Raw genomic sequence first — 122,074 nt, forward strand, 5'->3', positions numbered from 1 at the left:
GCCACAGGATGAAGGGACAGCTCTTCTGAGGAACAAGGGCCCCTGAGGGGCAGGAATGACTCAGAGGCTGGTTCCCAAGAAGGAGAAGTAGATGCAGTTGCTACAAAAAAGGAGAAGTTGGATTGGGGCTGTTATAGGAAGGAGCCACACTCTGGGGCCAGTGGGAAGGATGCGCGTGTCCTTCCCCTCCTTCCCTGCATGTGCCTTTGGTGCTCATGGTCACAGTGACAGTGGACCTGCCTGCACAGTGAGAGGGGGACGTGTCTCTGTGGTCTGAGCTCTGCAGGCACAGGGACCACGTCTTCCTGAAGCACCTGCAGTGCCAGGTGACCACTGTCCACGGGGAGGACACACAGGCAGGTGCTGATGGAAGGCTGAGGGGGAGGGGTCCCCATGGGGGAGGCTTTGACCTGAAAGGACATCCCATGGGTCACCTCACCTGCAAGGAACGTCTTAAGAGGCTCGAGGTCTGTTTCCGGCTCCATCATGGGAATGACAGCCATGCCCTTGGGGAGACCCTGTTCCCCTTCCTGAGAAGCTGGTGACGTGACACCCTCGTGACAAAAAGTGCCAGCCTCCCAGTGGCCACACCCTGTGCGTCTGTCTACCTTGAGGACACCAAGGCCTCTTCCTTTTGCACAGCAGGGTCCAGAGAAGAGACATCATGGCCCCCACCCTCACGGCCCTGCTCTGCCTGGGTGAGATGTGAAGGGGGGGTAGGTGGAGCCCTGCTCTGCCAGGACCCAGGACTCGGGGGCTCATGGGGAGGAGGGTCCCGTTCAGGATTCAGGGCACGTCTCTCACAGCGCCTCTCTTCCAGGGCTGAGCGTGGGCCTGCGGACCCCAGTGCAGGCTGGTGAGTCTCCCCAGGTGTCCCAGGTCCCCTCCTCCCTGGGGACAAGGGGCCGCATTCTTGGCGGCCAGGCTTTCTTATCCATGAGTGACATCTTGGAAATTGGAGGCTTAGAGCTGAGAACTGGGAATAAGGAATCTCTTGTGACCCAGCCCCTGATTGCTTCCAGGGACCCTCCCCAAACCCACCCTCTGGGCTGAGCCAGGGCCTGTGATCCCCTGGGGGAGCTCCGTGACCATCTGGTGTCAAGGGACCCTGGAGTCTGAGGAGTACCGTGTGGACAAAGAGGGAAGCCCAGTGCCCTGGGACAGACAGAAGCCACTGGAGCCCAGGGACAAGGCCAAGACCTCCATTACACAGATCACAGAGCTACACGCAGGGATCTATCACTGTTACTACCTCAGCCCCGCTGGCTGGTCAGCGTGCAGTGATCCCCTGGAGCTGGTGGTGACAGGTGAGAGGACACTCAGGGGTCCCAGCCTCAGGCTCTGTCCTCAGGAAAGGGGGTGCTTTCAGGGTGTCTCCCCCTCACAGCACAGCCCTGGAGGACATGAGGGAGGTGTGAGCCCCATTTAACACGCTGCCTCCTTCTCTCCTAGGATTCTACATCAGCAAACCCAGCCTCTCAGCCCTGCCCAGCCCTGTCGTGACCCCAGGAGGGAACGTGACCCTCCAGTGTGTCTCATGGGGGAGATTTGGCAGGTTCATTCTGACTGAGGAAGGAGAGGACAGGCTCCCCTGGACCCGGGACTCACAGCCACACCCCAGTGGGCAGGTGCAGGCCCTGTTCCCTGTGGGCCCCGTGACCCCCGGCCGCAGGTGGACGTTCAGATGCTACGGCTCTTACAGGAACACCCCCCAGGTGTGGTCACTGCCCAGTGAGGCCCTGGAGCTCCTGATCTCAGGTGAGGACGACTCATCCTGGCCCCTGAGTGACTTAGTGGGGACACAGATCTCCGTGGAAACTCTGGTGGCAAGTCAGGGGCAGAGACACCAGGGTTCTGGGCCCAGAGGCCCTGGGAGTGAGAAGCAGTGAGAGCGGGAGGCTCAGGGAGGGCGACGGGTCCTCACGGGGCTGCTCAGGCCCCTCCTCCCCGTTCAGAAATCAGCTCAACGGTCACGTCCAAGGAAGACCTTCACTCCTGACCCTGCCCAGAGCAGACCTGCCTCCTTGCACCTGATATATTCTCCTTCCCTTAGTGTGTGTGTGTGTGTGTGTGTGTGTGTGTGTGTGTGAATCTGACCAGCATATTTCATCCTCTGGTGTGAATTCACATGTTTGCTATTTAACTGTTCATCCACAGAAAACCAGAAATACTGTCATAATGACATACTGACTCAGAACTAGCATTTGAAAATGATATGGATAGATATGTGTGTGCTTCTATGTGTAAGTGTGTATATGTGTGCATATATGTGCATACATGTAAATTACATAGAAGCATAATAAAGTCTCACAGATATCCTATGGCAGGCAGTCCTGACAACGTGAAGAATTATCACTGATGAAATAAATAGGTGATGAAACACCAGGTGAACGGAATGAACTTGGTCAAAAAGGGGATCACGCCCAGACCCTCAACCCAATGGGCTCCTGACATCGAACCCCAAGACCTCCATCCCCTCATCCCAGTACCTGTGTCCTCAGCTGTAGAATAAGTGGATACTCTCCTCCCAAAGCAATTAAGCAACGTGGTCCTGGGTCCCAGAGTGAGACCAGAGCAGAGCAGAGCTCCATTGAATTGGAGAAAAAACTGTAGTGAACTTGGGGACCACCAAAATTGGTTACACCGTGATGGAGTAATGGGGATCCGCATTGGCGTGAGCGATGAGCAGTCCAGAGGGGACGTTCCTCCGCAGAGAAAGGTGTCACTAAGGACAACACAGAGCCTATGTTGTGAGAAGTGGGTAGTAGACCTGAGAACGCAGGGACAGGCAGGGGTCAGGTTCCATCTTTCTGTGGTTCTCAGGAGCAGCCGGCACCATCAGCCCATCACAGAACAAGACAGACCCCCAGAGCTGTGAGTCAGAGAAACTCTGAGTTGATGGGCTTGGGGCAGAGGGACTTGTCCTGTTAGAGGGAGGCAGGTGCCCTGGGTGGACATCCGTGATTCTGGGGTGACTTTTGTCTGCCCTGACCCCTGAGACCTCTTTACCCACAATCCCTAGCCTACCACCCCCAGGACTACACGGTGGAGAATCTCATCCGCATGGGCGTGGCTGGTCTGGTCCTGCTGGCCCTCGGGGTGCTGCTGCTTCAGGCTCGTGACAGTGAGAGGAGGGCCCACGCTGCAGCCAGGACGTGAACACAGAGGGGACGGGCACCGTTCAGAGTGGGGGAGCCGAGCCCATCTGATGACCCAGGACGTGGTGAAGGGCAGTCTGGGCTGCAGCTGGGGAACTGCTGCTGAGATCGTCAAGGGGAACAGATGCGGTGGCGAGGTTTGGGGGCAGGAAATGTGATTCATCTTGTTGGTGAGACGCCTCCTCCATCCCACTGTGGGGCTGTCCCTCCCGGTCATCACAGACACCCATTGACTGTCCTTCTGTTCTCACTCCAGTGGCATGACGGTCACCCACATGGCTGGTTTGGATCCACATCTACACACTTCTTCATGCTGGATCCCATTCATACGACCAAATGTTGTGTCTTCATAGCCTGAATGTTTTTTTAAATGTAAGGAACAAACTATGGGCACCTGCCATATTGTGAGTGAACATCAAACTTTTTCAGTTAAATAAAAAGCTAAACACAAAAGGTCCCATTTCTGTGATTTTAAATGAAATGTCCAGGAGAAGGGAGCCCATTGAGACAGAAATCATGTGGTTTCTCCAGGGCTGATGTGCACGAGAGACGGAAGCCAGGCAGCTTGGTGTTTTCCTTTCGGGCATGAAAACCTCTTGAAACTAGAGAGACGTGATGGTGCAACATCATGAATTTACTAAACTCCAGGGAATTCTATGCTTTAAAAGCCTCAATTCTATGTTACATGAATTTTACGTCATCAGAAACAAATGCAAGTCAACCACATGGTTCCCTGTGGGTCCCTTTTACCTTAGAAGTTGTCCCCTGTCCACATGTCGTTTCATGGGAGGCAGGACCCCCCATGTCTGAGATGCCCTCAAGGCCCAGTGCTCAGGGCTCAGCCCCATGGTGGGAGCCCACCATCATTTCAGTGTGTGGGGGTGCAGGACCCAGGGTGAGCTGTGAGTTCCTGTGTCCTTTCCATCTGTGCTCACCTGCCGTTCAACCAAGGATGGGCCAGAGCTCTGAGTCCCTTGCAGCCTGGGGGGAGGGAGGGATAAGCCTGTGGCTCCCAAGCAGTCCTTCCTGCACACGTCCCACTGCCCGCGTCTCAGTCAGGCCCCCAAAATGACACCAGATGGAGCGTCTTCATGTCTCGGGCACTGCTGCTCCTCACGACAACCGTGAGAGCTGAGCTTCCAACGTCTCTGCGATGAGGAAGATAGAGCGGAAGTTACTGGTCAACACAGACGGTCAGTAAGTTCTCCACGTTGTAAATCACAGCCTGTGAACTGTCCGCACCTGGTGCCTCTGCCCAGCGCGTGGGGGTGGAATCAGTGTCAGATGAGGAGTCCCTCACGCACAGAGACGGGCAGCGAGGGGCACACGGGCCTCAGGGGACGGGACGGGAGAGACGGAGAAGGGCTCCTGCTCACAGACACGCAGGAGTCAGAGAGAGGAAGTGTGAGGGGGACACAAACACACACCCAGCCCAGGGCGGGGTGGCTTCTGCTGAGGGTCAGGCCACAGTGTCACCACAGCTCCCTAGCTTTCTGCTCCTCCCTGAGGTCCCCAGTCCGAAGACAGCCCCATGGGCCCCTGCAGGCAACCCGGGCAGAGATTGGATCGGCCCTCCATCTTTGCACCGCTCCCCTCACCCAAGGGATATGCCCACACCTCTGACTCCAGCCCTTCTCTCTGGGACCAGTTCAGCACCACTGTCCCCTCAGATGAAGACCCAGGACCTCCTGTGGGTGTGATCCCGACACCCTCCTCTCTGGCCTCCTGCAGACTGTCCCACCCAGTGAAGGTGTTTTCCTCTCGGGGACCTGAACTCACCTGTCCCAGTCCCTCCCCTGCACAGAGCCTTCCCACAGGTGTCCACTCGCAGCAGCAACATCCAGTCACTCCGCCTGACGGTGCCTGTTGCTGACGAGCGGGCTGAGCCCAACTCTCCACCCCAAGCAGAGCCCCCTCCTCCCTGTAGATGGCAGCTTTGTGTGGTATTGGGAACTGTAGCCCCACTGTGCGCTATGCCTTGCAAAGGGCCTGTAAGTCTTAACCGGAAAACTGGGAAAGCTGGAGGCAGGCAAGACCAAATATTTGCACCAAGGGTTCCCGTGGGAAGTCAGGCTTGAAGGATGTACATGACGCTGTGAAGCTTGCCTTGCTCTGTGTATCTCCTCCTTAACATAAACAAAATGTCCAAAATCACACGCCAAAAAAAATGTATGAAAATCTGCACCTGGTCGTTCTCTGGCACAAGAATCCCGCACACCTAGACCTAAACCAATCACTGTGCTCCTTCCATTGTTATTTGTAATCCCTCGAAGTTAATATTAGCCAAAGCCTTTGGGGTTAATTGGTGACTTGTGTATCCTGACTGTATATCCTTCTCAATAAAAGGCACAAGGAAAAGGAGTTCAGGACTTTTCTCCTCTAGAGAGAACTGCCGCCTCTGTTCCTCCCAGACAGAAATCAGTGTCCGGGACAGCTCAGTTCTCCGCACCCACGATCCTGAAACCTCTGCAGGGCAGGGAGTTTCCACCAAGCCGGGGTGCGTCCCCATACCTGCCAGCAAACCAAACCCATCCCAGTGACCACCCCCCTCCCCAGACCCTCACACCTGGGTTGTGACCACACGGTGCCTTGTCGTGGTACCCCCTGAGCCAACCTTCTCAGAGCAGAGGCCTCGGCACACGTCCTAGACCAGATAATGACAAAGAAGTTTCTGTAGCTTCTCACGCAGCTTCAGATGTACTTCTTTTATGGGGTTTGTGTTAGGCTTTCATGAGAAATTGTCATAAACCGCTGAGAGGACTGAGCAGCTCATTCCATGGGGGTGAGAAGAGGTGGGAGCTTCATCAGTTTATCACCCGCTCCCCACCCCTGCGGTCTGTTCCCCATGGAGCGGAATCTTCTCGAAGCAGCAATCTGCTCACACACCCCAATAATGAACAGGCTTCCAATACCTTAAAGACAAGCCCAGGAGCACCTGCTGGGAGCGAGGTCCATGTGACAGGGCACAGCACATGCTGGTGACTAGAAGAACCACCCCCTTCCTCAGTGCCCTGTGCTGACCCCCAGGGTGTCCCGGTCCCTCCCTCACCAGCAGGTCCCCACACTCCATGACTAAGGTGCCAGAGGCTCCCTGATTCTTTCTGTCCTGTTTTTCTCCTTTTCAACAAATTACAGAAATGACACCCACATCACCCACCATATACATGTTTGTGCTGCCTGGTGTCACAGATCAGCACTGCATGTGTCCAGGGGGGAGAGGTCACCTCCCCCAGTGAAGTTCATGCAGGACAGGCAACTGCTCAGGAAACATCCGTTGGTTGTGGGGTTGGAGAAAAACAGGAAGTAAATTTGCATTTAGAGTCTGGAGAAAGTGAAGTGAAATTCCCAAGGTCACGTGGGTTTGAGAAAAGGAAGTCGAAGCTACAACAGAAATTGGGCTGCTCCTGAGTCCTGCCCTGTGTCCTCTCCCCTCCTGTCCTGGGAGAGGTGTCACCCTCTGGATTTGGGTTCCCATGAGGTGGAGGCAGGCGTGTGAGGTCTGCTGAGACTCATTCTGGTTTCAAACTGCCAGAACCTGCTGTTTCCTCAACCAGATTGTGGCAGGGAAGGAAACTGTGACTTGTCCCACAGTCCAGGACCTCGTCACACCCCGTGTGTCTCTGTCCTGCTGGGCTCTGTGGACCTCATATGCCATTCTGACCACTGGGAACCCAGGGAGACAGAGCCATGACCCCGACCCTCACTGCTCTTCTCTGCCTCGGTGAGTTTGGGATAAAAGGGAAGGATGGGTCCCCTCACCTCCCAGATCTTCTTCCCCAAAAGGACCCAGGACCGAGGAGGCTCAGTGGGGACAGAAGTCCTGGGGGGAGGAGAGGTGTGCTCAGCCCCGGGTCTGACCCCGGTGCTCAGGGGCCAGAGCAGCTCTGGAGCTCCTGTGTGTGCGGAAGGGGGACAATCTCACCCGACTCTCTTCCAGGGCTGTGTCGGGGCCCATGGGACCACGTCCAGGCCGGTGAGTCGCCCCCCAAACCTGCTGCTTCAGCCCCAAATCACCACTGGGCAGCTGGGGGCACACATGGGTCTAGGCTGATGAGGACCAGTCTAGGAGGGGCCCTGGAGTTACAGCTTGGGAAACTGAGGGGACAAGGACACCCCTTACACCCCAGGTCTGCTTCCCTTCCAGGAGTCCTCCCCAGGCCCTCCATCTGGGCTGACCCAGGCCCCGTGGTCAGCAGGGGGAGCCCTGTGACCATCTGGTGTCAGGGGCCTCTGCAGGCGGAGGGCTACGCTCTGTATCAAAACAACAGCACTGAGCCCGTGGACACGAGGACCCCACGGGTCCCCAACGTGAAGACCGGGTTCTTCATTCAGTCTGTGGGTGCACACCACGCAGGGCTATACCAGTGTGCCTACAGCACTGGGAACACAACGTCCGAGCGGAGTGACGCGCTGCTCCTGGTGGTGACAGGTGAGGGCAAACCCGGGTCCCCTCCCCACTGCGGGCTCCTCCTCAGAGGCTGAAGGGAACAGTGTGGTTTCAGGGGCCTCACCCCTCACAGCCCACACCTGGGGAAGGTGGGGTGATGGTCCCTTCACCTCCTGTCCTCCTTCTCCCTCAGGAGTGGACGAGGCCCCCTCCCTCTCAGCCCAGCCAAGCCCAGTGGTGGCCGTGGGAGGGAACGTGTTCCTCCTGTGCAGATCACGGAACATCGTGGGCACCATGTATCTGCTGACGGAGGGAGGGACTGACCCGCCCCGAAGCATGGAACCCGAACTGAGGTTCTCTGCTGGGAGGTGGTGGACCCAGGCCACCTTCCCTGTGGGCCCCGTGAGCTCCTCCCATGGGGGCACCTACACATGCTACAGCTCTTCCAGCTCCTACCCCAACCTGCGGTCACACCCCAGTGACCCTCTGCACATCGAGGTCACAGGTGAGGTGGCCCACACTTGTCTTCTGTTCTTTCCTGTACCCAAGTAACTGATCTGAACCTTGTGCCTAGTAGAGCCCTGGGGGTCGTGGGGTCAAGAACACTGGTGTGTTGGGGACAGATCACAGGGGGAGGCTCAGGGAGGGACTAGGAGAACTCTCCCTGCGGCCCCGTGGGTGGTGGGTGTGTCCCCTGGGTGCTGATGACCCCCCTCCCCAGGCGTGTACAGGGCGCCCTCCCTCTCGGCCCAGCCGGGCGCACTGCTGCTGCGAGGAGACAGCCTGACCCTCCAGTGTCACTCAGAGCCCGGCTGTGACAGATTCGCTCTGACCAAGGATGCGGGGCCCCCAGGTCCCCAGGGTCTCAGTGGGCAGCACAGCCCCGACTTCCCCCTGGGCCGGGTGAACCACACCCACGTGGGCCAGTACAGGTGCTACTGCGGCCTCAGCCTCTCCCACGCGTGGTCGGCCCCCAGCGCCCCCCTGGACATCCTGATCGCATGTGAGGACCCTGCCCCGTCCCGTCCTGTCTGATGAGGGCTCAGCCCAGGGTCACCATGGTGGTGTGGGGTGCAGGTGAGGGACCTGGTGCAGAGGCTGGGAGGGGCTGAGATTTAGGGAGAGGAGTAAGGAAGGGGGAGTTCAGGGCATGGGGATGAAGGAGACCCTCCCAGAGGGACAGAGAGGAGCTGCGAGGGGTCCCAGAGAGTGTCCCTGGTGAATGACATGGTCCCTCAGCTCAGGGCCAGGGGCAGAGGATGCGGGGGGGCTCTATGCACATCACACCCCTCCTCCCCGCCAGGACTGTACACAAAACCCTCCCTCTCAGCCCAGCCAGGGCCCTCGGTGCCCTTGGGAGCAAACGTGACCCTGCGGTGTGGATCCGAGGTCGGGTCTGACACCTTCCACCTGCACAGGGAGGGGTCCCTGGACCCTCCCCGGCAGCTTCGTCTGCAGGACACGGCTTCCCCTTCTCAGGCCAACTTCATCATTGGTCCTGTGACCTCAGGCGACAAAGGGACCTACAGGTGCTACAGGTCACACAGCACCTCCCCCTACCTGCTGTCACAGCCCAGTGACGCCCTGGAGCTCACCGTCTCAGGTGAGGGACTCCTACCCTGTCCACTGAGGGAGCAGACTGTCCCAGGAGAGCTCTGGGCTGGGATGGGGAGAAAAGAGAAACAATGTACTCATCGATAGGGGGAATCTCACCCCATAAAGAGACAGAGAAGATAAGGTGTCCCCCCTCTCTAGGCCTCACCCCGTCTGAGGATCCAGGAGGTACTGGGCGTGTGCATGGAGCAGACTAAAGAGTGTGAAAGGCCAACATTTGGAGAAAGTAAATAGGACTGTAAGTGACATGAAGAGGCAGCACAGTCCCACTTCCTCCTCTGGTTCGTGATTCAGGCAGCATTTAGGGTTCACAGACCCTCACCCACATGAGCAAACTGTATGTCTATGGGGTAGCGGAGTGCTCCTAGCCAAGCAGACACACAAAGTCCACCTGTCTTGGGCTAGTTTCTGAGTTTATGCTTCAACACATCACATATTTACAGAAGGGTTTGTTTCTAATATCCCGGGGATTACGGTGAAGACTTAAGGATGGGACCGCATGTCTCAAGTAGCACTGCGGTCACTGGGTCCTGTGTGGTCAGTGTGAGAGGAGATGCATGAAGGGGAAGATGCCCAGCTCAGGTGGGGAGCAAAGAGTGGGAGCCAAGCCTGCCTCTGTCCGTGGTGCTGATTCCCGGGTCCTGCATCATCCCGGCGCCTGTGCACTGAGGCCCACAGAGGAAGACAGAGTAAAGGGGACTCTTGTTTCTGGGTCAGGGTGATTGAGGAACCACTGAGAGTCTAGGCTGACATGGCGTTGGCTCATTCCCCTTGAGACGGTCCCAGTGACAAAATTCTACCGTATCTGGGACTTGGTCCTCTCATGTTTCAAAGCAGAAGCCTATCCTGCCTGGTATTTAAAAAGCTAAATCAGTTGACAGAATTGGTGCCAGTGAACCCTTGTGGGATATACAACACGAGTCCACTCTGAGCATGTCCTGTCTCCTCTGGGGACCAGTGTCATTACGTGGACGTGGAGAGACGGCAGGATTTCTGCTCAGTTTCCATGAGCACCAGGTTGTCAGCTGAATCGGGTCATTTTCCAAAACACCTCTCACAGGAAGTCGTGTCAGTGCCCCTCCCCCTCCAAGATTTCCCTGTATTTCCTGGAATTTTATTTGTCACATAATCAGAGTTTACCTTGTGTGTACAGAGGCCTGTACATTCATGCAGGTATCTATCTAAATATTTTATTTTGCCATTTTGCTAGATTCTTATGATCTATTAGACAACAAAATGAATGAACACTTATGGGTTATGTTAGTGCACGATCCAAAAAATTTGTGGATTATACATATTCCATCATTTATTTTTGAAAGTATGATAGAAAGAAGAAAGAATTGTCAAGTGGAAATTATATTTCTAAGTCACAAATAAAAGATGCTAGCTGAGGTAGAGTAATGAAAAGGTAGACCCAGCCCTTCATTTCTTCATGTGCTGACTTTCAGAATAAATTACAGTCCCCCAAGTTCATCTTTTCTTTCTAATAAAATGCAACGTAAGACACCCAAGATGCTCGCCTCAGGGACAGTGATGGGCACTGTGACTGTAAGAGACCCATTTAAGATCAGAAGAGGTGACAAGCATTTCTACATTTCCTCACTTATATCCTATGTTTTCTTTTCCTTTGGAGCAGCTGATACTCTGGGATGATCACAAAACTATTCAGATGCCAAGACTCGAGTGTAGGAGAAAATATGTTATGGGGTTGGGCTCAGGATGTCGAACTGTCAATGAAATGCCGGTGCCCTGGTGGACATCCAGGGGAACTGGGGTGATTTGAGTCTGCCCTGACCTCTATGACCTCTTTACCCCCATTTTTTTGCCTCCCCCCTCCAAGACTACACGGTGGAGAATCTCATCCGCATGGGCATCGCTGGCTTGGTCTTCGTGGCCCTTGGGGTGCTGCTGTTTCAGGCTCAAGACAGTGAGAGGAAGGCCCACAATGCAGTGAGGACGTGAATGCAGAAGACAAGTCCACCATCTGATGAGGTAGATTATTGAAAATAAATCTTGTTGAGCAGGAAGTTCTCAAAAACATGTGGAGCACAAAGTGAGAGACCTGACTGTTCAGAACGTCAACAGCAGTACAAGTTGTTGACATGATGAAATACGTCTTAAGCGTTGCCTGTAGAGACTCTGGTGCTATTGAACTGCAGACGGGTCCTCCCAACTATTACTGATTTTCTTTGAATGATTCCCTTCCCTTCTCACTCCAATGGTGTGAGGCTACATGTGTGTCTGCTTTGGATCCGCACCCTCGTGCTCTGGTTCCCTTTCCCGTGTGTGAGTCTACATGCTTCCTTATTTCTATTAGGCACATCCCTCAGTGTAGACTTCTCTTCAGCTCAGAGCACAGTCTGTTTCAGAGAACTGAATACATGGATACAAGTAGGGTCTTGTTTTAAAACATAGCATCCTGATTAGGACAGATAAATCTGAAATCATTCCTAAAAATGTCCTCTGGACCCAACGAGCCCTTGTGTCCTCATCAGATAATAGTTTCTTCAGAAATGCCATCAGTTTGAATGAGCACATTGATGTTAGAAGTGAAACTCAGAGAGTGGACTGTAACCCAACTCTCTGAAATAATAATTTTTTAAACCCTGGTTTGTGGTCCCTGGCACTGGGTGTGCTCTCTGCTTCTCTGCAAAACACCCAGCTGTTAGCCTCTAGGGCTGTAGCAGATGCCATCCTCACCACGTTTTCCTGAAACTCCCCATATCCATGGGATTCTCTCTTTCTAGTCTCCCTGTATCTTATTGTCTAATTCCACTCCCCCGTATTGCACCCTAAACATTTCCCCATTGCTGCCTTCCAGTTTCATAATTGTATCTTCAGCTGCATCTTGATTTTCATGGAAATAATATTTTGAGTGTTATTGCAAAATTTTTTTCTACCTCTAAGATGTTTGCCTAATTTGATTCTAAAATTCCATATTCTTCTATAATATAACCCCTGTTGTTTGAAGAATACAAGTGTCTCCTTTATTTTTTCAGATAGCTAAATATACAGTAAAAGGACTATTCCCTAACCTCCGTGTTCTGTTCCCTCAGATATGACGACCCCCGTTACTGACTCTGTAGGCTGTGCTCACACCACTGTGAGTCTGGATCCATCCATGCTGACACTCACCTCAGCTCACACACACCTGGTTCTCCACACACAGTCCCTCCCAGGGCTGTCCTGGCCTTGGGACTGAGAGCGGGTGGAGAGTTTCAGTTACTCTGCCCCATGACATTTGCTGCTGAAACTTAGCATCTGACCAGGATGTGCCTGGCAGGGATGACTCCAAGGTGAGCCTCACACTAAGACCTGGACAGATACCCATGTCAGACTAGGCTGGATTGAGTCTGTTTCACACACACACACACACACACACACACACACACACACACACGACGTGACTCAGTGCTCAGTGCTGTGACCGGGCACTGCATCAGTGGGCAGAGACATCCCAGATGGTCGAGAGGACCACAGAGCTTCCAGTTTGCACCTAGTGAAAGACTTTCTCCCTGCTGAGGGGACACTAGGGTACCTGTCATGCCCACACAGGGGCAGGAGCCTTTATTCTGGGAACCCCTGGATACAGAGAGGCCCCCAGCTTTGGCCTCCTTTCTCTGTTGTGGTTCCTTCTCCATTTTGGAAACTTTCGTTTTTGATTTTGGTTTTGGTTTCCTCTGAAATGGCATTGGCTCTTGAGCGGGCACAGCTGTAGCCCACCTTAGACTGTGGGGACCATCACCTGACTTCTCATGTCTCATCCCAACATCTTCATCGGATGTGAAATGACCAAGGATGGACCCCGCCCACCCACACAGGAACGCTGACCCCAAACCTCCTCTGAGGATGGAGGTTCGTGACATGATGCCAACAATGAAACTGTAGCTCAGGGACTGATGGAACGTGAGCGCTCAGGTCACACAGGCCGTGGACCACGGAGGAATATTTCAATGGAAATCAGCTTTCTCCCCCAAATGAAAGAAGTAACCCACTCATTGTGCCATAAATGAAGACGGGGCCACAGCATGAAGGGACAGCTCTTCTGAGGGACAAGGGCCCCTGAGGGGCAGGATTACTCTGAGGTTGGTTCCCAGGGAGGTGGGGTGGATCATTTTGCTACAAAAAAGGAGAAGTTGGATGGGGGCTGTTATATGAAGGAGCCACACTCTGGGGCCAGGGGGAAGGACATGTGTTTCCTTCCCCTCCTTCCCTGCATGTGCCCTTGGTGCTCATGGTCACGGTGACACTGGACCTGCCTGCACAGTGAGAGGGAGACGTGTCTCTGTGGTCTGAGCTCTGCAGGCACAGGGACCACGTCTTCCTGAGGCACCTGCAGGGCCCGGGTGACCACTGTCCACGGGGAGGACGCACAGGCAGATGCTGATGGACAGCTGAGGGGCAAGAGGCCCCGTGGGGTAGACTCTGACCTGGAAGGACGTGCCCTGGGGCACCTCACCTACAAGGGTCATCTCAGGAGGCTTGGGATGTTTCTGGCTCCATCATGGGAATGAGGGCCAGGCTCCTGGGGAGACCATGTTCCCCTTCCTGAGAGGCTGCTGACGTGACACCCCGTGACAGGGAGGGCCAGCCTCCCAGTGGTCACACCCTGTGGATCGGTCTACCCTGAGGACACTGGGGCCTCTTCCTTCTGGACAGTGGGGTTCACTGAGGAGAGACAGCATGGTCCCCACCCTCACGGCCCTGCTCTGCCTGGGTGAGACATGAGGGGGTGGAGGGAGAGCCCTGCTCTACCAGGACCCAGGACTCGGGGGCTCACGGGGAGAAGGGTCCGCTCAGGATTCAGGGCACTTCTCTCAAAGCGCCTCTCTTCCAGGGCTGAGCGTGGGCCTGCGGACCCCAGTGCAGGCAGGTGAGTCTCCCTCGGTGTCCCAGGTCCCTGTCCTCACTGGGGACAAAGGGCCACCCCCTGGGACGTTGGGGGTGGAGAACAGCAGGTCCGGAATGACGGATGAAGTACGTCTGAGATGTTCCAGGCTGACAGCTGGGCACTGGGGTTGGGAAATGACTTCTGACCCAGCCACTTATTCCTTCCAGGGACACTCCCCAAACCCACCCTCTGGGCTGAGCCAGGGCCTGTGATCCCCTGGGTGAGCCCTGTGACCATCTGGTGTCAGGGGACCCTGGAGACTGAAGAGTACCTTCTAAATAAAGAGGGAAGACCAGTTCCCTGGGACAGACAGAAGCCACTGGAGCCCAGGGACAAGGCCAAGTTCTCCATCACACAGATGACAGATTACACGGCAGGGATCTATCGCTGTTACTACCTCAGCCCCGCTGGCTGGTCAGAGCACAGTGACCCCCTGGAGCTGGTGGTGACAGGTGAGAGGGCACTCAGGGGTTCCAGCCTCAGGCTCTGCCCTCAGGAAGGGGGTGCTCTCAGGGTGTCTCCCCCTCACAGCCCAGCCCTGGGGGACGTGAGGGAGGTGTGAGCCCCATTTAACACACTGCCTCCTTCTCCCCTAGGATTGCACAGCAAACCCAGCCTCTCAGCCCTGCCCAGCCCTGTCGTGACCTCAGGAGGGAGCGTGACGCTCCAGTGTCGCTCATGGGAGGGATTTGACAGGTTCATTCTGACTGAGGAAGGAGAGGACAGGCTCCCCTGGACCCGGGACTCACAGCGACACCCCAGTGGGCAGGTGCTGTCCCTGTTCCCTGTGGGCCCCGTGACCCCCGGCCGCAGGTGGACGTTCAGATGCTACGGCTGTTACAGGTACACCCCCCAGGTGTGGTCACAGCCCAGTGACGCCCTGGAGCTCCTGGTCTCAGGTGAGGACAACTCATCCTGGCCCCTGAGTGACTTAGTGGGGAGGCAGGTCTCAGGGGCAGCCCTGGTGGCCGGTCAGGGGAGGAGGTGCCAGGGTTCTGGGCCCAGAGGCCCTGGGAGTGAGAAGCAGTGAGAGCGGGAGGCTCAGGGAGGGCGACGGGTCCTCACGGGGCTGCTCAAGCCCCTCCTCCCCGTTCAGAAATCAGCTCAACGGTCACGTCCAAGGAAGACCTTCACTCCTGACACTGCCCGGAGCAGACCTGCCTCCTTGCACCTGATATAGTCTCCTTCCCTCAGTGCGCATGTGTGTGTGTGTGTGTGTGAGTCTGACCAGCATATTTCATCCTGTGTGGATTCACATGTTTGCTACTTATCTGCTCAGCCACAGAAAACCAGAAATGCTGTCATAATGACGTACTGACTCAGCACTAGCATTTGTAAATAATATGCATAGATCTCTGTGTGCTTTAATGTCTAAATGTGTATATGTGTGTGTATATGTGCATACATGTAAATTACATACAAGCATAATAAACTCGCAGACATATCCTATGGTAGGCTGTCCTATGTGAAGAATTATTACTGATGGATTAAATAGGTGATGAAACACCAGAGGGATGGGATGAACTTGGTTAAAAAAGGGTCAGGCCCAGACCCTCAACCCAATAGGCTCCTGACATCGGACCCCAAGACCACCATCCCCTCATCCCAGTACCTGTGTCCTCAGCTGTAGAATAAGTGGATACTCTCCTCCCAAAGCAATTAAGCAACGTGGTCCTGGGTCCCAGAGTGAAACCAGAGCAGAGCAAAGCTCGATTGAATTGGAGAGAAAACTGTTGTGAACTTGGGAATCCAGCAAAATAGGTTCCACCGGGATGGAGAAATGGGGATCTGCATTCATGTGAGCGATGAGGAGTCCAGATGGGACCTTCCTCCGCAGAGAGAGGTGTCACTAAGGTCGATACAGAGCCTATGTTGTGAAAAGTGGGTATTAGACCTGAGAACGCAGGGACAGGCTGGGGTCAGGTCCCATCTTTTTGTGGTTCTCAGGAGCAGCCGGCACCATCAGCCCATCACAAAACAAGACAGACCCCCAGGACAGTGAGTCAGAGAAAGTCTGGGTTGAGGAGCTTGGGACAGAGGGTCATGTCCTGTCAGAGGGAGGCAGGTGCCCTGGGTGGACATTCAGGATTCTGGGGTGACTTTTTTCTGCCCTGACCTCTGCAACCTGTTTACCCACAATCCCTAGCCTCCCACCCCCAGGACTACACGGTGGAGAATCTCATGCGCATGGGTGTGGCTGGTCTGGTTCTGCTTGTCCTCGGGGTGCTGCTGGGTCTGGCTCGAGACAGTGAGAGGAGGGCCCACGCTGCAGCCAGGACGTGAACACAGAGGGGACGGGCACCGTGCAGAGTGCGGGAGCATGGAGCCCATCTAATGGCCAGGACGTGGTGAAGGACACTCTCGGCCGCAGCTGGGGCAACTCTCTGCGAATTTGTCTGGGAGAGGAAGCACGGTTTGGGTGCAGGGAGTGTCTGAGGGCCCCTGTACAGGACTCTGCCACAGTAAATGTGTGTTTTCTCTCTCTTTGTCTTCAATGACTCCCCTTCTTTCCTCACATGAGGGTTCGTCCCCTGTGGCTGATTTGAGTCCGCACATTCAAAGCTCCTGTCCTTTACTGTTATGTAATAAAGTGCTCCTCATTTCTAATCACTACTTTACCAGATAATTATATTTGTAAGTATATTTTATTGATTATGTTGTTACAGTAGTCCCATTTTTTCCCCTTTGCTCTCCTCCACCCTCACGACTTTTTAAAAGGCGTGACTCTGCTTTCTGCCGGCCTGCCGCTGCCGCCATTGCTGCTGCGACCACACCGCATCCTCTCCACCCTGGCTCCACCCCTCCTACCTGTCTGGATGAGTATTTCTTCTTTATATCTTCTTTTGTTGAACTTCTATGTAGCTTGATTTTCTGGAACTTCTGGTTGTCTCTAGTTTTGAGGTAGTTGTGTTCCTTCTTAGTTGTGGAGGGAGACACACAGATCTATCTAGGCCTCCATCTTGGCCAGAAGTCTCCTTTAGCAGATAATTATTGTTGCATCTTCTTCTCTTCAGTTCATGGAAGTTAACCTGGTTTCAAGAAATGATTAAATTAACTAAACCAGATACAAGCCTGGGAACTATAAATCCAATGCCTACCACCCTCTCCCTTTCCCCTCGTCCTCCCTGCCTTCATCAGCTGCCTCATGTGCCATCTCCCCAGAACAGTTCTCACCTGGCATCGACATGTGGGTGTTTGAACGAACCACCTGGTGTGTGCTGCCCTGAAGAAACATGCCATAGGGTGCTCCAACTTGTGACATCTGCCAATTTCTGGAATGTAAATTCCCTATTTATGGCCAACCCATAATGTCAATGAGACTCCGCCGAATGCAGAGTTGGGAGACTACAGAATTATTGTCACCACTGAGTAAGCTGCCTGCTCCACACCACTCCATGCACCCTGTGTTGACCCGTATCTATAATCTTTTAGAGATAATGCTAATTCCTACCGCAGTGGGATGGCGCCATGTCAGCAAAACTGTGACAGCATCACCCCAGAACATTCCTGCAAGAGGCAAAAGAAAACATATCAGATCTGGTGATAGATGGACTCAGAACTCATGTGCACTTGTGGGGGAGGTGAAAATCACTTCAGCCAATGGGGGGAGTGAAAAAGAGGAAATGTAGAGTTGTGACCACAGCGTCTACATGCTGGCGAAAATGTGTATGCAGGCGTGAGCTCCTCCCACAGCAACGTTGACCAGCGTGACTCATGTTATGAAGCAAGCACACATCACAAAACCCCATGACTGAAAAAGAAGGATGGGAGGTATGTGCTCACCAGGCGCTACCCAAGGGCAGTGCAAAAGCACAAATTAAATCCCCAAGAACAATGCGTGTCAATCTTCAAACGTGGTGGCGGGTCCATAAGAAAAGATTCTCAAAAGAAGGCACGCAGGGTCATTCCATTCCACAACATTCAAAAAGGGACATCATTCATCCAGCAGGTCAGCATACCAGGAGAAACACTATCAATAAAAAGATGGAATGGCACCAGCTGGTGTCGCTCAGTGGATTGAGCACTGGCCTGTGAACCAAAAGGTTGCCAGTTTGATACCCAATCAGGGCACATGCCTGGGTTACAGACCACGTCCCCAGTTGGGGGCATGCAACAGATAGCCACGTATTAATGTTTCTTTCCCTCTTTTCCTCTACTCTAAGTATAAATAAATACAATCTTTTTTTTAAAAAAAAGAAGGAATAGAGCCCTGTGCAATCTGTTTAGGGGTTAAATATAGTGCAGTGTTGGAAGGTTTGCTCAATGATTTTCGTGACTTCCATTTGGTGACTTCTTTTTTATTTTTTCCCATCTGGGAAGACATCCAGTGGCAAAACATTTGACATTCTTGCCTGTAAATTAATCATCTTTGATGATGTCACAGACCTAGTTTAACTTTCAAATGAAAACAAACTTTAAATAAAAATAAACTTTAAAGACAGTTAGCTGCAGTAGTTTATAGTCTACCACTGAGCATTGTGATTTTCTTTGAATTACGATTTTTCTCCTTAAGATTACCCTCCTTGTCATTAAAGGGACTGCATTAAGTTCATTTTTAATTTATCCTGTTTGTTTGCATAAACACAACAAGAGCGGAAAATGATCACATATGATCTTTAAGTCTGTTTTCCTGGAACTTACACAAGGAACATTTAGGGTGACCTTCAGTCTGCCCTTCAGGGCACAGAAGTTGAGCCACATACCTGGCATTCAGCCTTGCCTGTAAACACCTGTCTTTTCCAAGTCCTTCAGGTTTTCCATTGTGCCTTAAGGTTTCTTCTAGCCATCTTTCAGGAAAGCAACTTTCGTTCCTTCCCTGGAAAGATTACCATGGACCGCACAACCAACCAAGGTACCAGGCCTTTTCTTCTCATGGGCTTTTATTACCTTCAAAAGTCAATCCCAGTTCTTTTTGGTAACAACCAGAGCCCAGGCATGTCTCCTTTAGGCATGACATTCCAGTCAGTCATGGTCGACAAAACCTCTATTAGCAACCTTTCTTATTAGTTTTATGCAAAGAACCTTATGTCATTACTTACTTCAGAATGCCAAATTTTGGAGGGATCAGGTAGGGAAAAAATATACAGTGTGAAGGAAAATACTTGTCCTTCTAATATTCACTGAACTTGCATTCCCATACTTTACATTTTATTTTGTTCACTTTCCTATGTGTGAAGTTTTTTTGGAGGGGGGGTTGCTGGCTCATTTATTTGTTTATTTTGCTTTCATTTTTTTCTACTAAACATTTTTGTTTGTTTTCCCATTACAGTTGTCTCACTTTTTTCCCCATTGCTTCCCCCCACCCAGCCCACCCCTCTCCCACAGTCAGTCCCCACCCCATTGTCCATGTTCATGGGTCATTCATACACATTCTTTGACTAGACCCTTCCCCTTCTTACCCCCATCTCTGCCTCCTCCAACCCCCCTTGTTACTGTTAATTTATTCCTTGTTTACATACCTCTGGTTCAATTTTGCTCACTTGTTTGTGTTGTTCCTCAGTTTTCTGCATTAGGTGATATCACATGGTATTTTTCTTTTGTTGCCTGGCTTATTTCATTAAGCATAATTCTCTCTAGTTCCGTCCATGTTGTTGCAGAGAGTAGGAGTTCCTTCTTCCTTTCCGCTACATAGTACTCCATTGCGTAAAAGGACCACAGTTTTTTGATCCACTCATGTACAGACGGGCACTTAGGCTGCTTCCAGCACTTGGTTATTGTAAACAGTACTGCTGGGATCATAGGGGTGCATAAGTTCTTTTGTTGATATTGATAGGTACTTATTCATTGTCATTTTTCCCCTTTGTACTTGTGTTCCTCTCTGTCTCTCTTTGTTTCTTCATCTTCTTAAAGCAGAACCTTTAGCATCTCTTGCAATGCTGGCTTCGTGGAGACGTATTCTTTGAGCCTTCTTTTGTCTGGGAAACTCTTTATTTCACCTTTCATTTTGAATGAGAGCCTTGCTAGGTAGAGTATTCTAGGTTGTAGGCCTTTGTTTTTCATTGCTTGAAATATATTTTGCCATTCTCTTCTGGCTTGTAGTGTTTCTGTTGAGAAATCTAATGGTAGCTTTATTGGAGCTCCCTTGTATGTTATTAGCTGTTTCTCTCTTGCTGCTTTTATTATTCTCTCTTTGTCTTTCAATGTTGTCATTTTACTTAGGATGTGTCTTGGAGGTGACCTTCATTGGGATCCTCTGTGCTTCCTGGACTTGCATGATTTTTCCTCTCGTCAAGTTAGGGAAGTTTTCTGTCATTACTTTTTCAAACAGGTTTTCTATCCCTTGCTCCTCTTCTTCTCCTTCTGATTTCTATGATACAGATATTATTATGTTTTATGCTGTCCTGCAGCTCTCTTAAAACCTCTTCATTCTTTTTCAGTCTATTTTCGTTTTGTTGCAGTGTCTGGGAATTTTTGTCTACGTTGTCCTCCAGCTCGCTGATCTGATCTCCTGCTTCCTCTAGCCTGCTTTTAATTCCTTCTACTTTGTTCTTCAGTTCAGAAATTGTATTCTTCATTTGTTCCTGGCTCTTATTGAAAGCTTCTATTCCTTCTTCATGCTGGTGTAATGCTCTGTAAATTCCTTGTAGTTTCCCTGGAGTTCTTTGTAGTTTTTCTTGAGCTCGCTGAGCTCCCTATTTTTCCCAGATATTTAAACATGCTTACATTAAAATGAGTTCCATATACTCCTAGTGTTTTCTCAGAAATCTTTGTCCCATTAATGACTCTGTAGACAGTCTTTCACACCAGTAGGTGTCATTTGGAGGGTTTCTTCTTGATGTCCATTCCTGTTGGACATGAACCTCCCACATGCCCAGTTGTCCACAGAGAGTTTGCTGTCCTGATATTCAGACCTGAAAGGGCTAACATGCCCCACACCGTGGTGTGCGCTCCCCAAACTTAGCATCTGACCATGTTGTGCCTGGAAAAAGATGGTTCCAGCCCTGGCTGACATAGCTCAGTGGATTGAGTGCTGTCCTGTGAATCAAAGGGTCGCAAGTTTGATTCCCAGTCAGGGCACAGGCCTGGGTTTCAGGCTGGGTCCCCAGTTGGGGGCAGGTGAGAGGCAACCACACATTTATATTTCTCTCCCTTTCCTTTTCCCTCCCTTCCCCTCTCTCTGAAAATTAATAAATAAAATATTTTTTTAAAAAACGAAAAGAAAAGATGGCTCCAATGTGAGCCTCACACAAGCCTGCCCAGACACCCATGTCAGATGACACTGAATTGACTCAGCTTCACACACACAGGGGACATGACTCAGTGCTGACCATGGGCCGTCAGTGGGCAGAGATATCCCAGCGCCCACCCCCAAAGCTGGGGAGGGGGAAACACTTCTTCCAACTGCCTTCTTGCCCCAAGTCCCCTCCCTACGTGGGAGTACCCGGCAGATTTTTTTCTGACCACAGAGTGGAGTCTCCCATTGGATGACCCCTAGCTCATGCCAGGCATTGGCGGCCACTCAGCTTTGGCCTGTTTTATTTGTGGTAGGTGCCTGTGATACTGGGAACTTTTACTTCTCCTTTCCTGCATTGAGCCTGGTGTGTATTTCAGAAATTAGGAGCACATGGGGGATCTTGAGGGGGCCTGTCCACCATCCACCCTGACTGTAGAGTCAGGTACCGTGATCCTCTCATTTCTCAGCCCACACATCTTCATCGGATCTGTAAATCAGCAAGGACAGGTCCCTCCATGTCCCAGGCACAGCTACCCACAGCCGCTCTGAGGAGTGGGGGTTCATGATGACACGTTGCAGGTGGGGAAACTGAGGCCCAGAGACCGAGTATTACTGCTCAATAACACAAGGTCAGTGGACGGTGGAGGAGCATTTAACTAAGAATGAGCTTTGTCACCAACATGAGAGCATTAACCCACTCATTGTCCTCAAGGGGTGAAGACCAGAGGGCAGAACGCAGGGTGTGGGGACAGCTCTGCCCAGGGAACTGGCTCAGAGGAGCAGGAGTGAGTCAGGCTGGTTTCCTGGAAGGAGTGGGTGGACGGTGTTGCCAAGAAAAAGGAGAAGTTCATGAGAGGTTGGGGTAGAAAGAGAAGCCACACTCTGGGGTCAGGGGGAGGGGCGCTTTTCCTTCCCCTCCTTCCCTGCATCTGCCCTTGGTGCTCACGGTCATGGTGACACTGGACCTGCCTGCACAGCGAGAGGGGTACGTGTCTGTGTGGTCCGAGCTCTGCAGGCACAGGGACCACGCCTTCCTGAAGCATCTGCAGGGCCCAGGTGACCACTGTCCACGGGGAAGACACACAGGCAGGTAGTTATGGACGGCTGAGGGGGTGGGCACATGGGGGAGGCTCTGACCTGGAAGGACGTGCCCTGAGTCGATTCACCTGCAAGGGGCGTCTCAGGAGGCTCGAGATCTGTTACCTGCTTCACTATGGGAATGAGGGCCGGGCTCCTGGAGAGACCCTGTTCCCCTTCCTGAGAGGCTGCTGACGTGACACCCCCGTGACAGGGAGGGCCAGCCTCTGAGTGGCCACACCCTGTGTGTCTGTCTACCCTGAGGACACCGAGGCCTCTTCCTTCTGCACAGCGGGGCTCACTGAGGAGAGACACCATGACCCCCACCCTCACGGCCCTGCTCTGCCTGGGTGAGACGTGAGGAGCGGGAAGGGGAGCCCTGCTCTGCCAGGACCCAGGACTCGGGGCTCACAGGGAGGAGGGTCCTGCTCAGGATTCAGGGCAGGTCGCTCACAGCACATCTCTTCCAGGCCTGAGCGTGGGCTTGAGTACCCCACTGCAGGCAGGTGAGACTCCCCAGGTGTCCCAGGTCCCTGTCCTCACTGGGATAAGAAGCCACATTCTCGGAGGTTGGGGGTGGAGAACTGCAGGTCTGGGCTGACGGATGAAGAACGTCTGAGATGTTCGGGACTGACAGTCGGGCACTGGGGTTCGGAAATGACTTCTGACCCAGCCACTTTTTCCTTCCAGGGACCCTCCCCAAATCCACCCTCTGGGCTGAGCCAGGCCCTGTGATCCCCTGGGGGAGCCCCGTGACCATCTGGTGTCAGGGGACCCTGGAGGCTGAGGAGTACCGTGTGGACAAAGAGGGAAGCCCAGTGCCCTGGGACAGACAGAAGCTTCTGGAGCCCAGGGACAAGGCCAAGGTCTCCATCACATACATGACAGAGTACACTGCAGGGAGCTATCGCTGTTACTACCTCAGCCCTGCTGGCCGGTCAGATCGCAGTGACCCCTTGGAGCTGGTGGTGACAGGTGAGAGGGCACTCAGGGGTCCCAGCCTCAGGCTCTGCCCTCAGGAAGGGGGTGTTCTCAGGGTGTCTCCCCCTCACAGCCCAGCCCTGGGGGACACGAGGGAGGTGTGAGCCCCATTTAACTTGCTGTTTCCTTCTCTCCTAGGATCCTACAGCAGCAAACCCAGCCTCTCAGCCCTGCCCAGCCATGTCATGACCTCAGGAGGGAACATGACCCTCCAGTGTCGCTCATGGGAGGGATTTGGCAGGTTCATTCTGACTGAGGAAGGAGAGGACAGGCTCCCCTGGACCCTGTACTCACAGCGACACCCCAGTGGGCTCTTCCAGGCCCTGTTCCCTGTGGGCCTCGTGACCCCCGGCTGCAGGTGGATGTTCAGATGCTAGGGCTGTTACGGGAACACCCCCCAGGTGTGGTCACAACCCAGTGACACCCTGGAGATCCTGGTCTCAGGTGAGGACGACTCATCCTGGCCCCTGAGTGACTTAGTGGGAAGGAAGGTCTCAGGGGCAGCCCTGGTGGCCGGTCAGGGGAGGAGGTGCCAGGGTTCTGGGCCCAGAGGCCCTGGGAGTGAGAAGCAGTGAGAGCGAGAGGCTCAGGGAGAGAGACGGGTCCTCACGGGGCTGCTCAAGCCCCTCCTCCCCGTTCAGAAATCAGCTCAACGGTCACGTCCAAGGAAGACCTTCACTCCTGACCCTACACAGAGCAGACCTGCCTCCTGCACCTGATATAGTCTCCTTCCCTCAGAGTGTGTGTTTGTGTGTGTGTGTGTGTGTGTGTGTGTGTGAGTCTGACCAGCATATTTCACCCGGTGTGGATTCACACGTTTGCTATTTATCTGCTCATCCACAGAAAACCAGAAATGCTGTCATAATGACGTACTGACTCAGCACTAGCATTTGTAAATAACATGCATAGATCAGTGTGTGCTTGTATGTGTAAGTGTGTATATGTATGAATATATGTGCATACATGTAAATTACATAGAAGCATAATAAACTTGCACACATATCTTATGGTAGGCAGTCCTGACGACGTGAAGAATTATTACTGATGAAATAAATAGGTGATAAAACACCAGGTGAACGGGATGAACTTGGTTAAAAAGGGGGTCAGGCCCAGACCCTCAATCCAAAGGGATCCTGACATCGGACCTCAAGACCACCATCCCCTCATCCGAGTAACTGTGTCCTTGGCTATAGAATAAGTGGGTACTCTCCTCCCAAAGGAATTAGGCAACGTGGTCCTGGGTCCCTCAGTGAAACCAGAACAGAGCAGAGCTCCACTGAATTGGAGAGAAAACTGTTGTGAACTTGGGGAACCACCAAAATAGGTTTCACCGGGATAGAGAAATGGGGATCCACATTGGCGTGAGCAATGAGGATTCCAGAGGGGACGTTCTTCCGCAGAGAAAGGTGTCACTAAGGACAACACAGAGCTTATATTTCCAGAAGTGGGTATTAGATCTGAGAACACAGGGACAGGCTGGGTCAGGTCCCATCTTTTTGGGGTTCTCAGGAGCAGCCGGCACCATAAGCCCATCACAGAACAAGACAGACCCCCAGACCGGTGAGTCGGAGAAACTATGGGTTCAGGGGCTGGGGCAGAGGGTCTTGTCCTGTCAGAGGGAGACAGGTGCCCTGGGTAGACATCCGTGATTCTGGGGTGACTTTGTCTGCCCTGACCCCTGAGACCACTTTACCCACAATCCCTAGCCTCCACCCCCAGGACTACACGGTGGAGAATCTCACCCGCATGGGCGTGGCTGGTCTGGTCCTGGTGGCCCTCGGGGTGCTGCTGCTTCAGGCTCGAGACAGCGAGGGGAGGGCCCACGCTGCAGCCAGGACGTGGACACAGAGGGGACGGGCACCGTTCAGAGTGGGGAAACGTGGAACCCAGCTGATGTCCCAGGACGTGGTGAGGGACAGTCTGGGCCGCAGCTGGGGAAAGTACTGATGAGATCGTCCAGGGGAGCAGACGTGGATGGTGACATCTGGGGGCAGAAAAGATGAGCCATCTTTCTGGTGAGCCACCTCCCTCCATCCCACTGTGGGGCTGTGCCTCCCGGTCATCACAGACACCCATTGACTGTCCTTCTGTTCTCACTCCAGTGGCATGACGGTCACCCACATGGCTGGTTTGGATCCACATCTACACACTTCTTCATGCTGGATCCCATTCATACGACCAAATGTTGTGTCTTCATAGCCTGAATGTTTTTTTAAATGTAAGGAACAAAGTATGGGCACCTGCCATATTGTGAGTGAACATCAAACTTTTTCAGTTAAATAAAAAGCTAAACACAAAAGGTCCCATTTCTGTGATTTTAAATGAAATGTCCAGGAGAAGGGAGCCCATTGAGACAGAAATCATGTGGTTTCTCAGGGGCTGACGTGCAGGAGGGACTGGAGCCAGGCAGCTTGGTGTTTTCCTTTCGGGCATGAAAACCTCTTGAAACTAGAGAGACGTGATGGTGAAGCATCGTGAATTTACTAAACTCCAGGGAATTCTATGCTTTAAAAGCCTCAATTCTATGTTACATGAATTTTACGTCATAAAAAACAAATGCAAGTCAACCACATGGTTCCCTGTGGGTCCCTTTTACCTTAGAAGTTGTCCCCTGTCCACATGCTGTTTCACGGGAGGTGGGAGCCCCCAGGTCAGAGATGCCCTCAGGGCCCAGTGCTGAGGGCTCAGGCCCATGGTGGGAGCCCACCATCACTCCGGGGTGTGGGGGTGCAGGATCCAGGGTGAGCAGCGCGTTCCTGTGCCCTTTCCGTCTGTGCTCACCTGCCGTTCTACCGAGGACGCCCCGCAGCTCTGAGTTACTTGCAGGCTGGGGGGAGGGAGGGATAAGCCTGTGGCTCCCAAGCAGTCCTTCCTGCACACGTCCCTGCTGCCCGCGTCTCAATCAGGCCCCAGAAATGACACCAGATGGAGGGTCCTCATGTCTCGGGCGCTGCTGCTCCTCACGACAGCCATGAGAGCTGAGCTTCCAACTTCTCTGCGATGAGGAAGATAGAGCAGAAGTTACTGGTCAACACAGATGGTCAGTAAGTTCACCATGTTGTAATCACAGCCTGTGAACTGTCCTCTCCTGGTGCCTCTGCCCAGCGCGTGGAGGTGGAATCAGTGTCAGGTGAGGAGTCCCTCACGCACAGAGAAGGGCAGCAAGGAGGAGTTGGGCCTCAGCGGACGGGACAGGAGAGACGGAGAAGGTATCCTGCTCACAGACACGAGGGAGTCAGAGAGAGGAAGTGTGAGGGGGACACAAACACACACCCAGCCCAGGGCGGGGTGCCTTCTGCTGAGGGTCAGGCCACAGTATCACCACGGCTCCCTAGCTTTCTGCTCCTCCCTGGGGTCCTCAGTCCTAAGACAGCCCCATGGGCCCCTGCAGGCAACCAGGGCAGAGATTGGATGGGCCCTCCATCTTTCCACCGCTCCCCTCATCCAAGGGGTATGCCCACATCTCTGACTCCAGCCCTTCTCTCTGGGACCAGTTCACCACCACCGTCCTCTCAGCTGAAGACCCAGGACCTTCGGTGGGTGTGACCCTGTCACCCTCCTCTCTGGCCTCCTGCAGAACGCCCCCCCGCGCCCAGCAGAGGTGTTTTCCTCTCGGGGACCTCAGTGCACCTGTCCCAGCCCCTCTCCTGCACGGAACCTTCCCACAGGGTCCCCTCGCAGCAGCCACACCCAGTCTCTCCGCCTGACGGTGCCTGTTGCTGACGAGCGGGCTGAGCCCAACTCTCCACGCCAAGGAGAGCCCCCTCCTCCCTGTAGACGGCAGCTTTGTGTGGTATTGGGAACTGTAGCCCCACTGTGCGCTACGCCTTGCAAAAGGCCTGTAAGTCTCAACCGGAAAACTGGTAAAGCTGGAAGCAGGCAAGACCTAATATTTGCACCAAGGGTTCCCGTGGGAAGTCAGGCTTGAAGGATGTACATGACGCTGTGAAGCTTGCCCTGCTCTGTGTATCTCCTCCTTAACATAAAGAAAATGTCCAAAATCACACGCCAAAAGAAATGTATGAAAATCTGCACCTGGTCGTTCTCTGGCACGAGAATCCCGCACACCTAGACCTAAACCAATCACTGTGCTCCTTCCATTGTTATCTGTAATCCCTCGAAGTTAATAGTAGCCAAAGCCTTTGGGGTTAATTGGTGATCTGTGTATCCTGACTCTACCCTTCTCAATAAAAGGCACAAGGAAAAGGAGTTCAGGCTTTTCTCCTCTAGAGAGAACTGCCACCTCTGTTCCTCCCAGACAGAAATCAGTGCCCAGGTCAACTCAGTTCTCCCCACTTATGATCCTGAAACCTCTGCAGGACAGAGAGTTTCCACCAAGCCGGGGCGCGTCCCCATATCTGCCAGCAAACCAGACCCATCCCAGTGACCACCTCCCCTTCCCAGACCCTCACACCTGGGCTGTGACCACATGGTGTGTTGTCATGGCGCCCCCTGAGCCAACCTGCTAAGAGCAGAGGCCTCGGCACACGTCCTAGACCAGATAATGACAAACAAGTTTCTGTGGCCTTTCACGCCCCTTCAAATGTACTTCTGTTGTGGGGTTTGTGTTAGGCTTTCATGAGAAATGCTCATAAACCGCTGAGAGGACTGAGCAGCTCATTCCATGGGGGTGAGAAGGGGTTGGAGCTTCATCAGTTTATCACCCACCCCCACCCGTGCGGTCTGTTCCCCACGGAACAGAATGTTCTCGAAGCAGCCATCTGCTCACACACCCCAGTAATGAACAGGCTTCCAATACCTTAAAGACAAGCCCAGGAGCACCTGCTGGGAGCAGAGGCCCATGTGACAGGGTACAGCACTCGCTGGTGACTACAGGTCTGTAGAAGAATCACTCCCTTCCTCAGCGCCCTGTGCTGCCCCCCAGGGTGTCCCGGTCCCTCCCTCACCACCAGGTCCCCACACTCCATGACTAAGGTGCCAGAGGCCCCTGCTTCTTTCTGTCCTGTTTTTCTCCTCAACAAATTACCAACGACACCCACATCACCCACTGCCTACACACTGTGCTGCCTGGTGTCACTGACCAGCACTGCATGTGTCCAGGGGGGAGAGGTCACCTCCCCCAGTGAAGTTCATGCAGGACAGGCAACTACTCAGGAAACATCCATTGGTTGCGGGGTTGGAGAAAAAGGGGAAGCAAATTTGCATTTAGAGTCTGGGGAAAGGGAAGTGAAATTCCCAAGGTCACGTGGGTTTGAGAAAAGGAAGTCGAAGCTACAACAGAAATTGGGCTGCTCCTGAGTCCTGCCCTGTGTCCTCTCCCCTCCTGTCCCGGGACAGGTGTCACCCTCTGGATTTGGGTTCCCATGAGGTGGAGGCCGGACGTGTGGGGTCTGCTGAGACACATTCTGGTTTCAAACTCCCAGAACCTGCTGTCTTCTCAACCAGATAGCAGCAGGGAAGGAAACTGTGACTCGTCCCACAGTCCAGGACCTCATCACACCCTGTGTGTCTGTCTGTCCTGCTGGGCTCTGTGGGCCTCATATACCATCCTGACCACTGGGAACCCTGGGAGACAGCGCCATGACCCCGACGCTCACTGCCCTTCTCTGCCTCGGTGAGTTTGGGATAAAAGGGAAGGATAAGGCCTCACACCTCCCAAGTCCTCTTCCCCAAAGGGACCCAGGACTGAGGACACTCAGTGGGGACAGAAGTCCTGGGGGAGGAGAGGTGTGCTCACCCCAGGTCTGACCCCAGTGCTCAGGGGCCAGAGCAGCTCTGGAGCTCCTGTGTGTGCGGAAGGGGGACAGTCTCACTGGGACTCTCTTCCAGGCCTGTTTCATTGCCCGTGGGACCAAGTCCAGGCCGGTGAGTCCTCCCCCATATTTCCTGCTTCACCAGTGAGCAACTGGGGGCACACAGCGGGTATAGGCTGATGGGGACAGTCTGGGAGGGCCCTTGGAGTGACAGCTGGGGAAACCGAGGGGACAAAAACATCCCAACACCCCAGGTCTGCTTTCCTTCCAGGAGTCCTCGCCAGGCCCTCCATCTGGGCTGACCCAGGCCCCGTGGTCAGCAAGGGGAGCCCTGTGACCATCTGGTGTCAGGGGTCTCTGCAGGCGGAGGGCTACGCTCTGTATCAAAACAACAGCACTGAGCCCGTGGACACAAGGACCCCACAGGTCCCCAACGTGAAGACCGGGTTCTTCATTCAGTCCGTGGGCGCACACCACGCAGCACTATACCAGTGTGCATACAGCACTGGGCACACAAGGTCTGAGCGGAGTCACCCGCTGCTCCTGGTGGTGACAGGTAAGGGGAAACCCGGGTCCCCTCCCCACTGCGGGCTCCTCCTCAGAGGCTGAAGGGAACAGTGTGGCTTTAGGGACCTCACCCCTCAGAGCCCACACCTGGGGAAGGTGGGGTGATGGTCCCTTTACCTCCTGTCCTTCTTCTCCCTCAGGAGTGGACGAGGCACCCTCCCTCTCAGCCCAGCCAAGCCCCGTGGTGGCCTCAGGAGGAAACGTGACCCTCGTGTGCAGATCATGGAACATCACGGGCCCTATGTATCTGCTGACGGAGGGAGGGGCTGACCCACCCCGAAGCATGAAACCGGAATGGAGGTACTCTGCTGGGAGGTGGTGGACCCAGGCCACCTTCCCTGTGGGCCCCGTGAGCTCCTCCCATGGGGGGACCTACAGATGCTACGGGTCTCCCAGCTCCTACCCCAACCTGTGGTCACACCCCAGTGACCCTCTGCACATCGAGGTCACAGGTGAGGTGGCCCACACTTGTCTTCAGTTCTTTCCTGTATTCAAGTAACTGATCTGAACCTTGTGCCTAGTAGAGCCCTGGGGGTCATGGGGTCAAGGACACTGGCGTGTTGGGGACAGACCACAGGGGGAGGCTCAGGGAGGGACCAGGAGAACTGTCCCTGCGGCCCCGTGGGTGGTGGGTGTGTGTCCCCTGGGTGCTGACGACCCCCCTCCCCAGGCGTGTACAGGGCGCCCTCCCTCTCGGCCCAGCCGGGTGCACTGCTGCTGCGAGGAGACAGCCTGACCCTCCAGTGTCGCTCAGAGCCCGGCTGTGACAGATTCGCTCTGACCAAGGACACGGGGCCCCCAGCCCCCCAGCGTCTCCATGGGCAGCACAGCCCCGACTTCCCCCTGGGCCGGGTGAACCTCACCCACGGGGGCCAGTACAGGTGCTACTGTGGCCACAGCCTCTCCCACGCGTGGTCGGCCCCCAGCGCCCACCTGGACATCCTGATCGCAGGTGAGGACCCTGTCCGGCCCTGTCCTGTCTGCTGAGGGCTCAGCCCAGGGTCACCGTGGTGGTGTGGGGTGCAGGTGAGGGACCTGGAGCACTGGCTGGGATGGGCTGAGGTCTACAGGGAGGAGCGAGGAAGGAGGAGTGTGGGTCATGGGGATGAAGAAGAGCCACCCAGAGTGACAGAGTGCCGGAGACAGTGTCCCTGGAAAACAACATATTATCTCAGCTCTGGGCCAAGGATGGGTCATGGAAGTGACTCTCTGCACATCACACCCCTTCTCTCCCCCAGGACTGTACATAAAACCCTCCCTCTCAGCCCAGCCGGGGCCCTCGATGCCCTTGGGAGCAAACGTGACCCTGCGGTGTGGATCCGAGGTCAGGTCTGACACCTTCCACCTGCACAGGGAGGGGTCCCTGGATCCTCCCCAGCAGCTTCGTCTGCAGGACACGGCCGCCCCGTCTCAGGCCAACTTCGTCATCTTTTCTGTGACCTCGGGCCACAAGGGGACCTACAGGTGCTACAGCTCACTCAGCACCTCCCCCTACCTGCTGTCACAGCCCAGTGATGCCCTGGAGCTCACGGTCTCAGGTGAGGGGTTCTTATTTCTGTCCACTGAGCGAGCAGACTCTGTCCCAGGAGAGCTCTGGGCTGGGATGGGGAGAAAAGAGAAACAATGAACTCATCGATAGGGGGAATATCACCCCATAAAGAGACAGAGAAGATAAGGTGTCCCCCCTCTCTAGGCCTCACCCCGTCTGAGGATCCAGGAGGTGCTGGGCGCGTGCATAGAGCAGACTAAAGAGTGTGAAGGGCCAACATTTGGAGAAAGTAAATAGGACTGTAAGTGACATGAAGAGGCAGCACAGTCCCACTTCCTCCTCTGGTTCGTGATTCAGGCAGCATTTAGGGTTCACAGACCCTCACCCACATGAGCAAACTGTATGTCTATGGGGTAGCGGAGTGCTCCTAGCCAAGCAGACACACAAAGTCCACCTGTCTTGAGCTAGATTCTGAGTTTATGCTTCAACACATCACATATTTACAGAAGGGTTTGTTTCTAATATCCCGGGGATTACGGTGAAAACTTAAGGATGGGACCGCATGTCTCAAGTAGCGCTGAGGTCACTGGGTCCTGTGTGGTCAGTGTGGGAAGAGATGCATGAAGGGGAGATGCCCCGCTCAGGTGGGGAGGAAAGAGTGGGTGCCATGCCTGCCTCTGTCCGTGGTGCTGATTCCAGGGTCCGGCGTCATCCCGGCGCCTGTGCACTGAGGCCCACAGGGGAAGACAGAGTAAAGGGGCCTCTCGTTTCTGGGTCAGGGTGATTGAGGATCCACTGGGAGTCTAGGCTGAAATGGAGTCAGCTCATCCCCCTTGAGACGGTCCCAGTGACAAAATTCTACCGTATCTGGGACTTGGTCCTCTCATGTTTCAAAGCAGAAGCCTATTCTGCCTGGTATTTAAAAAGCTAAATCAGTTGACAGAATTGGTGCCAGTGAACCCTTGTGGGATATACAACACGAGTCCACTCTGAGCATGTCCTTTCTCCTCTGGGGACCAATGTTGTTACGTGGACGTGGAGAGGGGACAGGACTTCTGCTCAGTTTCCATGAAGACCAGGTTGTCAGCTGAACCGGGTCATTTTCCAAAACACCTCTCATAAGAACTCATACCAGTGCCCCTTCCCCTGCCAGAGTTCCCTGTCTTTCCTGGAATTTTATTTGTCACATAATCAGAGTCTACCTTGTGTGTACAGAGGCCTGTACATTCATGCAGGTATCTATCTAAATATTTTATTTTGTCATTTTGCTAGTTTCTTATGATCTCCTATTAGACTACAAAATGAATGAACACTTATGGGTTATGTTAGTGCACAATCCAAAAAATTTGTGGATTATACATATTCCATCATTTATTTTTGAAAGAATGATAGAAAGAAGAAAGAATTGTCACATGGAAATTATAATTCTAAGTCACAAATAAAAGATGCTAGCTGAGGTAGAGTAATGAAAAGGCAGACCCAGCTCTTCGTTTCTTCATGTCCTGATTTTCAGAATAAATTACAGTCCCCCAAGTTCATCTTTTCTTTCTAATAAAATGCAAGGTAAGACACCCAAGATGCTCGCCTCAGGGACAGTGATGGGCACTGTTAGTGTAAGAGACCCATTTAAGATCAGAAGAGATGACAAGCATTTCTATATTTCCTCACTTATATCTTATGTTTTCTTTTCCTTTGGAGTAGCTGCACTCTGGGTTGATCCAAAACTATTCAGATTACAAGACTAGAGAGTAGGAGAAAATCTCAGTTATGGGACTACGCTCAGGGTGTCAAACTCTGTCAATGAAATGCAGGTGCCCTGGTGGACATCCAGGGGAACTCGGGTGATTGGAGTCTGCCCTGACCTCTATGACCTCTTTACCCCCATTTTTTTGCTTCCCCCCTCCAAGACTACACAGTGCAGAATTTCATCCGCATGGGCATCTCTGGCTTGGTCCTGCTGGCCCTCGGGGTGCTGCTGTTTCAGGCTCAAGACAGTGAGAGGAGGGCCCACGCTGCAGTGAGGACGTGAATGCAGAAGACAAGTCCACCATTCAATGAGGTAGATTCTTGAAAATAAATCTTGTTGAGCAGGAAGTTCTCAAAAATATGTGGAGCACGAAGTGAGGGACCTGACTGTTCAGAACGTCAACAGCAGTACAAGTTGTTGACATGATGAAATACGTCTTAAGCGTTGCCTGTAGAGACTCTGGTGCTATTGAACTGCAGACGGGTCCTCCCAACTATTACTGATTTTCTTTGAATGATTCCCTTCCCTTCTCACTCCAATGATGTGAGGCTACATGTGTGTCTGCTTTGGATCCGCACCTTCGTGCTCTGGTTCCCTTTCCCGTGTGTGAGTCTACATGCTTCCTTATTTCTATTAGGCACATCCCTCAATGTAGACTTCTCTTCAGCTCAGAGCACAGTCTGTTTCAGAGAACTGAATACATGGATACAGGTAGAGTCTACTTTAAAACATAGCATCCTGATTAGGACAGATAAATCTGAAATCATTCCTAAAAATGTCCTCTGGACCCAACGAGCCCTTGTGTCCTCATCAGATAATAGTTTCTTCAGAAATGCCATCTGTTTGAATGAGCACATTGATGTTTGAAGTCTAACTCAGAGAGTGGACTGTAACCCAACTCTCTGAAATAATAATTTTTTAAAGCCTGGATTTGTGCTCCCTGGCACTGCGTGTGCTCTCTGCTTCTCTGCAAAACACCCAGCTGTTAGCCTCTACGGCTGTAGCAGATGCCGTCCTCACCACGTTTTCCTGAAACTCCCCATATCCATGGGATTCTCTCTTTCTAGTCTCCCTGTATCTTATTGTCTAATTCCACTCCCCCGTATTGCACCCTAAACATTTCCCCATTGCTGCCTTCCAGTTTCATAATTGTATCTTCAGCTGCATCTTGATTTTGATGGAAATAATATTTTGAGTGTTATTTCAAAATTTTTTTCTACCTCTAAGATGTTTGCCTAATTTGATTCTAAAATTCCATATTCTTCTATAATATAACCCCTGTTGTTTGAAGAATACAACTGTCTCCTTTATTTTTTCAGAAATCTAAATATACAATAAAAGGACTATCCCCTGTCCCTCATTTTCTGTTTCCTCAGATATGATGACCCCCGTTACTGACTCTGTAGACAGTGCTCACACCACTGTGAGTCTGGGTCCATTCCTGCTGACACTCACCTCAGCTCATACACCTGGTTCTCCACACACAGTCCCTCCCAGGGCTGTCCTGGCCTTGGGACTGAGAGCGGGTGGAGAGTTTCAGCTACTCTGCCCCATGACATTTGCTGCTGAAACTTAGCATCTGACTGGGATGTGCCTGGCAGGGATGACTCCAAGGTGAGCCTCACACTAAGACCTGGACAGACGCCCATGTCAGACTCGACTGGATTGAGTCTGTTTCACACACACACACACACACACACACACACACACACACACACACACGACGTGACTCAATGCTGTGACCGGGCACTGCATCAGTGGGCAGAGACATCCCAGATGGTCGAGAGGGCCACAGAGCTTCCAGTTTGCACCTAGCAAAAGACCTTCTCCCTGCTGAGGGGACACTAGGGTACCTGTCATGCCCACACAGGGGCAGGAGCCTTTATTCTGGGAATTCCTGGTTACAAAGCGGCACCCAGCTTTGGCCTCCTTTCCCTGTTGTGGTTCCCTCTCCATTTTGGAAACTTTCGTTTTTGATTTTGGTTTTGGTTTCCTCTGAAATGGCATCAGCTCTTGAGTGGGCACAGCCGTAGCCCACCTTAGACTGTGGGGACCATCACCTGACTTCTCATGTCTCATCCCAACACCTTCATGGGATCTGAAATGAACAAGGATGGACCCCGCCCACCCACACAGGAACGCTGACCCCAAACCTCCTCTGAGGACGGAGGTTCGTGACATGATGCCAACAATGAAACTGTAGCTCAGGGACTGATGGAACGTGAGCGCTCAGGTCACACAGGCCGTGGACCACGGAGGAATATTTCAATGGAAATCAGCTTTGTCCCCCAAATGAAAGAAGTAACCCACTCATTGTGCCATAAATGAAGATGGGGCCACAGCATGAAGGGACAGCTCTTCTGAGGGACAAGGGCCCTGAGGGGCAGGATTACTCTGAGGTTGGTTCTCACGGAGGTGGGGTGGATCATTTTGCTACAAAAAAGGAGAAGTTGGATTGAGGCTGTTATAGGAAGGAGCCACACTCTGGGGCCAGGGGGAGGGGGATGTGTTTCCTTCCACTCCTTCCCTGCATGTGCCCTTGGTGCTCATGGTCACGGTGACACTGGACCTGCCTGCACAGCGGGAGGGGGACATGTCTCTGTGGTCTGAGCTCTGCAGGCACAGGGACCACGTCTTCCTGAAGCACCTGCAGGGCCCAGGTGACCACTGTCCACGGGGAGGACACACAGGCAGGTGCTCATGGATGGCTGAGGGGCAGGAGGCCCCGTGGGGTAGACTCTGACCTGGAAGGACGTGCCCTGGGGCACCTCACCTGCAAGGGGCATCTCAGGAGGCTTGGGATGTTTCTGGCTCCATCATGGGAATGCGGGCCGGGCTCCTGGGGAGACCCTGTTCCCCTTCCTGACATAGTGCTGACGTGACACCCCGTGACAGGGAGGGCCACCCTCCAGTGGCCACACCCTGTGCGTCTGTCTACCCTGAGAACACCGAGGCCGCTTCCTTCTGCACAGCAGGGTCCAGAGAGAAGAGACACCATGGCTCCCACCCTCACAGCCCTGCTCTGCCTGGGTGAGACGTGAGGAGCGGGAGGGGGAGCCCTGCTCTGCCAGGACCCAGGACTCGGGGCTCACAGGAGGAGGGTCCTGCTCAGGATTCAGGGCAGGTCTCTCACAACGCCTCTCTTCCAGGGCTGAGCGTGGGCCTGAGGACCCCAGTGCAAGCAGGTGAGTCTCCCCAGGTGTCCCAGGTCTCTGTCCTCACTGGGACAAGGGGCCACATTCTTGGACGTTGGGGGTGGAGAACAGCAGGTCTGGGCTGACGGATGAAAAACATCTGAGATGTTCAGGGCTGACAGTTGGGCACTGGGGTTGGGAAGTGACTTCTGACCCAGCCCCTGACTCCTTCCAGGGACCCTCCACAAACCCACCCTCTGGGCTGAGCCAGGACCTGCGATCCCCTGGATGAGCGCTGTGACCATCTGCTATCAGGGGACCCTGGAGGCTGAAGAGTACCTTCTAAATAAAGAGGGAAGACCAGTTCCCTGGGACAGACAGAAGCCACTGGAGCCCAAGAACAAGGCCAAGTTCTCAATCACATACTTGACAGATTACACTGCAGGGATCTATCGCTGTTACTACCTCAGCCCTGCTGGCTGGTCAGCGCTCAGTGACCCCCTGGAGCTGGTGGTGACAGGTGAGAGGACACTCAGGGGTCCCAGCCTCAGGCTCTGCCCTCAGGAAGGGGGTGTTCTCAGGGTGTCTCCCCCTCACAGCCCAACCCTGGGGGACAAGTGGGAGGTGTGAGTCCCATTTAACACGCTGCCTCCTTCTCTCCTAGGATTGCACAGCAAACCCAGCCTCTCAGCCCTGCCCAGCCCTGTCATGACCTCAGGAGGGAACGTGACGCTCCAGTGTCGCTCATGGGGGGGATTTGACAGGTTCATTCTGACTAAGGAAGGAGAGGACAGGCTACCCTGGACCCTGGACTCACAGCGACAGCCCAGTGGGCTCTTCCAGGCCCTGTTCCCTGTGGGCCCCGTGACCCCCGGCCGCAGGTGGACGTTCAGATGCTACGGCTGTTACAGGAACACGACCCATATGTGGTCACAGCCCAGTGACGCCCTCGAGCTCCTGGTCTCAGGTGAGGACAATTCATCCTGACCCCTGAGTGACTTAGTGGGGAGGCAGGTCTCAGGGGCAGCCCTGGTGGCCGGTCAGGGGAGGAGGTGCCAGGGTTCTGGGCCCAGAGGCCCTGGGAGTGAGAAGCAGTGAGAACGGGAGGCTCAGGGAGGGCGACGGGTCCTCACGGGGCTGCTCAAGCCCCTCCTCCCCGTTCAGAAATCAGCTCAACGGTCACGTCCAAGGAAGACATTCACTCCTGACACTGCCCAGAGCAGACCTGCCTCCTTGCACCTGATATATTCTCCTTCCCTCAATGCGCATGTGTGTGTGTGTGTGTGCGTGTTTGTGTGTGTGTGTGTGTGTGAATCTGACCAGCATATTACATCCGGTGTGGATTCATATATTTGCTATTTATCTGCTCATCCACAGAAAACCAAAAATGCTGTCATAATGACGTACTGACTCAGCACTAGCATTTGTAAATAATATGCATAGATGTCTGTGTGCTTTAATGTCTAAACGTGTATATGTGTGTGTATATGTGCATACATGTAAATTACATACAAGCATAACAAACTCGCAGACATATCCTATGGTAGGCAGTCTTGACTATGTGAAGAATTATTACTGATGGATTAAATAGGTGATGAAACACCAGGGGAATGGGATGAACTTGGTTAAAAAGGGGGTCAGGCCCAGACCCTCAACTCAATAGGCTCCTGACATCGGACCCCAAGATCACCATCCCCTCATCCCAGTACCTGCATCCTCAGCCATAGAATAAGTGGATACTCTCCTCCCAAAGCAATTAAGCAACGTGGTCCTGGGTCCCAGAGTGAAACCAGAGCAGAGCAAAGCTCGATTGAATTGGAGAGAAAACTGTTGTGAACTTGGGAATCCAGCAAAATAGGTTCCACCAGGATGGAGAAATGGGGATCTGCATTCATGTGAGCGATGAGGAGTCCAGATGGGACCTTCCTCCGCAGAGAGAGGTGTCACTAAGGTCGATACAGAGCCTATGTTGTGAGAAGTGGGTATTAGACCTGAGAACGCAGGGACAGGCTGGGGTCAGGTCCCATCTTTTTGTGGTTCTCAGGAGCAGCCGGCACCATCCGCCCATCACAAAACAAGACAGACCCCCAGAGCGGTGAGTGGGAGAAAGTCTGGGTTGAGGAGCTTGGGACAGAGGGTCATGTCCTGTCAGAGGGAGGCAGGTGCCCTGGGTGGACATTCAGGATTCTGGGGTGACTTTTTTCTGCCCTGACCTCTGCAACCTGATTACCCACAATTCCTAGCCTCCCACCCCCAGGACTACACGGTGGAGAATCTCATCTGCATGGGCGTGGCTGGTCTGGTTCTGCTCGTCCTCGGGGTGCTGCTGGGTGTGGCTCGAGACAGCGAGAGGAGGGCCCACGCTGCAGCCGGGACGTGAACACAGAGGGGACGGGCACCGTGAAGAGTGCGGGAGTGTGGAGCCCATCTAATGGCCAGGACGTGGTGAAGGACACTCTCAGCCGCCGCTGGGGCAACTGTCTGCGAATTTGTCTGAGAGAGGAAGCACGGTTTGGGTGCAGGGAGTGTCTGAGGGCCCCTGTGCAGGACTCTACCACAGTAAATGTGTGTTTTCTCTCTCTTTGTCTTCAATGACTCCCCTTCTTTCCTCACATGAGGGTTCGTCCCCTGTGGCTGATTTGAGTCCGCACATTCAAAGCTCCTGTCCTTTACTGTTATGTAATACAGTGCTCCTCATTTCTAATCACTACTTTACCAGATAATTATATTTGTAAGTATATTTTATTGATTATGTTGTTACAGTAGTCCCATTTTTTCCCCTTTGCTCTCCTCCACCCTCACGACTTTTTAAAAGGCGTGACTGCACTTTCCGCCGGCCTGCCGCTGCCGCCATTGCTGCTGCGACCACACCGCATCCTCTCCACCCTGGCTCAACCCCTCCTACCTGTCTGGATGAGTATTTCTTCTTTATATCTTTTTCTGTTGAACTTCTATGTAGCTTGATTTTCTGGAGCTTCTGCTTGTCTCTAGTTTTGAGGTAGTTGTGTTCCTTCTTAGTTGTGGAGGGAGACACACAGATCTATCTAGGCCTCCATCTTGACCAGAAGTCTCCTTTAGCAGATAATCATTGTTGCATCTTCTTCTCTTCAGTTCATGGAAGTTAACCTGGTTTCAAGAAATGATTAAATTAACTAAACCAGATACAAGCCTGGGAACTATAAATCCAATGCCTACCACCCTCTCCCTTTCCCCTCGTCCTCCCTGCCTTCATCAGCTGCCTCATGTGCCATCTCCCCAGAACTGTTCTCACCTGGCATCGACATGTGGGTGTTTGAACGAACCACCTGGTGTGTGCTGCCCTGAAGAAACATGCCATAGGGTGCTCCAACTTGTGACATTTGCCAATTTCTGGAATGTAAATTCCCTCTTTATGGTCAACCCATAATGTCAATGAGACTCCGGCGAATGCAGAGTTGGGAGACTACAGAATTATTGACACCACTGTGTAAGCTGTCTGCCCCACACCTCTCCATGCACCCTGTGTTGACCCGTATCTATAATCTTTTAGAGATAATGCTAATTTCTACCGCAGTGGGATGGCGCCATGTCAGCAAAACTGTGACAGCATCACCCCAGAACATTCCTGCAAGAGGCAAAAGAAAACATATCAGATCTGACGATAGATGAACTCAGAACTCACGTGCACTTGTTGGGGAGGTGAAAATCACTTCAGCCAATTGGGGGAGTACGTTGGAATTACCCAGTGAAAAAGAGGAAATGTAGAGTTGTGACCACAGGAATGTTGACCGGCGTGACTCATGTTATGAAGCAAGCACACATCACAAAACCCCATGACTGATAAAGAAGGATGGGAGGTATGTGCTCACCAGGCGCTACCCAAGGGCAGTGCAAAAGCACAAATTAAATCACCAAGAACAATGCGTGTCAATCTTCAAACGTGGTGGCGGGTCCATAAGAAAAGATTCTCAAAAGAAGGCACGCAGGGTCATTCCATTCCACAACATTCAAAAAGGGACATCATTCATCCAGCAGGTCAGCATACCAGGAGAAACACTATCAATAAAAAGATGGAATGGCACCAGCTGGTGTCGCTCAGTGGATTGAGCACTGGCCTCTGAACCAAAAGGTTGCCAGTTCGATACCCAATCAGGGCACATGCCTGGGTTACAGACCACGTCCCCAGTTGGGGGCGTGCAACAGATAGCCACGTATTAATGTTTCTTTCCCTCTTTTCCTCTACTCTAAATATAAATAAATACAATCTTTTTTAAAATAGAGCCCTGTGCAATCTGTTTAGGTTAAATATAGTGCAGTGTTGGAAGGTTTGCTCAATGATTTTCGTGACTTCCATTTGGTGACTTCTTTTTTATTTTTTCCCCTCTGGGAAGACATCCAGTGGCAAAACATTTGACATTCTTGCCTGTAAATTAATCATCTTTGATGATGTCACAGACCTAGTTTAACTTTCAAATGAAAACAAACTTTAAATAAAAATAAACTTTAAAGACAGTTAGCTGCACTAGTTTATAGTCTACCACTGAGCATTATGGTTTTCTTTGAATCACGATTTTTCTCCTTAAGATTACCCTCCTTGTCATTAAAGGGACTGCATTAAGTTCATTTTTAATTTATCCTGTTTGTTTGCATAAACACAACAAGAGCGGAAAATGATCACATATGATCTTTAAGTCTGTTTTCCTGGAACTTACACAAGGAACATTTAGGGTGACCTTCAGTCTGCCCTTCAGGGCACAGAAGCTGAACCACATACCTGGCATTCAGCCTTGCCTGTAAACACCTGTCTTTTCCAAGTCCTTCACGTTTTCCATTGTGCCTTTTACTGGTTTCTTCTAGCCATCTTTCAGGAAAGCAACTTTCGTTCCTTCCCTGGAAAGATTACCATGGACCGCACAACCAACCAAGGCACCAGGCCTTTTCTTCTCATGGGCTTTTATTACCTTCAAAAGTCAATCCCAGTTCCTCAGGGTTTTTTGGTAACAACCAGAGCCCAGGCATGTCTCCTTTAGGCTTCACATTCCAGTCAGAGTCATGGTCGACAAAACCTCTATTAGCAACCTTTCTTATTAGTTTTATGCAAAGAACCTTATGTCATTACTTACTTCAGAATGCCAAATTTTGGAGGGATCAGGTAGGGAAAAAATATACAGTGTGAAGGAAAATACTTGTCCTTCTAATATTCACTGAACTGGCATTCCCATACTTTACATTTTCTTTTGTTCACTTTCCTATGTGTGAAGTTTTTTTTGGAGGGGGCGGGTTGCTGGCTCATTTATTTGTTTATTTTGCTTTCATTTTTTTTCTACTAAACATTTTTGTTTGTTTTCCCATTACAGTTGTCTCACTTTTTTCCCCATTGCTTCCCCACACCCAGCGCACTCCTTCTCCCACAGTCAATCCCCACCCCATTGTCCATGTTCATGGGTCATTCATACACATTCTTTGACTAGACCCTTCCCCTTCTTATCCCCGTCTCTCCCTCCCCCAACCCCCCTTGTTACTGTTAATTTATTCCTTGTTTACATACCTCTGGTTCAATTTTGCTCACTTGTTTGTGTTGTTCCTCAGTTTTCTGCATTAGGTGATATCATATGGTATTTTTCTTTCGTTGCCTGGCTTATTTCATTAAGCATAATTCTCTCTAGTTCCGTCCATGTTGTTGCAGAGAGTAGGAGTTCCTTCTTTCTTTCTGCTACATAGTACTCCATTGCATAAAAGGACCACAGTTTTTTGATCCACTCATGTACAGACGGGCACTTAGGTTGTTTCCATCACTTGGCTATTGTAAATAGTACTGCTGGGAACGTAGCGATGCATAAGTTCTTTTGTTAATATTGATAGGTACTTATTCATTGTCATTTTTCCCCTTTGTACTCGTGTTCCTCTCTGTCTCTCTTTGTTTCTTCATCTTCTTAAAGCAGAACTTTTAGCATCTCTTGAAATGCTGGCTTCATGGAGACGTATTCTTTTAGCCTTCTTTTGTCTGGGAAACTCTTTATTTCACCTTTCATTTTGAATGAGAGCCTTGCTGGGTAGAGTATTCTAGGTTGTAGGCCTTTGTTTTTCATTGCTTGAAATATATTTTGCCATTCCCTTCTGGCTTGTAGTGTTTCTGTTGAGAAATCTAATGGTAGCCTTATTGGAGGTCCCTTGTATGTTATTAGCTGTTTCTCTCTTGCTGCTTTTATTATTCTCTCTTTGTCTTTCAATGTTGTCATTTTACTTAGGATGTGTCTTGGATTTGACCTTCATTGGGATCCTCTGTGCTTCCTGGACTTGCATGATTTTTCCTCTCATCAAGTTAGGAAAGTTTTCTGTCATTACTTTTTCAAAAAGGTTTTCTATCCCTTGCTCCTCTTCTTCTCCTTCTGATTTCTATGATACAGATATTATTATGTTTTATGCTGTCCTGCAACTCTCTTAAAACCTCTTCATTCTTTTTCAGTCTATTTTCGTTTTGTTGCACTGTCTGGGAATTTTTGTCTACGTTGTCCTCCAGCTCGCTGATCTGATCTCCTGCTTCCTCTAGCCTGCTTTTAATTCCTTCTACTTTGTTCTTCAGTTCAGAAATTGTATTCTTCATTTGTTCCTGGCTCTTATCGAAAGCTTCTATTCCTTCTTCATGCTGGTGTAATGCTCTGTAAATTCCTTGTAGTTTCCCTGGAGTTCTTTGTAGTTTTTCTTGAGCTCGCTGAGCTCATTGATCTTCCCCATAATACCTGTTTTGAATTCCATCTCTGATAGTTTGCTTTCCTCTATTTTACTTAGCACTCTTTCTGGGGATTCTTCCTTTCCTTTTGATGGGGGGTGGGTTGTTTCTCTGTCTCCCGATTTTTGTGACTCTTATTGTTTGTTGCTGCTTCTCAGATTGATCTGCACTTCCTGGATCTGCCCCTGGTGGCGTCAGATCGTGTACCAGTCTGGCCCTAGGCAGCCTGTTGGAGACTTCCAGGGATCTACTACCTTTGTCTGCCTCCTTTACTTGTTAATCTATTCAATCTGTGATTTGCCGTCAGGTTTAAGGACCGAGGGTGTGGCAGCTTAATTCCTGTAGGCGGGGCTTTTGCTTCCCCTCAGGCTGACGCCACTCAGAGGGGAATGGTCTGCCTGCAGTACTGGGAATGAGTCAGCACTAGGATCTGGTCCTCTCTGCCTTCCCGCTGTTTGAGCCCAGGGTAAGTGGGGGCCAAAATATTTTTGTACATGATCCGCTTAAGAACTCTTTTTCTCCAGCTCTTTCCAGCTAGCAAGAAATCCTGTGGTTTTTTGCTTTTCACAGCTGGATACTATTTTACTTTCCACTCTCTTGCTGTAGGTTTGGAAGCCCAGCTGGGGGTTTAGACCCTGCCCTTCTCAGGGGCAACTCCCAGCTGCTGAGCTGTTTCTCATCCCTTCAGCTGCCACCGTGGGAGCCCATTCAGTGCTTTCTCATCTCCGCACTCCCTACTGGTCACGTTGTGACGTAGCGGCATTTTCTGTCTCCCCATGGTTATGAGTTCTCTCCAGCTAGTGTTCAGTTGGTTATTCCAGATGATTTCTCCACAATTAAGTTGTAAATCCAGACTGGTCCTGGGAGGAGGTTAGTGTAGCTTTCACTTACTCCTCCGCCATCTTGGATCTCCCTATTTTTCCCAGATATTTAAACACGCTTACGTTAAAATGAGTTCCATATACTCCTAGTGTTTTCTCAGAAATTTAAGTCCCATTAATGGCTCTGTAGACAGTCATTCACACCACCAGGTGTCGTTTGAAGGGTTTCTTCTTGATGTCCATTCCTGTTGGAAATGAACCTCCCACATGCCCAGTTGTCCACAGAGAGTTTGCTGTCCTGATATTCAGACCTGAAAGGGCTAACGTGCCCCACCCCGTGGTGCGCGCTCCCCAAACTTAGCATCTGACCATGTTGTGCCTGGAAAAAATGGTTCCAGCCCTGGCTGGTGTGGCTCAGTGGATTGAGTGCTGTCCTGTGAATCAAAGGGTCGCAAGTTTGATTCCCAGTCAGGGCACATTCCTGGGTTTCAGGCTGGGTCCCCAGTTGGGGGCAGGTGAGAGGAAACCACACATTTATATTTCTCTCCCTTTCCTTTTCCCTCCCTTCCCCTCTCTCTGAAAATTAATAAATAAAATATTTTTTAAAAAACGGAAAGAAAAAATGGCTCCAATGTGAGCCTCACACAAGCCTGCCCAGACACCCATGTCAGATGACACTGAATTGACTCAGCTTCACACACACAGGGGACATGGCTCAGTGCTGACCATGGGCCATCAGTGGGCAGAGATATCCCAGCGTCAACCCCCAAAGCGGGGGAGGGGGAAACACTTCTTCCAACTGCCCTTTGTTCCAAGTCCTCTCCCTGCGTGGGAGTACCCGGCAGAATTTTTTCTGACCACAGAGTGGAGTCTCCCATTGGATGACCCCCTGCTCATACCAGGCATTGGCGGCCACTCAGCTTTGGCCTGTTTTATTTGTAGTAGGTGCCTGTGATACAGGGAACTTTTACTTCTCCTTTTCTGCATTGAGCCTGGTGTGTATTTCAGAAATTAGGAGCACATGGGGGCTCTTGAGGGGGCCTGTCCATCGTCCACCCTGACTGTAGAGTCAGGTACCTTGACCCTCTCATTTCTCAGCCCACACATCTTCATCGGATCAGGAAATCAGCAAGGACGGGTCCCTCCATGTCCCAGGCACAGCTACCCACAGCCACTCTGAGGAGTGGGGGTTCATGACAACACGTTGCAGGTGGGGAAACTGAGGCCCAGAGACCGAGTATTACTGCTCAGTAACACAAGGGCAGTGGATGGTGGAGGAGCATTTAACTAAGAATGAGCTTTGTCACCAACATGAGCGCATTAACCCACTCATTGTACTCAAGGGGTGAAGACCAGACGGCAGAACGCAGGATGTGGGGACAGCTCTGCCCAGGGGACGGGCTCGGAGGAGCAGGAGTGAGTCAGGCTGGTTTCCTGGAAGGAGTGGGTGGACGCTGTTGCCAAGAAAAAGGAGAAGTTCATGAGGGGCTGGGGTAGAAAGAGAAGCCACACTCTGGGGCCAGGGCAAGGGGCGCGTGTCCTTCCCCTCCTTCCCTGCATGTGCCCTTGGTGCTCACGGTCACGGTGACAATGGACCTGCCTGCACAGCGAGAGGGTGATGTGTCTCTGTGGTCTGAGCTCTTCCTGAAGCATCTGCAGGGCCTTGGTGACCACTGTCCACAGGAAAAACCTGCAGGCAGGTGCTCATGGAAACTGTGGGGGAGAGGGCCCCAAGGGGAGGCTCTGACCTGGAAAGACGTGCCCTGTGGTACCTCACTTGCAAGGGGTGTCTCAGGAGGCTTGGGGTTTGTTTCAGGCTCCATCATGAGAATCAGGGCCGGGCTCCTGGGGAGACCCTGTTCCCCTTCCTGAGAGGCTGCTGACGTGACACCCCGTGACAGGGAGGGCCAGCCTCCCAGTGGCCACACCCTGTGCGTCTGTCTACCCTGAGGACACCGAGGCCTCTTCCTTCTGCACAGCGGGGTCCAGAGAGGAGAGACAGCATGTCCCCCACCCTCACGGCCCTGCTCTGCCTGGGTGAGATGTTGGGGGGGGGAGCCCCGTTCTGCCAGGACCCAGGACTCGGGGCTCACGGGGAGGAGGGTCCTGCTCAGGATTCAGGGCAGGTCTCTCACAGCGCCCCTCTTCCAGGGCTGAGCGTGGGCCTGAGGACCCCAGTGCAGGCAGGTGAGTCTCCCCATGTGTCCCAGGTGCTGTCCTCACTGGGGACAAGGGGCCACCCCGTGAGTGGTTGGGGGTGGAAAAGAGCAGGTCTGGGATGACGGATGAAGGACGTCTGAGCTGCTCAGGGCCGACAGCTGGGCGCTGGGGTTGGGAAATGACTTCTGACCCAGCCCCTGATTCCTTCCAGGGACCCTCCCGAAACCCACCCTCTGGGCTGAGCCAGGCCCTGTGATCCCCTGGGGGAGCCCCGTGACGATCTGGTGTCAGGGGACCCTGGAGGCTGAGGAGTACCGTGTGGACAGAGAGGGAATCTCAGTGGCGTGGGACAGACAGAAGCCACTAGATCCCAAGAACAAGGCCAAGTTCTCCATCACAAACATGACAGAGTACACTGCAGGGAGCTATCGCTGTTAGTACCTCAGCCCCGCTGGCTGGTCAGAGCACAGTGACCCCCTGGAGCTGGTGGTGACAGGTGAGAGGACACTCAGGGGTCCCAGCCTCAGGCTCTGCCCATAGGAAGGGGGTGCTCTAAGGGTGTCTCCCCATCACAGCCCAGCCCTGGGGGAATAAGGGAGGTGTGAGCCCCATTTAACTCGCTGCCTCCTTCTCTCCTAGGATCCTACAGCAGGAAACCCAGCCTCTCAGTCCTGCCCAGCCCTGTCGTGACCCCAGGAGGGAACGTGATCCTCCAGTGTGGCTCATGGTGGGGATTTGACAGGTTCATTCTGACTGAGGAAGGAGAGGACAGGCTCCCCTGGACCCTGGACTCACAGCCACACCCCAGTGGGCAGATGCAGGCCCTGTTCCCTGTGGGCCCCATGACCCCCGGCCGCAGGTGGACTTTCAGATGCTATGGCTGTTACAGGAACACCCCCCAGTTGTGGTCACTGCCCAGTGACACCCTGGAGCTCCTGGTTTCAGGTGAGGGGCCCTGACCCCATCCTTTCTGAGCTGTCAACACAGGGTGGTGTCCCCAGGAGACATCTGAGGTTGGAGTGGACTTAGGGGTCTAAGTGATGGTCGCCCAGCACAGATGTGCCCCTCAGAGACCCTCCCTGTCCTGCCTCCCCTCCCCTTCTCCGGGTTCAGAGGTGACAGAAGGGCAGGGCAGTGTCTGTGGGCCACACAGCAGACGTAGAAAAAGGGTCTGATGACAGCTCCAGGGTTAGTCCCCGACCCTCAGCCGCTTCTGTCCCCCTTTCGAGGACCCCCTGGGTCCCCTGCCCCCCACCCACAGGGCCCACCCCCACAGCTGGTGAGTCACTGAGACCTCTACTCAGAAGGAGCACAGAGCAGCCCTGGGAGCTCTGAGGGTCCATCAGGGGTCTTGGGTCCCCCAGACACTCAGGGATGGGCTGGGTCCAAGCAGCGGGGAGTCAGTTAGAGATGCCGGGAGCCACAAGACCTCAGGGTTCTGAGGCTGCAGGTGATAGTGGGGGGTCATGGCAGAGGGACACGTGGGGCCCAGGCTGGGAGAGGAGCCAGGCTCAGGAGGGGAGAAGGCAGACCCACCTCTCACCCCCATCCTGAATTTCCAGGCAGCTCTGAGGATGGAGGACCCCCCACCACAGATTCAGGTCAGCAGAGCGGTAAGTGGGGGTCTCTGTGGGGGGCTGGTGGGCTGTGGTTCTGGTCCCAGCTCTTCAGCTCCCACGGCGGGGACAGGGGTCCCTTCTCTGCTCTGAGGGTCGGGTTCATGTTTGTTCATCCTGCTTCCCTCCTGCTCACAGACTGCGGTCACATTAGGTGACATCAGGGGTCTCACAGGCTCAGAAAGGCAGTGCCCCAGCCCAGCCTGCCCCCCTCTCTCTAGAATGAACCCCTGACAGCCCCTCCCTCTCAGTGCAGCCAGGCCCAGCGGTGGCTCAGGAGAGAGCACGGCCCTGCTGTGTCAGTCACGGAGCCCAGGAGTCACTTTCTGTCCATGAGATATCAGTCCATTCCCCCCCCCCCCATGTCGTAGATTAACTACTGAACTGGGTAGACGTAGGCCCAATTCTTCATGAGCTCTGTGACCTCAGCCCACAGGGGCACCTGCAGGTGCTACAGCCCACTCAGCACCTCCCCCTACATCCTGTCAAAGCCCAGTGCCCCCTGAAGATCCCGGTGTCAGGTGAGGAGACCCTAACTCTGTCCTTCCTAAGCTCACACTGCACAGGGCTCTGTCTCTCCAGGGTCTGAAGGAGTAATAATTGGGGAGTTTTGGGGACTCCACTAAGGAGGATATTCAGGAACCCCAACAGCAATCCCTCCCCCATGGACCCTGGGACATCAGCTGCTGAGCTAGTGGGGTCTCGGAGCTGGAGGGAAGGAAGTGGATGGCGTCTGCCTCACACACAGGACACAACCATTTCCATATGGTGACCATCTTCCTTACCACCCTTGGGCTCTGTGGGACATTAGCTGCTCCAAAGTGAATCTAGTCTGGTTAACACACCAGAGGCTGAGATCACCCAAGGAGGGGACAGGGAACCTGGCAGAGATGGGCCGGAGCTCATGGAAGTACCATGGAAAGGTTGTAATTTGAGAGGTGGGGCATTGGAGAGCACAGACCCCAGGACGAAGGCCTGCGGTCCCCCCAAGTCCTCACTCACCCCCTCATTCATGATTCTCAGGAGCAGCCGGCACCATCAGCCCATCACAGAACAGCCCAGGTGCCAGGAGTGGGGATCAGGGGAAATCCTCAGTGACGGGGCTGGGGCAGAGGGTCAGGTCCTGTCAGAGGGACGCAGGTGTTCTGGGAGGACAACCATGATTTGGGGGTGACTTCTATCTTTCTTATTTCTGTGATCTGTTTCCCCACAATCCCTAGCCTCCCGCCCCCAGGACTAAACGGTGGAGAACCTCATCCGCATGGGAGTGGCTGGTCTGGTCCTGGTGGCCCTCGGGGTGCTGCTGTTTCAGGCTCGAGACAGCGAGAGGAGGGCCCACGCTGCAGCCGGGACGTGAACATGAAAGGGACGGGCACCATTCAGAGTGGGGGAGCATGGAGCCCATCTGATGACCCAGAACGTGGTGGAGAACAGTCTGGGCTGAAGCTGGGGCAACTGTCTGCGAATTTGTTTGGGAGAGGAAACACGGTTTGGGTGTATGGGGTGTCTGTGGACCCCTGTACAGGACTCTGCCACAGTAAATGTGTGTTTTCTCTCCCTTGGTCTATGCTGACTTTCTTCGTTGACTCTCTGTAACGACCCCCCTTCTTTCCTCACCCCTGTGACACCAGGGTCCACCCGCATGGCTGTCTGGGTCCACACATCTAAAACCTCATGCCCTCTTCCACTTGTAGATGATAAAGTGTCCTTAATTTCTAACCACCACACGACCCAATGCATGTCATGGGGTCTTCATTTCCTCAGATCACAGGAGTCGCCTGTGAGCCACAAGTAAATAAACGGGCAAAAGTAGAGACGACCCTGAGAGATGAATCAAACCACTGCCTCCTGCCCTCTCTGGGCCCCCCGTGCTCCCCGTCTTCTTCAGATGCCGCGTGTGCTTTCCCCAGAACTGTCCTCCCTTGGTGTTTGAAGGGACAGCCTGATGGGGGTGTCACCTTTCAGTGTTACCATGTTTAAGAATGATAGGATTTGTGGAATATTCCAAAGTCTGAATATAAATAAAATGGAATTTTACTCAACCATGAGAAAGAAGAACAAGTAGAAACAGAGGCAGGACACTTGGAGCAGACAGACAGAGGTCAGAGGGGAGGGAGGAGGAGATCGGATGAAAGAAGGTGGAGGGATCAGTCCAGGAACACGCATGCATGACCCACAGACACTGTCGGCAGGGCGGTGATGGCCAGAGGGAAGGGCAGCGGGGGCTGGGTGGAGGCGGGCAAGGGGGGGTTGAAATGGGGACATCGGTAAGAGTGTCACAGTAAAAATAAACAAAAAGCCCTGCCATTTGAGGCAACGTGAATGGACCTGGAGGGCATTTGTTAACCCAGCTTGATCGCACAGAGAAAGAGAAATCCTGACTGATCTCACGTACATGTGGGATCTCTAGAAGCCGATCCGTAGACACGGGGAGTGGCACGGTGCTCACCAAGCAGAGTGTAGGACAAGGAGACGGTGGGCAAAGGGCATCGGCTTCCAGTCATAAGGCTAACAATTTCCCGGGTGTCTAACGGACAGCCTGGTGGTTACACTGAGCTATGCTGTGTTATGTACTGAAGAGTGGTTTAGGGAGGTGCATCTGAGATGTTCTCACAACAAAAAATAAGTGGCAATCATGTGATTTCTTTTTTTAAGTGTATTTTATTGATTATATTGTTGCAGTAGTTCCAATTTTTTCCGCTTCGCTCCCCTCTGCCCAGTACCCCCTTCTTTCCAGCAATCCCACCCCCCTTAATTCATGTCCATGGGTCATGCATATAAGTTCTTCGGCTTCACCCTTTCCTATATTATTCTTAACTTCCCCCTGTCTATTTTGTACTAATCGATTATGGTTCTTAATCTCTGCACCATTTCCCCATTTCTGCCCTTCCGCCTCCCAGCCGATAACCCTCCAAATGATCTCCATACCTATAATTCTGTTCCTACTTTGGATTGCTTAGTTGGATTTTGTTTTTATTTTTTAGGTTCAGCTGTTAATAGTTGTGAGTTTGTTGTCATTTCAGTGCTCGTAGTTTTGATCTTCTTTTTCTTAAGTAAGTCCCTTTGACATTTCATATAATAATGGTTGATGATGATGAGCTCCTTTAGCTTCACCTTATCTGGGAAGCACTTCATCTGCCCATCCATTCTAAGTGATAGCCTTGCTGGATAGAGTAATCCTGGTTGCAGGTTGCCTTTCATCACATTGACTACTGCTTGCCATTTTCTTCCTGTCTGCAAAGTGTCCTCTGAGAAATCAGCTGATAGTCCTATGGGCACCCCCCTGTAGGCAACTCTCAGCCTCTCTCTTGCTGCCCCCAGGACTGTCTTTGTCTTTCACCTTTGGCATCTCAGTCATGATGCGTCCTGGTGTGGTCCCCTCTGGGTCCAGCCCGCCAGGGACTCTCCATGCTTCCCAGACCTGTATGTCCATCATTCACAAGATTTGGGGAAGTTTTCCTCATGTTTTTCAATTCTTATTTTCTCATTCTACACTGGTTGACTGTTTTTTCTTCCTTATGTTCCAAATCATTGATTTGAACCCTGGTTTTCTTCCCTTGACCTTTGGTTTTGTGTGGATTTTTCTTCGTTTCACTTAGCATAGCCTTCACTTCTTCCCTTATGCATTTGCCATACTCAAGCATATCTGTCAAGCCTGTGAGCATCTTTATCACCAGTGTTTTGAATTCTGTGTCTGCTAGGTTGGCTATCTCCTCGTTTTTTAGGTTGGCTATCTCCTTGTCGCTTAGTTCGTCCTCTGGAACCTTGACCCATTTCCCATTTTGGGTCATACTTTTCTGTCTCCTTATTCTGACAGGCTCCTGTGTTTGTTTGCCTCTGCATCCCAGGTAGAGCTGTCGCTCCTGTTACATTGTAAGGGGCAGAGCCTTAGGGATTCTTCAGTACAGAATGACCTGATTCAGCACGTTGTGGCACTGTATGTGGGGAAGGGGTCCACGAGGTAACAATGTCACCAGCCCAGCACTTGCCCCTTTTCCAGACACCTCTTCCACTACCGCTCCGGAATGGGCTCCACTCTAGCTGCTGCCCTGGCTGTCATTCCCAGAGGAGGTGGGTCTGTGGATGTTCTAGGACCATGGGGGCTCTTTTAGCAAGCGGATTCTGCTGAGACAGGCAGTTTCTGCCTCTACCCCAACGCCCACTGGTCTGCACAGTCAGGAGCAATGAGGCTTGATTTTCCCCAGCGCTGGGACCTTGAGCTGTGAGGTCCAGTGAGGAGCTGGAAACACTCCCCAGGTGTCCCTCCTGACTGCGCTTTCCACTGGCCTGTCACTGCTTCCGCCACTGCCACCACCACACCACATCCTCTCCACCCCGGCTCTGCCCCTTCTACCTGTCTTGTTGAGTATTTTTTCTTGATATCTTTGTCTGTTGTACATCCATGCAGCTTGATTTTCTGGAACTTCTGGTTGTCTCTAGTTCTGAGGTAGTTGTGTTCCTTCTAATTTGTGGAGGGAGACACAGCGTGTCTGTCTATGCCTCTATCGTGGCCAGAAGTGTCTGTCTGCATTCGTGATGTAAAAAATATAACTCACAGCAGGCAAATTTCATGTGATCTGATGACTGCAAATATCACAGTTTGTGAATTTATGTATTTATGTATCCATTTCTCTCTTTCTGTATCTTTAACCCTCAGGTGCTTTTTCTCTCTCTTTACCTATCTTTCAATCAATTTATCTATCTATCACCATCTGAGAATCATCTATGGCCTTCTTTCTGGAAAAAAATAAATTTCTCTTTTCCAAAGCCACCCAGTTATTTGTAATTTGTTACAACAACTTGACCAAGCTCCTCTCTTCCCTTCCCGTCTCTTTTCTTTTCCTTCTTATATTCCCCTTATTTGCCCTCATTTCCTCCTCCTCCTCCTTCTTCTCTCTCTGTCTCTCTCTCTCTCTCTCTCTCTCTCTCTCTCTCTCACTCGCTCTTTACATAGAGGGAGAAAGAACTCAGTTTTGACTCATACACTCAAAATTATTTCAGCTGAAACAAGACTCTGCAAGTTTTCTTCTCTTCTGAAAACGCAGTATCAAACTGCCCAGTTAATGACTTTCTTTTGTAGCAGAGTACAAAGACAATGAGGGGAATTTAGGACAACAATAAAAAAATATTTTTGAACTTCACAAATGTAAACAGGTATAAGTGATATTTGAATAATTAAACTTACAAATGATTTTTTGATATGTTTGCAATTTCATGTTTTTCATGTTATTAAAGATGTGAACTATAACAAATATGCAAGTGATACTAGGCCTAAAAATTTTAGGTGGAAGTCAAATTTCATATGTCTTCTGAGAATGGTTTTATATTATTAACTCTTTTATATATTCGCTTTGCCAGGGAATATTGACTGCTATGAACTGAATATTTGTTACGGTTCTCCAATAACAGCAAACTAGGCTAAATCCTCCTATGATTGTAGGGTTTAGGAAAATGAGCTGTGACACCTGAGACGTGAGGGGTGTTTAGTGACGTGGCTCAGCTCAGTCCCTCAGCACCTGCTATTTGTAGGGAGAGGAGAAGCTGGTCTTCTTCCTGTGTGGCAGGCACTACGTGCACGGTCCTGACTATGCTGTGAGGACAGTGCTCACCACATCCTATGCCTCTGTCTCCTGAACTGCACTTGAACGACTGAAAAATGAGTCATCGAAAGCTCTGCTATAAAATATGTCCACTGAGAGTTTGCCCCTTTCCCTAATGCACGGAGAGCACAAACGTTAAGCGGAAACGGAAATTCCAAATAGCTGTCCCGGGATCCACAAGTCAGGACAGCGCTTCTCCTGCCCAGAGGCTGTGCTGACCCAGGCCCTGTCCAGCCTTGAACAGAAATGTGCATGTGTATCTAGGAGGCTTTCCTCAGAACCATGGGTCACCTCCACTTCCGCTGATTCTATCCTGGTTTGCACATGAATCCCAAGAGGTGGTGGAGAATTCAGCACCGGGTCGTGGACAGCTCCACCCCCCCCCCCCCAGCACACCTAGTCATCTAGCTGTGTCTCTTTTCTAATGTTTTTATGTAAAAGGAGCATGTAAATATGAGTATATTACTTACATATACTTTATGCAGAATATTTTATGGGTCTCTGTATTCTAAAGTGTTTCTCTTCACTACAGTTGTGTTTTAATCTTATATAGGTATTTTATCCTCTCGGTGGGCTGAGCACCAAGAACACATTCAACAGAAGGAATGAGAGCTTGTTTTAAAAGCAGTGACAGAACCACATAGTTCATTTTAGGTCCTCGGAATTGGGGTATTAATTGCACTGAACACATTAGTGAGGTAGATTCACGTTGCCAAAGAGTTGAAATTTCCCCTGTGCACCCATTACTTTACTCACAGAAAAGTATACATGAGTGCCTGGGGATGATCCTTTGTTGAGTTCTCTCAAAAGTATAAAGAGCCTGGACATACACTTAAAAGCTGAATTCCTCCTGTGGACAATCTGTGCACTGTTAGGAAGGATATAAAACTCTCCTGAGTAGGAAGCACTGTCTGGGTGGATAAGCCTGAGAAGCATGAATGATGAAATAATCCTGGAATTTCCATGACATAAAAATTCAGCCATTGAACTCCCACTTTCTAGTGTAAGTGTCTGCACAGAGACACTTTCAAAAAATTCTCTAGGGTGAAGCATCTCAAGTTCATGCTTTACATATGGACAAGCTGATTCTGGAGTTTATGTGAAACTCCACAAGATTGACACAAGAGCCAAAAATAATTCTGAAGGAAAACATAGTGAGAAATAAGGACTCACAGGATCGCATTTCAAATCTTACCACAAAGTTCCTTTAATAGAGGGATTTCTGGTTTGGTTAAAAGATCGACATGTAGATCAATGAAATATACTAGAGATCTGCAAATAGACCCACACAAGGACAGTCCACTGACTTTAGACAATGATGCCCAGACACACCAAGAAAGAAAGGATGCTCTTTGCAACAAATGAAGCTCAATATTTGGATATCAAAGCTGTTTGCTGTGATGACTTTGATAAGATGCCAGGAAGGCCTTGCCCATGGTGGCCACACCATTTCACTCCCATCACCAGTGCCGGGCTCTCACGGTCAATCCACACCGTTGTCAACCGTCAGTGCTCCTGCCTTTATATTTGAGCCACTCTGTGTATGTGTTGCTACCACACTGAGCGTTCATGCTCGCTTTTGATAAATTATGAAGTCGAGGAACAGTTTTGAAAATAACCGCACGTTGGATAGCAGTGTTTGTAAGTTGCATGTTAAAGTATTTGTTTGTCTCCTATGGGTGTCAGCTGTCATCTTACAGATGTGTAGATGTTTTAAATGTTCTCAGTCCCAGTCCCTTACCTCATTTGCCATTGCTAATATCTCCTCCAACAGTTTCCCATTGTGCGACTTCAACTTCCCTCTCTTGGGGGTGTCCACGGGAACAGTTATTATTTTTAGTGCAGCCCATTTACCAATTTGTCCCCCATTGGCCTCCACTGCCCCTCCCACACCCCGCCCCCACCGTCAATCCCCACCATGTTGTCTATGTCTGTGGATCATTAATGCTAATTCCTTGACTAGACCCTTCCCCTTCTTTCCCCACTTCTCCCCTTACCTCACCCCTCTGGTCCCTGTCAGTCTGTTCCTTGTTTCCACGCTTCTGGTTCCATTTTCCCCATTTGTTTTTTGTTCATTAGGTTCCTGTAATACATGAGATCATATGGTATTGGCCTTTGGCTGCCTGGCTTATTTCACTGAGCACAGTATTCTCCAAATCCATCCATGCTGTCAGAAAAGGCAGGAATATGATCCCACCAATAAGGGGAACCTAATAAATAAAATAAACTAACAAACAAAATAGAACCACAGGCATGGAAACATGGATCAGATTGACAGTGACCAGAGAGGAAGGGTGATAAGGAAGGAAATAAGGGGAAGAGTCTAGTCAAAGAACATGTATGAATGACCCATGGACATGACATGTGTGGGATACAACTGTGGGTGAGGGGGTGGATTGAGGGGAGGAGGGCAAAGGAGAAAAATTGGAACAACTGTAATAGAATAAGTATAAAAAACTTTTAAAAACAACTTAGGAGCAGGGGTGGTCTTCTGAGTTTGTTTTCAGCCAGCCAAAATGTTTCTGTCACCACCTTCAACAGCCCCACACTGATGTGGTCACTTTATGACGTGCTTTTTGAGCAACACTTGCTCTTCAAAATGCTGTGACATTCTATTGCCGTCAAGCTGAGGTTGTTTATTTGTTTTCAAGTAAAACCTTTGGGGGTTGCAAAAGCATCTGTGGTTATGGAACATACAAACCTCTGGGCTTCCTGTCAAAGAAAACGTTTATTGCTGTCAAGCAGAGGCTATTTATTCATTTCCCAGTAAAGCCTTAGGGGTTTGCAAAAACATCTACAGTTATGGAACGTAAAAACCTCTGGGCTTCCTGTTGAAGAAAACGTGTAACCAAATACAAGACAACATTTTAGAGAACCCTGGAGACAAAGCCACTCTCTGAACTGCAGCAAAAGAGGGTGAGGTGTTGACAGGTCACGGGCATGCTCCCTGCCAGGCGAGGATGTTGGATTATGTTTATAAGACAAGAAGAATACACAGGGGAACCGGTATGGTCAGATCGAGTAATAAATGTTTTATGTGCCATGGATTACCAGTGAACTAGAGACAAGAAATATGTGTCAATAAAATATAACATCAACAGTAACTGAACTCCAGTCTTGCATGTCCAAGCATGGGACGTGGATGGCTTACAGGGACTTACACACAATCCTTGCATACTTCTTCCCAGCTCTCAACACATGTGAAGACGAGAAATGAGAAGAAGGAATCTCCGTGTTCCTTCCATTTCTGAGCTTTTAGCTGGGGGCTTCGGAAGGGGTTGCCAGGTCTATAGAACGCTGAGAAAGCAGATATGGGGGAGAACCGAAATGTCAATAGCACCTAGTGTGAGCATGCGTGTCTGCGAGTGTGTGAAGGTTTGAGTGTGAGTGCGTGTGACTGAATGTTCTCACGGGATAATGACAGCTCTGGGGGGCTGAGGAAACAGAAGTGAGAGCTGAGGTTGGAGGGTCACCTGCGGATGATCATGAACAGTTTTCAGTTCAGAAAGAAATGGCTCGAGGTACCTGAAGACAGGGCCACGGAGAAACTTTCAGCAGAAAATGGACAGAATCTGAAATGTAATTTGCAAAGACTGATGTGAAGGGTGAACTGAGAGGAAAGTGAGGGTGCAGGACTCAGTACCCAGGCAGGTGGAGGGTGTGACCTCTGCCTGGGGGACAGGAAGGGTGACCATCTCTCCCCACCTCGTTGACTGGAATCCAAGGAGCCCTCAGGACAGAGAAACAGGGGTCGCAGGGATGAGCCTGGGGTCCTTGCAATGCACTCTGCTTCCGCAGGGGATCCCAGCACTTCCTCCTCGCCTGCAGCTCGGGGCTGAGTCTCACTGTTCCCACGTGACTTAGTGTCTCTGAGAGAAGTGGGCTCTTTCTCCTTCCCTCCCTTTGGGGGAATCACTGGAGTCACTTCTGCCTTTCAGAGCAGCCAAGATGCTGGGTGTCGCTGTCCTCTTAGAACTGTGGAGGCTCTTCAGGACTCAGAGAATCTTTATTCATGAGAGTCCTGTTCAAAAGCAGTAAACACACACACACACACACACACACGCACACACACACACACACACACATACACTACCACTTCCTGGATGGCTGAAGGACCCTTGAGCAGCCTACTTCCTCCTCTCTAGCTCTCAGATCCCTCAGTCACAGCCCAGTGAGACCACCCAGCCCCCACAAATGTCATCAGAATCCTTCTTGCCTGAGACATGGGAGAGAGGAAGCCAGTCACTGAGAGCAGATGAAGATTCTGGAGGTTTGAGAAACTGAAAAGCAGAGGTACCTGGTCCATGCAGCAGAAGGAAGGCTCAGACTCACACCACAGCACAGTCACGTGAGTCACGGCAGAGACCCTCACAGGGCCGGGGGGAGCCCCTGGCCTCCCCATCATGGGCTGCAGGGCCAGCTGTGTGTGTGTCCAACAAGGTGACTTTCATACCTGCTTCACTCCGTACACAAAATTGATGCTGATGGGCCACAGGCTGAAGAGTAAATCAACGACTTCCTCTTTAGCAAACAATGTAGAAAATGTCTTTTCATCATTTTTTATTGTTCTTCTATGACACTTGTCTCCATTTTTCCCCTTTGGCCTCCTCTGTCCATCCCAACCCCCTACCCCGGCTCCCACAGTCAGTTCCCACCCTGTCGTCATGCCCATGGCTCATTCATGGCGTGTTCTTTGACTAGAGATTTTCTATGCTACCTGTTGTTCAATGCCTTCTAATATAATTATAATCACATAGAAGTTTTGTCATAATTCACAGAACATTTTAAATATTTATAATGTTTGGGGAACATTTTTTTTCAAGGTCCCCGGTTCTCATAATTTTTCTCATTTCTCCTTTCTAAGCACATTAATTGCAACAATCGCCTTAGAATGCCGATTTTTTGCTAAGAAGGGTTCTCAGAATACAGGAGATCAGTCCCCTGGATCTCAGACACAGTTCTGGATCTGGCACAAACACCCGGCAGGTAGTAGGAGATCAGCGAGTGTCTGTCTACGGACAAGTCAGACATCAGAAGTGTATTTTGTGTGTGGGAGGTGGGGAACATGAGTGGTCAATCCGTTCTGGAGTCCGCCTGTTGAGGGTGGACTGAGGACCAGAGTCTAGATCCCGCCCTCTCTGAGCAGGAGCTCAGACCAGGCAGAGGGTCCTGGGAACAAGCAGAGACCCCACAACTGGGCTGAGTGGCTCCAAGGGACCTGCCGGCCTCCTGAGCTCACGTCACGGAAAAACCCAGCGCCAGGCCCAGGGCGGGGTGTCCGCCCGCAGCGGGTCCACAGAGGTGGGAGCCCGGAAGGGCGGCAGCAGCCTCAGACTCACCACATCCTGTGCGTCTCTGTCCTTCAGGCCCAGGGTCTCGTCCCCCTGGGGAGCGGGAGCACTCACAGCGACGGCATGGTGTGCATCCTCCATGCTCTTCTCTGCCTCGGTCAGTGTGGGGACGGGCAGGGGCCGCAGGAGGGCACAGGGCACTGACGGGGCAAACCTCTGACAGGGACTCTATTCCAGGGCTGAGTCTGGCCCAGAAAACCCGCGCACTGAAGGGTGAGTCCTCCCCAGGGTCCCTGTCCCACCTTCTACTTCACCCCTGGGGCTCGGGAGGCAGCAAGGGGTCCTGGGATGAGGTGGTAATGAGGAGGGACGTGGGCTGAGCGGGGGAATGGGGGGTGGGGGAGCCCTTTCCAATGCAGCCTATGGTTCCTTACAGGGACCCTCCCCAAACCCACCCTCTGGGCTGAGCCAGGCCCTGTGATCCCCTGGGGGAGCCCCGTGACCATCTGGTGTCAGGGGACCGTGGAGGCTGAGGAGTACCATGTGGACAAAGAGGGAAGCCCAGTGCCCTGGAACAGACAGAAGCCACTGGAGCCCAGGGACAAGGCCAAGTTCTCCATCACACGTGTGACAGAGGGACATGAAGGGAGCTATCTCTGTAACTATCTCAGCCCCGCTGGCTGGTCAGCGCGCAGTGACCCCTTGGAGCTGGTGGTGACAGGTGAGAGGACACTCAGGGGTCCCAGCCTCAGTCTCTGCCCACAGGAAGGGGGTGCTCTCAGGGTTTCTCCCCCTCACAGCCCAGCCCTGGGGGACGTGAGGGAGGTGTGAGTCCCATTTAACTCACTGCCTCCTTCTCCCCTAGGATCCTACAGCATCAAACCCAGCCTCTCAGCCCTGCCCAGCCCTGTCGTGACCCCAGGAGGGAACGTGACCCTCCAGTGTGGCTCATGGTGGGGATTTGACACGTTCATTCTGACTGAGGAAGGAGAGGACAGGCACCCCTGGACCCTGGACTCACAGCGACACCCCAGTGGGATCTTCCAGGCCCTGTTCCCCGTGGGCGCCGTGACCCCCGGCCGCAGGTGGACGTTCAGATGCTACGGCTGTTACAGGAACACCTCCCAGGTGTGGTCACAGCCCAGTGACACCCTGGAGCTCCAGGTCTCAGGTGAGGGGCCCTGACCCCATCCTTTCTGAGCCGTCAGCTCAGGGTGGTGTCCCCAGGAGACATCTGAGGTTGGAGGGGACTGAGGGGTCTAAGTGATGGTCGCCCAGCAGAGGTGTGCCCCTCAGAGACCCTCCTTGTCCTGCCTCCCCTCCCCCTCCACTGGGATCAGAGGTGACAGGTGGGCAGGGGGAGTGTCTTGGGGCCCACACAGCTGATGGAGGAAAGGGTCTGATGACAGCTCCAGGGTTAGTCCCCGACCCTCAGCCACTTCTGTCCCCCTTCCCAGGACCCCTTGGGGGCCCCTGCACCCCACCACAGGGCCCATCCCCTCAGCTCGTGCGTCACTGAGACCTCTGCTCAGAGGGAGCACAGAGCAGCCCTAGGAGCTCTGAGGGTCCATCAGGGGTCTCATGTCCCCCAGACACTCAGGGATGGGCTGTGTCCCCAGGGCAGGGAGTCAGGCAGAAATGCCGGGAGCAACACGCCCCCAGGGCTCTGAGGCTGCAGGTGACAGGTAAGGGGGGGCATGGCAGAGGGACATGTGGGGCCCAGGCTGGGAGAGGATCCAGGCTCAGGAGGGGAGAAGGCAGACCCACCTCTCACCCCCATCCTGAATTTCCAGGCGGATCTGAGGATGGAGGAACCCCCACCACAGAGTCAGGTCAGCAGAGCAGTAAGTGAGAGACTTTGTGGGGGGCTGGTGGGTCCTCGTTCTGGTCCCAGCTCTGCTACTCCCACGGCGGGGACAGGGCTCCCTTCTCTGCACTGAGGGTCGGGTTCATGTCTGTTCATCCCGGTCCCCTCCTGCTCACAGACTGCGGTGACATTAGGTGACATAAGGGGTCTCAGAAACCACAGGAAGGCAGCGCCCCAGCCCAGTCTGACCCTCCCAAAGGGGCATGCAGTGGGGAGACAACACGGGAGACACAGGGCCCACCCCGTGCCCCTGCCCCTCCCGTGTCCCTGCTGTGCTGGGGCAGGTAGTAAGGAAGGACCCTCGGCTCCATGTGAGACAGGACAAGCCCCCTGCTGAGGAGGAGCCCAGAGCTCAGGGCTGGTGTCCACCTGGGGGGCAGCATGAGGAGAGCACAGGGACCCCACGTCCCAGGTCCCGTCCCCGCGCTGCCCGGCCAGGCTGGGTGACCTGGGGCATGTGGGAAACCTCTCTGAGCCTCAGTGCACTGGGGGTGGGGCCTCAGGGCTGTGAGGTCAGCGGAGATGAACAACAGACCCAGCATGTGCCTCGCACACAGTAGGTGCTCATTAAATGGCATCTTTGGCTCACAGATGACGTCACTCCTGCCCAAGGTCTGCCATGGTACTGGATCGTCCTGATCGGGGTCTCAGTGGTCGTGCTGCAGCCCCTCTTCCTCCTCCTCTTCCTCTTTCTCCGATACCGTCAGTGTCAGAACAAAGGCAGGACATCAGGTGAGTAGGGAACGGGGTGGCTGGGTCCACAGGAGAGAGGTGCCCAGAGCACCTGCTGCAGGAAAGACAAGAAGATGGAGACGCTCAGCTGAGAAACAAATTTCTCCAGAATCTCAAATCAGAAAATCTAGAAAGAGCCCTGGCTGGTGTGACTCAGTGGATTGAATGCTGGCCTCCGTACCAAATAGTTACCAGTTCGGTTCCCAGTCACGGCACAGGTCTGGGTTGCAGGCCAGGTGCACAGTTGGGGGCGTGTGAGAGGCAACCACACACGGATGTTTCTCTCCCTCTGTTTCCCCCTCCCTTCCCCTCTCTCTAAAAATAAATAAACAAAATCTGTTCTTTTAAAAAAGGAAAATCTAGAATGAAAACATCCAAGGTTAGCACAGACATACAAATAAATGTAAGTTAATTTTTCATCTTCAATCTCATGAAATTTGAAAAGCACCCATCAAGTCTATTAAGGTTTCCTTCTTTCCTCTGGAATCACACGGGAGGGGTCCCTCCCCTCCCAGGGCTGAGACTCTGTGTCCTCCAGCCCAGCTGCAAACACCCAGGAAGAGCCCTTCTGTGAGAGGAAGGGACGGCTGCCCTGGGGGAGGGTTCATGGGGAAGGGGACAGCCTGGGAGGTGCGGGGTCAGTGGGGAGAGGGACTGAAATCCCCACTGCGTGACCTGGCGCCTCCCCTCCCCCTGGGTTAGTGGCCCATCTGGGAGCAGGCGGGTATGCAGCCCTGACATCCCCGGGACCTGCCAGGAGACACACCCCATTCTGTCCCCACAGATGCCACCATGAAGTACCCGCAGCCTGAGGAGGGCGTGCAGCTGGACCCTCGGGTGAGATCCCTGCTCCTGTCCAGGCCACCAAGGACCTTCCTGCCGCCCCCTTTACTCCAGTGGTCCCTTCCCCGTCCTCACCTCACCTGCTTCTCATTAGCGTCCACGCTGACCTCTCCTTCTGGGCACCTCCTGCTGTGACTCACTCCTCCCACTTTCCTGTGGCCTCCTGGTCCCTCCTAGGTGGTCCACTGGGCTGGCTCCTCATCCTCTGTCTGACCTTGTGCAGCCCCAGGTGTCAGGAGGAGGCATGAATAAGTGAACACCCACAGGTTCCAGGGTCCCCCTCACTCATTCATGCAGCTGCGGTGACAGGGTCACTGGTTACCAGCTGCATTTAGGTGCCACAGGGCAGCACTCTCTCCACACTCCTCGTGCTCACCTGTGGGTGGGAGAGATGCAGACAAGCAGGCAGATGGCATCCTGGAGAACCAGGGCTGTGAGGGAGAATAAAGCAAGAGCAGGGGACAGAGTGTGTGGTGGGGGAGGGGCCAGAACAGAGACAACAGCAGGTGCAAAGGCCCTGAGGCAGCACATGCTGCTTCAGCCGGATGGGCGTGTGGCTGGAGCCGAGTGAGCAAGAGAGACAGTGCGTTAGGTTAAGAGACAGATCCATGGAAGTACCAGATGCCCAGGGCTCAGGAAGTCCCTGCAGACGCCATCAGGACAGTGACCCATCTGATCTGCAGTGAACTTGTCACCTTGACGATACAGAGCGAATTGATGAAGGATTTTCACAGTGGCACCAAGGGGACGTGTTTTGGTCTCACTGTCTCTCCAGCAGATCAGGTCCAAGGACGACCCCCAGGATGTGACCTATGCCCAGGTGAACCATTTGAGCGTCACACGGGAGACAAGGCCACCCCGTTCCGCCCCGTCAGAGGAGCCCCCAGATGAGCCCAGCATGTATGCTGCTCTGGCCGTCCACTAGCCCAGGATGGACCCAGACCCCACACTCCAGGGAGGGGGCCTGCAGGTACCCCAGAGGGCATAGGAGCTGCCCCCAAGGACACTCAGCTAGTGACCCCAGCCAGCCTGGAGGCCTGACATGGGCCCCCAGCAGTTCCTGGGACCCTGCGGGGGTCCCCAGATTTCAGAGTTAGTGATAACTAATATCCCCACATTTTGGGAATAAAGCAAGCAGACTTCTCAATGACCAATGTGTGAACCAAAATAGAAGTGAAGAGTTTAATTAAATGATTGTGTAAATATTACGAGTCAAACCTGTGAAGTGAGAACAGTAAAAACCAGGAGTGAATTATCAGAAAATAAAAAGCCTTTAAAAATCACCAGCCTGAGCTATTCTATCAAGGGTTTAGAAAAAGATCTCATCAAATTGTTAGAACCACAGACCACTGGTTAGAAAGCTGTGGCCTGTACACACAATGGAATGAAAATCTGCCGTATGAAATAATGCATCCTTCCATCTGTGACCGCCTGGATGGACCTAGAGCGTATCAGGATGAGTGACATAATTCAGACAGAGAAAGATTTCACTTATATGTGGAATTTTTAACATCATGCAAACAAACAACACAAAACAGACCCATAGACAGGAAGAATAAGTGATGGTGGCTGGAGGGGGTGCAGCAGAGGGGTGGATGGCAAGGGGAACACAGTCAGTAATGTGTAATAACTTTGCACAGGACGCGTGCTTACTGGACTTAGCGTGGGAAGCGCATGGTAAGATCCACAAGTAGAAAATCAGTGCTGTACACCTGAAGCTAATATAATATTGCCTCCGGTTATATTTTAATAAAAGTATTCAATTAAAAAGAACTTGTATTCTCCAGGTCCATCCATGCTGTAACAACACAAAACATCTTGTTTCCTTTTCATGGCTGCATAGTATTCCGTTGAGAAGTACACCAGTCACAGAAAGACAAACACCATATGACTGTTTATATGTAGAATCTAATGGGCAAAATAAACTAACAAAGCAGAAAAGGATTCATGGGTACCGAAAACAGATTGACAGCTGTCAGGGGGAGGGGATTGGGGGCTGGGAGAAAACGGGAAAGAGATTCAGCAAAGATAAAACAATCCAGTATGGTGACTACAAGAGGGGAAAGCATTTGGGGGAATAAATGGTGATGGAAGGAGACTTGGCTTGGGGTGGTGAACACAGAGTATAATTTACAGGTGATGTATTATAGAATTGTACTCCTGAAACTTATATAATTTTATTAACCAATGTCACCCCAATAAAGTCAATTTAAAAAGAAATAAGCCCCAGAGCAAAAAGAAAAAGTAATAACAACAAAATGATAGTCTTTTTGTATCAAAATAACAATATGAAAATCTTTTTTATTTTTTTTTCCTTTGGTCTTTTTGTTTCTTTTCTTTTCTTTTTTTTTAAGTATATTTTATTGATTATATTGTTACAATAGTTCCAATTTTTTCCCCTTTGCTCCCCTCCGCCCAGCACCCCCCTTCCCCAACAATCCCCTCTCCAAGTCCATGCCCATGGGTCGTACATACAAGCTCTCCTGCCTCACCCTTTCATATATTCTTCTTCTTTTTAAAAAACAATTAATTAATTAGTTAAATATTTTAACAATAAAAAATAACAATCCCTCCCTCTCAGACTTTAGACCCTTTACAATCTTATAAAGGACAATGGACGAAGGTCTCGAGCTCCTCTAGCTACTTCAAGCTGGACATGGTCGTCGTCCTACCTACCCGTGGGGCAAAAAATCCCTAATAATAGTGGGGGTGTGGAGGGGAGGGTGACTTTCCCACAAGGGGAAGGATCGTGCAGACTCCAGGCTGGTTGGCTGTCTCTGGTCAACGGCATGCTTGGTTTAACAGGCTGGCATCCTCGTTGTATTCTGGGGGCAACAGGGTTAAAGGACATCATTCAATCCATAACCACTAGATGACAAAAGACAGGTATTAATTTTTCAATGTCCCACATTAGGGAAAATAAGGGCTTCTTTGGAGGAAGGTATTCCAGGTACATCTCACCTGTCCAAAACCCTTTTGCCCATTATACTTAGTTTGGACTGAGGGAAATAGTTTAGGTTTCCCCCCTTTCAGGCCTCTGGGCTCTTTCTGTCCAAGCCATTAGAATAGAAAAGAGAAACCAGTTTTAAAGTGAAGCCCACAGACCACCCCGTTCTTCACCAACTCAGCCACTTAGTTCAGCCAAACCATTGAGTCTCAGGAGGCAGCAATGCAGACAGGATTAAGTGAGGCCTATACGTACAGACAATCACTCTCGTAATGAGATCGTAGGCTTATGCCCTTTGAAAACAGAAAACGCATGTTAATTTACGTAACATAACCCACATACAAGTCTCTAAATCTGAAGGACTGTCTTACCGGAAATACCTCCAGTTGCAAGGCATTTCACATTCTTCTTGCCTGTAAATTAAACATCTTTGATAATGCCACAGACATACTTTAACTTTCAAATGAAAACAAATTTTAAATGAAAAGAAACTTTAAAGATGGTTAGCTGCACTACTTCATAGTCTACCACTGGGCATTGTGATCTTCCTTGAATCTTGATTTTTCTCCCTAAGATTACCCTCCTTGTCATTAAAGGGACTGCATTAAGTCCATTTTTAATTTATCCTGTTCATTTGCATAAACACAACAAGAGCAGCAAATGATCGCTTATGATCTGTAGTTCTGCTTTGCTGGAACTTACGCAAGGAACATTTAGGGTGACCTTCAGTCTCCCCTTCAAGGCACAGAAACAGATCCACATACCTGGCATTCAGCCTTGCCTGTAAACACCTGTCTTTTCCAGGTCCTCCTGGTTTTCCATTGTGCCTTAAGGTCCCTTCTAGCCATCTTTCAGGAAAACAACCTCATTCCTTCCCTGGAAAGATTGCTATGGACCGCTCATCCATCCAAGGTACCAGGCTTTCTATGTCGTGGACTTTTATTACCTTTGAAAGTCAGTCCCAGTTGCTCAGGGCTTTTTGGTAACAACCAAAGCCCAGGCATGTCTCCTTTAGGCATGACTTTCCATTCAAAGTCTTAGTTAAAAAAGAAAAAACAAAACCTCTATTAACAACTGGTCTTATTAGTTTTATGCAAAGGAAGTTAGGTCATTACTTACTTCTTTAGAATGCCAAATTCTGGAGGGATCAGATAGGGAGAAAAATATGCAGTGTGAAGGAAAATCCTTGTCCTTCTAATATTCACTGAACTTGCATTTCTATTCTTTATATTTTTATTTTCCCCCCACTAAAAAATTTTCTGTTTGTTTGTTTTTCCATTACAGTTGTCTCACTTTTTTCCCCCTCTTGCTTCCCTGCACCTGCCCCCCCTTCTCCCACATTCAGTCCCCACCCAGTTGTCCATGTCCATGGGTCATTTATACATGCTCTTTGACTAGACCCTTCCCCTTCTTACCCCTTCTCTCCCTCCCATCTCCCCCTTTGTTACTGTTAGTTTATTCCTCGTTTACATACCTCTGGTTCAATTTTGCTCATTTGTTTGTGTTGTTCATTAGTTTCCTGTAACAGGTGATAGCATAAGGTAATTTTCTTTTGTTGCCTGGCTTATTTCGCTAAGCATAATTCTCTCTAGTTCCAGTCATGTTGTTGCAAATGGTAGAAGTTCCTTCTTTCTTTCAGTACTTATTCATTGTCATTTTCCCCCTTTGTACTCGTTTTCCTCTCTGTCTCTCTCTGTTTCTTCATCTTCTTAAAGCAGACCCTTTAGCATCTCTTGCAATGCTGGTTTGGTGGAGATGTATTCTTTTAGCCTTCTTTTGTCTTGGAAACTCCTTATTTCACCTTCCATTTTGAATGAGAGCCTTGCTGGGTAGAGTATTCTTGGTTGTAGGCCTTTGTTTTTCATTACTTGGAATATATTTTGCCATTCCCTTCTGGCTTGTAGTGTTTCTGCTGAGAAATCTGATGATAGCCTTATTGGAGCTCCCTTGTATGTTATTAGTTGTTTCTCTCTTGCTGCTTTTAGGATTCTCTCTTTGTCTTTGAATGTTGCCATTTTAATTATGATGTGTCTTGAGGTGGGCCTGTTGGGGTTCATCTTCATTGGGACCCTCTGTGCTTCCTGGACTTGCATGGTTCTTTCTCTCTTCATGTTAGGGAAGTTTTATGTCATTAGTTTTTCAAAGAGGCTTTCTATCCCTTGCTCTTCTTCTTCTCCTTCTGGAATTCCTATGATACGGATATTATTACGTTTCATGTTGTCCTGCAGCTGTCTTAGAGCCTCTTCAGTCTTGTTCAGCCTTTTTTCATTTTGTTGCACTGTCTGTGAGTTTTTGTCTACGTTGTCCTCCATCTCGCTGATCCGATTTTCTGCTTCCTCTAGCCTGCTTTTAATTCCTTCTACTGTGTTCTTCAATTCAGAGATCGTATTCTTCATTTCCTCCTGGCTCTTATTGATAGCTTCCATGTCCTTTTTGATGCTGGTATAATTCTCAGTAAGTTCTTTATAGTTCTTCTGGAGTTCACTGTAGTTTTTCTGGAGTTCTTTGCAGTTTCCGCTGAGCTCATTGAGCTTCTCCATAATACATGCTTTCAATTCCATATCTGATAGTTGGCTCCCCTCTATTTCATTTAGCACTCTTTCTGGGGACTCTACCTTTCCTTTCGATGGGGTGTTGTTTCTCTGTCTTCCCATTTTTGTGACTCCTATTGTTTGTTGGTGCTTCCTAGAATGATCTGCACTTCCTGGATCTGCCCCTGGTCAGGCCTTTGTTTTTCATTGCTTGAAATATATTTTGCCATTCTCTTCTGGCTTGTAGTGTTTCTGTTGAGAAATCTAATGGTAGCCTTATTGGAGCTCCCTTGTATGTTATTAGCTGTTTCTCTCTTGCTGCTTTCATTATTCTCTCTTCGTCTTTCAATGTTGTCATTTTAATTAGGATGTGTCTTGGAGTGGACCTTCATTGGGATCCTCTGTGCTTCCTAGACTTGCATGATTTTTCCTCTCATCAAGTTAGGGAAGTTTTCTGTCATTACTTTTTCAAACAGGTTTTCTATCCCTTGCTCCTCTTCTTCTCCTTCTGATTTCTATGATACAGATATTATTATGTTTTATGCTGTCCTGCAGCTCTCTTAAAACCTCTTCATTCTTTTTCAGTCTATTTTCCTTTTGTTGCACTGTCTGGGAATTTTTGTCTACGTTGTCTTCCAGCTCACTGATCTGATCTCCTGCTTCCTCTAGCCTGCTTTTAATTCCTTCTATTTTGTTCTTCAGTTCAGAAATTGTATTCTTCATTTGTTCCTGGCTCTTATTGAAAACTTCTATTCCTTCTTCATGCTGGTGTAATGCTCTGTAAATTCCTTGTAGTTTCCCTGGAGTTCTTTGTAGTTTTTCTTGAGCTCGCTGAGCTCATTGATCTTCCCCATAATACCTGTTTTGAATTCCATGTCTGATAGTTTGCTTTCCTCTATTTTATTTAGCACTCTTTCTGGGGATTCTTCCTTTCCTTTTGATGGGGGGGTTGTTTCTCTGTCTCCCCATTTTTGTGACTCTTATTGTTTGTTGCTGCTTCTTAGATTGATCTGCACTTCCTGGATCTGTCCCTGGTGGCGTCAGATCGTGTACCAGTCTGGGCCTAGGCAGCCTGTTGGAGACTTCCAGGGATCTACTGCCTTTGTCTGCCTCCTTTACTTGTTAATCTATTCAATCTGTGATTTGCCGTCAGGCTTAAGGATGGTGGGTGTGGCAGCTTAATTCCTGTAGGCAGGGCCTTTGCTTCCCCTCAGGCTGACGCCACTCAGAGGGGAATGGTCTGCCTGCGGTGTGGGAATGAGTCAGCACTGGGATCTGGTCCCATCTGCCTTCCCGCTGTTTGAGCCCAGAGTAAGTGGGGGCCAAAACATTTTTGTATGTGATCCACTTAAGAGCTCTTTTTCTCCAGCTGTTTCCAGCTAGCAAGAAACCCTATGGCTTTTCGCTTTTCTCAGCTGGATACTATTTTACTTTCCACTCTCTTGCTGTAGGCTGGGAAGCCCAGCTGGGGGTTTAGACCCTGCCCTTCTCAGGGGCAACTCCCAGCGGCTGAGCTGTTTCTCATCCCTTCAGCTGCCACCGTGGGAGCCCATTCAGTGCTTTCTCGTCTCCGCACTCCCTACTGGACACGTTGTGACGTAGCGGCATTTCCTGTCTCCCCGTGGTTATGAGTTCTCTCCAGCTATTGTTCAGTTCGTTATTCCAGATGATTTCTCCACAATTAAGTTGTAAATCCAGACTGGTCCTGGGAGGAGGTTAGTGTAGCTTTCACTTACTCCTCCGCCATCTTGGATCTCCCTATTTTTCCCAGATATTTAAACATTCTTACGTTAAAATGAGTTCCATATACTCCTAGTGTTTTCTCAGAAATCTGAGTCCCATTAATGGCTCTGTAGACAGTCATTCACACCACCAGGTGTCGTTTGAAGGGTTTCTTCCTGATGTCCATTCCTGTTGGAAATGAACCTCCCACATGCCCAGTTGTCCACAGAGAGTTTGCTGTCCTGATATTCAGACCTGAAAGGGCTAACGTGCCCCACCCCGTGGTGTGCGCTCCCCAAACTTAGCATCTGACCATGTTGTGCCTGGAAAAGATGGTTCCAGCCCTGGCTGGCGTGGCTCAGTGGATTGAGTGCTGGCCGGTGAATCAAAGGGTCGCAGGTTTGATTCCCAGTCAGGACACATTCCTGGGTTTCAGGCTGGGTCCCCAGTTGGGGGCATGTGAGAGGCAACCACACATTTATATTTCTCTCCCTTTCCTTTTCCCTCCCTTCCCCTCTCTCTGAAAATTAATAAATAAAATATTTTTTAAAAAACGGAAAGAAAAGATGGCTCCAATGTGAGCCTCACACAAGCCTGCCCAGACACCCATGTCAGATGACACTGAATTGACTCAGCTTCACACACACAGGGGACATGGCTCAGTGCTGACCATGGCCCATCAGTGGGCAGAGATATCCCAGCGTCAACCCCCAAAGCTGGGGAAGGGAAAACACTTCTTCCAACTGCCTTCTTGCCCCAAGTCCCATCCCTGCGTGGGAGTACCCGGCAGACTTTTTTCTGACCACAGAGTGGAGTCTCCCATTGGATGACCCCTAGCTCATGCCAGGCATTGGCGGCCACTCAGCTTTGGCCTGTTTTATTTGTGGTAGGTGCCTGTGATACTGGGAACTTTTACTTCTCCTTTTCTGCATTGAGCCTGGTGTGTATTTCAGAAATTAGGAGCACATGGGGGCTCTTGAGGGGGCCTGTCCATCGTCCACCCTGACTGTAGAGTGAGGTACCGTGATCCTCTCATTTCTCAGCCCACACATCTTCATCGGATCAGGAAATCAGCAAGGACAGGTCCCTCCATGTCCCAGGCACAGCTACCCATAGCCGCTCTGAGGAGTGGGGGTTCATGACAACACGTTGCAGGTGGGGAAACTGAGGCCCAGAAACCAAGTATTACTGCTCAATAACACAAGGTCAGTGGACGGTGGAGGAGGATTTAACTAAGAATGAGCTTTGTCACCAACATGAGAGCATTAACCCACTCATTGTCCTCAAGGGGTGAAGACAGAGGGCAGAACGCAGGGTGTGGGTACAGCTCTGCCCAGGGAACAGGCTCAGAGGAGCAGGAGTGAGTCAGGCTGGTTTCCTGGAAGGAGTGGGTGGACGCTGTTGCCAAGAAAAAGGAGAAGTTCATGAGGTGCTGGGGTAGAAGAGAAGCCACACTCTGGGGCCAGGGGAGGGGCGCGTTTCCTTCCCCTACTTCCCTGCACGTGCCCTTGGTGCTCACGGTCACGGTGACACTGGACCTGCCTGCACAGCGAGAGGGGGACGTGTCTCTGTGGTCTGAGCTCTGCAGGCACAGGGACCACGCCTTCCTGAAGCATCTGCAGGGTCCAGGTGACCACTGTCCATGGGAAAAACCCACAGGCAGGTACTTATGGACAGCTGGGGGGGGCACATGGGGGAGGCTCTGACCTTGAAGGACATGCCCTGGGTCACCTCAATTGCAAGGGGCGTCTCAGGAGGCTTGGCGTTTGTTTCAGGCTCCATCATGAGAATCAGGGCCGGGCTCCTGGGGAGACCCTGTTCCCCTTCCTGAGAGGCTGCTGACGTCACACCCCCATGACAGGGAGGGCCAGCCTCCCAGTGGCCACACCCTGTGCGTCTGTCTACCCTGAGGACACCGAGGCCTCTTCCTTCTGCACAACGGGGTTCACTGAGGAGAGACAGCATGGCCCCCACCCTCACGGCCCTGCTCTGCCTGGGTGAGACATGGGGGGGGAGGGGGAGCCCTGCTCTGCCAGGACCCAGGACTCGGGGCTCACGGGGAGGAGGGTCCTGCTCTGGATTCAGGGCACGTCTCTCACAGCGCCTCTCTTCCAGGGGTGAGCGTGGGCCTGTGGACCCCAGTGCAGGCAGGTGAGTCTTCCCAGGTTTCCCAGGTGCTGTCCTCACCGGGGACAAGGGGCCACCCCCTGAGCGGTTGGGGGTGGAGAAGAGCAGGTCTAGGATGACGGATGAAGGATGTCTCAGCTGCTCAGGGCCGACAGATGGGCACTGGGGTTGGGAAATGAACTGTGACCCAGCCCCTGATTCCTTCCAGGGACCCTCCCCAAACCCACCCTCTGGGCTGAGTCAGGCCCTGTGATCCCCTGGGGGAGCCCTGTGACCATCTGGTGTCAGGGGACCCTGGAGGCTGAGGAGTACCATGTGGACAAAGAGGGAAGCTCAGTGCCCTGGGACAGACAGAAGCCACTGGAGCACAGGGAGAGGGTCAAGTTCTCGATCACATACATGACATGGGACATGGCAGGGATCTATCGCTGTCACTACCTCAGCCCCGCTGGACGGTCAGAGCGCAGTGACCCCCTGCAGCTGGTGGTGACAGGTGAGAGGGCACTCAGGGATCCCAGCCTCAGTCTCTGCCCTCAAGAAGGGGGTGCTCTCAGGGTGTCTCTCCATCACAGCCCAGCCCTGGGGGACATGAGGGAGGTGTGAGCCCCATTTAACATGCTGCCTCCTTCTCTCCTAGGATTGCACAACAAACCCAGCCTCTCAGCTCTTCCCAGCCCTGTCATGACCTCAGGAGGGAATGTGACCCTCCAGTGTGGCTCATGGGAGGGATTTGACAGGTTCATTCTGACTGAGGAAGGAGAGGACAGGCTCTCCTGGACCCTGGACTCACAGCGACACCCCAGTGGGCATGTGCAGACCCTGTTCCCTGTGGGCCTCGTGACCCCCGGCCGCAGGTGGATGTTCAGATGCTATGGCTGTTACAGGAAAATGCCCCATATGTGGTCACTGCCCAGTGACACCCTGGAGCTCCTGGTCTTAGGTGAGGACCCCTGACCCCATCCTTCCTGAGCCGTCAGCTTGGGGTGGTGTCCCCAGGAGACATCTGAGGTTGGAGGGGACTGAGGGGTCTAAGTGATGGTCGCCCAGCACAAATGTGCCCCTCAGAGACCCTCCCTGTCCTGCCTCCCCTTCCCCTCCCCGGGTTCAGAGGTGACAGAAGGGCAGGGAAGTGTCTGGGGGCCAAACAGCAGACGTAGAAAAAGTGTCTGATGACAACTCCAGGGTTAGTCCCCGACCCTCAGCTGCTTATGACCTCCTTCCCAGGACCCTCTGAGGGCCCCTGCCTCCCACCCACAGGGCCCATCCTCACAGCTGGTGCGTCACTGAGACCTCTCCTCAGAGGGAGCACAGAGCAGCCCTGGGAGCTCGGAGGGTCCATCAGGGGTATTATGTCCCCCAGACACTCAAGGATGGGCTGGGTCCAAGCAGCGGGGAGTCAGTTAGAGTTGCCGGGAGCCACAGGCCCTCAGGGCTCTGAGGATGCAGGTGATAGTGGGGGGTCATGGCAGAGGGAGATGTGGGGCCCAGGCTGGGAGAGGAGCCAGGCTCAGGAGGGGAGAAGGCAGACCCACCCCTCACCCCCATCCTGAATTTCCCGGCGGCTCTGAGGATGGAGGACACCCCACCAGAGATTCAGGTCAGCAGAGCGGTAAGTGAGGGACTTTGTGGGAGGCTGGTGGGCCCTGGTTCTGGTCCCAGCTCTTCAGCTCCCACGGTGGAGACAGGGGTCCCTTCTCTGCTCTGAGGGTTGGGTTCATGTCTGTTCATCCTGCTTCCCTCCTGCTCACGGACTGCAGTGGCATTAGCTGACATCAGGGACCTCACAAGGTCAGGAAGGCAGTGCCCCAGCCCAGCCTGCGCCCCTCTCTCTAGAATGAACCCCTGACAGCCCCTCCCTCTCAGTGCAGCCAGGCCCAGCGGTGGCTCAGGAAAGAACACGGCCCTGCTGTGTCAGTCACGGAGCCTGGGAGTCGCTTTCTGTCCATGAAATATCAGCCCGTTCCCCACCCCCATGTTAGATAAACTACTGAACTGGGTAGATGTAGGCCCAATTCTTCATGAGCTCTGTGACCTCAGCCCACGGGGGCACCTACAGGTGCTACAGCCCACTCAGCACCTCCCCCTACATTCTGTCACAGCCCAGTGCCCACTGGAGCTCCTGGTGTCAGGTGAGGAGACCCTAACTCTGTCCTTCCTAAGCTCACACTGCGCAGGGCTCTGTCTCTCCAGGGTCTGAAGCAGTAATAATTGGGGAGTTTTGGGGACTCCACTGAGGAGGATATTCCGGAATCCCAACAACAATCCCTCCCCCATGGACCCTGGGACAACAGCTGCTGAGTTAGTGGGGTCCCTGAGCTGGAGGGAAGGAAGTGGAGGGGGTCTGCCTCACACACAGGACACAACCATTTCCATATGGTGACCATCTTCCTTACCACCCTTGGGCTCTGTGGGACATTAGCTGCTCCAAAGTGAATCCAGGCACGTTCATACACCAGAGGCTGAGATCACCCAAGGAGGGGACAGGGAACCTGGCAGAGATGGGACGGAGCTCATGGAAGTACCATGGAAAGGTTGTAATTTGAGAGGTGGGGCATTGGAGAGCACAGACCCCAGGAGGAAGGCCTGTGGTCCCCCCAAGTCCTCACTCACCCCCTCATTCATGATTCTCAGGAGCAGCCGGCACCATCAGCCCATCACAGAACAGCCCAGGTGCCAGGAGTGGAGATCAGGGGAACTCCTCAGTGACGGGGCTGGGGCAGAGGGTCAGGTCCTGTCAGAGGGACGCAGGTGCCCTGGGAGGACAACCATGATTCAGGGGTGACTTCTATCTTTCTTATTTATGTGATCTGTTTCCCCACAATCCCCAGCCTCCCACCCCCAGGACTACACGGTGGAGAAGCTCATCCGCATGGACGTGGCTGGTCTGGTCCTGGTGGCCCTCGGGGTGCTGCTGTTTCAGGCTCGAGACAGTGAGAGGAGGGCCCACGCTGCAGCCGGGACGTGAACACAGAGGGGACGGGCACCGTTCAGAGAGGGGGAGCGTGGAGCCCATCTGATGACCCAGGAAGTGGTGGAGGACAGTCTGGGCCGCAGCTGGGGCAACTGTCTGCGAATCTGTCTGGGAGAGGAAACACGGTTTGGGTGCATGGGGTGCCTGTGGACCCCTGTACAGGACTCTGCCACAGGAAATGTGTGTTTTCTCTCCCTTGGTCTTTGCTGACTTTCTTTGTTGACTCTCTGTAATGACCCCCCTTCTTTCCTCACCCCTGTGACATCAGGGTCCACCCGCATGGCTGTCTGGGTCCACACATCGAAAACCTCATGCCCTCTTCCACTTGTATATGATAAAATGTCCTTAATTTCTAACCACCACACGACCTGATGGACGTCATGGGGTCTTCATCTCCTCAGATCACAGGAGTCGCCTGTGAGCCACAAGTAAATAAATGGGCAAAAGCAGAGACAACCCTGAGAGATGAATGCAAACCACTGCCTCCTGCCCTCTCTGGGCCCCCCGTGCTCCCCGTCTTCTTCAGATGCCGCGTGTGCTTTCCCCAGAACTGTCCTCCCTTGGTGTTTGAAGGGACAGCCTGGTGGGGGTGTCACCTTAAAATGTTACGATGTTTAAGAATGATAGGATTTGTGGAATATTCCAAAGTCTGAATATAAATAAAACGGAATTTTACTCAACCATGAGAAAGAAGAACAAGTAGAAACAGAGGCAGGACACTTGGAGCAGACAGACAGAGGTCAGAGGGGAGGGAGGAGGAGACCGGATGAAAGAAGGTGGAGGGATCAGTCCAGGAACACACATGCATGACCCACAGACACTGTCGGCAGGGCAGTGACGGCCAGAGGGAAGGGCAGCGGGGGCTGGGTGGAGGCGGGCAAAGGGGGTGGGGTAGAAATGGGGACACCTGTAAGAGTGTCACAGTAAAAATAAACAAAAAGCCCTGCCATTTCAGGCAACGTGAATGGACCTGGAGGGCATTTGTTAACCCAGCTTGATCGCACAGAGAAAGAGAAATCCTGACTGATCTCACGTACATGTGGGATCTCTAGAAGCCGATCCGTAGACACAGGGAGTGGCACGGTGCTCACCAAGCAGAGTGCAGGACAAGGAGACGGTGGGCAAAGGGCATCGGCTTCCAGTCATAACGCTAACAATTCCCGGGGTGTCTAACGGACAGCCTGATGGTTACACTGAGCTATACTGTGTTATGTACTGGAGAGTGGCTTAGGGAGGTGCATCTGAGATGTTCTCACCACAAAAAATAAGTGGCAATCATATGACTTCTTTTATTTTGTAAGTATATTTTATTGATTATATATTTGCAGTAGTTCCAATTTTTTCCCCTTCGCTCCCCTCTGCCCAGTACCCCCCTTTCCTCCAGCAATCCCACCCCTCTTAGTTCATGTCCATGGGTCCTGCATACAAGTTCTTTGGCTTCACACTTTCCTATATTATTCTTAACTTCCCCCTGTCTATTTTGTACCAACCGATTATGCTTTTAATCTTTGTACCGTATCCCCATTTCTCCCCTTACCCCCTCCTGGCTGATAACTTTCCAAAGGATCCCCACACCTATGATTCTGTTCCTATTCTGGTTTCCTTATTTGGATTTTGTTTTTATTTTTTTAGATTCAGTTGTCAATAGGTGTGAGTTTGTTGTTATTTTAATGTTCATAGTTTTCATCTTCTTTTCCTTAAATAAGTCCCTTTAACATTTCATGTAATAATGGCTTGGTGATGATGAACTTCTTTAGCTTCACCTTGTCTGGGAAGCACTTCATCTGCCCTTCCATTCCAAATGATAGCCTTGCTGAATACAGTAGTTCTGGTTGCAGATTGCCTTTCATCACATTGAATACTGCTTTCCAGTCCCTTCCTGCCTGCAAAGTGTCCTCTGAGAAATCAGCTGATAGTCCTATGGGCACCCCCCTGTATGCAACTCTCAGCCTCTCTCTTGCTGCCCCCAGGTCTCTGTCTTTACCTTTCACCTTTGGCATCTCAACCATGATGTGTCCTGGTGTGGTCCCTTCTGGGTCCAGCCCGCCCGGGACCTTCCATGCTTCCCAGACCCGTATGTGCATCCTTCACAAGATTTGGGAAGTTTTCCTCATGTTTTTCAATTCTTGCTTCCTCATTCTGTACTGGCTGACAGTTCTTTTCTTCCTTATGTTCCAAATCGTTGATTTAAACCCGTTTCCTTCCCTTCATCATTGGTTTTGTGTAGATTTTCCTTCGTTTCACTTAGCATAGCTTTCACTTCTTCCCTTATGTGTCTGCCGTACTCAAGCATATCTGTCAAGTCTGTGAGCTACTTTATCACCAGTGTTTTGAATTCTGGGTCTATTAGGTTGGCTATCTCTTCGTTTGTTAGGTTGGTTATCTTCTTGTCGCTTAGGTCTCCCACTGGAGCCTTGATCCGTTTCCCATTTTGGGTCATACTTCTCTGTCTCCTCATTCTGACAGGTTCCTGTGTTTGTTTGCCTCCGCATCCCAGGTAGAGCTGTCGCTCCTGTTACATTGTAAGAGGCAGAGCCTTAGGTATTCTTCAGTACAGGGCGATCTGTTTCACCACGTTGTGGCGCTGTATGTGGGGAAGGGATTTGGGAAGGAAAAATATCACTGGCCCAGCATTTGCCCCTTTTCCAGACACCTCTTTCACTGCCGCTCCGGAATGGGCGCCCCTCTAGCTGCTGCCCTGGTTATCGTTCCCAGATGAGGTGGGTCTGTGGATGTTCTAGGACCATGGGGGCTCTTTAAACAAGTGGATTCTGCTGAGACAGGCAGTTTCTGCCTCTACCCCAACCCCCACTGGTCTTCACAGTCAGGAGCAATGAGGCTTGATTTCCCCGGCGCTGGGACCTTGATCTGTGAGGTCCAGTGAGGAGCTGGAAACGCTCCCCAGGTGCCCCTCCTGACTGCGCTTTCCACTGGTCTGCCACTGCCACCACCACACCGCATCCTCTCCACCCCGGCTCTGCTTCTCCTGCCTGTCTTGTTGAGTATTTCTTCTTGATATCTTTGTCTGTTGGACTTCCATGCAGCTTGATTTTCTGGAACTTCTGGTTGTCTCTAATTCTGAGGTAGTTGTGTTCCTTCTAATTTGTGGAGGGAGACACAGCGTGTCTGTCTATGTCTCTGTCTTGGCCAGAAGTGTCTGTCTGCATTCTTGATGTAAAAAATCTAACTCACAGCAGGCAAATGTCATGTGATCTGATGACTGAAAATATCACAGAGTTTGTGAATCTATGTATTTATATATCCATTTCTCTCTCTTTCTCTGTATCTCTAACTCTCAGGTGCTTTTTCTCTCTCTTTACCTATCTTTCAATCAATTTATCTCTATATCGCCATCTGAGAATCATCCAAGGCCTTCTTTCTGGAAAAAATGAAATAAATTTCTCTTTTCCAAAGCCACCCAGTTATTTGTAATTTGTTACAACAACTTAACCAAGCTCCTCTCTTCCCTTCCCATCTCTTTTCTTCTCCTTCTCATATTCCCCTTATTTGCCCTCCTTTCCTCCTCCTCCTTCTTCTCTGTCTCTCTCTCTCTCTCTCTCTCTCTCTCTCTCTCTCTCTCGCTCTTTACATAGAGGGAGAAAGAACTCAGTTTTTACTCATACACTCAAAATTATTTCAGCTGAAACAAGACTCTGTAAGTTTTCTTCTCATCAGAAAACACAGTATCAAACTGCCCAGTTAATGACTTTCTTTTGTAGCAGAGTACAAAGACAATGGGGGGAATTTGGGACAACAATAAAAAAATATTTTTAAACTTCACAAATGTAAACAGGTATAAGTGATATTTAAATAATTAAACTTACAAATGATTTTTTGATATGTTTGCAATTTCATGTTTTTCATGTTATTAAAGATGTAAACTATAACAAATATGCAAGTGATACTAGGCCTAAAAATTTTAGGTGGAAGTCAAATTTCATATGTCTTCTGAGAATGGTTTTATATTATTAACTCTTTTATATATTCGCTTTGCCAGGGAATATTGACTACGATGAACTGAATATTTGTTATGGTTCTCCAATAACAGCAAACTAGGCTAAATCCTCCTATGATTGTAGGGTTTAGGAAAACGAACGGTGACACCTGAGACGTGAGGGCTGTTTAGTGACGTGGCTCAGCTCAGTCCCTCAGCACCTGCTATTTGTAGGGAGAGGAGAAGCTGATCTTCTTCCTGTGTGGCAGGCACCTCGTGCACGGTCCTGACTATGCTGTGGGGACAGTGCCCACCACATCATATGCCTCTGTCTCCTGAACTGCACTTGAACGACTGAAAAGTGAGTCATCGAAAGCTCTGTTATAAGAAATGTCTACTGAGGACTTCCGGCCAAGATGGAGGCTTAGACGGACGCGCTAGGTCTCCCTCTACAACTAGAGAGGAATACAACTACTCCAAAACAAAGGATAACTAGAAATTCCAGAAAATAAAACTACACGGAAGCCCAACATATGAAATTATAAACCAGCGGCGCCCTCTGGGCAGGTAGGACGAGCGAAAGGGGGCGGTGCTGTTTGCGGTCGCACCAGGGACAGCGGCGGGGAGAACAATCCCGGCTGCAGTCGAAACTCCGGCAGCTCGTGACCCCAACGCTGGGGAAAGCAGCCACCACATCGCCTTGGACAGTGAGGCCCAGGGGGCGGGAGGACGGATCCCAGTCTCCTAGCGGAATAACTGTGTGAATCCATCTTGGACCACCGCCCCCAAAGAAAGCGCCACAGGGCTGCGAAATAGGTCGTGGATAGGCACCGGTCGCTGTATTGTGACTACAAAGCACCACGGCACAGCAAGAAAGATTGCCAAACGGCGCCGGTCGCTGGGTCATTACGAGTACACTGGCATTGCCCCCTACAGCCGGCCCAAGAAAACAAAACGCATCTGTCAAAATGAGGCAGACAACTATAGAAATCCCGGTGGCGCAGCTCACCAGGCAACAGATGAAGAACCTGACAGATGAACAAATAAGAAACCTGTCAGATGCTCAGTTCTGGGCCATTGTTATCAGGTGGCTTACAGAATTCACAAAAGATCTGGAAAAAGAAGAGAAAGAAGCGAAAAACACTCATAATGAAAGGAACAAAACCACATACGAGACAGATGGTGAGGAAAAAAAATCCAGAGTTCATTTCAAAAAACTGGAATATGGAGAAGGAACAAGCAGTCAACCAATGCAGAGAGAGGAAATGGGGAGCAACGATGAGAGGATCAGAAACCTCTGGGACAGCTATAAAAAGCCCAACATAAGAATCATTGGTTTGCCAGAGAGCGAGGAAGATGAACTAGAACTTGAAAAATTGAGTGAAAATATAATAAAGGAGAACTTCCCAGACTTGGGGAAGGAAATAAACTTACAGGTCCAGGAAGCACAGAGAGTTCCAAAAAAACTGGACCCAGGGAGAACCACTCCAAGACACATTATAATCAAAATGTCAAAAATTAAAGATAAAGAGAGAATCTTAAAAGCAGCAAGAGAGAAGAAAAGAACTATGTACAAAGGGGTCCCAATTAGACTATCAGCTGACTTCTCAAGGGAGACCCTGCAGACAAGAAGGGACTGGCAAGAAGTATTCAAAGTAATGAAAATCCAAAACCTACAACCATGAATACTCCATCCAGCAAAACTCTCATTCAGAATAGAAGGGCAGAGAAAGTGTTTCCAGGACAAAATAAAACTGAAAGAGTTCATTAGATCCAAACCACTGTTATATGAGATGTTAAAGGGACTGGTTTAGAAAAAGGAGGATCAAGACAATGAAATCTAAAATGAAAACCGCATCACAAGAAACAACAGAAGCTAGGGAAATGAAACAAAGGCAAACTAAACAGGCAACGAGAGTGGAAAAAGAACTATAGGTACGGGGAACATATTGGGGGGAGGTCAACAGGGAGGGGGAATGGGGAGAGGGAGGGAGATGATATAGGAATTAAGGATCATGGTAGGAGGGAATTGAATAGACAGAGAGAGGTTGAGAAGAACTGTATGCACAACCAATGGACATGATCTAAAAGGGGGGGACAACTGGAGGGAGGGGGGCCACCGGGTGGAGGGGAGCAGAGGGAAGGGAAATTGGCACAAATGTAATATTATAATTAATAAAACACATTAAAAAAAAAAGAAATGTCTACTGAGAGTTTGCCCCTTTCCCTAATGCACGGAGAGCACAAACGTGATGCAGCAAAGGAAATTCAAAATAGTTGTCCCAGGATCCACAAGTCAGGACAGTGCATCTCCTGCCCAGAGGCTGTGCTGACCCAGGCCCTGTCCAGTCTTGAACAGAAAGGTGCACGTGTATCTAGGAGGCTTTCCTCAGAATCATGGGCAACCTCCACTTCCGCTCATTCTATCCTGGTTTGCATATGAATTCCGAGAGGTGGTGGAGAATTCAGCACTGGGTCCTGGACAGCTCCACCCCCCACCTGGAGCACACCTAGCCATCTAGCTGTCTCTTTTCTAAAGTTTCATGAATTTTATGTAAAAGGAGCATGTAAATATGAGTATATGACTTACATATACTTTATGCAGAATATTTTATGGGTCTGTGTATTCTAAAGTGTTTCTCTTCATTACAGTTATGTTTTAATCTTATATAGATACTTTATCCTCTCGGTGGGCTGAGCACCAAGAACACATTCAACAGAAGGAATGAGAGCTTGTTTTAAAAGCAGTGACAGAACCACATAGTTCATTTTAGGTCCTCAGAATTGGGGTACTAATTGCACTGAACACAATGGTGAGGTAGATTCACGTTTCCAAAGAGCTGAAATTTCCCCTGTGCATCCATTACTTTACTCACAGAAAAGTATACACGAGTGCCTGGGGATGATCCTTTGTTGAGTTCTCTTAAAATTACGAAGAGGATTGGACATTGACTTAGAAGATGAAATCCTCCTGTGGACAATCTGTGTGTACTGTTAGGAAGGATTTAAACTCTCCTGAGTAAGAAGCACTGTCTGGGTGGATGAGTCTGAAAAGCATGAATGATGAAATAATCCTGGCATTTCCACGACATAAAAAATAAGCCTCTCAATTTCCACTTTCTAGTGTAAGTGTCTGCACAATGATATTTTCAAAAACTTCACTAGGGTGAAGCATCTCAAGTTCATGCTTTACATATGGACAAGATGATTCTGAAGTTTATGTGAAACTCCACAAGATTGCCACAAGAGCCAAAAATAATTCTGAAGGAAAACATAGTGAGAAAGGAGGACTCACAGGATCACATTTCAAATCTTACCACAAAGTTCCTTTAATAGAGGAATTTCGGGTTTGGTTAAAAAATCGACACATAGATCAATGAAATATACTAGAGATCTACAAATAGAACCACACAAGGACAGTCCACTGCATTTAGACAATGATGCCCAGACACACCAAGAAATAAAGGATGCTCTTTGCATTGCATGATGCTCAATAATTAGATATCAAGGCCGTTTGCTGTGCTCATTTTGATAAGATACCAGGAAGGCCTTGCCCATGGTAACCACACCATTTCACGCCCATCACCAGTGCCGGGCTCTCACGGTCAGTCCACGCCGTTGTCAACGGTCGGTGCTCCTGCCTTTATATTTGAGCCACTCTGTGTATGTGTTGCTACCACACTGAGAGTTCATGCCCACTTTTGATAAATTATGAAACCGAGGAATAGTTTCAAAAATAACCACACATTGGATAGCAATGTTTGTAAGTTGCATGTTACAGTATTTGTTTGTCTGCTATTGGTGTCAGCTGTCATCTTACAGATGTGTCGATATGTTTTAAATGTTCTCAGTCCCAGTCCCTTGCCTCATTTTGCCATTGCTAATATCTCCTACCTTTTCCCATTGTGAGATTTCTTCTTCCCTCTCTTCTCGGTGTCCACAGGAACAGTTATTATTTTTAGTGCAGCCCATTTACCAAGTTGTCCCTCATTGGCCTCCACCGCCCCTCCCACACCCCGCCCCCACCGTCAATCCCCACCATGTTGTCTATGTCTCTGGATCATTAATACTAGTTCCTTGACTAGACCCTTCCCCTTCTTTCCCCACTTCTCCCCTTACCTCACCCCTCTGGTCACTGCCAGTCTGTTCCTTGTTTCCACGCTTCTGGTTCCATTTTGCCCATTTGATTTTGTTCATTAGGTTCGTGTAATACATGAGATCATATGGTATTGGCCTTTTGCTGCCTGGCTTATTTCACTGAGCACAATATTCTCCAAGTCCATCCATGCTGTCACAAAAGGTAGGAGTATGATCCCACCTATAAGGGGAACCTAATAAATAAAATAAACTAACAAACAAAATAGAACCACAGGCATGGAAACATGGATCAGATTGACAGTGACCAGAGAGGAAGGGGGATAAGGAAGGAAATAAGGGGAAGAGTCCAGTCAAAGAACATGTATGAATGACCCATGGACATGACATGTGTGGGATACAACTGTGGGTGAGGGGGTGGATTGGGGGGAGGAGGGCAAAGGAGAAAAATTGGAACAACTGTAATAGAATAAGTATAAAAAACTTTTAAAAACTAGTTAGGAGCAGGGGTGGTATACTGAGTTTGTTTTCAGCCGGCCAAAATGTTTCTGTCACCACCTTCAACAGCCCCACACTGATGTGGTCACTTTATGACGTGCTTTTTGAACAACACTTGCTCTTCAAAATGCTGTGACATTCTATTGCCGTCAAGCTGAGGTTGTTTATTTGTTTTCAAGTAAAACCTTTGGGGGTTGCAAAAACATCTGTGGTTATGGAACATACAAACCTCTGGGCTTCCTGTCAAAGAAAACGTTTATTGCTGTAAAGATGAGGCTGTTTATTCATTTTCAAGTAAAGCCTTCGGGGTTTGCAAAAACATCTACAGTTATGGAACGTAGAAACCTCTGGGCTTCCTGTTGAAGAAAACGTGTAACCAAATACAGGACAACATTTTAGAGAACCCTGGAGACAAAGCGACTCTCTGCACTGCAGCAAAAGAGGGTGAGGTGTTGACAGGTCACGGGCATGCTGTCTGCCAGGCGAGGATGTTGGATTATGTTTATAAGACAAGAAGAATGCACAGGGGAACCGGTATGGTCAGATCGAGTAATAAATGTTTTATGTGCCATGGATTACCAATGAACTAGAGATAAACAATATGTGTCATTAAATATAACATCAACAGTAACTGAACTCCAGTCTTGCATGTCCAACCAAGGGACGTGGATGGCTTACATGGACTTACACACAATCCTTGCATACTTCTTCCCAGCTCTCAACACATGTGAAGACAAGAAATGAGAAGAAGGAATCTCCGTGTTCCTTCCATTTCTGTGCTTTTAGCTGGGGGCTTCGGAAGGGGTTGCCAGTTCTATAGAACGCTGAGAAAGCAGATATGGGGGAGAACCGAAATGTCAATAGCACCTAGTGTGAGCGTGCGTGTCTGCGAGTGTGTGAAGGTTTGAGTGTGAGTGCGTGTGACTGAATGTGCTCACGGGGTAACGACAGCTCTGGGGGGCTGAGGAAACAGAAGTGAGAGCTGAGCTTGGAGGGTCACCTGCGGATGATCATGAACAGTTTTCAGTTCAGAAAGAAATGAGTGGAAGTACCTGAAGACAGGGCCACGGAGAAACTTTTAGCAGAAAATGGACAGAATCTGAAATGTAATTTGCAAAGACTGATGTGAAGGGTGAACGGAGAGGAAAGTGAGGGTGCAGGACTCAGTACCCAGGCAGGTGGGGGGTGTGACCACAGCCTGGGGGACAGGAAGGGTGACCATCTCTCCCCACCTCGTTGACTGGAATCCAAGGAGCCCTCAGGACAGTGAAGCAGGGGTCGCAGGGATGAGCCTGGGGTCTTTGCAATGCACTCTGCTTCCGCAGGGGATCCCAGCACTTCCTCCTCGCCTGGAGCTCGGGGCTGAGTCTCACTGTTCCCACGTGACTTTGTGTCTCTGAGAGAAGTGGGCTCTTTCTCCTTCCCTCCCCTTGGGGGAATCATTGGAGTCCTTTCTGCCTTTCAGGGCAGCCAAGATCCTGGGTGTCACTGTCCTCTTCGAACTGTGGAGGCTCTTCAGGACTCAGAGAATCTTTATTCATGAGAGTCCTGTTCAAAAGCAGTAAACACACACACACACACACACACACACACACACACACACACACACAGTACCACTTCCTGGATGGCTGAAGGACCCTTGAGGAGCCTACTTCCTCTCTAGCTCTCAGATCCCTCAGTCACAGCCCAGTGAGACCACCCAGCCCCCACAAATGTCATCAGAATCCTTCTTGTCTGAGACATGGGGGAGAGGAAGCCAGTCACTGAGAGCAGATGGAGATTCTGGAGGTTTGAGAAACTGAAAAGCAGAGGTACCTGGTCCATGGAGCAGAAGGAAGGCTCAGACTCAGACCACAGCACAGTCACGTGAGTCACGGCAGAGACCCTCACAGGGCCGGGGGGAGCCCCTGGCCTCCCCATCACGGGCTGCAGGGCCAGCTGTGTGAATGTCCAACAAGGTGACTTTCATACCTGCTTCACTCCGTACACAAAATTGATGCTGATGGGCCACAGGCTGAAGAGTGAATCAACGACTTCTTGTTTAGCAAACAATGTAGAAAATGTCTTTTCATCATTTTTTATTGTTCTTCTATGACTCTTGTCTCCATTTTTCCCCTTTGGCCTCCTCTGTCCATCCCAACCCCCTACCCCGGCTCCCACAGTCAGTTCCCACCCTGTCGTCACGCCCGTGGCTCATTCATGCGTGTTCTTTGACTAGAGATTTTCTATGCTACCTGTTGTTCAGTGCCTTCTAATATAATTATAATCACATAGAAGTTTTGTCATAATTCACAGAACATTTTAAATATTTATGTTTTGGGAAAATGTTTTTTCAAGGTCCCCAGTTCTCGTAATTTTTCTCATTTCTCCTTTCTAAGCACCTTCATTGCAACAATCGCCTTAGAATGCCAATTTCTTGCTAAGAAGGGTTCTCAGAATACAGGAGATCAGTCCCCTGGATCTCAGACGCAATTCTGGATCTGGCACAAACACCCGGCAGGTAGTAGGAGATCAGCGAGTGTCTGTCTATGGACAAGTCAGACACCAGAAGTATATTTTGTGTGTGGGAGCTGGAGAACATGAGTGGTCAATCCGTTCTGGAATCAGCCTGTTGAGGGTGGACTGAGGACCAGAGCCTGGATCCCGCCCTCTCTGAGCAGGAGCTCAGACCAGGCATAGGGTCCTGGGAACAAGCAGAGACCCCACAACTGGGCTGAGTGGCTCCAAGGGACCTGCCGGCCTCCTGAGCTCACGTCACGGAAAAACCCAGCGCCAGGCCGAGGGCGGGGCGTCCGCCCGCAGCGGGTCCACAGAGGTGGGAGCCCGGAAGGGCAGCAGCAGCCCCGGACTCACCACATCCTGTGCGTCTCTGTCCTTCAGGCCCAGGGTCTCGTCCCCCTGGGGAGCGGGAGCACTCACAGCGACGGCATGGTGTCCATCCTCCCTGCTCTTCTCTGCCTCGGTCAGTGTGGGGACGGGCAGGGGCCGCAGGAGGGCACAGGGCACTGACGGGGCAAACCTCTGACAGGGACTCTATTCCAGGGCTGAGTCTGGCCCAGAAAACCCGCGAGCTGAAGGGTGAGTCCTCCCCAGGGATCCTGTCCCACCTTCTACTTCACCCCTGGGGCTCGGGAGGCAGCAAGGGGTCCTGGGATGCGGTGGTAATGAGGAGGGACATGGGCTGAGCTGCGGAATGGGGGGGTCGGGGAGCCCTTTCCAATGCAGCCTCTGGTTCCTGCCAGGGACCCTCCCCAAGCCCATCATCTGGGCTGAGCCAGGCCCTGTGATCCCCTGGGGGAGCCCCATGACCATCTGGTGTCAGGGGACCGTGGAGGCTGAGGAGTACCGTGTGTACAAAGAGGGAAGCCCAGTGCTGTGGGACAGACAGAAGCCACTGAAACCCAGGGAAAAGGCCAAGTTCTCCATCACACGCGTGACAGAGGTACAAGCAGGGAGCTATCGCTGTTACTACCTCAGCCCCACTGGCTGGTCAGAGCGCAGTGACCCCCTGGAGCTGGTGGTGACAGGTGAGAGGACACTCAGTGGTCCCAGCCTCAGGCTCTGCCCTCAGGAAAGGAGTGGTCTCAGGGTGTCTCACCCTCACAGCCCAGCCCTGGGGGACGTGAGGGAGATGTGACCCCATTTAACACGCTGCCTCCCTCTTCCCTAGAATCCTACATCAGCAAACCCAGCCTCTCAGCCCTGCCCAGCCCTGTCGTGACCTCAGGAGGGAACGTGACCCTCCAGTGTAGCTCACGGCAGGTATTTGACAGGTTCATTCTGACTAAGGAAGGAGAGGACAGGCTCCCCTGGACCCGGGACTCACAGCGACACCCCAGTGGGCAGATGCAGGCCCTGTTCCCTGTGGGCCCCGTGACCTCCGGCCGCAGGTGGACGTTCAGATGCTACGGCTGTTTTAGGGACTGGCCCCTGCAATGGTCAGAGCCCAGTGACACCCTGGAGCTCCAGGTCTCAGGTGAGGGCCCCTGACCCCATCCTTCCTGAGCCGTCAGCTCGGGGTGGTGTCCCCAGGAGACATCTGAGGTTGGAGGGGACTGAGGGGTCTAAGTGATGGTCGCCCAGCACAGATGTGCCCCCCAGCGACCCTCCTGTCCTGCCTCCTCTCCCCCTCCCCTGGGTTCAGAGGTGACAGGTGGGCAGGGGGAGTGCCTTGGGGCCTCACAGCTGATGGAGGAAAGGGTTTGATGACAGCTCCAGGGTTAGTCCCCGACCCTCAGCCACTTCTGTCCCCCTTCCCAGGACCCCCTGGGGGCCCCTGCCCCCCACCCACAGGGCCCATCCCCACGGCTGGTGCGTCACTGAGACCTCTGCTCAGAGGGAGCACAGAGCAGCCCTGGGAGCTCTGAGGGTCCATCAGGGGTCTTGGGTCCCCCGGACACTCAGGGATGGGCTGTGTCCCCAGGGCAGGGAGTCAGGCAGAGATGCCGGGAGCAACACGCCCCCAGGGCTCTGAGGCTGCAGGTGATGGGGGGGGACATGGCAGAGGGACATGTGGGGCCCAGGCTGGGGGAGAAGCAATGGGGCTCAGGAGGGGAGAAGGCAGCCCCCACCCCTCACCCCCATCCTGATTTTCCAGGAGGCTCTGAGGATGGAGGACCCCCCCCCCACAGAGTCAGGTCAGCAGAGCAGTAAGCGAGGGTCCCTGTAGGGGGCAGGACGGTCCTGGTTCTGGTCCCAGCTCTTCACCTCCCATGGTGGGGACAGGGGTCCCTTCTCTTCTCTGAGGGTCGGGTTCATGTCTGTTCATCCTGTTTCCCTCCTGCTCACAGACTGCAGTCACATTAGGTGACATCAGGGGTCTCACAGGTTCAGGAAGGCAGTGCCCCAGCCCAGCCTGCCCCCCTCTCTCTAGAATGAATCCCTGACAGCCCCTCCCTCTCAGTGCAGCCGGGCCCAGCGGTGGCTCAGGAGAGAACGTGGCCCTGCTGTGTCAGTCACGGAGCCCGGGAGTCGCTTTCTGTCCACGACATATCAGCCCGTTCCCCTCCCCCATGTTAGATAAACTACTGGACTGGGTAGACGTAGGCCCAATTCTTCATGAGCTCTGTGACCTCAGCCCACGGGGGCACCTACAGGTGCTACAGCTCACTCAGCACCTCCCCCTACATCCTGTCACAGCCCAGTGCCTCCTGGAGATCCCGGTCTCAGGTGAGGAGACCCTAATTCTGTCCTTCCTAAGCTCACACTGCGCAGGGCTCTGTCTCTCCAGGGTCTGAAACAGTAATAATTGGGGAGTTTTGGGGACTCCACTAAGGAGGATATTCAGGAACCCCAACAGCAATCCCTCCCCCATGGACCCTGGGACATCAGCTGCTGAGTTAGTGGGGTCTCGGAACTGGAGGGAAGGAAGTGGATGGCGTCTGCCTCACACACGGGACACAACCATTTCCATATGGTGACCATCTTCCTTACCACCCTTGGGCTCTGTGGGACATTAGCGGCTCCAAAATGAATCCAGGCAGGTTCACGCACCAGAGGCTGAGATCACCCAAGGAGGGGACAGGGAACCTGGCAGAGATGGGACGGAGCTCATGGAAGTACCATGGAAAGGTTGTAATTTGAGAGGTGGGGCATTGGAGAGCACACACCCCAGGAGGAAGGCCTGTGTCCCCCCAAGTCCTCACTCACCCCCTCATTCATGATTCTCAGGAGCAGCCAACACCATCAGCCCATCACAGAACAGCCCAGGCACCAGGAGTGGGGAGCAGAGTAAGTCCTCAGTGACGGGGCTGGGGCAGAGGGTCAGGTCCTGTCAGAGGGAGGCAGGTGCCCTGATGGACATCCAGGATTCTGGGGTGACTTTGTCTGCCCTGACCTCTGTGACCTCTTTACCCACAATCCCTAGCCTCCCACCCCCAGGACTACACGGTGGAGAACCTCATCCGCATGGGCGTGGCTGGTCTGGTCCTGCTGGCCCTCGGGGTGCTGCTGCTTCAGGCTCGAGACAGCGAGAGGAGGGCCCACGCTGCAGCCGGGACATGAACACAGCGGGCACGGGCACCGTTCAGAGTAGGGGAGCGTGGAGCTCATCTGATGACCCAGGATGTGCTGAAAGACCATCTGGGCCACAGCTGGGGAAAGTTATGTTGAGATTGTCGAGGGGAGTAAACACAGTTTGAGTGCAGGGAGTATCTGTGGGCCCCTGTACAGGACTCTGCCAAAGTAAATGTGTGTTTTCTCTCCCTTGGTCTTTGCTGACTTTCTTTGTTGACTCTCTTTAACGACCCCCCCTTCTTTCCTCACCCCTGTGACATGAGGGTCCCTGCATATGGCTCTGGGTTCACACATTTAAACTTCATGCCCTCTTCCACTTGTATATGATAAAATGTCCTTAATTTCTAACCACCACACGACCCGATGCATGTCATGGGGTCTTCATCTCCTCAGATCACAGGAGTCGCCTGTGAGCCACAAGTAAATAAACAGGCAAAAGTAGAGACGACCCTGAGAGATGAATGCAAACCACTGCCTCCTGCCCTCTCTGGGCCCCCCGTGCTCCCCGTCTTCTTCAGATGCCACGTGTGCTTTCCCCAGAACTGTCCTCCCTTGGTGTTTGAAGGGACAGCCTAGTGGGGGTGTCACCTTACAATGTTACCATGTTTAAGAATGATAGGATTTGTGGAATATTCCAAGGTCTGAATATAAATAAAATGGAATTTTACTCAACCATGAGAAAGAAGAACAAATAGAAACAGAGGCAGGACACTTGGAGGAGACAGACAGAGGTCAGAGGGGAGGGAGGAGGGGACCGGATGAAAGAAGGTGGAGGGATCAGTCCAGGAACACGCATGCATGACCCCCAGACAATCGGCAGGGCGGTGACGGCCAGAGGGAAGGGAGCGGGGGCTGGGTGGAGGCGGACAAAGGGGGGGGGTAGAAATGGGGACATTGGTAAGAGTGTCACAGTAAAAATAAACAAAAAGCCCTGCCATTTGAGGCAACGTGAATGCACCTGGAGGGCATTTGTTAACCCAGCTTGATCGCACAGAGAAAGAGAAATCCTGGCTGACCTCACGTACATGTGGGATCTCTAGAAGTCGATCCGTAGACACAGGGAGTGGCACGGTGCTCACCAAGCAGAGTGCAGGACAAGGAGACGGTGGGCAAAGGGCATCGGCTTCCAGTCATAAGGCTAACAATTCCCGGGGAGTCTAACGGACAGCCTGGTGGTTACACTGAGCTATGCTGTGTTATGTACTGGAGAGTGGCTTAGGGAGGTGCGTCTGAGATGTTCTCACCACAAAAAATAACTGACAATCATGTGATTTCTTTTTTTAAGTATATTTTATTGATTATATTGTTGCAGTAGTTTCCATTTTTTCCCCTTTGCTCCCCTCTGCCCAGTACCCCCCTTCCCTCCAGCAATCCCACCCCCCTTAGTTCATGTCCATGGGTCATGCATATAAGTTCTTTGGTTTCACCCTTTCCTATATTATTCTTAACTTCCCCCTGTCTGTTTTGTACTAATCGATTATGGTTCTTAATCCCTGCACCATATCCCCATTTCTACCCCTCCCCCTCCCAGCCGATAACCCTCCAAATGATCCCCATACCTATGATTCTGTTCCTATTCTGGTTTTCTTAGTTGGATTTTGTTTTTATTTTTTAGACTCAGTTGTTGATAGTTGTGAGTTTGTTGTCATTTCAGTGTTCATAGTTTTGATCTTCTTTTTCTTAAGTAAGTCCTTTTGACATTTCATATAATAATGGCTTGGTGATGATGAGTTCCTTTAGCTTTACCTTGTCTGGGAAGCACTTCATCTGCCCTTCCATTCCAAATGATAGCCTTGCTGGATAGAGTAATCCTGGTTGCAGGTTGCCTTTCATCACATTGAATATTGCTTGCCAGTCCCTTCCTGCCCGCAAAGTGTCCTCTGAGATATCAGCTGACAGTCCTCTGGGCACCCCCCTGTATGCAACTCTCAGCCTCTCTCTTGCTGCCCTCAGGACTCTGTCTTTACCTTTCACCTTTGGTATCTCAATAATGATGCGTCCTGGTGTGGTCCCCTCTGGGTCCAGCCCGCCCGGGACCCTCCATGCTTCCCAGACCGTATGTCCGTCCTTCACAAGATTTGGGAAGTTTTCCTCATGTTTTTCAATTCTTGCTTCCTCATTCTGTACTGGTTGACAGTTCTTTTCTTCCTTATGTTCCAAATCGTTGATTTAAACCCGTTTCCTTCCCTTCACCATTTGTTTTGTGTAGATTTTCCTTCGTTTCACTTAGCATAGCCTTCACTTCTTCCCTTATGTGTCTGCCGTACTCAAGCACATCTGTCAAGTCTGTGAGCTACTTTATCACCAGTGTTTTGAATTCTGGGTCTATTAGGTTGGCTATCTCCTCGTTTGTTAGGTTGGTTATCTTCTTGTCGCTTAGGTCTCCCACTGGAGCCTTGATCCGTTTCCCATTTTGGGTCATACTTTTCTGTCTCCTCATTCTGACAGGTTCCTGTGTTTGTTTGCCTCCGCATCCCAGGTAGAGCTGTCACTCCTGTTACATTGTAAGGGGCAGAGCCTTAGGTATTCTTCAGTACAGGGCGATCTGTTTCACCACGTTGTGGTGCTGTATGTGGGGAAGGGGTCCGAGAGGGAACAATATCACCGGTCCAGCACTCGCCCCTTTTCCAGACACCTCTTCCACTACCGCTCTGGAATGGGTGCCCCTCTAGCTGCTGCCCTGGCTGTTGTTCCCAGATGAGGTGGGTCTGTGGATGTTCTAGGACCATGGGGGCTCTTTAAACAAGTGGATTCTGCTGAGACAGGCAGTTTCTGCCTCTACCCCAACCCCCACTGGTCTTCACAGTCAGGAGCAATGAGGCTTGATTTCCCCGGCGCTGGTACCTTGAGCTGTGAGGTCCAGTGAGGAGCTGGAAACGCTCCCCAGGTGTCCCTCCTGACTGCGCTTTCCACTGGCCTGCCACTGCCACCACCACACCGCATCCTCTCCACCCCGGCTCTGCTTCTCCTGCCTGTCTTGTTCAGTATTTCTTCTTGATATCTTTGTCTGTTGGACTTCCATGCAGCTTGATTTTCTGGAACTTCTGGTTGTCTCTAGTTCTGAGGTAGTTGTGTTCCTTCTAATTTGTGGAGGGAGACACAGCGTGTCTGTCTATGTCTCTGTCTTGGCCAGAAGTGTCTGTCTGCATTCTTGATGTAAAAAATCTAACTCACAGCAGGCAAATTTCATGTGATCTGATGACTGCAAATATCACAGTTTGTGAATTTATGTATTTATGTATCCATTTCTCTCTTTCTGTATCTTTAACCCTCAGGTTCTTTTTCTCTCTCTTTACCTATCTTTCAATCAATTTATCTATATATCACCATCTGAGAATGATCTATGGCCTTCTTTCTGGAAAAAAATAAAATAAATTTCTCTTTTCCAAAGCCACCCAGTTATTTGTAATTTGTTATAACAACTTGACCAAGCTCCTCTCTTTTCTTCCTGTCTCTTTTCTTCTCCTTCTTATATTCCCCTTATTTGCCCTCCTTTCCTCCTCCTCCTCCTCCTCCTCCTCTCTCTCTCTCTCTCTCTCTCTCTCTCTCTCTCTCTCTCTCTCTCTCACTCGCTCTTTACATAGAGGGAGAAAGAACTCAGTTTTGACTCATACACTCAAAATTATTTCAGCTGAAACAAGACTCTGCAAGTTTTCTTCTCATCAGAAAACACAGTATCAAACTGCCCAGTTAATGACTTTCTTTTGCAGCAGAGTACAAAGACAATAGGGGGAATTTGGGACAACATTAAAAAAATATTTTTAAACTTCACAAATGTAAACAGGTATAAGTGATATTTAAATAATTAAACTTACAAATGATTTTTTGATATGTTTGCAATTTCATGCTTTTCATGTTATTAAAGATGTAAACTATAACAAATATGCAAGTGATACTAGGCCTAAAAATTTTAGGTGGAAGTCAAATTTCATATGTCTTCTGAGAATGGTTTTATATTATTAACTCTTTTATATATTTGCTTTGCCAGGGAATATTGACTGCTATGAACTGAATATTTGTTACAGTTCTCCAATAACAGCAAACTAGGCTAAATCCTCCTATGATTGTAGGGTTTAGGAAAATGAACTGTGACACCTGAGACGTGAGGGGTGTTTAGTGACGTGGCTCAGCTCAGTCCCTCAGCACCTGCTATTTGTAGCGTGAGGAGAAGCTGGTCTTCTTCCTGTGTGGCAGGCACCACGTGCACAGAACTGACTGTGCTGTGGAGACAATGCCCACCATATCCTATGCCTCTGTCTCTTGAGCTGCACCTGAACAACTGAAAAACGAGTACTTGAAAGCTGTGTTATAGGAAACGTCCATTGAGAGTTCGCCCCTTTCCCTAATGCACGGAGAGCACAAACGTGAAGCAGAAATGGAAATTCAAAATAGTTGTCCCAGGATCCACAAGTCAGGACAGTGCATCTCCTGCCCAGAGGCTGTGCTGACCCAGGCCTTGTCCAGTCTTGAACACAAAGGTGCAGATGTATCTAGGAGACTTTTCTCAGAACTGTGGGTCACCTCCACTTCCGCTCATTCTATCCTGGTTTGCATATGAATCCCGAGAGGTGGTGGAGAATTCAGCACTGGGTCCTGGACAGCTCCACCCCCCCCCCAGCACACCTAGTCATCTAGCTGTGTCTCTTTTCTAATGTTTCTTGAATTTTATGTAAAAGGAGCATGTAAATATGCGTATATGACTTACATATACTTTGTGCAGAATATTTTATGGGTTTCTGTATTCTAAAGTGTTTCTCTTCACTACAGTTGTGTTTTAATCTTATATAGGCATTTTATCCTCTCGGTGGGCTGAGCACCAAGAACACATTCAACAGAAGGAATGAGAGCTTGTTTTAAAAGCAGTGACAGAACCACATAGTTCATTTTAGGTCCTCTGAATTGGGGTATTAATTGCACTGAACACAATAGTGAGGTAGATTCACGTTGCTGAAGAGCTGAAATTTCCCCTGTGCACCCATTACTTTACTCACAGAAAAGTATGCATGAGTGCCTGGGGATGATCCTTTGCTGAGTTCTCTCAAAAGTATAAAGAGCCTGGACATACACTTAAAAGCTGAATTCCTCCTGTGGACAATCTTTGTACTGTTAGGAAGGATATAAAACTCTCCTGAGTAGGAAGCACTGTCTGGGTGGATGAGCCTGAGAAGCATGAATGATGAAATAATCCTGGCATTTCTACGACATAAAAAAGCAACCACTCAACTCCCACTTTCTAGTGTAAGTGTCTGCACAGAGACACTTTCAAAAACTTCCCTAGGGTGAAGTATCTCAAGTACATGCTTTACATATGGACAAGCTAATTCTGCATTCTATATGAAACTCCACAAGATTACCACAAGAACCAAAAATAATTCTGAAGGAAAACATAGTGACAAGGGAGGACTCACAAGATCACATTTCAAATCTTACTATGATATTCCTATAATAGAGAGATTTTGGATTTGGTTAAAATGTTGACACATATTTTAATGAAATATAATAAAGATCTACAAATAGACCCACACAAGTTCAGTCCACTGCGTTTAGACAATGATGCCCAGACACACCAAGAAAGAAAGGATGTTCTTTGCATCAAATGATGCTCAATATTTGGATATCAAGGCTGTTGGCTGTGCTGATTTTGATAAGATGCCAGGAAGGCCTTGCCCATGGTAACCACACCATTTCACTCCCATCACCAGTGCCGGGCTCTCACGGTCAGTCCATGCCGTTTTCAACCATCGGTGCTCCTGCCTTTATATTTGAGCCACTCTGTGTATGTGTTGCTACCACACTGAGAGTTCATGCCCACTTTCGACAAAGTATAAAGCCAAGGAACAGTTTCAGAAATAACCACACGTTGGATAGCAATGTTTGTAAGTTGCATGTTAAAGTATTTTTTTGTCTCCTATTGGTGTCAGCTGTCATCTTACAGATGTGTAGATGTTTTAAATGTTCTCAGTCCCAGTCCCTTGCCTCATTTTGCCGTTGCTAATATCTCCTACCATTTCCCATTGTGAGATTTCTTCTTCCCTCTCTTGTGGGTGTCCACAAGGAACAGTTATTATTTTTAATGCGGCATATTTACCAATTTGTCCCCCATTGGCCTCCACTGCCCCTCCCACACCCCGCCCCCACCGTCAATCCCCACCATGTTGTCTATGTCTGTGGATCATTAATGCTAGTTCCTTGACTAGACCCTTCCCCTTCTTTCCCCACTTCTCCCCTTACCTCACCCCTGTGGTCCCTGTCAGTCTGTTCCTTGTTTCCACGCTTCTGGTTCCATTTTCCCCATTTGTTTTTTGTTCATCAGGTTCCTGTAATACATGAGATCATATGGTATTGGCCTTTGGCTGCCTGGTTTATTTCACTGAGCACAATATTCTCCAAGTCCATCCATGCTGTCATGAAAGGTAGGAGTATGATCCCACCTATAAAAGGAAGCTAATGAAGAAAATACACTAAGAAACAAAATAGAACCACAAGCATGGAACCATAGGTCAGGTTGACAGTGACCAGAGAAGAAGGGTGATAAGGAAGGAAATAAGGGGAAGAGTCCAGTCAAAGAACATGTATGAATGACCCATAGACATGACATGTGTGGGGAACAACTGTGGGCGAGTGGGTGGATTGGGGGGAGGAGGGCAAAGGAGAAAAATTGGAACAACTGTAATAGAATAAGTATAAAAACTTTTAAAAACTAGTTAGGAGCAGGGGTGGTATACTGAGTTTGTTTTCAGCCAGCCAAAATGTTTCTGTCACCACCTTCAACAGCCCCACACTGATGTGGTCACTTTATGACGTGCTTTTTAAACAACACTTGCTCTTCAAAATGCTGTGACTTTCTATTGCTGTCAAGCTGAGGTTGTTTATTTGTTTTCAAGTAAAACCTTTGGGGGTTGCAAAAACATCTGTGGTTATGGAACATACAAACCTCTGGGCTTCCTGTCAAAGAAAACATTTACTGCTGTCAACATGAGACTGTTTATTCACTTTCAAGTAAAGCCTTCGGGGTTTGCAAAAACATCTACAGTTATGAAACGTAGAAACCTCTGGGCTTCCTGTTGAAGAAAACGTGCAACCAAATACAGGACAACATTTTAGAGAACCCTGGAGACAAAACCACTCTCTGAACTGCAGCAAAAGAGGGTGAGGGGTTGACAGGTCACGGGCCTGCTCCCTGCCAGGCGAGGATGTTGGATTATGTTTATAAGATAAGAAGAATACACAGGGGAACCGGTATGGTCAGATCGAGTAATAAATGTTTTATGTGCCATGGATTACCAGTGAACTAGAGATAAACAATATGTGTCAATAAAATATAACATCAACAGTAATTGAACTCCAGTCTTGCATGTCCAACCATGGGACATGGATGGCTTACATGGACTTACACACAATCCTTGCATACTTCTTCCCAGCTCTCAACACATGTGAAGACGAGAAATGAGAAGAAGGAATCTCCGTGTTCCTTCCATTTCTGAGCTTTTAGCTGGGCTCTTCGGAAGGGGTTGCCATTCTATAGAATGGTAAGAAAGCAGATATGGGGGAGAACCGAAATGTCAATAGCACCTAGTGTGAGCATGCGTGTCTGCGAGTGTGTGAAGGTTTGAGTGTGAGTGCGTGTGACTGAATGTGCTCACGGGGTAACGACAGCTCTGGGGGGCTGAGGAAACAGAAGTGAGAGCTGAGGTTGGAGGGTCACCTGTGGATGATCATGAATAGTTTTCAGTTCAGAAAGAAATGACTGGAGGTACCTGAAGACAGGGCCATGGAGAAACTTTTAGCAGAAAATGGACAGAATCTGAAATGTAATTTGCAAAGACTGATGTGAAGGGTGAACTGAGAGGAAAGTGAGGGTGCAGGACTCAGTACCCAGGCAGGTGGAGGGTGTGACCACCGCCTGGGGGACAGGAAGGGTGACCATCTCTCCCCACCTCGTTGACTGGAATCCAAGCAGCCCTCAGGACCGTGAAGCAGGGGTCGCAGGGATGAGCCTGGGGTCTTTGCAATGCACTCTGCTTCTGCAGGGGATCCCAGCACTTCCTCCTCGCCTGCAGCTCGGGGCTGAGTCTCACTGTTCCCGCGTGACTTTGTGTCTCTGAGAGAAGTGGGCTCTTTCTCCGTCCCTCCCCTTGGGGGAATCACTGGAGTCCTTTCTGCCTTTCAGAGCAGCCAAGATCCTGGGTGTCACTGTCCTCTTCAAACTGGGGAGGCTCTTCAGGACTCAGAGAATCTTCATGCATGAGAGTCCTGTTCAAAAGCAGTAAACACACACACACACACACACACACACACACTACCACTTCCTGGATGGCTGAAGGACCCTTGAGCAGCCTACTTCCTCCTCTCTAGCTCTCAGATCCCTCAGTCACAGCCCAGTGAGACCACCCAGTCCCCACAAATGTCATCAGAATCCTTCTTGCCTGAGACATGGGGGAGAGAAAGCCAGTCACTGAGAGCAGATGAAGATTCTGGAGGTTTGAGAAACTGAAAAGCAGAGGTACCTGGTCCATGGAGCAGAAGGAAGGCTCAGACTCACACCACAGAACAGTCACGTGAGTCACGGCAGAGACCCTCACAGGGCCGGGGGGAGCCCCTGGCCTCCCCATCACGGCTGCAGGGCCAGCTGTGTGAGTGTCCAACAAGGTGACTTTCATACCTGCTTCACTCCGTACACAAAATGGATGCTGATGGGCCACAAGCTGAAGAGTAAATCAACGACTTCTTCTTTAGCAAACAATGTAGAAAATGTCTTTTCATCATTTTTTATTGTTCTTCTATGACTCTTGTCTCCATTTTCCCCCTTTGGCCTCCTCTGTCCATCCCAACCCCCTACCCCGGCTCCCACAGTCAGTTCCCACCCTGTCATCACGCCCGTGGCTCATTCATGCGTGTTCTTTGACCAGAGATTTTCTATGCTACCTGTTGTTCAGTGCCTTCTAACATAATTATAATCACATAGAAGTTTTGTCATAATTCACAGAACATTTTAAATATTTATAATGTTTGGGGAAAACTTTTTTTCAAGGTCCACGGTTCTCATAATTTTTCTCCTTTCTCCTTTCTAAGCACATTAATTGCAACAATCGCCTTAGAATGCCGATTTCTTGCTAAGAACGGTTCTCGAAATACAGGAGATCAGTCCCCTGGATCTCAGACGCAATTCTGGATCTCGCACAAACACCCGGCAGGTAGTAGGAGATCAGCGAGTGTCTGTCTATGGACAAGTCAGACACCGGAAGTGTATTTTGTGTGTGGGAGGTGGAGAACATGAGTGGTCAATCCGTTCTGGAATCAGCCTGTTGAGGGTGGACTGAGGACCAGAGTCTGGATGCCGCCCTCTCTGAGCAGGAGCTCAGACCAGGCAGAGGGTCCTGGGAACAAGCAGAGACCCCAGAACGGGGCTGAGTGGCCCCAAGGGACCTGCCGGCCTCCTGAGCTCACGTCACGGAAAAACCCAGCGCCAGGCCCAGGGCGGGGCGTCCGCCCGCAGCGGGTCCACCGAGGTGGGAGCCCGGAAAGGCGGCAGCAGGCCCGGACTCACCACATCCTGTGCGTCTCTGTCCTTCAGGCCCAGGGTCCCGTCCCCCTGCAGAGCGGGAGCACTCACAGCGACGGCATGGTGTCCATCCTCCCTGCTCTTCTCTGCCTCGGTCAGTGTGGGGACGGGCAGGGGCCGCAGGAGGGCACGGGGCACTGATGGGGCAAACCTCTGACAGGGACTCTATTCCAGGGCTGAGTCTGGCCCAGAAAACCCGCGAGCTGAAGGGTGAGTCCTCCCCAGGGTCCCTGTCCCACCTTCTACTTCACCCCTGGGGCTCGGGAGGCAGCAAGGGGTCCTGGGATGAGGTGGTAATGAGGAGAGACATGGGCTGATCGGGTGAATGGGGGGTGGGGGAGCCCTTTCCAATGCAGCCTCTGGTTCCTTCCAGGGACCCTCCCCAAGCCCACCCTCTGGGCTGAGCCAGGGCCTGTGATCCCCAGGGGGAGCCCCGTGACCATCTGGTGTCAGGGGACCCTGGAGGCTGAGGAGTACCGTGTGGACAAAGAGGGAAACCCAGGGCCCTGGGACAGACAGAAGCCACTGGAGCCCAGGGAGAAGGCCAAGGTCTCCATCACACGCCTGACAGAGGTACACGCAGGGATCTATCGCTGTTATTACCTCAGCCCCACTGGCTGGTCAACGTGCAGTGACCCCCTGGAGCTGGTGGTGACAGGTGAGAGGACACTGAGGGGTCCCAGCCTCAGGCTCTGCCCTCAGGAACGGGGTGCTCTCAGGGTGTCTCCCCCTCACAGCCCAGCCCTGGGGGACGTGAGGGAGGTTTGGGCCCCATTTAACTCTCTGCCTCCTTCTCTCCTAGTATCCTACAGCAAACCCAGTCTCTCAGCCCTTCCCAGCCCTGTCGTGACCCCAGGAGGGAACGTGACCCTCCAGTGTTGCTCAGGGCAGGGATTTGACAAGTTCATTCTGACTGAGGAAGGTGAGGACAGGCTCCCCCGGACCCGGGACTCCCAGCGACAGCCCTGTGGGCACTTCCAGGCTCTGTTCCCTGTGGGCCCCGTGACCCCCGGCCGCAGGTGGACGTTCAGATGCTACGGCCGTTACAGAAACACCCCCCAGGTGTGGTCACAGCCCAGTGACTCCCTGGAGCTCCTGGTCTCAGGTGAGGGCTCCTGACCCCATCCTTCCTGAGCCGTCAGCTCGGGGTGGTGTCCCCAGGAGACATCTGAGGTTGGAGGGGACTGAGGGGTCTAAGTGATGGTCACCCAGCAGAGATGTGCCCCCCAGGGACCCTCCCTGTCCTGCCTCCCTTCCCCCTCCCCTGAGTTCAGAGGTGGTCAGTGGGCAGGGGGAGTGTCTTGGGGCCACACAGCTGATGGAGGAAAGGGTCTGATGACAGCTCCAGGGTTAATCCCCGACCTTCAGCCACTTCTGTCCTCCTTCCCAGGACCCCCTGAGGGCCCCTGCCCCCCACCCACAGGGCCCATCCCCACAGCTGGTGCGTCACTGAGACCTCTGCTCAGAAGGAGCACAGAGCAGCCCTGGGAGCTCTGAGGGTCCATCAGGGGTCTCATGTCCCCTGGACACTCAGGAACAGCCTGTGTCCACAGGGCAGGGAGTCAGGCAGAGATGCCAGTAACCACAGGCCCCCAGGGCTCTGAGGCTGCAGGTGATAATGGGGGGGCATGGCAGAGGGACATGTGGGACCCAGGCTGGGGGAGAAGCAATGGGGCTTAGGTGCGTAGAAGGCAGCCCCCACACCTCACCCCCATCCTGAATTTCCAGGCGGCTCTGAGGATGGAGGACCCCCCACCACAGAGTCAGGTCAGCAGAGCGGTAAGTGAGGGTCCCTGTGGGGGGCAGGTGGGCCCTCGTTCTGGTCCCAGCTCTGCTGCTCCTGCAGTGAGACCAGGGCTCCCTTCTCTGCTCTGAGGGTCGGGTTCATGTCTGTTCATCCCGGTCCCCTCCTGCTCACGAACTGCAGTGACATTAGCTGACATCAGGGGTCTCACAGGCTCAGGAAGGCCGTGCTCCAGCCCAGCCTGACACCCCCAGGGGCTGTCAGAGCTGTGGGGGGGAGACAACCCAGGAGAGTCACAGGGCCCACTTCGCGCCCCTGCCCCTCCCGTGTCCCTGCTGTGCTGGGGGCAGGTAGTAAGGAAGGACGCTCAGCTCCATGTAAGACAGGACAGGCCCCCTGCAGATGAGAAACTTATAACTCAGGGCTGGTGTCCACCTGGGGTCAGCATGAGGAGAGCACAGGGACCCCACATCTTGGGGTCCCATCCCCACCCTGCCCAGCCATGCTGGGTGACCTGGGGCATGTGGGTAACCTTTCTGAGCCTCAGTGCACTGGGGGTGGGGCCTGAGGGCTGTGAGGTCAGAGGAGATGAACAACAGACCCAGCACGTGCCTTGCACACAGTAGGTGCTCATTAAATGGCATCTTTGGCACACAGATGACGTCACTCCTGCCCAAGGTTTGCCATGGTACTGGATCGTCCTGATCGGGGTCTCAGTCATCGTGCTGCTGCCCGTCTTCCTCCTCCTCTTCCTCTTCTGCCGATACCAGCTGCGTCAGAACAAACGCAGGACGTCAGGTGAGTAGGGAACGGGGGTAACCGGGGCCCCAGGAGAGAGGTGCCCAGAGCACCTGCCGCAGGAAAGACAAGAAGATGGAGACGCTCAGCTGAGAAAGAAATTTCACCAGAATCTCAAATCAGAAAATCTAGAAAGAGCCCTCGCTGCTGTGACTCAGTGGATTGAATGCAGGCCTCCGTACCAAATAGTTACCAGTTCGATTCCCAGTCACGGCACAGGTCTGGGTTGCAGGCCAGCTGCACAGTTGGGGGCGTGTAAGAGGCAACCACACACGGATGTTTCTCTCCCTCTGTTTCTCCCTCCCTTCCCCTCTCTCTAAAAATAAATAAATAAAATCTGTTCTTTTAAAAAAGGAAAATTTAGAATGAACACATTCAAGGTTAGCACAGACATACAAATAAATGTAAGTTAATTTTTCATTTTCAATCTCATGAAATTTGAAAAGCACCCATCAAGTCTGTTAAGGTTTTCTTCTTTCCTCTGGAATCACACGGGAGGGGTCCTTCCCCTCCCAGGGCTGAGACTCTCTGTCCTCCAGCCCAGCTACAAACACCCAGGAAGAGCCCCTCTGTGAGAGGAAGGGACGGCTGCCCTGGGGGAGGGTTCATGGGGAAGGGGACAGCCTGGGAGGTGCGGGATCAGTGGGGAGAGGGACTGAAATCCCCACTGCGTGACCTGGCGCCTCCCCTCCCCCTGGGTTAGTGGCCCATCTGGGAGCAGGCGGGTCTGCAGCCCTGACATCCCGGGGACCTGCCAGGAGACACACCCCGTTCTGTCCCCACAGATGCCACCATGAAGGACCCACAGCCTGAGGAGGGCGTGCAGCTGGACCCTCGGGTGAGATCCCTGCTCCTGTCCAGGCCACCAAGGACCTTCCTGCCGCCCCCTTTACTCCAGTGGTCCCTTCCCCGTCCTCACCTCACCTGCTTCTCATTAGCGTCCACGCTGGCCTCTCCTTCTGATCACCACCTCTTGCTGTGACTCACTCCTCCCACTTTCCTGTGGCCTCCTGGCCCTCCTAGGTGGTCCCCTGGGCTGGCTTCTTGTCCTCTGTCTGACCTTGTGCAGCCCTAGGTCTCTGGAGGAGGCATGAATAAGTGAACACCCACAGGTCCCAGGGTCCGCCTCATGCATTCATGCAGCAGCGGTGATGAAGTCACTGGTTACCGGCTGCATTTAGGTGCCACAGGGCAGCCCTCTCTCCACACTCTTCGTGCTCACCTGTGGGTGGGAGAGATGCAGGCAAGCAGGCAGATGGCATCCTGGAGAGCCAGGGCTGTGAGAGAATAAAGCAAGGGCAAGGGACAGAGTGTGTGGTGGGGGAGGGGCCAGAACAGAGACAACAGCAGGTGCAAAGGCCCTGAGGCAGCACATGCTGCTTCAGCCGGATGGGCCGTGTGGCTGGAGCCAAGTGAGCAAGAGAGGCAGAGCGTTAGGTTAAGAGACAGATCCATGGAAGTACCAGATGCCCAGGGCTCAGGAAGTCCCTGCAGACGCCATCAGGACAGTGACCCATCTGATCTGCAGTAAACTTGTCACCTTGACGATACAGACAGAATTGATGGAGGATCTCCACCGTGGCACCAAGGGGACGTGTTTCGGTCTCACTGTCTCTCCAGCAGATCAGGTCCAAGGACGACCCCCAGGATGTGACCTATGCCCAGCTGAACCATTTGAGCGTCAAACGGGAGACAAGGGCACCCCGTTCCTCCCCGTCAGAGGAGCCCCCAGATGAGCCCAGTATGTACGCTGCTCTGGCCGTCCGCCTGCCCAGGATGGACCCAGACCCCACACTCCAGAGAGGGGGCCTGCACGTACCCCAGAGGATACAGGAGCTGCCCCCAAGGACACTCAGCTAGTGAACCCAGCCAGCCTGGAGGCCTGACATGGGCCCCCAGCAGTTCCTGGGACCCTGCGGGGGTCCCCAGATTTCATAGTTAGTGATAACTAATATCCCCACATTTTGGGAATAAACCAAGCAGACTTCTCAATGACCAATGTGTGAACCAAAATAGAAGTGAAGAATTTAGATTAAATGATTGTGTAAATATTACAAGTCAAACCTGTGAAGTGAGAACAGTAAAAACCAGGAGTGAATTATCAGAAAATAAAAAGCCTTTAAAAATCACCAGCCTGAGCTATTCTATCAAGGGTTTAGAAAAAGATCTCATCGACTTGTTAGAACCACAGACCACTGGTTAGAAAGCTGTGGCCTGTACACCCAATGGAATGAAAATCTGCCGTATGAAATAATGCAACCTTCCATCTGTGACCGCCTGGATGGACCTAGAGCGTATCAGGGTGAGTGACATAATTCGGACAGAGAAAGATTTCACTTATATGTGGAATTTTTAACATCATGCAAACAAACAAAACAAAACAGGCCCATAGACAGGAAGAAGAAGTGATGGTTGCTGGAGGGGGTGCAGCAGAGGGGTGGATGGCAAGGGGAACACAGTCAGTAATGTGTAATAACTTTGCACAGGACGCGTGCTTACTGGACTTAGCGTGGGAAGCGCATGGTAAGATCCACAAGTAGAAAATCAGTGCTGTACACCTGAAGCTAATATAATATTGCCTCCGGTTATATTTTAATAAAAGTATTCAATTAAAAAGAACTTGTATTCTCCAGGTCCATCCATGCTGTAACAACACAAAACATCTTGTTTCCTTTTTATGGCTGCGTAGTATTCCATTGAGAAGCACACCAGTCACAGAAAGACAAACACCATATGACTCTTTATATGTAGAATCTAATGGGGAAAATAAACTAACAAACAAAGCAGAAAAGGACTCATGGGGACCGAAAACAGATTGACAGCTGTCAGGGGGAGGGGATTGGGGGCTGGGAGAAAACGGGAAAGAGATTCAGCAAAGATAAAACAATCCCAGTATGGTGACTGCAAGAGGGGAAAGCATTTGGGGGAATAAATGGTGATGGAAGGAGACTTGGCTTGGGGTGGTGAACACAGAGTATAATTTACAGGTGATGTATTATAGAATTGTACCCCTGAAACTTATATACTTTTATTAACCAATGTCACCCCAATAAAGTCAATTTAAAAAGAAATAAACCCCAGAGCAAAAAGAAAAAGTAATAACAACAAAATGATAGTCTTTTTGTAACAAAATAACAATATGAAAATCTTTTTTAAATGATTGTTTTAACTCCTCAAAATAATTGTAAAAGAATAGCAAATTTTTCTAAGCAACAGTGTAACTCGGGAAATGATCATGACAGAAGTTACTATTGAGGAAAAACAAAAACAGATAATAAAGTCAAAAATTCAGTGTTTTTTTAAAGTATATTTTATTGATTATGTTGTTGCAGTAGTTCCAATTTTTTCCCTTTGCTCCCCTCTGCCCAGTGCCCCCCTTCCCTCCAGCAATCCCACCCCCCTTAGTTCATGTCCATGGGTCCTACACACAAGTTCTTTGGCTTCACACTTTCCTATATTATTCTTAACTTCCCCCTGTCTATTTTGTACCAACCAATTATGCTTCTTAATCCCTGCACCATATCCCCATTTCTCCCCTTCACCCCTCCTGGCTGATAACTTTCCAAAGGATCCCCACACCTATGATTCTGTTCCTATTCTGGTTTCCTTATTTGGATTTTGTTTTTATTTTTTTAGATTCAGTTGTCAATAGGTGTGAGTTTGTTGTCATTTTAATGTTCATAGTTTTGATCTTCTTTTCCTTAAGTAAGTCCCTTTAACATTTCATGTAATAATGGCTTGGTGATGATGAACTTCTTTAGCTTCACCTTTTCTGGGAAGCACTTTATCTGCCCTTCCATTCCAAATGATAACTTTGCTGGATAGAGTAGCCTTGGTTGTCGGTCCTTGCTCTTCATCACATTGAATACTGCTTGCCAGTTCCTTCTTGCCTGCAAAGTTTCAATCTTATAGGCACCCCTTTGTAGGTAACTCTCTGTTTTTATCTTCCTACTCTTAAGATTCCCTCTTTATCTTGAATCTTTGGCATTTTAATGATTATGTGTTTTGGTGTGATCCTCCTTGAATCTAGTTTGTTTGGGACTCTGCTCTTCCTGGACTTGCATGTCTATTTCCTTCATCAAATTTGGGAAGTTTTCCTTCATTATTTTTTCACATAAGCTTTTTATTTCTTGCTTTTCCTCTTCCCCTTCTGGAACCCCTATGATTCGGATGTTGCCACATTTAAAGTTGTCCCAGAGGTTCCTAAGCCTCTCCTCATTTTTTTCAATTCTTGTTTCCTCATTCTGCACTGGTTGACAGTTTTTTTCTTCCTCATGTTTCAAATCATTGGTTTGAACCCCAGTTTCCTTCCCTTCACCATTGGTTTTGTGTGAGCTTTTCTTCATTTCATTTAGCTTAGCTTTCATTTCTTCCCTTATGCGTTTGCCATACTTAAGTATATCTATCAAGCCTGTGAGCATCTTCATCACCAGTGTTTTGAATTCTGCATCTGTTAGGTTGGCTATCTCCTCGTCACTTAGTTCTCCCACAGGAACCTTGATCCGTTCCCCCTTTTGAGGTCATACTTCTCTATCTCCTAATCTTGACAGGCTGTGTTTGTTTGCCTGTGTGTCTTAGGTAAAGTTGTCACACCTGTTACGTTGTAAGGAGCAAAGCCTTAGGGATTCGTCAGTACAGGGTGACCCGTTTCACCACGTTGTGGTGCTGTGTGGGGGGGTCTGAGAGGGAACAATGCCGCCTGTCCAGCACTCGCCCCTTTACCAGGCACTTCTCCCACTTCCGTATGGGACTGACGCCCCTCTAGCTGTTACCATGACCATTGTTCCCAGAGTGGGTGGGTCTGCAAATGTTCTAGGACCGTGGGGGCCCTTTAAACAAGTGGACTCTGCTGAGAGACCAGCAGTTCCTTCCTCCGCCCCAACCCCCACTGGTCTGCACAGTCAGAAGCACTTGGGCTTTATCTTCCCCGGTGCTGGGACTGTGAGCTTCGCGGTCTGGTCTGGTGCTGGGAATGATCCCCAGGTGTCCCTCCCGACTATTTTAAATGTGTGGCTCTGCTTTCTGTGGGCCCGCTGCTGCCACCACATCACACCTTCTCTGCCTCGGCTCCGCCCCTCCTACCTGTCTAAATGAATATTTCTTCTTTATGTCTTTGTTTGTTAGATTTCCATGGAGCTCTATTTTCTGAAACTTCTGGTTGTCTCTAGTTCTGAGGTAGTTGCATTCCTTCTTAGTTGTGGTGGGAGATGCAGCGTGTCTGTCTAGGCCTCCATCTTGGCCGCAAGTCCCAAAAATTCAGTTTTGGAACTATTAATTACACTCATAAATCTAACCTTGAAAGACCAAGAAAATATGGAAGAATGCACACATTTCTTTTTTTCACATTAATTTTACTTTTTTATTTTCAATCAGTTTTTATGCCTTTTTAAAAATTGTTGTATTTTCCTTGTGCCCTGTGGGCGGGAATGCAGACTGGTGCAGCCACTGTGGAAAACAGTTTGGGATTTCCTCAAAAAATTTAAAATGGAACTGCCTTTTGATCCAGCAATCCCACTTCTGGGAATTCATTCTAAGAATTCCAAAACACCTGTTTGAAAGAATATTATGTATGCACCCTATGTTCATAGCAGTGTTGTTTGCAATAGCCAAGATCTGAAAACAGACAAATGCCCTCACTTTGAAGTCTATTTTGCCAGATATAACTATTGCTGCCCCAGCTTTCTGTTTGTTTGTTTATTTCCTTTTGCATAGAATTTTTTTATCCATCTCGTCACTTTCAGCCTATGTGACTCTTTTGTTCTGAGGTGGGTCTCCTGGAGACAGCATATATATGGGTCAAGTTTACTTATCCATTCCCCTACCCTATGTTTTATGATTGGGGCATTTAAAACACTTACATTAAAAGATATTTTTAATAGGTACTTATTTATTGCCATTTTTATGCCTACGTTCCTCTGTGTGTGTTACTTCTTAAGGCATTCCCTTTATTTTATTTTATTTTATTGCAGTACTGGTTTGGTGGTAATGAACTCCTTTAGTTTGGGGGCTTTTTGTTTGTTTGTTTTTGGTCTGGGAAGCTCTCTATTTTGCCTTCCATTTTAAATGGTAATATTGCTACATAGAGTATTCTTCGTTTCAGATACTTGCTTTCATTGCTTTGAATACTTCATGCCAATTTCTTCTGGCTTGAAGTGTTTCTGGTGAGAAATCAGCTGACAGTCTTATGGGAAGTTCCTTCTGGGTAACTGTCTCTCTCCTGCTGCTTTTAAAATTCTCTCTTTGTCTTCGAACTTTCACATTTTAACCATGAAGTGTCTTGGTGTGGGTCTTTTGGGATTCATCTTAATTGGGCCTCTCTGTGCTTCCTGAACATTTCTGCCTTTTTCCTTCACCAGGTTGGGAAAGTTTTCTGCCATTATATCCTCAAACAGGTTCAGATGTTGTTACATTTTATGTCGTCGCAAAGTTCCCTTAAAACTATCCTCATTCTTTTCTTTTTTTAAGTCATTTTTCTTTTCACTGCACAGATTGGGTGTTTTGTTCTACCGTGTCTTTCTTTAAAGATTTTATTTATTTATTTTAGAGAGGGGAAGGGAAGGAGGAAGAGGGAGAGAAACATCAATGTGTGGTTGCCTCTTGTGAGCTCCCAACTGGGGACCTGGCCCACAACCCAGGCCTGTGCCCTGACAGGGGATCAAACCTGCGACCCTTTAGTTCACAGGCAGGCACTCAATCCAGTGAGCCACACCAGCCAGGGCTCTCCTTGTCTTTTAAAATCACTGATACAATCCTCTGCTTCATCTAGCCTACTTTTAATTCCTTCCAATGCATTCTTGATGTCAGATATGCTATTCTTTATCTTTGACTGGTCTTTTTATATGGTTTTTATGTCTTTTTTTGTGCTCTTGTAGTTCTCACTAAGTTCCTTGAGGATCCTGACGACTATTATTTTGAGCTCTAGAGCTCATCAGTTGTTTGCCTCCATCTTATTTAGCTCTTTTTTTTTCTTCTGGAGATTCCACCCATTCTTTTAAAATGAGGGTCCATTTCTTCGTCTCCCCGCTTTGGCTGCCTCACTGTGTTTGTTGGTTCCTTGTGCTGCTTGACTCCCACTCTCTGTGGGGTGGCTTTCTGTTGTAGGTGTTCTGCGGGGCTCGGTGATTGATGCCCATTGATCTCCTGAGCTGGGCACTCTAAGGACATCTCCTGTTTGGGTTTTGTGAGCTCTCCTAGTGTAGTCAAGTCTTGATTGCTGTTGACCCATTTGTTTGTGGGATCAACCCTCCGCGTGGATGATCATGAATAGTTTTCAGTTCAGAAAGAAATGACTGGAGGTACCTGAAGACAGGGCCACGGAGAAACTTTCAGCAGAAAATGGACAGAATCTGAAATGTAATTTGCAAAGACTGATGTGAAGGGTGAACTGAGAGGAAAGTGAGGGTGCAGGACTCAGTACCCAGGCAGGTGGAGGGTGTGACCACTGCCTGGGGGACAGGAAGGGTGACCATCTCTCCCCACCTCGTTGACTGGAATCCAAGGAGCCCTCAGGAGAGTGAAACAGGGGTCGCAGGGATAAGCCTGGGGTCTTTGCAATGCACTCTGCTTCCGCAGGGGATCCCAGCACTTCCTCCTCGCCTGGCGCTCGGGGCTGAGTCTCACTGTTCCCACGTGACTTTGTGTCTCTGAGAGAAGTGGGCTCTTTCTCCTTCCCTCCCCTTGGGGGAATCATTGGAATCCTTTCTGCCTTTCAGAGCAGCCAAGATCCTGGGTGTCACTGTCCTCTTAGAACTGTGGAGGCTCTTCAGGACTCAGAGAATCTTTATGCATGAGAGTCCTGTTCAAAAGCAGTAAACACACACACACACACACACACACACACACACACACACTACCACTTCCTGGATGGCTGAAGGACACTTGAGCAGCCTACTTCCTCTCTAGCTCTCAGATCCCTCAGTCGAAGCCCAGTGAGACCACCCAGCCCCCACAAATGTCATCAGAATCCTTCTTGCCTGAGACATGGGGGAGAGGAAGCCAGTCACTGAGAACAGATGAAGATTCTGGAGGTTTGAGAAACTGAAAAGCAGAGGTACCTGGTCCATGGAGCAGAAGGAAGGCTCAGACTCAGACCACAGCACAGTCACGTGAGTCATGGAAGAGACCCTCACAGGGCCGGGGGGAGCCCCTGGCCTCCCCATCACGGGCTGCAGGGCCAGCTGTGTGAGTGTCCAACAAGGTGACTTTCATACCTGCTTCACTCCGTACACAAAATTGATGCTGATGGGCCACAGGCTGAAGAGTAAATCAACGACTTCCTCTTTAGCAAACAATGTAGAAAATGTCTTTTCATCATTTTTTATTGTTCTTCTATGACACTTGTCTCCATTTTTCCCCTTTGACCTCCTCTGTCCATCATAACCCCCTACCCCGGCTCCCACAGTCAGTTCCCACCCTGTCGTCACGCCCATGGCTCATTCATGCATGTCTTTTGACTAGAGATTTTCTATGCTACCTGTTGTTCAATGCCTTCTAACATAATTATAATCACATAGAAGTTTTGTCATAATTCACATAACATTTTAAATATTTATAATATTTGGGGAAAATTTTTTTTCAAGGTTCCCAGTTCTCATAATTTTTCTCCTTTCTCCTTTCTAAGCACCTTAATTGAAACAATCGCCTTAGAATGCTAATTTCTTGCTAAGAAGGGTTCTCATAATACAGGAGATCAGTCCCCTGGGTCTCAGACGCAATTCTGGATCTGGCACAAACACCCGGCAAGTAGTAGGAGATCAGCGAGCGTCTGTCTACGGACAAGTCAGACACCGGAAGTATATTTTGTGTGTAGGAGGTGGAGAACATGAGTGGTCAATCCGTTCTGGAGTCCGCCTGTTGAGGGTGGACTGAGGACCAGAGCCTGGGTCCCGCCCTCTCTGAGCAGGAGCTCAGACCAGGCAGAGGGTCCTGGGAACAAGCAGAGACCCCAGAACTGGGCTGAGTGGCTCCAAGGGACCTGCCGGCCTCCTGAGCTCACGTCACGGAAAAACCCAGTGCCAGGCCCAGGGCGGGGCGTCCGCCCGCAGCGGGTCCACAGAGGTGGGAGCCCGGAAGGGCAGCAGCAGCCCCGGACTCACCACATCCTGTGCGTCTCTGTCCTTCAGGCCCAGGGTCTCGTCCCCCTGGGGAGCGGGAGCACTCACAGCCACGGCATGGTGTCCATCCTCCCTGCTCTTCTCTGCCTCGGTCAGTGTGGGGACGGGCAGGGGCCGCAGGAGGGCACGGGGCACTGATGGGGCAAACCTCTGACAGGGACTCTATTCCAGGGCTGAGCCTGGCCCAGAAAACCCGCGAGCTGAAGGGTGAGTCCTCCCCAGGGTCCCTGTCCCAGCTTCTACTTCACTCCTGGGGCTCGGGAGGCAGCAAGGGGTCCTGGGATGAGGTGGTAATGAGGAGGGACGTGGGCTGAGTGGGGGAATGGGGGGTGGGGGAGCCCTTTCCAATGCAGCCTCTGGTTCCTTCCAGGGACCCTCCCCAAGCCCACCATCTGGGCTGAGCCAGACTCCGTGATCCCCTGGGGAAGCGCTGTGACCATCTGGTGTCAGGGGACCGTGGAGGCTGAGAAGTACTATATGGACATGAGGGGAAGCCTAGTGCCCTGGGACAGACAGAAGCCACTGGAGCCCAGGGACAGGGTCAAGTTCTCCATCACACGCGTGACAGAGGGACATGCAGGGAGCTATCGCTGTTTCTACCTCAGCCCCGCTGGCTGGTCAGTGAGCAGTGACCCCCTGGAGCTGGTGGTGACAGGTGAGAGGACACTCAGGGGACCCAGACTCAGGCTCTGCACTCAGGAAGGGGGTGCTCTCAGGGTGTCTCCCCCTCTCAGCCCAGCCCTGGAGGACGTGAGGGAGGTGTGAGCCCCATTTAACACACTGCCTCCTTCTCTCCTAGGATCCTACAGCATCAAACCCAGCCTATCAGCCCTGCCCAGCCCTGTCGTGACCTCAGGAGGGAACGTGACCCTCCAGTGTGACTCATGGTGGGGATTTGACATGTTCATTCTGACTGAGGAAGGAGAGGACAGGCTCCCCTGGACCCGGGACTCACAGCCACACCCCAGTGGGCAGGTGCAGGCCTTGTTCCCTGTGGGCCCCGTGACCCCCGGCCGCAGGTGGACGTTCAGATGCTACGGCCGTTACAGGAACACCCCCCAGGTGTGGTCACTGCCCAGTGAACCCCTGGAGCTCCAGGTCTCAGGTGAGGACCCCTGACCCCATCCTTTCTGAGCCGTCAGTTCAGGGTGATGTCCCCAGGAGACATCTGAGGTTGGAGGGGACTGAGGGGTCTAAGTGATGGTCGCCCAGCAGAGATGTGCCCCTCAGAGACCCTCCCTGTCCTGCCTCCCCTCCCCTCCCCTGGGATCAGAGGTGGTCAGTGGGCAGGGGGAGTGTCTTTCCTGATGGAGGAAAGAGTCTGACGACAACTCCGGGGTTCGTCCCCGACCCTCAGCCACTTCTGTCCCCCTTCCCAGGACCCCCTGGGGGTCCAAACCCCACACCCACAAGGACCATCCCCTCAGCTGATGAGTCACTGAGACCTCTGCTCATAGGGAGCACAGAGCAGCCCTGGGAGCTCTGAGGGTCCATCAGGGGTATGATGTCCCCCAGACACTCAGGGACGGGCTATGTCCCCAGGGCAGGGAGTCAGGCAGAGGTGCCTGGAGCAACACGCCCCCAGGGCTCTGAGGCTGCAGGTGACGGGGAAGGAGGGGCATGGCAGAGGTACATGTGTGGCCCAGGCTGGGGGAGAAGCAATGGGGCTTAGGTGCGGAAAAGGCCGTTCCCACCCCTCACCCCCATCCTGAATTTCCAGGCGGCTCTGAGGATGGAGGACCCCCCATCACAGAGTCAGGTCAGCAGAGCAGTAAGTGAGGGACTTTGTGGGCGGCTGGTGGGCCCTGGTTCTGGTCCCAGCTCTTCAGCTCCCACGGCGGGGACAGCGGTCCCTTCTCTGCTCTGAGGGTCAGGTTCATGTCTGTTCATCCTGCTTCCCTCATGCTCACAGACTGCGGTGACATTAGCTGACATCAGGTACCTCACAGGCTCAGGAAGGCAGTGCCCCAGCCAAGCCTGCGCCCCTCTCTCTAGAATGAACCCCTGACAGCCCCTCCCTCTCAGTGCAGCCAGGCCCAGTGGTGGTTCAGGAGAGAACACGGCCCTGCTGGGTCAGTCACGGAGCCCGGGAGTCACTTTCTGTACATGACATATCAGCCCGTTCCCCTCCCCCATGTCGTAGATAAACTTCTGAACTGGGTACATGTAGGCCCAATTCTTCATGAGCTCTGTGACCTCAGCCCACGGGGGCACCTACAGGTGCTACAGCTCACTCAGCACCTCCCCCTACATCCTGTCACAGCCCAGTGCCTCCTGGAGATCCTGGTCTCAGGTGAGGAGACCCTAACTCTGTCCTTCCTAAGCTCACACTGCGCAGGGCTCTGTCTCTCCAGGGTCTGAAACAGTAATAATGGGGGAGTTTTGGGGACTCCACTGAGGAGGATATGCAGGAACCCCAACAGCAATCCCTCCCCCATGGACGCTGGGACATCAGCTGCTGAGTTAGTGGGGTCCCTCAGCTGGAGGGAAAGAAGTGGAGGGGGTCTGCCTCACACACAGGACACAACCATTTCCATATGGTGACCATCTTCCTTACCACCCTTGGGCTCTGTGGGACATTAGCTGCTCCAAAGTTAATCCAGGAACGTTCAGACACCAAAGAGGCTGAGACAATCCAAGGAGGGGACAGAGAACCTGGCAGAGATGAGATGGAGCTCATGGAAGGACCGTGAAGATGTTGTGATCTGAGGGTGGGGCATCGGAGAGCACAGACCCCAGGAGGAAGGCCTGCGGTCCCCCCAAGTCCTCACTCACACCCTCATTCATGATTCTCAGGAGCAGCCGACACCATCAGCCCATCACAGAACAGCCCAGGTACCAGGAGTGGGGATCAGGGGAAATCCTCAGTGACGGGGCTGGGGCAGAGAGTCATGTCCTGTCAGACAGAGGAAGGGACCCTGATGGACATCCAGGACCATGGAGTGACTTTGTCTTCCCTGACCTCTGTGACCCCTCTACCCACAATCCCTAGCCTCCCACCCCCAGGACTACACGGTGGAGAACCTCATCCGCATGGGCGTGGATGGTCTGGTCCTGCTGGCCCTCGGGGTGCTGCTGCTTCAGGCTCGAGACAGCGAGAGGAGGGCCCACGCTGCAGCCGGGACGTGAACACAGAGGGGACGGGCACCATTCAGAGTGGGGGAGCGTGGAGCTCTCTGATCACCTGGGACGTGGTGGAGGACAACCTGGGCCGCAGCTGGGGCAACTGTCTGCGAATTTGTCTGGGAGAGGAAACACGGTTTGGGTGCATGGGGTGTCTGTGGACCCCTGTACAGGACTCTGCCACAGTAAATGTGTGTTTTCTCTCCCTCGGTCTTTGCTGACTTTCTTTGTTGACTCTCTGTAACGACCCCCCCTTCTTTCCTCACCCCTGTGACATGAGGGTCCACCCGCATGGCTGTCTGGGTCCACACATCTAAAACCTCATGCCCTCTTCCACTTATAGATGATAAAGTGTCCTTAATTTCTAACCACCACACGACCCGATGCATGTCATGGGGTCTTCATCTCCTCAGATCACAGGAGTCACCTGTGAGCCACAAGTAAATAAACGGGCAAAAGTAGAGACAACCCTGAGAGATGAATGCAAACCACTGCCTCCTGCCCTCTCTGGGCCCCCCGTGCTCCTCATCTTCTTCAGATGCCACGTGTGCTTTCCCCAGAACTGTCCTCCCTTGGTGTTTGAAGGGACAGCCTAGTGGGGGTGTCACCTTACAATGTTACCATGTTTAAGAATGATAGGATTTGTGGAATATTCCAAAGTCTGAATATAAATAAAATGGAATTTTACTCAACCATGAGAAAGAAGAACAAGTAGAAACAGAGGCAGGACACTTGGAGCAGACAGACAGAGCTCAGAGGGGATGGAGGAGGAGACTGGATGAAAGAAGGTGGAGGGATCAGTCCAGGAACGCTCATGCATGACCCGCTGACACTGTCGGCAGGGCGGTGACGGCTAGAGGGAAGGGCAGCGGGGGCTGGGTGGAGGCGGACAAAGGAGGGGGTAGAAATGGGGACATCGGTAAGAGTGTCACAGTAAAAATAAACAAAAAGCCCTGACATTTGAGGCAACGTGAATGGACCTGGAGGGCATTTGTTAACCCGGCTTGATCGCACAGAGAAAGAGAAATCCTGGCTGATCTCACGTACATGTGGGATCTCTAGAAGCCGATCCGTAGACACAGGGAGTGGCACGGTGCTCACCAAGCAGAGTGCAGGACAAGGAGACGGTGGGCAAAGGGCATCGGCCTCCAGTCATAAGGCTAACAATTCCCGGGGTGTCTAACGGACAGCCTGGTGGTTACACTGAGCTATGCTGTGTTATGTGTGGAGAGTGGCTTAGGGAGGTGCATCTGAGATGTTCTCACCACAAAAAATGAGTGGCAATCATGTGATTTCTTTTTTTTAAGTATATTTTATTGATTATATTGTTGCAGTAGTTTCCATTTTTTCCCCTTTGCTCCCCTCTGCGCAGTACCCCTCTTTCCTCCAGCAATCCCACCCCCCTTAGTTCATGTCCATGGGTCATGCATATAAGTTCTTTGGCTTCACACTTTCCTGTATTATTCTTAACTTCCCCCTGTCTATTTTGTACCAATCAATTATGGTTCTTAATCCCTGCACCATTTGCCCATTTCTACCCCTCCCCTTCCCAGCTGATAACCCTCCAAATGATCTCCATACCTACGATTCTGTTCCTATTCTGGTTTGCTTAGTTGGATTTTGTTTTTATTTTTTAGACTCAGTTATTGATAGTTGTGAGTTTGTTGTCATTTCAGTGTTCATAGTTTTGATCTTCTTTTTCCTAAGTAAGTCCCTTTGACGTTTCATATAATAATGGCTTGGTGATGATGAGCTCCTTTAGCTTTACCTTGTCTGGGAAGAACTTCATCTGCCCTTCCATTCCAAATGCTGGCTTTGCTGGATAGAGTAGTTCTGGTTGCAGATTGCCTTTAATCACATTGAATACTGTTTGCCAGTCCCTTCCTGCCTGCAAAGTGTCCTCTGAGAAATCAGCTGATAGTCCTATCGGCACCCCACAGTATGCAACTCTCAGCCTCTCTCTTGCTGCCCCCAGGACTCTGTCTTTATCTTTCAACTTTGGCATCTCAATCATGATGTGTCCTGCTGTGGTCTCCTCTGGGTCCAGCCCGCCCGGGACCCTCCATTCTTCCCAAACCCGTATGTCCATCCTTTACAAGATTTGGGAAGCTTTCCTCATGTTTTTCAATTCTTACTTCCTCGTTCTGTACTGGTTGACAGTTCTTTTCTTCCTTATGTTCCAAATCGTTGATTTAAACCCGTTTCCTTCCCTTCACCATTGGTTTTGTGTAGATTTTCCTTCGTTTCACTTAGCATAGCTTTCACTTCTTCCCTTATGTGTCTGCCGTACTCAAGCATATCTGTCAAGTCTGTGAGCTACTTTATCACCAGTGTTTTGAATTCTGGGTCTATTAGGTTGGCTATCTCCTCGTTTGTTAGGTTGGTTATCTTCTTGTCGCTTAGTTCTCCCACTGGAGCCTTGATCCCTTTCCCATTTTGGGTCATACTTTTCTGTCTCCTCATTCTGACAGGTTCCTGTGTTTGTTTGCCTCCGCATCCCAGGTACAGCTGTCGCTCCTGTTACATTGTAAGGGGCAGAGCCTTAGTGATTGTTCAGTACAGGGCGATCTGTTTCACCACGTTGTGGAACTGTATGTGGGGAAGGGATTTGCGAGGGAACAATGTCACCCACCCAGCACTTGCCCCTTTTCCAGACACCTCTTCCACTACCGCTCCAGAATGGGCGCCCCTCTAGCTGCTGCCCTGGCTGTTGTTCCCAGATGAGGTGGGTCTGTGGATGTTCTAGGACCATGGGGGCTCTTTAAACAAGTGGACTCTGCTGAGACAGGCAGTTTCTGCCTCCACCCCAACCCCCACTGGTCTGCACAGTCAGGAGCAATGAGGCTTGATTTCCCCGGCGCTGGTACCTTGAGCTGTGAGGTCCAGCGCGGAGCTGGAAACACTCCCCAGGTGTCCCTCCTGACTGCGTTTTCCACTGGCCTGCCACTGCCGCCGCCACACCACATCCTCTCCACCCCGGCTCTGCTTCTCCTGGCTGTCTTGTTGAGTATTTCTTCTTGATATCTTTGTCTGTTGGACTTCCATGCAGCTTGATTTTCTGGAACTTCTGGTTGTCTCTAGTTCTGAGGTAGTTGTGTTCCTTCTCATTTGTGGAGGGAGACACAGCGTGTCTGTCTATGTCTCTGTCTTGGCCAGAAGTGTCTGTCTTCATTCTTGATGTAAAAAATATAACTCACAGCAGGCAAATGTCATGTGATCTGATGACTGAAAATATCACAGCGTTTGTGAATCTATGTATTTATGTATCCATTTCTCTCTCTCTCTCTGTGTATCTCTAACTCTCAGGTGCATTTTTTCTCTCTCTTTACCTATCTTTCAATCAATTTATCTATATATCGCCATCTGAGAATCATCTATGGCCTTCTTTCTGGAAAAAATAAAATAAATTTCTCTTTTCCAAAGCCACCCAGTTATTTGTAATTTGTTACAACAACTTGACCAAGCTCCTCTCTTTTCTTCCTGTCTCTTTTCTTCTCCTTCTTATATTCCCCTTATTTGCCCTCCTTTCCTCCTCCTCCTCCTCCTCCTCCTCCTCCTCTCTCTCTCTCTCTCTCTCTCTCTCTCTCTCTCTCTCTCTCTCTCTCTCTCTCTCTCTCTCCACCTCCATAGAGGGAGAAAGAACTCGGTTTTGACTAATACACAAGAAATGGTTTCAGCTGAAACAAGAATCTGCAAGTTTTCCTCTCATTGAAAACACAGTATCAAACTGCCCAGTTAATGACTTTCTTTTTGTAGCAGAGTACAAAGACAATGAAGGGAAATTGACAACAATAAAAAAATTTCTTTTAACTTCACAAATGTAAACAGCTATAAGTGATATTCAAATAATTAATCTTGGAAATGATTTTTTGGTATGTTTGCAATTTCATAGTTTTCTTGTTATTAAAGATGTAAACTATAACCAATATGCAAGTGATACTAGACCTAATAAATATTAAGTGGAAGTCAAATTTCATATTTCTTCTGAGAATGGTTTTATATTATTAACTATTTTATATATTCGCTTTGCCAGGAAATGCTGACTGCTATAAACTGAATAATTGTTATGGTTCTCCAATAACAGCAAACTAGGTTAAATCCTCCTATGACTGTAGGGTTTAGGAAAATGAATTGTGACACCTGAGACGTGAGGGGTGTTTAGTGACGTGGCTCAGGTCAGTCCATCAGCACCTGCTATTTGTAGGGAGAGGAGAAGCTGGTGTTCTTCCTGTGTGGCAGGCACCTCATGCACAGAACTGACTGTGCTGTGGGGACAGTGCCCACCACATCCTATGCCTCTGTATCCTGAGTTGCACTTGAACGACTGAAAAATGAGCCATCGAAAAGTCTGCTATAAAAAATGTCCACTGAGAGTTTGCCCCTTTTCCTAAGGCACGGACAGGAGGAACATGATGCAGCAACGAAAATTCAAAATAGTTGTCCCAGGATCCACAAGTCAGGACAGTGCGTCTCCTGCCCAGAGGCTGTACTGACCCAGGCCCTGTCCAGCCTTGAACAGAAATGCGCATGTGTATCTAGGAGGCTTTCCTCAGAACCATGGGTCACCTCCACTTCCGCTCATTCTGTCCTGGTTTGCAGATGAATCCCGAGAGGTGGTGGAGAATTCAGCACTGGGTCTTGGACAGCTCCACCCCCCACCTGGAGCACACCTAGCCATCTAGCTGTCTCTTTTCTAATGTTTTTATGTAAAAGGAGCATGTAAATATGAGTATATGACTTACATATACTTTATGCAGAATATTTTATGGGTCTGTGTATTCTAAAGTGTTTCTCTTCACTACAGTTGTCTTTTAATCTTATATACGTATTTTATCCTCTCGGTGGGCTGAGCACCAAGAACACATTCAACAGAAGGAATCAGAGCTTGTTTTAAAAGCAGTGACAGAACCACATAGTTCATTTTAGGTCCTCGGAATTGGGGTATTAATTGCACTGAACACAGTAGTGAGGTAGATTCACGTTGCCAAAGAGTTGAAATTTCCCCTGTGCACCCATTACTTTACTCACAGGAAAGTATGCATGAGTGCCTGGGGATGATCCTTTGTTGAGTTCTCTCAAAAGTATAAAGAGCCTGGATATACACTTAAAAGCTGAAATCCTCCTGTGGACAATCTGTGTGTACTGTTAGGAAGGATATAAAACTCTCCTGAGTAGGAAGCACTGTCTGGGTGGATGAGCCTGAGAAGCATGAATGATGAAATAATCCTGGCATTTCCACGACATAAAAAGTCAGCCACTCAACTCCCACTTTCTAGTGTAAGTGTCTGCACAGAGACACTTTCAAAAACTTCACTAGGATGAAGTATCTCAAGTTCATGCTTTACATATGGACAAGATGATTCTGAAGTTTATATGAAACTCCACAAGATTGCCACAAGAGCCAAAAATAATTCTGAAGGAAAACATAGTGAGAAAGGAGGACTCACAAGATCACATTTCAAATCTTACTATGATATTCCTGTAATAGAGGGATTTTGGATTTGGTTAAAATATTGACACATATTTTAATGAAATATAATAAAGATCTACAAATAGACCCACACAAGTCCAGTCCACTGCATTTAGACAATGATGCCCAGACACACCAAGAAAGAAAGGATGTTCTTTGCATCAAATGATGCTCAATATTTGGATATCATGGCTCTTTGCTGTGCTGACTTTGATAAGACGCCAGGAAGGCCTTGCCCATGGTGGCCACAACATTTCACTCCCATCACCAGTGCCGGGCTCTCACGGTCAGCCCACGCCATTGTCAACTGTCAGTGCTCCTGCCTTTATATTTGAGCCACTCTGTGTGTGTGTTGCTACCACACTGAGAGTTCATGCTCGCTTTTGATAAATTATGAAACCGAGGAACAGTTTCAGAAATAACCACACGTTGGATAGCAATGTTTGTAAGTTGAATGTTAAAGTATTTGTCTCCTATGGGTGTCAGCTGTCATCTTACAGATGTGTAGATATGTTTTAAATGTTCTCAGTCCCAGTCCCTTGCCTCATTTGCTATTGCTAATATCTCCTCCCACCGTTTCCCATTGTGCGGCTTCAACTTCCCTCTCTTGTGGGTGTCCACGGGAACAGTTAATATTTTTAGTGCAGCCCATTTACCAATTTGTCCCCCATTGTCCTCCACTGCCCCTCCCACACCCCGCCCCCACCTTCAATCCCCACCATGTTGTCTATGTCTCTGGATCATTAATACTAGTTACTTGACTAGACCCTTCCCCTTCTTTCCCCACTTCTCCCCTTACTTCACCCCTCTGGTCACTGCCAGTCTGTTCCTTCTTTCCATGCTTCTGGTTCCATTTTGGCCATCTGTTTTATGTTCATTAGGTTCCTGTAATACATGAGATCATATGGTATTGGCCTTTGGCTGCCTGGCTTATTTCACTGAGTACAATATTCTCCAAGTCCATCCATGCTGTCATGAAAGGTAGGAGTAAGATCTCACCTATAAAAGGAAGCTAATGAAGAAAATAAACTAACAAACAAAATAGAACCACAGGCATGGAAACATGGATCAGATTGATAGTGACCAGAGAGGAAGGGGGATAAGGAAGGAAATAAGGGGAAGAGTCTAGTCAAAGAACATGTATGAATGACCCATGGACATGACATGTGTGGAAAACAACTGTGGGTGAGGGGGTGGATTGTGGGGAAGAGGGCAAAGGAGAAAAATTGGAACAACTGTAATAGAATAAGTATAAAAAACTTTAAAAACTAGTTAGGAGCAGGGGTGGTCTTCTGAGTTTGTTTTCAGCCAGCCAAAATGTTTCTGTCACCACCTTCAACAGCCCCACACTGATGTGGTCACTTTATGACGTGCTTTTTGAACAACACTTGCTCTTCAAAATGCTGTGACATTCTATTGCCGTCAAGCTGAGGTTGTTTATTTGTTTTCAAGTAAAACCTTTGGGGGTTGCAAAAACAGCTGTGGATATCGAACATACAAACCTCTGGGCTTCCTGTCAAAGAAAACATTTATTGCTGTCAAGATGAGACTGTTTATTCATTTTCAAGTAAAGCCTTCGAGGTTTGCAAAAACATCTACAGTTATGGAACATAGAAACCTCTGGGCTTCCTGTTGAAGAAAACGTGCAACCAAATACAAGACAACATTTTAGAGAACCCTGGAGACAAAGCGACTCTCTGCACTGCAGCAAAAGAGGGTGAGGTGTTGACAGGTCACGGGCATGCTCCCTGCCAGGCGAGGATGTTGGATTATGTTTATAAGACAAGAAGAATACACAGGGGAACCGGTATGGTCAGATCGAGTAATAAATGTTTTATGTGCCATGGATTACCAGTGAACTAGAGATAAACAATATGTGTCATTAAATATAACATCGACAGTAACTGAACTCCAGTCTTGCATGTCCAACCATGGGACGTGGATGGCTTACACGGACTTACACACCATCCTTGCATACTTCTTCCCAGCTCTCAACACATGTGAAGACGAGAAATGAGAAGAAGGAATCTCCGCATTTCTTCCATTTCTGTGCTTTTAGCTGGGGGCTTCGGAAGGGGTTGCCAGTTCTATAGAACGCTGAGAAAGCAGATATGGGGGAGAACCGAAATGTCAACAGCACCTAGTGTGAGCGTGAGTGTCTGCGAGTGTGTGAAGGTTTGAGTGTGAGTGCGTGTGACTGAATGTGCTCACGGGGTAACGACAGCTCTGGGGGGCTGAGGAAACAGAAGTGAGAGCTGAGGTTGGAGGGTCACCGGTGGATGATCATGAACAGTTTTCAGTTCAGAAAGAAATGAGTGGAGGTACCTGAAGACAGGGCCACGGAGAAACTTTCATCAGAAAATGGACAGAATCTGAAATGTAATTTGCAAAGACTGATGTGAAGGGTGAACTGAGAGGAAAGTGAGGGTGCAGAACTCAGTACCCAGGCAGGTGGAGGGTGTGACCACTGCCTGGGGGACAGGAAGGGTGACCATGTCTCCCCACCTCATTGACTAGAATCCAAGGAGCCCTCAGGAAAGAGAAGCAGGGGTCGCAGGGATGAGCCTGGGGTCTTTGCAATGCACTCTGGTTCCGTAGGGGATCCCAGCACTTCCTCCTCGCCTGCAGCTCGGGGCTGAGTCTCACTGTTCCCGCGTGACTTTGTGTCTCTGAGAGAAGTGGGCTCTTTCTCCTTCCCTCCCCTTGGGGGAATCACTGGAGTCCTTTCTGCCTTTCAGAGCAGCCAAGATCCTGGGTGTCGCTGTCCTCTTAGAACTGTGGAGGCTCTTCAGGACTCAGAGAATCTTTATGCATGAGAGTCCTGTTCAAAAGCAGTAAACACACACACACACACACACACACACACACACACACACACACTACCACTTCCTGGATGGCTGAAGGACACTTGAGCAGCCTACTTCCTCTCTAGCTCTCAGATCCCTCAGTCGAAGCCCAGTGAGACCACCCAGCCCCCACAAATGTCATCAGAATCCTTCTTGCCTGAGACATGGGGGAGAGGAAGCCAGTCACTGAGAACAGATGAAGATTCTGGAGGTTTGAGAAACTGAAAAGCAGAGGTACCTGGTCCATGGAGCAGAAGGAAGGCTCAGACTCAGACCACAGCACAGTCACGTGAGTCATGGCAGAGACCCTCACAGGGCCGGGGGGAGCCCCTGGCCTCCCCATCACGGGCTGCAGGGCCAGCTGTGTGAGTGTCCAACAAGGTGACTTTCATACCTGCTTCACTCCGTACACAAAATTGATGCTGATGGGCCACAGGCTGAAGAGTAAATCAACGACTTCCTCTTTAGCAAACAATGTAGAAAATGTCTTTTCATCATTTTTTATTGTTCTTCTATGACACTTGTCTCCATTTTTCCCCTTTGACCTCCTCTGTCCATCACAACCCCCTACACCGGCTCCCACAGTCAGTTCCCACCCTGTCGTCACGCCCATGGCTCATTCATGCGTGTCCTTTGACTAGAGATTTTCTATGCTACCTGTTGTTCAATGCCTTCTAACATAATTATAATCACATAGAAGTTTTGTCATAATTCACAGAACATTTTAAATATTTATAATATTTGGGGAAAATTTTTTTTCAAGGTTCCCAGTTCTCATAATTTTTCTCCTTTCTCCTTTCTAAGCACATTAATTGAAACAATCGCCTTAGAATGCTAATTTCTTGCTAAGAAGGGTTCTCATAATACAGGAGATCAGTCCCCTGGATCTCAGATGCAATTCTGGATCAGGGAAAAACAACCGGCAGGTAGTAGGAGATCAGCGAGCGTCTGTCTATGGACAAGTCAGACACCAGAAGTATATTTTGTGTGTGGGAGCTGGAGAACA

General features: G+C 50.7%; 6 protein-coding genes and 2 pseudogenes across 8 annotated transcripts; all 8 read left to right on the top strand.

The window, feature by feature from the left end:
- The first annotated feature begins 650 nt into the window (after positions 1–650).
- LOC149995463 (leukocyte immunoglobulin-like receptor subfamily A member 5) lies at positions 651–3,159 on the top strand. The gene is made up of 6 exons (XM_090259238.1): positions 651–698; positions 821–856; positions 1,023–1,307; positions 1,453–1,758; positions 2,824–2,874; positions 3,023–3,159. The coding sequence occupies exons 1-6, from the start codon at positions 665–667 to the stop codon at positions 3,157–3,159; spliced, it is 849 nt and encodes a 282-aa protein (XP_090115364.1). The 5' UTR covers positions 651–664.
- A 3,629-nt stretch (positions 3,160–6,788) lies between these two features.
- Positions 6,789–12,012, top strand: LOC149995464 (leukocyte immunoglobulin-like receptor subfamily A member 6). The gene is given in 7 exon segments (XM_090259239.1): positions 6,789–6,879; positions 7,096–7,131; positions 7,303–7,587; positions 7,739–8,050; positions 8,267–8,548; positions 8,849–9,148; positions 11,000–12,012. Coding segments are annotated over 7 exon segments (1,371 nt in total). The 5' UTR covers positions 6,789–6,845; the 3' UTR covers positions 11,122–12,012.
- A 2,112-nt stretch (positions 12,013–14,124) lies between these two features.
- Positions 14,125–15,444, top strand: LOC149995465 (leukocyte immunoglobulin-like receptor subfamily A member 5 pseudogene; annotated as a pseudogene). The gene is made up of 3 exons (XR_016507607.1): positions 14,125–14,140; positions 14,218–14,502; positions 14,647–15,444. The product of XR_016507607.1 is annotated as a leukocyte immunoglobulin-like receptor subfamily A member 5 pseudogene (transcript).
- A 6,915-nt stretch (positions 15,445–22,359) lies between these two features.
- On the top strand, positions 22,360–25,639 carry LOC149995466 (leukocyte immunoglobulin-like receptor subfamily A member 5). The gene is given in 6 exon segments (XM_090261166.1): positions 22,360–22,651; positions 22,772–22,807; positions 22,992–23,276; positions 23,421–23,719; positions 24,192–24,199; positions 24,989–25,639. Coding segments are annotated over 6 exon segments (903 nt in total). The 5' UTR covers positions 22,360–22,617; the 3' UTR covers positions 25,230–25,639.
- Positions 25,640–28,811: 3,172 nt separating this feature from the next.
- Positions 28,812–33,094, top strand: LOC149995467 (leukocyte immunoglobulin-like receptor subfamily A member 6; the record flags this gene model as incomplete). The annotated part of the gene is made up of 7 exons (XM_090261175.1): positions 28,812–28,857; positions 29,073–29,108; positions 29,268–29,552; positions 29,704–30,015; positions 30,234–30,515; positions 30,802–31,101; positions 32,960–33,094. Coding segments are annotated over 7 exons (1,383 nt in total), but the record flags the coding sequence as incomplete, so codon positions are not given.
- A 2,701-nt stretch (positions 33,095–35,795) lies between these two features.
- On the top strand, positions 35,796–48,659 carry LOC149995468 (leukocyte immunoglobulin-like receptor subfamily A member 5; annotated as a pseudogene). Its single transcript, XR_016507866.1, has 6 exons — positions 35,796–35,829; positions 35,949–35,984; positions 36,169–36,453; positions 36,598–36,900; positions 48,263–48,310; positions 48,460–48,659. The product of XR_016507866.1 is annotated as a leukocyte immunoglobulin-like receptor subfamily A member 5 (transcript).
- Positions 48,660–58,179: 9,520 nt separating this feature from the next.
- Positions 58,180–71,853, top strand: LOC149995469 (leukocyte immunoglobulin-like receptor subfamily A member 6). The gene is made up of 5 exons (XM_090259241.1): positions 58,180–58,287; positions 58,368–58,403; positions 58,567–58,851; positions 58,996–59,301; positions 71,537–71,853. The coding sequence occupies exons 1-5, from the start codon at positions 58,254–58,256 to the stop codon at positions 71,851–71,853; spliced, it is 978 nt and encodes a 325-aa protein (XP_090115367.1). The 5' UTR covers positions 58,180–58,253.
- Positions 71,854–85,254: 13,401 nt separating this feature from the next.
- Positions 85,255–101,498, top strand: LOC149995470 (leukocyte immunoglobulin-like receptor subfamily A member 6). The gene is made up of 11 exons (XM_090259242.1): positions 85,255–85,359; positions 85,440–85,475; positions 85,640–85,924; positions 86,068–86,373; positions 86,658–86,708; positions 88,264–88,398; positions 97,987–98,184; positions 98,348–98,632; positions 98,777–99,079; positions 100,397–100,516; positions 101,302–101,498. The coding sequence occupies exons 1-11, from the start codon at positions 85,326–85,328 to the stop codon at positions 101,496–101,498; spliced, it is 1,950 nt and encodes a 649-aa protein (XP_090115368.1). The 5' UTR covers positions 85,255–85,325.
- The last annotated feature ends 20,576 nt before the right edge of the window (positions 101,499–122,074 follow it).

Source organism: Furipterus horrens, unplaced genomic scaffold (genome assembly GCF_987537825.1).
Source record: "Furipterus horrens unplaced genomic scaffold, mFurHor1.1.pri manual_scaffold_13, whole genome shotgun sequence".
Classification (NCBI taxonomy): Eukaryota; Metazoa; Chordata; class Mammalia; order Chiroptera; family Furipteridae; genus Furipterus; species Furipterus horrens.

Coding starts and splice junctions, on each gene's coding strand:
- LOC149995463 (XM_090259238.1), top strand. CDS start 665: ATGGCCCCCACCCTCACGGCCCTGCTCTGCCTGG. Junction 1,759..2,823: donor CCTGGAGCTCCTGATCTCAG/GTGAGGACGACT, acceptor TGTGGTTCTCAG/GAGCAGCCGGCACCATCAGC. Junction 2,875..3,022: donor CAAGACAGACCCCCAGAGCT/GTGAGTCAGAGA, acceptor CACAATCCCTAG/CCTACCACCCCCAGGACTAC.
- LOC149995469 (XM_090259241.1), top strand. CDS start 58,254: ATGGTGTGCATCCTCCATGCTCTTCTCTGCCTCG. Junction 58,852..58,995: donor CTTGGAGCTGGTGGTGACAG/GTGAGAGGACAC, acceptor CTTCTCCCCTAG/GATCCTACAGCATCAAACCC. Junction 59,302..71,536: donor CCTGGAGCTCCAGGTCTCAG/GTGAGGGGCCCT, acceptor CTTCTCTCCTAG/GATTGCACAACAAACCCAGC.
- LOC149995470 (XM_090259242.1), top strand. CDS start 85,326: ATGGTGTCCATCCTCCCTGCTCTTCTCTGCCTCG. Junction 86,374..86,657: donor CCTGGAGCTCCAGGTCTCAG/GTGAGGGCCCCT, acceptor CCCCCTTCCCAG/GACCCCCTGGGGGCCCCTGC. Junction 88,399..97,986: donor CCACGCTGCAGCCGGGACAT/GAACACAGCGGG, acceptor TCTGTCCTTCAG/GCCCAGGGTCCCGTCCCCCT.